Source organism: Crassostrea angulata, chromosome 5, assembly GCF_025612915.1.
Source record: "Crassostrea angulata isolate pt1a10 chromosome 5, ASM2561291v2, whole genome shotgun sequence".
Taxonomy (NCBI): domain Eukaryota; kingdom Metazoa; phylum Mollusca; class Bivalvia; order Ostreida; family Ostreidae; genus Magallana; species Magallana angulata.
The window spans coordinates 16627004-16763682 of NC_069115.1; the positions used below are offsets into that span (position 1 = coordinate 16627004).

Below are 136679 nucleotides of genomic sequence, written 5' to 3' on the forward strand. Positions count from 1 at the left end.
TTTGAATATCTGTTTCATTTAAAAGTAATATTAATTAAACAATAAAAAAGCTTTGAAATTCAATCTTTGGTGATTCATGCAGGATACCAGTAGGAAAGTAGCGACATTGCAGAAAAATACATAAATCGCGTTATTGTGTGTGTGTGGTGGGGGGTGGGGTGGTGGTGGTGTCCTGTCCACAAGCACTGACGATTTCCAGACAAATTATATTCCGTAAGACCATTACTTTTTTTCTCTTAATGCGATTTCATGCAATTTCTTTATACGTTTCATATAAGGTTTTGAATGACACATCGAAAGACCAACAGTGTTTATACATGTATATGTAGAGATCCACTGCAAAAGTATGTCACGGGATTTAGACATTCACAGTACATGGCGGAACATATCTTTTATCTTATCAGTGATATCGGGGTATTTTACGATTTTTTAAAAATTTCAACTGTAAATACTTTTATAAAAGTTATCACTCTCTGATACTATGAATCCTTTGGTAGTATCCCGTTCCAGAAATTGTGATTTTTTTGTTTTTTATGAAAGGTTATATAATTAGTTTTACGTTCTTTAGTTTACAAATATAGTACTTATATGATTGTGTCTTTGAAAAATTATTTCACAAGGAAAAAAGTAAAAGAACCTTATTACCCGGGGAGAAGGGGGGGGGGGGTCCTGTCCCGAAGGACAGAACAACTTTTCGGTTTGTATCGGGTTTTTCCAAGGCTAAAAATAGAGCACAAAAATCCCCAGTATTAGACTCTTGGCAGGACAAAACAAAAGTTAGTAAAATATTGTTAAACAGAACACTTAAATTAAGATTGTATTATGACATCATTATATATATATAAAATTGTACAAGTAACTTGTCTTTTTTAATTTCAGTAAGATGGCTGTTCAGAGGATATCCGAGTCAGTGTATGTAGGGATTTGTCTAAAGATAGGGACCCCACAACAGGTGACTTACAGGAGAGATATACAGGACATTGCAGATATGTTGAATAACAACGAGATGCTAAAAACACCGATCACCCTGATGATAAGTGGGAGTAATAGAGAGGGGTTCAGAATGAGTGGATCAGACATGGACATAATGCTTTGGCTAAATAACCACCGAGTGATCTGGGACTTCTCTCAGTGTCAGTTTTACAACACACAAGAACACGCACTGATTCTCTGTGACAGTTCTGAGAGTCCACCAGGATTCACTTTACTATGGTTACCATTAGAAGAAACTAGTCATAGAGTGATGTCAGCGTGTGTAAGGATGAATGGAATGCTCTATATATCAAGTTCAAAGTACAGAGAGGTCACATGTTCTGTTTTTGGTTTTCCTGGTTCTTCGCCTCACGGACCATGTGGTAGTGGATCATATGATTATTTGGAATACGATCAAGCCCATTGCTTTATCAGTGATTTCTGGCCTCCGTCTGCCTCCTCGTGGATAGGCAGGTGTCACTCATGGCCCCCACCTCATGTTGTAAATGACATTATTAGAAATGGGTGTCACTTTGTAGCGATAGGACACAAACTAGGAAATCATACAGACAACGAATGGAGAGTTTCTTTTTCACAGGCGGAATACAAACTTGTGTGTTCAATGAATCACACACAATTTTTAACTTATGGATTGCTGAAATTGTTCTTAAAGGAAATAATTAATGAAGGATTGCGAGATGAAGATAAACTACTGTGTTCCTATCACATGAAAACGGCTGTTTTCTGGGCGATTCAACAAACTGCTCTACCTCGCTGGTGTACACAAAATCTCATGGACGGTTTCTGGGTCTGCTTTAAACTTCTCCTTAAATGGGTGTATGAGGGAGTGTGTCCAAATTTTTTTATTCCAGAGAATAACATGTTTTTGAGCAATATCTATGGTGAAGCACAAAAGACATTATTCACGCGACTATATAGATTGTATGAGAATGGCCTAGCACTGCTGCTGCACAGTCCCTCCATCAGGTCCTACATCATTAATGTTCTGTGTAATCCCAGACTCACAATTTGTACTGATGAACATACTCTGATCTCTGAGGTTGAAGTTGATGAAAATATTTTCAGTGAGGTATCTGCAAATGATTTAATACGCACATTGGACATACATAGGTATGAAAAATATCTACATACGGTAGAACAGTTGTTAGGTTTACCGTTGACACAGTATCACATTTTCATGTTACAGAAACTTACAGCCACCATCCTTCAGTGTACTGCATTTATATTACACAGCATGTACACTTACACAGGTTCTAACAAACAGTTGTATATTGTAGACAAAGTAGCCTGTCGTTTGGTGAAATTATCCGCCAAGTTTGGGTTTGTGTCTGACATGTTATACATTGCAATGTATTATTACAAGACATTCCGGTACAGGGATGCTTTATCAGTTATAGATATCATAAAGGTCAAGTTAGCACAGCCATATCTGATGTATCAGAGTCATGTAGACAGAGAGAGTTATACTGAGGCTGTAGGGGGACAGTCCTTGTCTACAAAGATGAGACAGGCTGTAGCACAGAATATCAAACTTGACAATAAAATGTTTTTTATCAATGAATTAATACCAGAACAACAGTCTAGTATACAAAACATTTGGTATTCCTTGTATATTCCACCCCTGGTACTGTTGTATATGCTAGAGTTTCTGTGCTCTAGACATGTCGACACAATGAGAGCACAGAGAGCTTTAGACGATCTACAGGTCCTAGTCCACCATGATCAGGACCAGTTAGTACCTGTACGCCTCAGAGACATCTCCTGGGAGATCCTGGGGATCTGTCAACAGATATCAGGGAACCTCCAGGCTGCCCTGTACTCATACCAACAGTCACTCAGACAATATCCACAAAATAAAATACAAACTGCTACCAGACAGAGAATTCAGGATCTACATTTATGAACTCACTGACAATTAAGTAGTATGGAATTCCTGTGTGTCAAACACTGACATTGTTAATTGTGTTTGTTCTGACCGGTTTTTCTATAAAAGTTGTCTTTTGTATGTGTAAAGGAAGGGATACCCTTAAGATTTATTTAACCCAGTAAATAAATTTATATTTATCTTAATTTTGTGCAAATTTATTTGTTAATTTAATCAATTAATATTATACATGTAAACCTAAAGTTCCAATTTTTGAAAACAAAAAGATAATTTGGATATTTCATAATTATTTTTAAAGCTGTTAATAATAAAAACAATTCACCAATTGAATGTTTCAATTTTGAATACAATTTGCTGTCTAATTTATTACAATTTTGATAATTTTACAACATTGTTCAGGTGCGCCTCCCAATCTTACATCCTGGACTTTTCCAATTTGTTCCTGATCCTCTCATTTATCCAGCATTCAAGATCATAAGATGAGTGTCTCTTGGATGATGCAAAATCAATTAATAGATGCTGTAGATTTTTTTTAATTTAGTGTATCATAAAATGATCAACTATCATGTACAATATCTTGTAGAGGTGATCAATAATGTTAATAATAAAATATATTTCTTAAACTAAATAATTTTAATTTAAAACACAAACTATACTTCATGTTTTCCATAATATTTATATTCATGTACATGTATATACAAAATAAATCAAATAATGGAATAAATACAGTATACATGTACATAAAATAATCATTCTCACAATACATTATCACTGTGATAAAACATAAATTAGCTTTGTGTACAAGTTCAATAAGTTTATTAATTTCTTGTTAAATTTACAACACATTTTAACAACAGTTAAAAAATAACTGAATTATAAACTTGTCCACTTATTTTATAAATACGAGTGTATTTATATACACATTTATATACCCTGTATGACATATTGTAGAAATTAAAACATTTATTAATAAAAATCCTGATAAATGCCCTTAAAGAAAAAGTCCTAAGTCTTTTACAGAACTACAAATGCAATGTTATGCACCAATGGATTTAATTTCTAAAATGATTTGAAAAAAAAAAACAACATCAACAATTTGAACTCATGAGATGGTCAACAATGATGGATTTCATTTCCATGGAAACTGTCTCAGACAAGAATATACAATGTTAATAATGGATTCAAGAAATAATGATTCAAAATTTGTTCATGGATAAGTCCAGAGTTATGTGATGACTATGGTCTGATAAGTCCAGAGTTATGTGATGACTATGGTCTGACTCGGCATCACGTGTCCATGTTGGCTAAGATTCTTGTTACCTCTGACCTTTGACTCGGGGTCATGTGTTGTGTTATGTGGACGATGGAGTCCATAGCAACCTCAGGATTGTCTTGTATCAAGCTGTCAACAGAAAGATTACCAATTAGACCAGATTAATTACAGATCTTTTTTATGATGTCTGCACATTAAAAAAATGTGTATTGTACAATTTTTAGATACGACTTGAAATTTCATATTTTGCAATTAAAATTACATAAATGATAGGAGAACATATTTTGGGGTAAAAGTGCCGGACCTTCTGACTTGTTGTAGGACGTGCTCTCTCTGTAGACACCGGATGTTGTCTGACACGGCATTGTCCATACTGTCCACTCGGATCTGTTCCATCAACCATTGAACCATGGCTTTATCATCCTCCCACATGTAGGCCTAAAATACAAAATGACAAGTGATGGTTTGGCAAAAACATAAACAAATAAACTCAAAGAAAGCATTACTTTCAAAAAATGTAAAGTGAAATCTTACAAGTTAAAAATGTGTATCTTGATTATTAATATCAATATTTAAAAAAGCTTATTTTTCGATTTTAAAGCAAATGTTCATAAAAACATTTAAAAATATACAAATTTAAAATGAAAACCAACATCTGTCTTTAAAACTTCAATTTGAAAAACAATTATAAAATATCACCTATTTAAGGAGGTTTCTTTTATGTTGACTTTATAGATTTACATTTCATGTAATTGTTGAACACAATAGGCAAAAAGTATATCACAAATAGAACAAGAGGCCCAGGGGCCACATCGCTCACCTGAGCAACAATTGCATTAATTCTGATCAAATTAGCATTACAGTATCAAAATATCCTGACAATTCAGTACAGTAGATCTTGCTAAAAAAATTAAAAATCTGCCAATTTTATCCACCTCTTATTTTTTGGTAAATACCAAGCCCCTTTTGTTGTTGTAACTGTAAGAAGATTTTTCTCTATTCCTATATACCCCCCCCCCCTCCCATTTCGTGGCCCCACTTTTCTCTAGGGAATCATGGTTTCATCAAACATAAATCTGCATAACCTGTGCTTTCACACTAAGTACTGAGTTTTGGACCAAAAACTTTCCCAGAATATTTTTAAAGATTTTCTCTATATCTTCCTATGTAAAAATTGATCCCCCAATTGTGGCCCCACCCTATCCCCGGGGACCATGATTTGAACAAACTTGAATCTACACTATCTGAGGATGCTTCCACTCAAATTTGAGCTTTCTTGGCCTAAGAGTTTTTGAGAAGAAGATTTTTAAAGATTTTCTCTATATATTCCTATGTAAAACTTGATCCCCTAATTGTGGCCCCACCCTACCCCCGGGGATCATGATTTGAACAAACTTGAATCTACACTTCCTGAGGATGCTTCCATTTTAATTTGAGCTTTTCTGGCCTAATATTTTTTGAGAAGAAGATTTTTAAAGATTTTCTCTATATATTCCTATGTAAAACTTGATCCCCCTCTTGTGGCCCCACCCTACCCCCGGGGACCATGATTTGAATAAACTTGAATCTACTCTATCTGAGGATGCCTCCAATCAAGTTTGAGCTTTTCTGGCCTAATAGTTTTTGAGAAGAAGATTTTTTTAAAAATTTCTCTATATACTCCTATGTTAAACTTGATCCCCCTCTTGTGGCCCCTCCCTACCCCCGGGGACCATGATTTGAACAAACTTGAATCTACACTTCCTGAGGATGCTTCCATTTTAATTTGAGCTTTTCTGGCCTAATAGTTTTTGAGAAGAAGATTTTTAAAGATTTTCTCTATATATTCCTATGTAAAACTTGATCCCCTTCTTGTGGCCCCACCCTACCCCCGGGGACCATGATTTTAATAAACTTGAATCTACTCTATCTGAGGATACTTCCATTTTAATTTGAGCTTCTCTGGCCAAATAGTTTTTGAGAAGAAGATTTTTAAAGATTTTCTCTATATATTCCTATGTAAAACTTGATCCCCCAATTGTGGCCCCACCCTACCCCCGGGGACCATGATTTGAACAAACTTAAATCAATACTACCTGAGGATGCTCCCATTTTAATTTGAGCTTTTCTGGCCTGATAGTTTTTGAGAAAAAGATTTTTTCTATATATTCCTATGTAAAACTTGATCCCCCTCTTGTGGCCCCTCCCTACCCTCGGGGACCATGATTTGAACAAACTTGAATCTACACTACCTGATGATGCCTTCACACAAGTATAAGCTTTTCCGGCCGAATAGTTTTTGAGAAGAAGATTTTTGAAAAATACCAACAAATTTTCAATAATTCTCAATTATCTCCCCTTTAAAGAGGGCGTGGCACTTCATTTGAATAAACTTGAATCCCCTTCACCTAGTGGTGCTTTGTGCCAAATTTGGTTAAAATCTGCCCAGTGGTTCTTGAGAAGAAGATGAAAATGTGAAAAGTTTACGACGACGACGACAACGACGACGACGACGACAACGACGACAGACAACAGACAAATTGTGATCAGAAAAGCTCACTTGAGCCTTTGGCTCAGGTGAGCTAAAAACACATGTGTAGTGATGTGAAGAATGATCTTACATTAACGGTGCCCCTATCCTCCACAAACCAGCGGTGTAACATGGAGTTAAGCTCTCCCTCCCCCACATTGTGGGTGACCGGCTTCATCTTCCTCTTCAGCTGCCTCTCCAGAAGTCTTCGCTTCAGATGCCAGTAGAAAAACTCTCGGCTACTATGCCATTTCAGGATGTCCTTCATGTCATTAAAGAAGAGAGAAATATGAGCTCATATTAAAATTCATGACATTACCTGGTAAAATTTTCTTTATGTGCGACTGGAAATTTCTGTGTTGGCATTTTTAAAACAAATGTGCTTCAAAAGAAAAGTTCTCACATTAATATTTTCATTATCATAAACCAATGTATTCCCTACTCCACATGACTTTACACTTACGGTAATAACACCCATCTCCTCCATTCGGCCTGGGGTGTCATGGAGATCTGCAAACTGGATAGCCACCTGGTGGTACATGGGAAGTAACTTCTCTTGGCGGGCTGCCAATCTTTTCTGGAGTTCAGCTTTCTCGTCTGGATTCAGCTGTGGACTGGTCAGTTTCTCCACTATCTGGATACAAGTTGTATCCAGACGCTGCATGGTCTTCTCCAGATCTTTCCGTCGGAACTTTATTTCCACTGTTCCCTCTGGTTCCAAGACTCCTCCCCTAAGTAAAACATTTCAATGAAAAATAAAAATCTCTATTTTTAAAAAGAAATAGCAAATCAATATATTTTCTTTGAATGCTGTTCCCAAATATTAAAAATTATTTAATAATGGTCAATTTATTCAGAAAAATGTTTACGGTTCTCTTCGAAGTTTGAACACTATTAAAATTCGGGCATACATATTCCAAATAATGATTTCCTAAATAACTGTATATACATTTCTTTTTTTACGTCACAAAATTTGTGAAAAAGGACAAAATGTGTAGCCTCAGTCAATTTCTGCAATTTAAAAGTTTCTTATAGAAAATATTAAAGGAAATTGTTTCTGTGTACCGGTATTCAATAATTTGCGATGTCAATAAATCGCACAAAAAGCGAAAAATTAGATCGTTGCAAAAATTACAGGATTTACGATACTCCTCTTAGCATAGTATATTTGAATTATATTAACTCTCATACCTGCTGAGTTCATCGGCGTACATTTCCATATGGGTGGGGTTAATGGTGGGGTCTACAACTACCCAGGCCCCACCCCTCAGCTCAGCATAGGGAGGAATGTAAATCATGATTGGTTGATTATACTCTGTGAGGGCATCCACTATGTAGGAACCAAACTTCAACACCTGGTCATGCATGTCTGAAAAGCAGGTACAAATGATTCAAAATACAGTAATATTAATATTATGTACATGACATTGTATTGTATTTTACCAGTAATATGCATATAGATCATGTCATTCATAGATGGCAAACATGCATTCTTAGTCTAAATTCAGTGTACTTTAAAAAACAAGAGGCCAATAGGCTTTTAATTAACAGTCACCTGTGTAGCATATAACCCATACACAAACTTGTCGAGGAGTCTCATATTTGCATTTAATTAGGTTTCATTCTGGAGTAGAAAAACTATAAATTTGTAATGACAACCACCTCCAAATCTTTTTCCAAAATTTTTTGAAATCTTCAAAAAAGAACTATGAAACCTATAATTTTGGCAAACAAGAGGCCCATGGGCCACATCGCTCACCTGAGGAACAATAGGTATGATAAAATCAGCTTAATGGAGTCATAATACAAACTATCTGGACAATGTACAATAATACATGTAGATCCTGTATAAATAAAATCCATTTTCCCCTGGATATTCGTATGTTTATAATCATTAGTCCCTTTTCTAACAAGATGATTTTATAGTCTTATCATATCTTGAGTATTGCAGTTCTCAAAATGATCCTTAACAATAGTTTATATATTAGATATAAACGTACATCAAACTATGAACCTTCTCGGGAGGCCAAAGAATTGTCCTGGGGCCAAAGTCTTAACAATTATAAAGAAACATCTGGCTGATTAGTTTCTGAGAAGATTTTTAAAGATTTACCCTATATATTCCTTTGTTAAATTTTGACCCCCCCATTGTGGCCCCACCCTACCCCTGGGGATCATGATTTTCACAACCATGAATCTACACTACCTGAGGATGCTTTCACACACGTTTCAGCTTTCCTGGCTGATTAGTTTCTGAGAAGAAGATTTTTAAAGATTTACTCTGTTTATTCCTATCTAAAACATCGACCTCCCATTGTGGCCCAAACCTACCCCCAGGGTTATGATTTTCACAAATTTGAATCTACACTACCTGAGGATGCTTCCACACAAGTTTCAGCTTTCCTGGCTAATTAGTTTCTGAGAAGAAGATTTTTAAAGATTTACTCTATTTAATCATATGTTAAACTTCGACCCCCCATTGTGGCCCCATTCTACCCCCAGGGGTTATTATTTTCATAACTTTGAATCAACACTACCTGAGGATGCTTCCAAAGAAGTTTCAGCATTGCCGGCTGATTAGTTTCTGAGAAGAAGATTTTTAAAGATTTACTCTATATATTCCTATGTTTAACTTCGATCCCCCATTGTGGCTCCACCCTTCCCCCGGGGGTCATGATTTTCACAACTATGAATTTACACTACCTGAGGATGCATCCACAAAAGTGTCAGCTTTCCTGGCTGATTAGTTTCGAAGAAGAAGATTTTTAAAGATTAACTCTATATATTCCTATTTTAAACTTCGATCCCCCATTGTGGCCCCACCCTACCCCCGGGGGCCATGATTTTCACAACTATGAATCTACACTACCTGAGGATGCTTTCACACAAGTTTCAGCTTTCCTGGCTGATTAGTTTCTGAGAAGAAGATTTTTAAAGATTTACTCTATATATTCCTATGTTTAACTTCGATCCCCCATTGTGGCTCCACCCTTCCCCCGGGGGTCATGATTTTCACAACTATGAATTTACACTACCTGAGGATGCATCCACAAAAGTGTCAGCTTTCCTGGCTGATTAGTTTCGAAGAAGAAGATTTTTAAAGATTAACTCTATATATTCCTATTTTAAACTTCGATCCCCCATTGTGGCCCCACCCTACCCCCGGGGGCCATGATTTTCACAACTATGAATCTACACTACCTGAGGATGCTTTCACACAAGTTTCAGCTTTCCTGGCTGATTAGTTTCTGAGAAGAAGATTTTTAAAGATTTACTCTATATATTCCTATGTTAAACTTCGATCCCCCATTGTGGCCTCACCGTACCCCGGGGGTCATGATTTTCACAACTTTGAATCTACACTACCTGAGGATCCTTCCACACAAGTGTCAGCTTTCCTGGCCGATTAGTTTCTGAGAAGAAGATTTTTAAAGATTTATTCTATATATTCCTATGTAAAACTTCGATCCTTCATTGTGGCACAACCCTACCTCCGGGGATCATGATTTTCACAAATTTGTATCTACATTACCTGATGATGCTTTCACACAAGTTTCAGCTTTCCTGGCTGATTAGTTTCTGAGGAGAAGATTTTTAAAGATTTACTCTATATATTCATTTGTTAAACTTCGACCCCCCATTGTGGCCCCACCCTCAGGTGAGCTAAAAAGGTTAAGTTTACAATACAATAAGTTGTTAAAGTTGGTTTCTGGAAGAACAGACTTTGAAAATTTTCTTAATAAATATTGACAAATATTTTACTTTTTTAAGCTTTAGTTTTTAAGATCTGTGTACAAACATAGAATTGTGAGCAAATCGCTGTATCTTGCTTATAATTCGAAGCTTAACACTCAAATATGGTTAGTAAATAGAAATTGTAAACAATTAAACACAAGAAACATGCACTACATGTATAACAAATAAAGAACACAATTTATTTTTTCGAAATGAATCATATATATATACATGTATATACCTACATATTTCCGTCAGCGATATCAAACTCTATTTAAACTGAATAAACTCGAAAAAATGCCGAGCATCTCAACAAAACCTATTGCATTAATCTACATGTACCATTACGCAAAAGATAATGCCGAATTACCGATAGAATGAATTGTATTTCAGTACCCGTCCCCTACATCCGATTTTGCTTAATTTGCGCAGGTAAACAGTTAACTGTTTGATTTACCGAAGTCTCTGTTTGATTTGATACGTAAAAATCACGAAATACAGACGATAGTTTCCAGGTTACAAAGCATAATGAGAACGAAACGAAAATCAGAACAAGCTAACACCAACGTCATGTGTGAAAACTGTCAACGCATTGAAATATTTAGCCTCAATTTACTTCACAAAATCGGCACCAATATATTTTGTATGTTTCAAAATTTCCCTTCATACGCGAACTGTTGCACAACAAGCAAATTCATCATAGTCAGATCGACCCTTTTTCGTATAATGTCATGGCTGCTTTAAACAAAGAACCTCGTTTTAGAAGTATGGAATCATTTTACCGGATGCCGAACCCGAAGCTATTAAACTGATTGAAACACGCATTTCCTTTATTATTATTTTCGTAATAACTCAGATTTGAAACAAAATTTCTACTTAATTTTTGCAATTTATATTTTCCTTCCCATAAGGATAATTTATGCTAAACTATGTTGAATTTGCCTCGGTAGTTCTTGAGAAGAAGATTTTTAAAAATGCACCCCCCTTTTTCTACAGTTTCAAGGTTTTCTCCGCTTTGAATACAGATCAAACTTTTATTTCTGCAATTTATATTCGCCCTCCCATAAGGATGATTTGTGCCAAATTTGGTTGAAATTGGATAAGCGGTTTTAGAGAAGAAGTTCAAAATGTAAAAAGTTTACAGACGGACAGACGGACGGACAGACGGACGACGGACAAAATGTGATCAGAATAGCTCACTTGAGCTTTCAGCTCAGGTGAGCTAAAAACTTAAAGATCTGGTCTACAAAATCAAAAACAGATTTCTGTACCCTTCATGCCTCCAGAGAAACCTCTCCAGTTAGCAAAGATCATCAGTGGGAGCTCTTCTCTGTTGAAGTCTTTAATAGCCTGTGCCGTCTTGTAGGCGGAGTCTGGGAACCACACCTGGCCCGCCTGTTGTATCACCTGCACAAAACAGTCAAAGATTTTTCTTTTTTTTTTGTTGACTAAACACAGACGACACAACTATAGTTATTGTAGCTTTTGCTGATATTTTTTCACCCAAAATTGAAATACATTGGAACTTAATGTAAATGGATTCCTGAAAAATGCTGGTAACACGGCAATTAAAGTTTTCTTTTGTATTCTAAAATATTTAGCATATGATTGTATTTGGTTCCAGTCTACTGAACCTGGTATCTTAATGAGTACACTGAAGTATTAGCACAGTTTAGTACACTGACCTTGGTCTCTGAGTCCAGGTTAGCGGGGTCAGCTGGTATGGTCATTTCCACCGTCCTGGTCTCTACACAGATCACACCCACAGGAATCCCTCCCAACCTGACCAAACAAACAACATGTTCCGATACTCGAGTCCAATCTCACATAAATTATCCATATTTCATTTTTTGAGCTTTAAGAATTCATTCAGGATTTATGCTTGTCATCATTCTATTTGGTACATAAAATGTTACCGCAAATTAATGTAACAGGTGGTTTACTGTTGGAATAAAATTACATAATTATTAGAATTCCCATCAAGGGAGACAAACCTTGCTCTGCCTGTGACCACAGTTTGTGCCCAAGGTTGTAGAATTTCGTGGAAAGATTTGTGGTCAAAGAAACCTTTCTGCCAGCAATTCTTGTCATCTACAGTTACAAGTTCATAATATTCCAACACCATTAATCTAGATATTTCTAAACCATAATTCATCAAGTGAGAATTACCCTTTTTATTGCTTTTAACTTGATTTCCGAAAACCAAAAGTTTGCTATACCTGGATTCTGCCTGCCGTTCAACATCCACCTGGGGTCATAAGGGGCCTTTGTGGGGACAAATTCCACCTCTCTGTCTATAGGATCTCCTGTTTCCAATATTGGTAATGGGGAACCTTTACACTGAACAAGAAAATGTAGTATATTTATTTCTTCCTCTTCATTACTACAGTATAAATTATATTTCTCTTTTGCATTAATAACTACAGTAGTTGTCTGATTTTAGCTATACTTGTCTAATTAGCTTACTGTCTGATGGTACATATTATCCTACCTTAGGCATGTAAGACAGCCACTGTATGATCTTGTAGACTCCGTCAAAGTCATCAGCTGTGACATCATGTGTGACTCCATTAGTGTACATAATTTGAATGCCTCCCAGTTGGTTGTTACTGGTGTATACCTCCTTCCCTAGCACCTGAAATTACAAGTAATACAGTTCAAGTACCCAAATTTTTTTTTCAAAATAGCATTTTGTGTCAAGATACCATTGTGGCTAGTGTTCAAACAAGAGGTGTTGATAAAACACTTATGCCCCCTCCTTTTGAAACACATGTGAAGAAAATGAATGAAAACTGCAAATAATTGAAACATCTGCAAAGAAAATGAATGGAAACTGCAAACAGTTGGAATTTTTCTACTTCAAAGGGGCATTACTCTGTCGAAAATTGCTTGATCGTACCCAATATGAAATTTGATCTAGATATTATCATGATAAACCTGTATACCAAATTTCATTACAATATGTTCATCCTCTGCAAAGAAAATGAGCGGAAACTGTTGGTGGACTGACTGACGGATCGACCAACAGACAGACAGATGGCAGCAAATCAATGTGCCTTCCCTATTGTATGATTTTAAATGTTCATCATGATCATCATCATCACTGCTAACGCTACTATTATGATTATCAATTGTCATATTAATGATTATCATCATTAGGTCATAGGTTAATAGAAAAACAGTAATCATCATCAACAAAAATGTCCTCTACATATTTGTTATTGCCACTATCAAGATCATGATCATCATCATCATCACTATTATAAGTTTACCTTATTAAGGGCACCAGCCCCTGTGAGGATGATGTGAGAGTTTTCTACTTGTATAGTCCTCTGCCCAAGTCTGACCAGGTAAGCCCCTATACCTATAGCTCTACAGGTAACCTACAAAACAAAAATTAACTGTACACAATATGTAAACAAATACAACATGCCACTTCATACTTATGTCTACATAAACATCACATAAACTAAATTTCCCTCAGTTAAAAAAGCCAAGCATACAGTTCATTTACTTTCAAGTTCATTCAGTCAATTTTATGGGATATAGGGTCATCCTACTTCTTGATAAAGCATGCAAGAACTTTGACCCAGGAAGTAACTATCTTACTGACCAGGTTGATGGTGACAATCTCGTTGTAAGCTATAGACGATTCACCAGCGATCATTCCGGACCCTCTCAGATTTTCCACCCCAAGACCTTCCTCCCGACCTAACAACAAGGAATATCACTGTGTCATACATGAATGGTTACCCAAAGCGCTTTTAAACATTACACCATTAATAAAATAATAATTGATTGAGAAGTTCAAGATCTTGTATGTTATAGACCTATATGTATTTAAACAGCAAAATGTACATTTAACAACGAATTCATTTTTGTTTATTATAATCACTCATGAATACAAAATATACATAATTTTATTTATAAACCATAAAATATCTTGGTGTCCATATTTCATGTAGAATGCTGCTGAATGCATCTATAAGAACTTACCAATTATGTCAATGATCTTGTATCGTGGCTCTCCTTCATCTTCAATTAATTCAGCGTGGACGGAATTCATGGCACTAACTTTCTTAAAGTCTACTGGGGTCAGGTAAAGATATTTGAAACCCTGCAATATCATAATAAATAAGCACAACTCGTCCATAATGCAAAATAAAATTAATGAAGTGTTTCAAATGTTTAAAGAACATTGTGTTTAAACAATGCATTTTTATAACTAAACATAATATTAAATAAAAAACTGCAAATACATGTACAATGTTATCCATTATATCAAAGAAAGTAAAGGTTCCTAAATTTTGAAAATAATCAAATGCATACTAAATTTAAGGTAACATTAAACCAAGCTCATCTTAAACCTCTGATGCCTTCACCTTCTCTATGTCGCTGGGGTCATTCCAGGCGACTTTAAACAAGTGTTTGATTTCCTCAGCCAGCCCGATCCGAGCCCCGCTATTAGCAGACACGAAGATTCGAGGTAGTCCCTCCCTTCTGGCTTTCTCTGAGGCTTTCTGAAGCCAAAAAAATTAATGACAATTTTTCAAAACTTATTGTTTTCTACACAATGGCAGCCACAATTAATATAGACCAAGTATAAAATCTAATCGTTACTTGAATTTTCCCATGAATTTTTTTAATGACTTTCAATTCAATTGTCATTTACCTTTCAATTTCAAAATCCAGCTGTGAGTTTCTAAATACATTTACATTATTTATAAAAATAATTGACAGTCTCAGAACAACATACTGTAGAAGTACTTTTATCCGCGTAGTATTAATTTACGCTATGAAAGCGGGCATAAATTTTGCGCGGAATTTTTTCCCAGTGTACTTAAAGTGCATTTTGGAATGAAATATTGAAATTGCATTACATGAATAAGGATAATCGGAAGTTACTACATTATATAACACTTGCATATACGTGTACCCAATGTATATTGTTTTTATTTTTGCAAAGTGTCAAACAAATTTGTTTTGAGAATTCACATGATAAATAATTTAATCTCCTAAAGATTTGAAATTTCTGTAAATTTACTTGCATGAAATTTGAACTTCTCCCAGCTTGAGATAACGGCACGTGTCAGACGACAAATAGCCCCAAGCGGGTCTGTCTTTCAATGACCCATTCAATTAACTACACGCTAAGACCCGTGCTTTTACTGCAATTTTTAGATCCCTTTGTGCTCTGACTTTTAATTCATTTGATAACACTGATCAACTCATAATTTAAACGACATGTGAACCCATAAATTGACAGTTAATAAGTAAAATAAATTAATAAATAACTAATGACTACCGACCAGTGCACAACCGATAATTACTGTTCACTGTGAACAGTTCTTACAATTTATGTCCAAAGTTGGACAAATTCTAGGAAATGAAAATCGCTCAGAACTAAATTTAATAATAATTTTTTTCATTCAAAGAATCCGCGTAAATTTTTACCAGCGGATTAAATTGATATTGTGATTCCGCAGAATTATGACCCCGTGGAAAAAAATACGTCTACAGTAATTTAACCCTAAATCGTCACACTCTATGACCCGATCATAGCCTTGAGAAAATTTCTTATTTTTACTAAACTGAATCATATATAATGAACTTCTGACCTTGAAGAGAAGATCCTCTGCTGGTCCAAATGACCCAATCTTGTAGGTGATGTCATTGGATATCACAATGATGTCACGACCTTCAGGACATTCTGGTGTTTTCAAGGTCATCTGCCAGGCTACCATTCCAATCTAAAATGGAGGCACACATAAAGCTTATAAAAATTCGTCAAAGTTTCATCACTAACAAAATTTGTCTCCTAACTTTATTTGCTAAAATATTGAAAGTACACTGTCTAGAATTAATACTTAGTATGCCCTAATTTTTCCATTACAGCATGTTAAAGTATAATATACAGTTTGCAGTATTATCTCATTCTCCAAATGCACTATGTAATATAATACACAAAAATGAGTTTACAGCATGTCCTCAGTCTCCATTCAAAGCCTGTTATGTTTTATTTTGATTTCTATTACAGCCTTTATTATTAATAAGTTTACGGTCTGACCTCATTCTCCCCTTACAGCCTGTAATAACACAGTTACTGTAGTAAGTTTACAGTCTGACCTCATTCTCCCCTTACAGCCTGTAATAACACAGTTACTGTAATAAGTTTACAATCTGACCTCATTTTCCCCTGGCAGTCTGTTCTGTTTACACAGGTTGTTGTCTTTGTCAAGCACCAGTTCTATACAGCTGAAGGCATCTGGAGGAATCTTATTCTCCTCTCTGTGGTCCTTCCAGAACTTCTGTAATGCCTATAAAAACCAAAGCAAATACGGCTTCTGTAAATTAATTTAAGGAATAAGGAATCATAATTAGTAAACCCTGCTTGCACCCCAATTGTACGTCATTTGAATTTATTAGACTCTATAGTACAAAATCGTTACATAATGTGATCACAGGCAGAGATATTGAAACAAGAGGCCCATGGGCCACATCGCTCACCTGAGGAACAATAGGTATGATAAAATCAGCTTAATGGAGTCATAATACAAACTATCTGGACAATGTACAATAATACATGTAGATCCTGTATAAATAAAATCCATTTTCCCCTGGATATTCTTATGTTTATAATCATTAGTCCCTTTTCTAACAGGATGATTTTATAGTCATATCATATCTTGAGTATTGCAGTTCTCAAAAAGATCCTTAACAATAGTTTATATATGGGATATAAACGTATATCAAACTCTGAACCTTCTTGTGAGGCCAAAGAATTGTCCTGGGGCCAAAGTCTTAACAATTATAAAGAATCATCTGGCTGATTAGTTTCTGAGAAGAAGATTTTTAAAGATTTACCCTATATATTCCTTTGTAAAACTTTGACCCCCCCCCCCCACTGTGGCCCCATCCTACCCCTGGGGATCACGATTTTCACAACTTTGAATCTACACTACCTGAGGATGCTTTCACACAAGTTTCAGCTTTCCTGGCTGATTAGTTTCTGAGAAGAAGATTTTTAAAGATTTACTCTATATATTCCTATGTTAAACTTTGACCCCCCCATTGTGGCCCAAACCTACCCCCAGGGGTCATGATTTTCACAACTTTGAATCTACACTACCTGAGGATGCTTCCACACAAGATTCAGCTTTGCTGGCTGATTAGTTTCTGAGAAGAAGATTTTTAAAGAATTACTCTGTATATTCCTATGTAAAATTTCGACCCCCTCCCCCATTGTAGCCCAACCCTTCCCCGGGGGTCATGATTTTCACAATTTTGTATTTACACTACCTGAGGATGCCTTCACACAAGTTTCAGCTTTCCTGGCCAAATGGTTCATGAGGAGAAAATTTTTGAAAATTTCTCGAAAATTTTCATAAATTCCTAGTTATCTCCCTTTGCAAAAGGGCGTGGTCCCTAATTTTCACAACTTTAAATCCTCTTAGGCTAAGGATGCTTTGTGCCAAGTTTGGTTGAAATTGGCCCAGTGGTTCTTGAGAAGATGTTGAAAATGTGAAAAGTTTACAGACAGACGGACAGACAGATGGACGACAGACAAAATGTGATCAGAATAGCTCACTTGAGCTAAAAAATGGAAGTATTTTAAAATAATTATAGAATTTTTTACTTTAAACCTTGAAAATTTCTGCTTAAAATGTAAATTTTTATTTTTTTTTGCTTGCATTCTGTACCTGAGTGAACATTCCTGGGAAATCGTAGACATATGTGGTTCCACTTGATTGAGCCTGGAAGCGCTTCAGTTGGAGGTGGTCCTTGGTGGGATAAGGCGTGCTTATCAGCAGACCATGAAGGGCTCCCTGCTTTGTACCATAAGCTTGGAACATCACCTGTTTTATATAAGATGTAATGGAGAATTTGTCAGTGTAGAATAAACACACAATATTTGCCAATAGAGAATTTCAGTCTATTATTTACATTGGATTCCGTAGAAATACGACTTGTATCCATTTTAATTGACCCATGGACGTGAGACTTTTACCAAAAAAGAAAAGAGATTAAATTCATATCATTTTATTGAAACTTAACTAAAAGAAGTAACATGCTTGATAGAAGTTATGTACCAATAGTGCCAGTGCACGAAAGATAAGAAATATTTTCCCCAAAAATGAAAAACAAAGAAAATGTTAGTTTGCCAAACACACAACATTTTCCCAAAACTTACTGAAGTAAAAGCATTTATGATAAGGTGCAACACAGAAGCACCATCTGTAAAAAGTTACCAACCTGTCCAGTGTTTTGATCTGTGACCTCTTTGTACATGCTCATATCTAAGTAATATCCACTCTCATTGGTCAGAAACAGACGAATTGGAATGCTTGTATCACTGGAGGCAAACCTGAAAAGAAAATTTCATACAAGCTTTATGTAGAATGCAATTCATTAAGAAAACATTAGTAAATTTGTAAGATAGGAATGATTTATTGAATTTAATGATAAGTTTAAAGCTGAACACCGCTTGTAAATGGGCACTGTCCACCATATTTCTCTTTCAGCACCGCTTTCCCTACAACCCCTATATAAACCATAGGCCTCTTAATAGTTTAAAGTATTTCACTGTAGAGGTATAATCTGTGTGGGCTTACATCTTGCTTTGCCGTGTTACTCGGACGCAATGAAATTATCAAGTTTTACACACTAATCTCAAGCTAGGATAGTACTAACAACAAATAAACAGGTCAACGCATTATTTACAAACAGAATATGCACATAAAATAAGAATCAAATGCAGAAAAACCAAAAAAAACAAAAGGAACACTCCACACAAGTCACCGAGTTTCAGGTGTGCAATCGGGTGTAACGAAATCGAAGGGTTTATATACCAGGTATCTGTGTGACAGTGCCTATATACTTATGCGTGGTGTTTAGCTTTAATTAGTTTAATGAAACTTGTAGACTTACTTGATGGTAAACTTCAGCTCTGCGTTGAGCACTCTCATTTTCATCAGACGACTGCCATACCTCATCACCATGGCTCTGACTGTTTCTTCCAGCTGCCAACAGTTACATAATACAGTCTCTGAGAGAGAGAGAGAGAGAGAGAGAGAGAGAGAGAGAGAGAGAGAGAGGAAGGGGGAAGAGGTAAAGACATAAAGACAAAGTGAAAGAAGAGAGAAGCAAAATTTAATGTTTCTTCATCATTTGGGTAGACATGCAAGTCGTATTTGTATAAAGTTAACTTGTCCAGTTTTGTATAATGTATTCAATCAGTTTGAAAAGATTGGCAAAAAATCTATATTCAAATAATTGGGAGCGAGATCTATATGAAATCATTGTACAGACTGGGCACACCTGTTTTTTGTTACCTTGCCAGGTTCTGGAATGGTCAATGTTGGTGCAAAGTTCAGGAAAATGTGGTTACAGTCTGTCTTCTTAGACTAAAAAATAGGAAAGTCTCTGAATTATTGGAACTTCTTCAACATCAATGGCATGTAGTACATACATGTACCTTACATTTAAATGTAAATGCATGTCCGAACAACACCTAATATAAAAACTGTGGAGTCCAATATGCCAAACTTTCAACCAAAATCTCTACTCCATTGTGGTTAACTAATGCTGTACTATAAATGAGCCCCACTTACCAGTGGATGTGAGAAGGCCACTTCCAGGGAATCCAGGGCCTCCAGGAGAGTTCTCTCAGCCTCATTTTGTAAGTACTCAAATGACGCTTCCTTTACAGCACAAAACAGGAAAATAGTGTAGATTTTATATAACAAGAAAAAACCACATCTCACTCATCATTGGTCAAATGTTAAGAATGTTACCTTGGTGACCAGATCCGAGTGTCGGATGATGACCCGGACAAAGAATCTGTAATCTGTCACTTCCTGTCCGGCAGCTACCTGTTATTAAATGTAGAGGTTAAAGTTCAGATTTCTACATCAGGACCACTTCTTTTGTTAGTTTTGTACTGGTACACATCATGCACAGCGTACTATTACACAAAATAAGCATGCAACTTCTGTGCCAGAAACCCTTTCTGTATCATGCAAACTGTTGTAAATTTTGTGTGAAGCATTTTCACCCGTATTACAGTTAACAGAGGTGGACAAGATGTCTAAGTACATGTTTGTTGTTTAGCTTGTCAAGGCATTGTACATTGCATTGATTCAAAGGGAATAAATATGAGAAGAATAGATTTATTTATGAGGAACATCAGATATCTGGTAATTACATAGTGCAAAGAATAATCTCTTTTTTAAAATGTATTGAGGGAGGACTGGATCCTTTCACTTTGCCCAGATAATCTGTTAATTATTGATACAGCAGGGACTTTCTCCTTTACACAGCTGATAGAGTAAGGACTGCATACCTTAGCCTTGCCCAGGTACAGATGCATCTTGTAATTGTTGGTCTGGATGGCCTCCAGGTCAAAGTTCCTCAGCCGGTTGATCTCCAGCTGGAAGGCGAGAGCCGGCTCCAGATGGCGATAAATCCGGTCCTCTCCAAACTGGAACAAAGCATCCAGTGTTATACATCCACGGAGCATTTCTTACACTATTTTCATTTAAAACAGACATAATATTAATATGGTCAATATGATTTAAATCCTTTTATAACTCTGTCCTCGACAAAACAAAACTTTAACAATGTTTGAGAGGAATGTAATTATGATAAAAAGTGTGCTTAAGGTTTTTGCTACTGATAAATGTAGTTCAAATATTTAAAGTAATACAGGGTTATTTAATCTTTTTAAACTCTTAAAAAACCCTTTTAAATCAGAATTTGTCTTGTACTCACATTAAACTTGGCACGATAAGTGAAATACTTTGGTGAACTTCTCTGGAAAACAGAAATACAATCCATAATTATGATTATCAAATTTTACATATTCGGATGTTGATAGTCATCCATGTAAAACAGAAGATCATCCACCAGAGCAAATGTTCCAGTTAAGAAACAATTTGGGTTTTACAGTATTTTAATACTGTAAACCAAATTTTATTTGCGACAACTTTATTTTGCAATTTAACGAAGATAAATGTTTTGTGACAAATACTTTACATGACCAAGCCTTCTCCATACCCGTGTTCACATTAAACAATACATCAAAGAATGGTTTGCAGCAAGAAATATTCGTGAAGATAAGGCTATTGTAAACATTGCAAATATTTCTCACACGCGAATGAAAGTTGGTTTACAGTTATAATAGTTATCAAATTAACACATTTTATTTCAGCAAATACCTACCCTGCAGTACACCAAAAATGTGATTCTTCTAATGGCTTTTTCATTCAAATACTCTTCCTACAATGGTTCATTAACATTCCATTAATATCCAAACAGTCTACATCAATTATAGTGATAAGCACAAACAAGATGCAGATTACAGCCCTTACCCGTACTTTACAGAAATCCTGGAATCTGACGGCCAAGTCGTTGTCGCTGTATTTCTCTTTCTTACTGAACTTGATCCCTACGTTAATGATGTGAATTGGTTCGTCCGACTCTGAGGTACTCTGTAAATTCAGAAAACAACAACATGCAAAATAATCAAAATATTAATAATGGGACTGATTTTATACTGTAATATTTTTTAGGTATCATATTTTACAGTGTGGGCATGAATACTACTTCAGTACTTTTACCCTAGAAAAGAATTGTTTTCCAGCTTAACACAGGGACTGGATGTACAGAATATAAGATAATATATCAAAGATTGCATAAATAATTCAATACTCAAACACAGTTAGCAGTGTTATGTAGACTGACATGGAGAGATATGGAGTCCTCATTGCCCGCTGGGCTCTTGGCAAGGATTGTGGGACTGCTGGGTGGGCTGTCTGTGTCCACAGTGAAACAATTCATGATTTGCTCAAAATTGCTGTAAATAAAGTTTGATAACACTTTTTAAAATTAGATTTGCTAGCAGTTTATACCAGAGATAATTTCTGTATTAGGCTAAATGATTTCTTGCCAAAATTAAGTGGAGAAGATCAGTACATAAATTGCCATATTGAAATAAAAAATGACTATAATTATGATAATTAATTTAGCAACTGCCATAAACATAATTAATATATGTTTACAAGATCAAATAGAACCTCCGTAATTTTCACTATGACTTGTATGAAATAAATATAAAGATTACTAGATGAACCAGACTCACATTTCAAACTCCTCCATTGAGTTGAAGGAAGCCATGATGCCCATTCTCTGACAGGTGGGCGGTTCGTCCAGCTGGTCAATGTGGGCATCATAGTCCACCACCCCCGACATCTTGTCCAGACTGTCGTATCGCATCACCATCATCCTGTCAAAATCAAATATGTTGGGGGATGAAAAACACTTCCGTTGTTAAAGGTAGAATAATATCTCCTGGTGCCACCGTCATCAAGTTTTCCAATCCCTCAACTCAGTCCTCAACTCAAATTCTCAAAAGAAATGTACAGTTACATACTTGAGGTCAAAACTCAGACTTGATGCCGAGTATGCACTTGAGGAAACTTGGTGAAGGCGGGGCCAGGGCCTTTATTTTGGAGATAAACACTACCTTGATGAAGATTTGATCTTTATTTACTGATCTTAGCTAGAGAAGTCAAGGTAAAACACAACATTAAAACTATCAGAGAACATTTGATACATCCTTTTCACTTGTGCCCTTTTTTCTCTTTCGGAGGGGGATAAACACTGTGTCATCTGTTGACGATGTAACCTTGACCTTATAATTTCAGGTCAGAGTCAAGAGCAAGCTTTGTTTCAAGACTAATATGATCTTTAAATCTGATGTTTGGTTTTTAAAAGCTACCAAATGGACTAGAGTGAGGAATGAAAATTCTATTCAATATGAGCTATTCAATCCAAAACCAACATGTATCTCCAAAGTCTTTCAATATCTCTCATTAAGTTATTACAATGAAATCCAAAGATTTGTATCCCTTAAGAAATGACTGAATTTATTTTTAAATTAATGCCAAAATTTGATTTTTAAAAAGTGTATCATTGACCATAAAGACATGAAGATGATGACTGTACAAATTACAGTAGTTTCTTTTTCAAAAATATGTTGAACATGACTCACTGCTTCATTCAAGAGACATTTTAACACGAAGAGAACTGACAATTTCTCACTTCTCTTGCAATCAATTGCAATCCATATTTACCTGTTAGGATGTGATCTTGGCAACAGGAACTTGAATTCCACCATGGACATATCTCCATTCAGTTCTCTGTGCTGCAGACAGTTCACTTCATAGGCAATATACGCCCGTCTTACATAAACCTGTGGTATTACAATGATAACTTGATACATCAAGGTCAAACTTTCAAATGAATATATTCGGGGATGGGGGGTCTGTGTCACAATTTTTAATTTTTTTTTTATCACTTTAAGGAAAACTGGCATTTTTAAAAACAAATTTTTGAAAAAAAAGCTATATGATAAAATTTAATGTAAATTGGCAATTCATTACAATTTGAGTCAGTAATTTTTTTTTTTTCTTTTTTTTTTTGCAATTTAAGTGGATATGTATAGTAAACTGGAATGTATAATATTCTTAAATTCAAAATAAAACAATGCAAAATTGAGAGAAAGGTACTGCTTCAAATTAAAATTTCCTGCCTGCAATTTGGTGAAATTACATAGATAGAAAGATTACGGACTTAAGTAATTGACAATGCTTAAAATAATCTACAATAAGTCTGCTTACCTCCAGGGCCGCGGACCTGACCAGGTTATTGGAATGCCAGAAGAATTCCTGCAGGATGTCATATATAGCAGTCTCAGAATGGATTATTTTCTGGAGAGAGGAAAAAAACCCATAATAGATACATGTATTATTTCTCCAGATTTTGTATTTCAACACACAGTTGCTTACTCAAATGACCTTTTATTTCATTTTACATTATTTGATAAGTTTCAATCTCTCAATTATATCGCATTGATCAAATGATTGCCATGACCTTAAGACACATCAGCCAATAACTCCCAAAATATTTCATGAAGTATAAAAAAGATCTAATATATATAAATAAACTTAAAATAATTAAGAACAAGAACAGGAAAAAGAATACAAAAAAAACTGCAAAACTAAATGTCAAATAACAAAATAATTTCAAAATTTATGTTTTGTATTCAAAACTGTATAATTAGGAAACTTTAAGACAATCAAATAAATTGAATAATTTTGAGAAAAATAAATTACTTCATACAAGAAATCCAGATATGTCTTCTCCATCTACATAACATGTGTAAATACAATACAGAAAACACAATATAATCTTAATTTAAGAAATTGCCAATACTTCCAGCTATTTCCCTTTGACAGAAGTAAACTTTATTCTTGACATATTGTAATTGAATTCATTAGTTTCTTATTCAGTTTTGATTTTGTAGTTTTTATCCTTTTTTAATTTATTCTTGATATTGTATTTTAAATTCATAATTTTTTTTAATTTATTCTTAATTTACCGTAAAAAAATACGTAGTAATTATAATCCATACAAATTTGTGAATCTATATTTACACTTTACAGAGATCTTTTAAATTTGATTCACCTGAAGATTTTCTGGGTTGAATTCTGGTCCATACATGTCGATGGCAGACAGGAAAATGGACTCCATCTGATTGTGTCTCAGTTCATAGGGTGGTGTGTGGGCGGCAATCAACACCTGGAAAATCAAAGCACTGAAAGTACTGAAAGGAACTTTTGTTCAATAATCAAAGTACTGATAGTATTGAAGAAATTCAAAAGAAATAATATAAGGTTTTATCAACTTTTTGTCTTGTTTCAGAACATGCAATTAATAGGTATCAAGTTTAAGACCAGTCAATACCTTTCAAATGAAAAAAATTATAACTTCTGATGTAAAGAAAAACTAAAACTTAAATTCAAATGAATCTCAAATATTTACAGATAGTTTTCAAAGTGTTAAAGATTCCTGAGGTAAGGTTTGCTAATAAAACAGTGTTGTTGAAAACCTTAAATATTTAAAGAATGGAAGTGAGACAACATTACTGGGAAAGTGAAATAGTTTTACATTAAAGGTACTCTTACACTCTTCAGATCGTTCATAAATATTGACAATTTCTTTCTCTTAAATCTATATTCCAAGTATTGTGTTAAAATTCATAAAAAAATAATTCTGTAAGAGTATCAGGTCGTATTATTTTTTAGAAATAAAAGAACTTGTATCACTACGAACTTGTCTGGCCCTGAGGGCTACTTTGGCATTCTCTGCATTGTTCAATGTGGTAAGCTCGGTCAGAATGGAGGCTAACTCGTCTGTCAAACCCGCTTCCTTCCTACACATGTGGTCCTACAGAATTCAAATAAGCAAGCATTATCATTCCTTGCAGAGAAATAACTATTGGCAAGTTATAACACACACAATGTGTAAATACATGCAACAATTAGTCTTATTTTGAAACAGGTTTTACACTGAATTATATCATGTTTACAAATTTGATATATAATTGTCATATAACATCATAGCAAGACTAACGGCAAAAATGTATCAATATGCCTGGCGTTACGTTTAAATTTTGTACAATTTTACGTCATTTTAAGCATGTTAAGGGTCAAATAACCGTTTTAATCTACAAGGAAGAGTAAAAAAATTGAATTATAAGTAATGAATTCAATATTTATTTGTTTTATACGATATAAAATGGTTTGAAACAGTTTAGGCTTTTTTATATGGCGCTTCACGGTTTATAAACTCTTTTAAAATACAGATTTTATTTAATGTGTACTATATCAGCAGTTTCATGGAGTGGTGATGCGGAATCAGAAACCCACAGTATGTTGATCCGGAAAATTGGATCACACTCTGTAATATTGATAGTATCAAGAAGGGAAAAATGAAGGGTATATAATAAAGAGTGTTGCCTTACAATAAGCATGGTGACCAGCAGGTTCTTGTTCTGGACGGCCAGGTGGGAGAAGATGCTGCCCGCCACAGCGGACATGTCCTTGGTCTTAGAGATCAGCTGTGCTATACACTTGTCGTAATGACCTAAGTAAACAAAACAAAAAATAGTAATCAACATCTTACCATATACAGGTGCACATTAAACCAACTCAGGCGACTAATCAAGTTTTCAAATAATTTAAATTATGAGATTACAATTATATAACTTTACAGTTAAAGAGCTTTGATATTGACCCCTGTAACTACTGGCCAGTCAAATCTTACCATGTACCAGTACATGTACCATTAATTGTGACTATTCAAATATAAACCTTAGCATTAACAACTTGAGTTAACAGTTATACAGAGTTGTAGATTTGTGTGATCCCTGGCTTGACAGGGACATCTTACCATGTTGGAACTGGACCTCCACCCTGACATACTGCTTCAGAAGTTCCTGGACCACGCTCTTCATGTGACCACGGATCCCATTGCGGTACCTAGAGATCAGAGGAAATTCTGGTTAATGACAATACTTAGTCTAGTTAACAAAAGCACTTGCCATAGATGAATAAAATATTAATTTTCACATATATTTAAGTTGAGAACATTGAATAATGTGCAATGTCATTATTTTATTCGTTTAATTAATGAGAGTGGAATTTGCAGTGTCAAACCATGTGAGTTTTGAAAACAAGTTTATGATTGTATACAAGTCCCTCCACCTAGACATATGCTGTATATGGGGATAATTTCAACCTCTGTTATTTTTTGCCCTTCTAAACTGCAAATAGTTTCGCCCCATCTTGAATTGCCCAGGCAGAGTTGCATAAATAGAGACTGAGAATATGATATGAGAAATTTGAATTCGCACAGCTGACAACCAGGGCAAAAATAAAACAGGGGTGAATATTTCCCTATATACAGTAGAAACTTATATACGGAAAAGCAAGCTGAACTGTGCAATTTTCTACAAACTTTAAGTCTTGTTTAACTTGAGAGGTTTGTTTTCATTTACTAGAGAGACAAGTAGGATGGCATGGTGTTGTTCATGAGTATCAAGGAGTTTAAAAGTGAAAAAGATTCAGAAAAATATTTCAGTAGAAATTTAGAAAAGGGACACACACAAAGGCAAAACACAGAATATCAAAATGGCAGACACATATACAAAACACATGTTCAAAAAGAGAATGTAGATCAAAAGCCAATTGACACTCATCAATTTATGAAGTGAAACATACAGTCATACTAACTCAGTTATTGTAGAATATGAAATGAAAATAGCTCGCACAAACTGATCACATTGTGACATGAAAAGCATACTTAACGACACACAACACATACACATCACAGAGTGTGATTCGACATATACATGGAGAGGAAAATATGTGAGAAAGGGGTTAATGCCAGAAGGTTTTACCAATAGTGCAAAAAGGTTTTCACATTCAAGTCTGCAAGATTTGACAACCCCATCCACCCCCTAACCCTACAGACCTATGTCCTGAACATCCTAAATGTTAAAAATAAATTGTTACATGTGCAAATATGTAATGGATTAACTTTTTAAAAAATGGAAAATATCATGAAGAACTTTTTCTAAGCAAACATTTAATGTTTCTGGTCAAGTTAAAATCAACTGCAAAATATCAGGTGGTTTAAAAAAAAATAAAATTCAAAACTGAGCAGGTTAATAAAGTTGAAATTTTGGTGTCGATTTTAAAGATTTGTGAGTGAGACAAATCTTCATGTGAAAGAAAACATGTAATCATTATGTCAAGAAAATCTTGCAGTCTTGTGAATCTACAATCTTCTACTCACAACCCACTAGCATTACCCCTTAGTTCCACTGTGAAGAGAATATGAAACATGCATTTATTTACAGAATATGAAACATGCATTTATTTACAGACAAAAAGAAAATGCATCCAAAACATTTCAAAGACTCCCTCCACAAAAAAAATGGGTATTAAAAAAATAAAATACTGAGAAAAACTTTCTACAAGATTTCGTGCAGAAAAGATGATTTTCACAATATTGAACAATCATGTAATTATAAGCACGTCAAACATTTAACCTTTTGTTATACATTAACAATGTTAATCAAAAAGCAAAATTAACTATGGTTTATTATCATGCAAATAAATGCACAGAAAGCTTAAATTAAAAAGTTTGTCTATTAGGTTTTGAACAGAAATGTGGATATAATAAATGTGAATTGTCACTTTGACCCCTGACCTTTGAACTAGTTGCACTATGCCCTGGGTCGTCATGAAGAAGTTTTCTCTCTCTGTTCTCCGAGTCAGTGTGGCGGCGTGGCTGTCTATCACGTTGGCAATCTACAATAAATCCAATTTATTGTTTGTAATAAACATTTTAATCTCTCATTTTAACAGAATTGAAATTGTCAATGAATAGTTATTAATAAAGTTATGTTCATTTGATTTTGTGGAATGACTCCACATTGAAATCCAAGAATATTTGTCACCATTAAATATTAAAGTTGATGAAACCACAGCAATGGAAGGTAAAATATAATGGGAATAGATTCCTATTATAAATCCATCTTAAATACATTTAAAACATTGGATTAAAATCATCATACTTTATTTAGTATTTGAATTAATGGCTTAGTATATATGTGCACAAACCTGCTGACTGGGGAACTGGCTAAGGACAGATGTGATGTTGCTGGCGTATGAATGCATCTGCTTCTTGATGGCCTTCTCCACTTGTGAAGGAATTCTACCCGAGATCATTGCCACAAGATCCTGGAAACATCAACAGTTTTTAGTAACATCAATTTGATTACTTCTTTTTTTCATTGCTATAATTATAGCTTTACATAGCCCTTCATCTAACATATGTTTGTATTAATTATATCAAAATTCATGGTGACAAACTTAATGACTTTTTTCCATTCCATCTTATTAACAATCAAATTGATCATTTTTTTCAATCACTGATACTGTAAATCAATTTTATTTGCGGGGGTCAAAGACTGTGGGTATCATAAATTTTCCTGGTTCTTGAGGAGGTAATTTCGTTGGTAGTGTAAACAAAAAAAATGCTAATAAATATTGTCAATAAACAAATTCTTGTAAATGTTTGTTGGTAGGAATGTAAATTCAAGGGCAGGGGGTTATCAACGAAAGCTACAAACACTGGTCTCCCACAAACAATAATGATTCTAAAGTATGCACAGAACATGGAAAAAGTTAAATTTACTAGATAGAATTTAGCTTAAAAAAACATAAAAATTTCATCAGCAGGAGGTAATGAAAGAGAAATAGAGAGAGAATATCCCATTGATGCACGTATATGTACAAGAAGAAAGCATAAATCAAATGGAATTTAATAAAAATTTATATTTGACTGAGATAGTGCAGAGATAAGAAAAGATTTAATAGCTGCGCAGATAAAATTATATACCTGTAGTTCTAGCAGTGGGAGGGCAGGGTCCCTCAAACACTTCATCAGCCTCTCTATGGACTCCTGTAGCTTGGGTCTGAAGTAAGGCTCTGGCAGTGAATACCCCGCCAAGATATTCTCTAGCTCGGCCCGGGTACTCTGGAACAGCTGGTGGAGCTTCTCCCCGTGTGTGGGTGGGGCCTGGGGCTGTGGTAGGGTCCCGGTAAAGCTCTGGGCTTGCTGTACCCGGCTTGGGTCGTCAAGGTCAAGGTGAGCGACCACACTGCCACCGTCCAGAACCGCGCCTGGCCGCTTCACATAATGGACACTGTAACACACAGAATACATACAGATAAGATACCGATACACAGAAAAAAAAACACCATTACCAAAAGGCATTACTGTTACAGTGCCTATTATCACTGCTTTTTCAAAACTAGTCTAGAGTTTTTGCCATTCAAAATTTGGTTGTTGACAAAAATAACTTAAATTTCTTTAATAATATGAATTACCGTATTTTTCGGAAATTAGGTCGATACTTTTTTCCCCAGACATGTGGACCTCGCCCTATTCATCGCTTCGCCCAATTTATGTTTTTTTTTTTTGGTTGGAAAATTTGATATGAAATTTTGCAAAAATTTATGCAACCCTCCAATAAAATCATGAGTGTTTACTATAATACTGCTTGAATTTCTGTGTAAAAATCGTATGGATTTTAATCAATATACTGTAGCAATTTATCATTTAAACAAAATTAAATGTAAATAGATTTATTTCTTCTTACATTTCTTACTTAGATCACTGACTGAATCATCTGTCGATCATTATTATATGCTGTCATACATTTTGATCGTGTGCTTTCGATAAACAGGAAATCGATTTCGTGCGGTAAAAGTAAAATGAGGACCGCACAAAGGGTAATTACAGGGGGAAAATATCGTCGGGTAGAAATAAAAAAAAAAATTTGTTTACATAATAGAATACATGAACAAGTTTTTTTCTGTATATTCAACATAAAACTTTCGATGAAATTTTAGCCAGGTGTCTCTGAAATCAGCCTGGGTAGTGCTTACTTTGTTCATACACAGTTGAACTCTCGGCACGTGCTACTCATGCCCGCAGGCTTCAATAAGATCAGAGGTTGACACGTGTGTATATACACAGTAAAAAGTCACACAAAGACACAGGGTGGCATGTGCTACCGTAGTCATGCCTCCAGGCTAGGTTACTATCTCCCGGTTAACACCAGTTTGTACACATGGCAGGGAAGTAATAAAAAACGATCCTAAATTAAAACCGGCCGTACTGAATTAATTGGTTTGAAAATTTTGATGCAATTTCAGACATTTTCTTACGATGTTTTCAAGAAATACATTTTATTTCCCTTTTGTTTAAAACTGTGAAATAAGATTAAAGGCTACTATATGATAACGTTATTGGTTTAAACAATTTATTCATTAGAACTAGCAGTAATTTTTCGACCAATTCTTCGAAGTCGACCTATTTATACTTTTTTTTATTTCTTGGCTAAAAACGGCCTCCTTCGCCCAATAAACCGTATCGACCTAATTTTCGAAAAATACGGTACGTGTAGAAGAATATCAGAAAAAGAAAATATTTTTAAATCATATTTTTTTATTCCTATGACTTCTTTCACATAGAATCATTTACAGTATATTTTAAATGTTTCTTTAAAAAACCCACCAAAACATATCATTTATTTCCACACATTGAAGAAATACACTGTTACTGTAAATTTTACCATCCGTTCTCTGTGACCCTGAGTTCCATCACCATCTTCATCACCTCTATCTCGGCGTACATGTCTCCAGCAAAAACATGGCCGCCATCATCAATCATGTAGTTCAAGAGCTTGCCAGCAGAGGGCGACCTAAAACGGCAAAATGTCAAACCACATGTAAATTTGCTTACAGATCCAAAATACAAAAGCATGTTATTTATGGTAGCTGATTAGGTATGTCCTCAAAAATTCTTTCTCTGTCAAACTGAAATGACTGATCAATTTGAAAGTAGATAAAGAACAGGTCTGCAAAAGCACAATCATGTTAACATTTCATTGAAGATGGGTGTATGAATTTCTCCCACCTTTATATCGAAGATTTTATGTGAGTTTGGTGAGAATAACTTTACCTGAAGAACTATACATGGGTTTGGTAGCGAGTTTGGAAGTATCTAGTATAATGCATGTTTTTTTTGGTAGCCTAGGGTAGAATTTCACCTGAGGTTATTTGGGGTAATTTACCTGAGTTTGGTGGGGTCGTTCTCTTTGTGTAGTACACAGGTCTTGTTGCCGATGGTGATCCTGTAACTACTGACCTGGTCCTTCATGTAGGTCGTGTAGCTGGCGCCGTCAAACGAGATCAGGAGACCCCCGTCACTCAGTCTGAGATACACAAACACACAATAGCTTAGTACAGAATCCTTGCAGCTTCAACATACAACATCTATGTTGATACATCATATTGAATATTGTTAAAAACGGTTACAATAGAAGTGCTAACACCCTCTTTCTCACACATTTTTCCTTTCTCTCTTTCTTTCCTTTCTCTTTGTTTTTCTTTCCTTACCTGTGGGCCTCTACCTCCAATATAGAGCCATTCATACAAATGAAATAGTTGTTTGGTCCCGTTTTCACCACCTGCAAACAAATGAATGTTACAGAATGAGTTCCTTTTTTTCTGACTGTTCACAACTTTTTTTCCTTGTTTACAAAATAACAGTTAAATCATCAGCAACATAAAACTGTAAATGAATTGTGTCCTTAAATAATGATTATTCTTCACAAATTAATTTTTAGTGCTTGCAAGAAAATTTTCACCTCATTTCATTTGAACATTAAAATGATCTTATTACTTAGTTAACATTTTCAGTTTCACAATGTTAATTCTGACATGTTATTCAATACCAACATCCGACATTGCATTTCCCATAGACCTTAACACTGTACTGAATATTAACCTTGACACTGCATTACATTTTTATACATCGCAGGGTACCTTGACACTGATGAGAATTCTGACATTGACACTTTATTACATTCTCTAGATACTGACCTTAACATTGTCTTTGGTTTTGCATGACCTTGACATATTATTTCTCTAAATATTAACATTTTATTTCCCAAGATACTGACCTTGACGTTGTACTTGATCCCTTCACTTATAAACTCCACATCCACATGGTTCTTCAGTGAGTTGGCCGGCAGGATCTGTCCTCTCTCCAGGGACGCCTGAAACGTTTGGAAGCAGTCCTGGATCTGGTAATCTCCGATATGGAGCGCTCCGGATATCACACCCAGCATGACGTCTGGTTTCTCGGCCTGGACGTTTTCAGATATCAGCTTGTCCAGCCAGCCGGTTGTTATCTTGTTGTTCTGGTATTCCTCGGTCTCAAACAGCTTGATCAGGTACTCCACTGTGGTCCGGAAGTCTCCTCGGATAGACAACTCCTTCAGGGCAACCACCAAGTTTCTGTTGAATATCAAATATCCTTACAGTGAATTTTGATTTTTTTTTTTTGAGGGGGGGGGGGGGGGGGCATCTGCATCTTCCCTATTTGCTTAGAATTGAAGTGAATCAAATAGGGAAAAGTAATTTTTTTTTTATTCTCTCTGAGTTGTCATACATCCATAGGGACTGTAAACTAAATTTCATTTGTGTGAGGTTTCAATAAAATACCTTTGACATCAATAATTTTTGCAGCAACCCAATCCTTAATTGCTTTTCATTATCTTTGTTTTTTGCATTATCTACAGTATTTGATTTTGAAAATGAGTTGTTGCACGCTGTTTCCATTCTAGCAAAAAGCAAAATAATGTCCATCTGAACATACCAGGGTTAGCTGGTTTAAAGTATGATAATTACCGGTAAGCTTCTGCATCTATCACAAAAAATTAAGTACCGTCTGTACTGCATTAAATCAAACATCCTCAACAACCCTTCCCTACCCCACTGCCACCTCCATTGTGACTTCAGCTCTTAGACTAGTACCTACTCTAGCCTCTAGTACTCACTCTCTAGCATCTTCTCTGTCCTCGCCCCAGGAGAAGCAGTGACCAAACTGAGAGTCGGCGTACTCGTGTAGACCCCCGGTAGCAGCCACACTGAAGTAGCCCCACACATTCTTACTGCTACGGAAGTTCAACTCCTGGACTGTGCCTGAACTGGGCTTAAATCCCTGAAAGGCAATTCATTTACTATAAACATGGTTTTAATAAAATACTTTTCACATTAAATGTGTCTTCTTTTTAGTGGTTTTGGCAGAGAGCAACTTTACCTATTAAATTAATTCCCCTTCAAAACATCATGCATATTAATATCTATCATGATCTATACTACATCTACTACACCAACACAGAATTGATAACGAAAATATTAATTTAAAGTAGTAAATTTTAAGTTAAATACAGAATGATAATATTGAGATATTTCTCTTTGCGAGATCTGAAATAAAAAGAAAACTCCTGACTGCCTTATGCAATACATGTGTATATAGACTGGTAAATCTTCATTTGTTTTGTCTTTCAGGAAGAAACTAAACATTTTTTTTGTTGATTTTGAAAATATAGCTTCCATAGAGAGATTCTGACCTCATCAGGGTTTTCGCTGGTAATTCTGGCTGCTATAACGTGACCCCGGGGGCGTGGGTGCATGGACGGGTTGGAGAAGTCTATAGGCGTGTCGCCCCAGGTGTCCACATCATACAGTTGTCTGATGTCCTTCAGGCGATACAGGGGCAGACCCATTGCAATCTGCAATGATAAATACAGATTTTCACATCAAACAATTCTTATATACATGTATTAATCATTAAAAAGAACTTGAATTTATTCTAAAAACATGTATGAACCATTTGAATATCAAAATAATGAATAGTTGAAATTGAATCTGTCCAGTGCTATACACATCAAGTTTTTTAACTGTTAACATTACCTGGAGCTGAGCCGCAGGAAGATTGATATCGGCCACCATCTCCGTACACGGATGCTCCACCTGGAGACGTGGATTGAGCTCCAGGAAGTGGAAGGTCTCCGTCTCCTCGTTGTAGAGATACTCCACCGTCCCGGCGCTGACATAACACACCATCTTAGCCAAGGTCACCGCAGCCTGGTGGAGGAGTTCATTATTCAACGTTAGCAGTTATTTTTTTATATCTTAATGATTCCTGACCATTTACTAGACAAATGTAATATATTTATTATGCAAGTAGATCTGCAAATACAAAAATACTTTTGGTAACAGTTATTTTGGGGAAAGAGGAATTTTTTGAGAAATGAAGAACTGTTATTATGAATTTTTGTTACTATGAAATTCGTCACATTAGGATGAAGGTAATAAATATTTTTTATTACTAGACTTTGACCCGTGCGTGCACGGGTTGACATTGCATATCGAACATTTAGAAATAGGTACATCGATACACCTTATTATTGACATTTACATAACAAAGCTATAAGCCTACAATAATGCTATTAATTTCACTACACTTTCCTTAGTTTGAATAACCTAACTGTGTCTCGGGAAAAGCCCCTCCCTTACTTATACCCGTAAAGTAGCAGAAAATTGCAGAATCGCTCTGGAACGATTTTGGAGAAAGTTAATGAATGATGTTGCCTTGAAAATAACAGTCAAATACATCACAACAAACCTTTTTGAGACTGCAAATACCTTTCAACTAAAAATTTTAATCCATAGAATGGAAGAACTCAACACCTTTTCACCAACGTACACGTAATCGTATATTCTTTGTAAAACTGGGTCTGTAGGACATTATTCATTTTTACGATAAAACATATTCTATCATCTCTCTCCTAACAAATATAATGTAACATTTTTGCATGTAATCAAATATTTTTTGTCATCACGAAGATGAAAGTAAGTGCTTAGTTGAAATGTATATTTGTTATTTTATACTTTCTCTCATAAGAAATCATTAATTTATATGAGTCTTATTGAACAAAATATATAGCAAAAGTCCAATGAAAATTTACCCGTATTTGTATTATCATTTCTGAGTTTATTCAGGCAGATGTGATATTGTGGAAACAAATATAAACTAAAGATCCCGTTAGTGTGAATGTATTGCGCAAGTGCAAGATTGTAAAATCCAAAAAATCCAGGTGATTTCCGGGATTTTTTGAGGAATTTTCGTTGATTATTAATTAGCGAAGCTTAACTGAGAAAAAATAAAAACAAATTGGTAATCTTCAAGTACCAAAGATGTTTAAAATATATAAAACAAAAGACAGTATTCTTCCGATTTCTCGGTATTAAAGACTAAAAATTCGAGTCTATTATTTTAATATAGTAGTATAGATTAGATTACTTCTTCACAATGGTTAATATATCCTAGCACATGTAAGTGTAATACGTAATCACATACCTGTTTATATTCAAGTTTCAGCAAAAGGATATTCACTATTCAAACATATGTAATAAATATATAGTGAATACCAAAACCATCTTATCAAACTCCATTGAGGTGGCTTAACCGCATTTACCTGTGAGAAGGCTTAACCGCATTTACCTCTGAAGTGCTTATACCACATTTACTTTTGAAGTGGCTAAACCACATTTACCACCGAGGTGGCTAAACCAAATTTAACTCGGAGTCTGAAGTGGTTATACCACAATTACAACTAAGTGGCTAAACCACATTCACCGCTGCGGTGGCTAAACCACATTCACCACTGAGGTGGCTAAACCACATTTAACTTTGTGGTGGTTATACCACATTCACCAGTGAGGTGGCTATGCCAGATTTACCTGTTCCATCTTGTCAAACACCACTGATGTGGCTACAGAGGCGGGCGCCTCCTCGATGATCTTCTGGTGACGCCTCTGTATGGAGCAGTCCCTCCCAAACAGAGAGATGGCGTTCCCGTAGTTATCCGCCAATATCTGGACCTCCAAGTGCCTGGCGTGTGTGGCCAGCTTCATTATGAAGATGGGAGACCCTGGCACCTCAGCTTGTACCTAGCAAGTAAAAGAATCCAAATATTCAGGAAAAACTTTTCATGTTGTTTAATAAATCTTGCAAAGGTCGAGATTGGTCTTAGTAAATAATTTCATACTCAGAGAAAATTAATAATTGTCACTTGGCATCATCAGCCTAATAAATGTTGATCAGAAATATTTTTTTTCCTTCACTGTCTTTTTACACAATATTGCAGACTCAGATCAAGGTCAAATCCAGTTCAAGTCGTAGAAATCTCTAACAAAATAAATCCAGACATGCTGGTTCATCTAATAACCTACGTATTGTACATAATTATGTAGCTGACAGGAGAGGCTAGGAAATTCATCCAAAATTGATCAATTATATTAATATTTTTTAATTTGTGAGGACTACAATAATTTTTCTACATTTATTTGTAAACATGCAATATTTCAAGCTCCAAGTCAAATCTAATAAAAATCTGCTTTAAAACTATATACCGTATTTTCCCGACGACTCGTCGATGCGGACGACTCGTCGAATTGCTCATTTTTAGCCAAAATTTTAACAAAATCCTACGATTCGTCGATTCAGACCATACGTCGATCTTATCACTTCAAAATGGCATATAAAACTGCAGTAACATTATCAGTGTATGATGCCACGATGTCCCCGATATTGCTACCAATTATTATTAATGATTAACATTTAAACAATAACGCTTTATACTTATGCATCATATTTTCAAATACCGGCAACATCTACAAAGTCGCTTGCATTTTAAACAATTCCCGCAAACTGCAAAACTAAACTTACTTTGTCAGAAATATTTTATTCCCAAGCATTAAAATAATTATCCACTCTGACTATCGCCAGTATATTCGCCATTACGTAACCAGCCACCTGTTGACTCGGCGCATGGTCAATGTTTGTTTAACAATTTCCGGTGTCATAGGCATGCACCTGTCTCGTGTCGGACTTCAAAGGGGGATCTCAAGTGCAGAAAGCTTAGCAATTACTATGATTTGATGAAACTTGTTTACTTTGTATCCAGTAATGCAGTTACACGCTATTGTTTTACATAGACACTGTTAGAAAAAGATCGATCATTTGTACGACTTGATAATGACGATATACGACATACATACGTTTCCTAAAAAAATTATCTAACAATAATCAAAGAATTGGACAATAATTAATCAATGAACTATAATCACTTTTTTAACGGTACTCCTTATATACACAGGGAGTGAAATTGCCGTAAAGATCTCAGCCTTAGGGCAAGATTATTAACACAACCGGTGTCAGCCTATTGTATAAACAGTAGTATTGATAATTGCCGATTACGTATTTTAAGATTGAATTTGACCATAAAATATTTCTGATTTATACTTTCCACTAACAACTCTTTACTAATAAAATAATTAAATTTAAAAAACATCTCCCGGACCTACTGCAATATTTTCTTCCATTCAAATTTGGTTTCAATTTTACTGCGCAATGTTATCTTCCTACTAGTGATACATAGAACCATGTGACGATGTGTTTATAAAAACGGAACGGTAAAACTTTTAATTGATTAAAGACAATGTAACATTTTTTAATAACTGTTGTTATTATTATGTATTTAAGTGTTAACAGATGAGTGAAAATGATAATTATTAAAGACGAACAGTGAATTCAACAACGTAATTTTCAATCACACAGCCAACTCAAGATGATTAAAACCAAGATTTTTAATGCTATTTTTAACAATTTTCTGGCCTTGAGCCTACAACAAGTCGAACAAGACGATAAGTCGAGTGCTCTGCTTCACAGAAAAAAATACCGACTAATCGTCGGAAAAATACGGTATATAAAGACTCCCTGCTTTGTGCCTTTAGGTACCTGTCTAAAGAGGTTGGGGAAGTCGTCGGCATTCTCCGCCTTCCTGATGCCCTTCCCTCCGCCTCCCTCCGAGGCTTTGATCATGACGGGGAAGCCGATCTTGTTGGCTGACTTCAGTCCCTCGTCTACGTCCTCCACGCAGCCCTTCCTGTAGAGGTCGGAGGGCACGCTCAGTGGCTTATTGTCCTCCTTGTTATACTTCAAGGTCAGGCCTAAAAATAACACATATTTGAACTCGATTAAATGAGTTTAACAAGTTCACCTCCCAAATACACACAGAGAAAAATGTAATGCTTGGTACTTATCAGTTAATATATATTAACTACATCTTTTGAATGAGTATTTTTGAGTTTTACATGTGCAAAAAAAAAAAAAATTGCATCCTTCAAATCTTTAGGGTGAAATCATCACATTGTCTGACTTTAATCTCATGACATGGATAAGAATATGTGTTATCAAAATTATTCACCATTACATGCATTAAGTAGAAGGCATTTGCAGCTTTTCATATTTAAAAGATATTTATTTTTGGTATCAATATGATATGATGATTCAGAATAATTGTATGTGGTTTCTACTTTTATTCCTTAATGTGTCTTTCAAACAAGGTAATATTCTAGTTAAAATACCTGATCCACTCCATGGCATTGTGGGAACTCCTGCAGTCTGAGCCACAATGGAGGATGCAATCTTGTCTCCAAGGGCCCACATAGCTCCCTCTGGTGGACCTGTAATAATAAAAAGGGAGATAATTCATCCTCAGCTGATACACACTGCCAAAGAACAACTTGGAAGGAAACATTTCCCCTCACCTCAAGGTAGGGAAAAAAATTGGTTTAAAATTCTAAATTTCTGTGTCATAAGTATGGACCTACCAATAAAGATGATTCCATTCTTGTGTAGGAGTTCTGGTAATTTGGGATTTTCTGAGGCATGGCCCCAGCCTGCCCATACAGCCTGTAAAAATGTAAATCAACAATTGAGTCATTGAATATCGAACCTCAAGTTTTTGATTTTTATAAAATTTACCTTGATATATCAACATCTTATCAAATGAATACACATCCTTATATTTATAACTTCATAATATTTTTTCTCAGAGTCTGCTGATTTCTTTTTTCAGATTTCAAATGTGCAATTTCAATAAGACTCAAATTAACAGAGGTTTTTGAGCAAGAATCAGATTTATATATCCCTTATATTATGACAATGAGTAAACTACATGAAGATCATTTTGGCCATATTTATTAAAATTTGTGTCTTGATTGCCTATTGTGCATATCATCCCGTACCTGTACTTGCGTTCTTTTAGCGATATCTAGAATCAGTTCTACATTGGCGTAGTTGTTATTGTTAGTACCGCCCTGAACTGGAACATACTGGTCAGCCAGTCGAATGTATTCTAAAACACAAAAATGACACGTAATACTATAATGATTGGTTTAAAGTACATGTATTAACTAAGCTAGATCTTAATACATCCACTGCAGTAGCTGCATAATATACAGCACTACATAATATACCTGCATTAGCCTTGAGATCCTCTGGTGTCACCATGACGACGAATCGAATGGCGCGCTCATTCCTGAACATCTCATATGCCCATCGTCTGACCGAGCGCATGCATTTGACGGCTGCGATTCCATTGTTGGCAATCAGCACCTGTATAAATAGTTGTATATTAAATAATAATTTAACAATTATCAAATTAAATTAACAAATTCATACATAGAGTTTTGATTTTTTTCTAAGAGTCAATAAAAAGACATCATATGTCACATACGTATGCCATTTTTCACCTTGTATGTTAATTAACATTACTAAATTTAAAACATTTCATCTGTATAAAGCATAGATTCACATTGTTCTATTTCTGGAAATCTGTTCGCTGCTTTCATATATGTTATACCTTAAAAGTAAGGAAGATGTCAAAAGCTATTGAAATGTAGAAGGTAAATCAAAATCATTGTGCCGCATTATTTAGTTCATTTGGGGCTTAGTTCATTTGGTGTTTAGAATGGTATCTGGATTAAATTGTAAATTAAAATGCATCACTTTTTGAAAAACTACCGTAAATGTATTGGTGTCTGAACAAATCTTCTACCTATCAAAAGTAATTTTATCATTTATTTATTTAATTTATTAAGTTTAAAAAAAAGCTCACACCAGTTAATAATGTAGTGTGTTTGTAACTCAAGAGGGTGGAGTTGCGGATCTTATTTATTTTTTGACAAAATGTCACTTTATCATCATGGTCAATGAACGCTTATCAATACCTGTATATAGTTTTAAATTTTATCTTACAAGAAGTGGGTTGCTATCTATTGATGCATTCTGTATATATTCAACCCCACTGCATGATTTGTATCAAACCTCTCTAAGTTTTGTTTATTCTTTATCCAATAAATCAGTAACAGGTGCTTCGATCTACCTCAGATCTCCAACATTTCCCCTCCTTATATAGATAGATAACCTTCTTTCAACTCAATAATTGAAAACTTGTTTCTGTTCGTTGTCTCATATGGCCCTTATACAGGCCTTAAAAAGGATACTATAAATTTATGGCTCATTTAGCAATTACACAATAAATATTATTTTGAGTGATATGTGGGGCCGCATAGCTCAGTCTTACTTTGTTGATGACACTCTTGCCCCCGAACCGCTTAACAAACTCTTCTGGGGTGGCCACAGAGAAATCCTTGGGGTGGTAGCTCATCCTCCGTCCCCTGCTGTCCAAGTTACTAGCCCCCGACATGGAATGTCTAAAATCACAAAGTACGCCAAATTTAAAATGAATTTCTCGATTTCAGTTTTTGTAAAATTATATATAACCAAACATTGATCTGCTGTAACGGTTATTTAATAGTTTGCTCATCACATCCTTTTTACAGACTACTTAAAGTATAAATTATTAATAGGTTATATCTATAAATGATAAGAAAATTTTAGAAAATCAAAACAAGAATGGGTTATATCCAAAATTCCAAAATATATAATTCAAGTTTTAAAAAATTTCAAATTTAAAGTAAAACAATAGACCACATATGAAGTGAGAATACTACAGACTCAATTGCCATGCAAATTAAACTCAGCCATGCAAACCATGCCAAGCAAAATGAACAAATGCTATATAAATAATCTTTCACAGCATTTCCAAACACATAGTCCTGTTAGTACAAACACATCCCATGCTCAAAATCTAAACAGTTCTCCCTTTTTTGGTTTATGTGAATTTGAAAATCACAGTATACAATGCATTTTTCTATTGTGAGAGTCAAGCATTACATCTATATACCTAGAAAATGAGTCAATGTAAACTACTGTACAATCTTTATATTATGCAAGTACATAATAACACGATTCAACCGTTTTTCAACAAATCTCGAGAAAATAAAATCGTGAAAGCCAAATTTTTATCCTAGTTCCATAACTTTACATGTATCTGAAAAATGAAAATTAGGTTTGAAAATCCGCTAGCTAAACTTCTCGCAATTTTACGCAGATAATTATTCATCGCATTGAATCAAAAATCTCCATGACATAATTAAAATTATAATTAAAATAAATATCAAGTTTTGTTGTGAATTCAGTGATTCGTCATGACTTAACACAAATTTATTCAAAATTAAAATCCCATGGCAATGATCCATATAAACCATGGAAATTTTGGCTTATTATATATGAATGAGTAACTTGCACTCAATTTGCAATAAGAATAAATTAAACTGTTTGTCCTAATTATTCACTGCATATTCACTGAAATAATTTGGGTTTCCTTGGTTTAAATCACAGAAAAATTGCAATAATTGTCTCTGGGTCTACCAAAGTTTCAATTGAATGAGAAAATTCTTGCAAAAGATGGAAAAAGAAATATCTTTTATCAAACTTCACTAAAAAAAAAATCTTTTTTTATATGGCAGTGTATATATATATACGTAAGGAAAAGAATTCTATATTTAACCAACCAAAATAAAATGCGTTTTTCTAACTTCTTAAGCTTTTAAAATAACATTAAGCATATGCATATATTGATATTATAGCATATTATCTAAAGAATTAAAAAAAACTCTAAAAGCAAGAAAACTGTTCGGGAGTTTTAAATACTTAGCATGCAGCAGCATTGGGTAAGAATTGAACCCCCTGAAAATTTGAAACAACAAAATTTGATGTTGATCAGTTAGCTATATAAAGAGCTCAAATTATTAAAGGCTGACGATTCAACAAATATTTTTACCAATCAGATTTTAAGTATCCGGTATGATATTTTTAACCATAAACTTATTATGGTAAAAGAAAATATCTAAGTTGTTTGGGTTTAAATTTTGACTTTTTCCCTATATTTTCATACAGAGCTCTTCTTATTAAGGAGGTTTATATATTATGGCCTAAAAATGGCCTCTTTTATAAATATTAATACATTAATTTGATTGCTTTTCCTGATGAAAAAGAAGCTAACCTATTAGATGATTCAATCATTTACATGCTGAGTATCAATTACCTTTAAATAAAACACTATGTAGCTCGCAGGGCATTTTTTTCTTTATTAATTTAAATAAATACTACTGTCTAGTTAATTTTTTTTTCTATTATTTCAAAGGTTCGAATCTATAGTTTTTATTAGGAGTCTTCAAAAAATAGTAAACTATATACTATAAACCTATATATACCTATCACTTTAAGTTTTAAACATTTGAGTCAGGACAGGAAAATTTACGACAAAAATTTTAAAAGGTGCATATCCTAAGACATCCAAAAAAAAAAAATCCTTTCATGCAACCATGCCAAAAAAATTTATGTTTTTCAGGAATTGATTTCAAAGCTTATAAAAAATTCAATTATTTCTAGTATAAGTGGGAATCTTTAAAAATCCAAAAAAGAGGGGGTGGGGGTGGGGGGGGGGGGGGTGTTTAGACTCAACTTTTTACTTAATTACATTCGATGTATAAAGAATGTGATAGAGTATGATACACCTCCATGAATGAATTTTGTGACACACAAAAAGCAAAATAAATATATATTAATTTGCTAATATATATCATTCCTACCTTTGGAGTACGTACATATTTGACCTGTGTATGGATCAATATTACATTTATTTAAATACTAATTTTTCATTTTTTTTTTTTATGCTTAATTTATTCAGTAATATATCTTCCTACTTATGACTAGCATCTTTAAAAAACAGCTCAGACATTGGAAATTATCAAATGAAATCTATTAATTTAGATTATTTTTTGATATACTTATAATAAGAAAAAGTATATAGCTTTAAAGTACCGTAATCACAGCAAAACAGAAAAAGGGGAATATCAATAATTCTCTTAATCAAGAGTATATAATATCCATTTATTCTATAACCATGCGTGCATAATGTTTGAGGAATAAATTGTTTAAATCCATCAAATTTTAAAAAAATATATCTTAGTGTGCATCTAAAATTAAGCTTTCAAGTTTTTGAATTTTTACAGATTTTTTGACATATTAAAAAAGCAAATTAATTCCCTCACAGCACATAGTATTTTTAATTTTTGCAGATTTTTTGACATTTTAAAATAGCATACTACATCCCTCACACCAATTAGTATAAATTATCAATTAAAAGTTATTCGTTATCTATATTTATATGTAGTGCTAGCTAGCATGTAAAAATTTTATATTCAAAAACTTAATTTTATTTTATTTCATTTACTTTTTAAATATGAATCTTATTTAATCATGCATAGTTAGTACATGTACATATTATGCTTTTTTAATGTCATTAGAATACATTTTAAAAAAAATATTTTTCAATTGGTATAAATTTATTTTTATAATTTAATATTCTTATTAACAATGTATAGAGTATTTCTTTAATTATACTATCAGTATGACATTATACATTAATCCATTCAAATGAAATAATTTATTAAAAATTCATTTGAATCTATTAATTTGTTTAAATGTTGGTTTAAATGAAAACAATTCAGAAACAATCACCTTGAAATGCCCAGCTTTTTCATACAAACATGTAAAGCCACAATCCCAGACCCTCAGGGTTTTTTTTCAGGGGTAAATTAATAATTTATTAAGTTTTTTTTGGGTAATTTCCAACAAGCATTATAATTCTAAAACATATAATCTAAAATGCTCTTTATTAAATACAAACACACGTACATTTCAGTGTTAGTAGAGGAAATACTAGATTAATTTTATACATTTTCTATATATGGCTTGCTCTGCATGGAATGATCAAAATACTTACAAATTGCACATAAAACGCTGACTTTGTGTCATATAATTTGGTAATCGAAATAGAGTTTTATTTTTTATTGTTTACCTGTGCCCAATTTGCTTTCCATGGGAAAAGTTGCTGGGCTGACTCCTGATGAAAATTATTTACACATGACTTTATTATTTATTCAAAAATCATTAATTACAGAATTACAGACACCTTAATTACAATCATGAATATTTCTATTTATACATATTCCTAAGTTCCTGAATGTGAGATCGAAGTAGATAAGCAATAACTTGTACATGTAATTCGATCTATTTCATCAGGTTTACTGAGAAAGATAAATACAAAAATATTTTCTTGATGAAATTCTTATATCTATATTGTTGAGACTATAATGTTGTCAACAAAAATCTGTCATGCAGAGAGACTAAAAAGAAATTAAAATGAATATATATGTAACGTCAGATATATATCCCAGATTATGTTCCCTCAGTCCCCAAATTTTCTAAATTCCCTCATTCCTGCAAAACATAAAATGTCCATGCTTTGAAAAGAAACTTGGCAGACAGAGAAAATGATAAAAATGCATTCATTCTAGCTATTAATGTTATTTTGATAGATTATAAAGACTAGAGAGAGTCTCTAGATATTATTCCTAGCCAGGCAATATTAAAAAAAAATATTGACCTAGCTGTCATTTTTGTTGGACTAGCTAATATTACTATTTTTGACTATTATTCTATTAAGTTATACAGTAAGAATATACAACTGAATATAACAAATTGATCTATTATATTATTCACATTACATCACATTATCATGATTATCAGAATTAACAACAAAAAAAATTGTTATGAGCATACCTTGTACAGGTAATTCTTACATAAATCAAAATGGTCTATTATTGAATGAATTGAATATCCTTATTTCTAATTAAAAACAGTCATCATATAACTGAAGTTAGGAGTCACCATTAGAATTCTAACAAATTAATATGTAACTCAAATTATAGCTGTAAAATAAATAAATGGATCTTTAATTATCCATTAATTAAATACCTTCAATTTATCATAAATACCATCAATACAGTAAAGTTTTTAAATCATGTTAATAGTTTAATGATAATATTATTATGTACACATGTAAGATACATGTATTTAAACTCAATACATATGTTGTGTTGAAGGCAATAGATGAACGGCTAGAAGTGAGAAAATTCTAGTTTATTTCATACTTATCAATATTATTAATAGAAAACTGCCCTTGGCCCAGGGTCGAAATTATATTGTATAGATAGGATTGCATGGGTCCAAAATCCATCTGTTGCCATCATGCGTATATCTAAATAATACTTGTTTTACATGTGAGTTGAAATGTCAACAAAGAATATTACACAAAAACAAACAAAATAGAAACAAGTGTGCTTCTAACCATCAAGAGTTTTTAACCAGGAATATAACTAAATGTCAGATGTTTACCCGAGTATCATTCAAATACCCTACTTTTCAAAAATGTTCTGTCTTAGAAAGACAGTGTGAAAAGATACCATATTAAATGTCTTAAGGCAAGGTTTGCGGCTTGCATTTTTTAGAGGTTGTACCAAAGTTACATACCATTTTGTTCACTATACTAAAGTCTTTTTTCTCATGAAATTCAAATGAATTTTGCCCGTCCCGTTTTATAACTACAAAAGGTCAAAGTTCATGATTTCCAATTTTTATTTTGATGAAATGTAAACAATTTCGTGAAAATATGTACATTTTATATGTGACTATTATGGGGGTTATTTATGCTTAAAATGTTCGAAATTAAAATCACTATTAATATCATGATTCACTTTTATTAATTGCTGATGAACTATCTAAAAATAGAATAAAATGCAACAAAAGTCTTAATTTTGGACAACTATTATGTAAACGAAAACATCTTATTTGAAACCTTTCCAAGTCCACCGATTTCAGGAAAAACGTATCTTAGAATCTGTGTAATCTGATGTTTCTAAAACACTATTCAAAACCATATGATGCGGATTTCGTTTTCATGGAAATTGATAAAATGCTTGTGTACTCTTATTTTTTTCATTGAAACTAAAAAAAACCAGCGAAATAAAAAAACTGAAATCAATTATGATGTCATATAAATTTTGACGTCATAACTGAAATAAAGGGTAGATGGTGTTACGTCACAATGAAAATGTGTGAGTTATCTCCCTGTAACCGCAAACCTTACCTTAAATTGTAATGCATTTTTTATGATTATTTATGATGATTTTATGATTTAGATTTGGACTGATTCAAATCTTCATTTTATCAGACAAATGAATTTAAATAGCCAGCTATAACAGTGTATAAGTTATTTTGATGTTGTTCCAAATGATGTATTTTGGCTACATGAACCTTATAATGAAAACGATTTAAATTATAATTCAAAATTGCAAAATCATCTCACTATGAATGAATTTACCAAGAGCTATAAATTTAAGCTTCACAATCCACAAGGAAAATATTTTTTATCAGCTTCATCTCAAGATGTCTATAATAACTGCGTTACACACATAACTTGGCCTATATTTGCTTATGACGTGGGAATGAAACACACATATTCCTTAAATTTCTTCAACTTTGTTATGTAAACATGTAACAACTCTCAACATAAAAAAATCCTCCTCCAATTTAACCAGTTAATAACAGAATTTAACTCAAGAAGTAGGAAAACATGGTTTCGGACTCTTACTTTAAGGGATCGATTCCAAAGGAGGAAACTCCGCGTAAAATTTCACTGAAACTCAGACGTGTGGTCCTATATCATAATAGATTGGTTAGAATGGATAAAGATTATAAGCAATAGTAAAACATCACATAAGGGACAGTGCAGTCCAACTTTCAGTACACAAAAAATCTATTTAAAAAACAGACTATTGTGAGGGTTCGCTCAACATTCTACAGAATACAATTTCATCAGGATAAATTCTATCCCCCTTCCCCTCAATATTTGCAGGTACAAACATCTAGCTACCTGCACATACCAAAACTTTATTTAAGATTAAAATTATAACCACCCACCCATCCAACAACTTCTTACCCCTGCCATTAACACCTGTGGTTTTAATTATTATCAATAAATAAAAAGTTTCAAGTATTGCATGCATGCATGCATGTAAAGTACTGGTATTTAAAAGTTGAAGGACAAAGATTTCAAAATCAAATCAATAGTTGTAAATATGAAATGAGCTTTAATTCCCTTATCTCTGAATAAAGTTTTAAAAAGTTTGATATTACATGCATCGTACATGCCAGAGATTATACAGGGTATTTTTGTTTGAGTTACTGGGTGAAGGTTATACTCAATAATCTGAGTGCGTATCATTATGGACTATACGATAGGAATCTTTATTGAATCAGTGATAAGGTAAAAAAAAAATTTGGGGGTCATTGTCACTTTGTGTATCCCTACAGTTCAAAATAAAGAACACATATTTTTTTCTTTCTTAAGGTTCCTCGACACACCAAAATTTTATTTTATGGATCGATAGAGAATCTTTTTTGAAACATGATTCCACAAAACAGAGATCAATATTGGCTTTCAGTTATTTTATACGATTTTTTTTGTATTTTTTCAGTGAAATAGGAAAAACTGTTTTGCAGACAAATAGAATATATTAGAGCTTAAAACTTGTTGTCAATTAATGTGTAATATAATTATAAATGAATTCATGCCAAAGATCGTTTGGTCAAGTGTTTAATTTTTTAATTAAAAAAATATTTCTGAAAATCAAAATTGTAATTCTTTAATATCTTTTTAATTTATGGATAAAATTTTTAAAATAACATATAGTCACATAAACTATTTACTAAACAATGATATTTTACAAAGAAATTGAAATGAAAATGTGAAATTTTGGAAAAATTGCTATTTATCAAATTTGAACCGATCCCGATTGAAAAAAAACTGATCCCGATCAGAATTATTTTAAAATTGAAATTTTACAAATAAACTGCAGTTTTTTTCTAAGTAATTGATATAAATTATGAAGTTACTAAATGACGAAACCATTTTACAGCTAAACAACCTGAAATTTTTGCAAAATTCTGATTCATTCTATCTTTATGTGATTTCGTTCGGGATCAGTTTAATTACAATCGGGATCGGTTCGATTTTAAAATTTTCCATTTATACTTTAATTTCACTATTTGGTTTCAATTTCTTGTTGAAATATGATTGTACAGCAATTGTTGAATGCGAGTAACAGTTTATCTGCAGTTTTTATCCATAGATTTAAAAAATATCTACAATCCTTTTTTTTCATTTTCATAAATATTTTTTTTACAAAAATATTTCAAAGTTTATCTGGCCGTTTTTGATATATATTTATAGATAATTGTATTGTGCATTAATTGATAACAAATTTTTAGCTCTTATAATATATCTTGTTCGCAGCTAAAACGATGTTTCCGGTTTCTATAAAAAAATACAAAAAAATTCATATAAAATAATCAGAGGCCGATACAGGTGTCATTTTGAATAATCATTTCTCAAAGAGAATTCTTCATCCATCCATCAAATAATGCATTGGTGTGTCGAGCCACCTTAAAATGAAGGCATTCGAAGCAGATTGAGAGGGAAAAAAATCAGAAATTTAAGACAAAATTTCTTCATTAAAAATTTTAGTTTGCAGTAAGCATCATTATGATCATTTCATGTTCACAAATCAATAAAACTGGCATACATGTTAATGAATAAGATTTTCAATAATTTTGAAAATTTTCAAAATCTGACAAATGAAATCCTATGAATTAAAATTAACAAAAACCAGAACAAAAATTCAATATATTTGCAGATTTTTAGGGTGTAGGGGGTGAGTTTGATTAAATCATTCAGATATTAATAATTTGATTCACCTTAATGTCATAAATATCTGTAGAATATATTGTATCAAGTACATTGCCATCTTTAAACCTTGTCCTATTTAAAATATGATATTGTATTCTGTAGAATATCAGTCAAACTATCACAAAATTCAAATGCAAAACAAAATTAGCAATACCTGATGCTGTAAAATAGTTAACTACAAGCGTTAATTAATGGTGAGATCACAACTAGAACTTAATTCAAAAAAAATGTTTAAAAAAGCAAGAACTTTTTGACATGTTTGGGAAATAAAAATATCAGAGGAACCCCCCCCCCCCCATCAAGTCTCACAAAAGCTTCGTGGTCAGGGGCCAACTCAATAACGCATTCCCCATTTTGATTGGTTTCTTCACATTTTCATGAAGGATTAATCTCACCAATCAAAGCCATGCTTTTGCATGCATCTGTAAACAACTGCCTAATGTATCTCACACATTTACTTCCCAAGAGCCGTGGCTGGCACACTCACTGAATTTTTCTTGTTCTCTTAAAATAATTCACACTTAAATATGATTCACTCCTTCACACTTTTGTGAGGGAAATCTCCCCAGTTGCACTTATGCTTTATATTCGTGTTTTCATGCTATGATCTTGATATCCATTCTTGTAACAACTTTAGATTTGTGGATTGACAATGATAAATATTTGCGGAAATGAGAAAAATTTATTAAGTTGGCCCACAGTTAATAAGCCTAAATAAGACTGGCTGTAGGTTTACTATATTATAAAATAGCGGTAAACTAAGTTGACTACCAATGTCAGAGTTAAATAAACTTTCAAACACACTGTCAGACAGCTCAAGCTTGAAATCAAATGTTTGCTACAAACACAATGATTATATTAATTTCTTAATAAAAGCAGATGCAATAAGACTTAAAAGAAGCAAACATATGTTTTGATTTGTTGTCTATTTTTTTCCCCAAAAGATTGAACACACAGCTACAGTTACTTTCATTTAATTCAGGAAAAAAGCAGAAACTGCAGTTTTTGCTGTGCATGTACAAAAAGTGTGCATGGAGTTTAAACACATTCCTTAATGCCAAATGACAAATATCTACAATATTAGTTTGCTAAAAAAAAACTAGATAATATAACACATGAACAAACTTAAGCAATCAATTGCTGCAGGGAATTATTATTTTTTCTTTATCCACTTATAAAATGAATTAATGAATATGTGTGTATATACAACACAGTATCTAGTTAATTACAGTACAGTCAAACCTTGTTATCTCAAACTAGATGGGACTCGTTAAAAACTTCGATATATCCAAGTATTTGAGATATCAACTGTAAAATACTTAAAGTTGAAGTGTTTGGGACTAAATAAAATCACTTCGACATATCCATTGTATTCGAGATATCGGTGTTCGAGATACAGAAGTTCAACTGTATTTCATTACTTGCTACTACTACTGCAGTTAAAGACTTACTTTCATATATATACAAAGTACCTATAACACAACTTGGTTACTAAATTTAGTACATATATAGAATCTACCTCAGTAAGACACTCTGTACATATACAACAGTAACTACAACGACTCCAGTAAAGGACTTACAGTATATATATAACAGTACTTGATAAGTATATAACAGCAGTAAGGCCTAACAAAAAAAACTGTGTGTTTCGGGTAACCCGACCTAACCTACAAAAATGGCCTGATCCTACCATTTTTAGACTGTTTCCCCAGGCCGATTTTGCATGGCGGTACCGCCATTGAAGATCCCCCGCCATGCATCACACAGTGCCGCAATGCTTCCCGCTATGCATGTTTATTTCAAAGCAAAATTCTTTTTCCGATTATTACACATCTTAACTGTAATTAGTAGATATAAAGTTATCGTTTATCCGCTCAAACTTCAGAAAAACACTTGCACCCGCAGTGAGCGCAGTTAATTTCGACATCGATCTCATCAATGGGGCACACGTGGTTTACGGTTTAAGAACTTAGCTTATGATTAAGATATATTTAAACTGAGTTTATTAATTGGTGATTAATGCATAAATAGGGACGTGATTACTTCTTGTTTTAATATAATGTGCTTTTTTCAACATCTCCGCCATTATCGAATGTTGTGGTTTTCCAAGATCTAAAAATAGCACAATGTTCACTCGATGGTGTTAGCTTGGATTCATTATGCTTGAACTCTTTATTTGCCGCAAGGATATTGGAAACTTGAAAAAATGTACACAATAAAGAAAAAAAAAACTACAGCCTACTCCGGATATATTGAAATTCAGGGGACCATGCAAATTATTTCAATATATCCGTATTTCAATATAAGCGAAATTGACTGACGTGAAGCCGCCATTTTTTATAGCTCAATTCTGATGTAAGCATAGAAAACCAAACCCGAACAAATTATTAGATCATCATTTATCTATTACAATAAACGGATTACATAGAACATTAGTCCTTGAAAGTTTGATTAAAATTATATCCGAAATTTTTGTAAGTTTCGTGTTGTTGCTATCTTAAACCTCATCATAATCTCGGATCGCATTCTTTTACGTTTTAGAAAAACGTTAAAGAAAAATCACCACATTCAAACGCTTCAAATATTGCTGAACGCTGCTTGTATATCATCATAAGTGTACACGCAATAATCTCAAAATCCTTAGCATTTCCAATTAAGGCTTTGTTCTTTCACCAATAGCCATAACTAGTTTGTATTTAGCGTCGGGAGATAAGGTATTTCTTTTCCGTGGGGTTTCCATATTACGTCTAGCCTCAATACATCCGTATTCGTAAAAACAAAAAATTAAACAGTGAATAAATTTTACTTTTTAATAAAAGTATAAAAACACACATGAAGAGAACTTATCAATTCACACCTTTGTATATCAACCGGTCAGTCTGGCATAATTACTGTCACCAACCGTGACGACAGCCGCCAGGGAGAACTTCAATATAACCGTTATAAAAACAACTAATTATCACCTTTGGGGACTGATCAGTGGCTTCAATATAAGCAATATTTCAAAATAACCGATTTCATTATATCCGTGAAATCAATGCAAAGAATATGAGAGGCAAAAACTGGGGATTTATTTCTATTTCAAAATAAGCGGAATTTCAAAATAAGCGAGTTCAATATAAGTGGAGTAAGCTGTACAGTTATTTGCAGAAATGCACGGAAGCGATGTCACATGACTAGAAACATCGTATATTGTATGCCTATTAAAATGATTGACTGTGTACATACATGTAAACGGGGAAGGGACTGGTGTCAAGATATCACAGAAACTTTCATATGAACCCCCAATTTAAACAAGAAATATTAACTGCCCAGAATAAGTTGAATCAAGTTTGATGTAATTGTATGGACTTGTTCTGCCTATTTCTTGTTCAACAACCCCCTAAAAAAATCTCTTCTATAAGGAGTGGGAGTGGAGTGGGACAGAAGCTAATGTTGAACTGCCATGTGAATCTATATTTCTTGTGTTTTGTGAAAACTTGTGAGAACCAACCTCTTAAAAAACTGATTTTGAAAAAAAAATGTTATTAGTTTTTCAAGAAAAAAACCCAGAAAAATTGTATATATCCAATATACACAGATATGAAAATATAATTATGAATTGAAATGATACTTGTTGATGCAGATTTCATGAAAATGCATCGATTATAGTACATATCATGTAGTACGTTTCATCAAATGGTTATATTATTACGCACAGTGATTTTGCCGGCTTAGGCGCTTTAATGCCGCACCGCGCACTTACTCTGACAAACTTCCCCCCCATGCTTCAAATATTTTTTGGGAAAAACACTGTTAGATGTCTGATTTTATCCAATTGTGAATTTTATCTTATTTCCAATAAAAATTACGTTTTTAAATATAAAACAAAGAAACATTCTTATGATTCATACAAAAAAAATATGATAAAATAAAAAAAAATCCCTACCTACCTAACCTAATTTTTTCATCAGTGTTACCCTAAACACACAATTTATTTTTTTAGGCCTAAGGGACTTACTTGTTTATATAACAGTACTTGGTCAGTAATTATGACTGCAGTAAAGGAATAAATTCTATCTTTACATCAGTAACTACATTGTACAAAGGTTATTTTACTCAATTTTCTTGCATCTATATATTAATCAGTACTAACTACAACAACTGAGGTAAGGGACTTTCTGGCATTTATACACAGTATCTCTAAGTACAATGAAATGACTACAATGGTTACTTACAATAAAGTGACTACAACGGTTACTTACTTGAGCTTTGGTTCCTGGCTACTGTCCTCCCTGGAGGAGCTGGCACTGATCATTGAGGGCACGCTGTCATGCCTCTCCTCATGGTGGTCCTCGAGTGGACCACTCTGTGGGTCATCCTCTGGACTGGTGCCCTCTTCTACTTCATCCCCGTTTGTGTCCCCCAGCAAAAAACTCACTTCTCCACTCTTTTTTTCTTTACTCATGACAATTTCTGCACATGAATATTTTATAATAAGAGATTCAGAATTTTGAGTGGCAGATGTGCGATATAAAGATACTGATTTCATAAATTAGCCTATCACTATAAGATGGTGATTTTTTGAAAGAATGGCATGTCAGCATCAATGTAATCAAAATTAGATCAGCTTCAATAAAAATTAGATCTTCTATTCGTTTCTATTGGAGAGGATTTAAGATCTAATTTTTATTATATAGACCCAAGTACACCGAGCCTAATGGACTGAGGGTCATGCCGTACATTTATCTTTGAAATGATAAACAGCTGATTAATGATCACTCAAACTGAGTCAAAGTTATTTTGTAAGGTCCGAAAACTTAGTATGCATTATTGCGCTTCCCCATCGCATTAACAAATTTTTATATAAAAAAAATACATTTAAAATTGATTGCGAATGGAATATAAACTTTAATGAAGTACATGCGAGTGGAATTTACATGTACGCATTACGTCAATTCCAGTCCAACGATAGCTGGATAGTACACAGACTTGAACCAACTAACAGACTTGTGCAAATGATTAAAAAATGAATTAAGTCGACGTAATTTTACACATAATCGTCTTATATCATACAAATGCAGATAATGTACCCGGTATCGTTAATTCACTCAGTTAACTCACTCGTCCTCTGTTGATGGCACTAACCTAACTCTGTCAACTCAAGACAACCGCCTTAATTGTTCTTTTCTACTATCATTTAACAATCATAACACCTAATACGTCGAATGCTTACCTTAAGCGTGTACACAGTTCTAAAAAAACATGTTTCTCGCCTGATTTCTCAATGTAGTGGCGTGAGCTCACCTAACCAACGTAAACTTTAGGTTCGAAGGTCAACACAACCTTAAAGTAAGTCGTTCGATGTTTCGCTAGCTGTTTTTTGTTTTGATTTGGGTTTGTTGCGTATATACCAGCAAAAGTTGAATAGTAAAAGCTCCTATTCTACACAAGTCATCCATTTGAGGCAGTTTAAACCAGATAAGTTTAGATGTGCTTTGACAAATATTTTGTACGAAAGCTTCAACTCGAAGACGTACGACTGTTGCAGTTTGTTTTGCTGCACCTTAGGGGTTGTTTCAAAGTTAATAAAAATATTAACTAAGAAACTATACCATATAAAGTTGTCGTTCGTTTCTCTGTCGGATATTGATATTTTTGCATAAATCTAGTTTATACATGTGGGAATTTTTGAATTTGATAGATTCTTATTGTTTAGAACAAGACTACTAGCATTTTAAAGCTTCAGTATACATGTAAATGGTATACTCACAATACAGGCACGTAGCATCGTTTTTGAAAGTGTGTGTGTGTGTGTGTGGGGGGGGGGGGGGGGGGGGGGGCTCATCCAAAAAATCTAGACAAAAGCCAACAAAAAAAGATGAAGGGAAAGGTTACTTTCACTTTCCAAAATCCTGAAAATCCTAATCCGTGGGTGGGAACGGGGGAGAAAGGAATACTTCTTTTCACTCCAATTTCACTGTTTATATTTCATTCTTTCCAATTTAATTTTCACATGGTCACAGAAAAGTGGGGGGGGGGGGGGGCAACTCCATGTTAATTCATTTTTTTGTATCCAAATTTAAGAAAAATCTTTGCTGCGCAAAAAAGTGGGAGGGGGGGGGGCTGCGTGCCTGCAATATATTCAATTATTTACAACATTTGACCAACATTGGACAAATTTTGTTCATGTATGCAACATATATGTACGTTGGGCCAATGTCAGAAAATGGAAAATGTAACAATTTGCAAATGTTGGCCCAACATGTGGGACCAACGTTGGACCGATGAGCAAAATTGCATTCGGCTAAAGTTATTTGCCGACGTTGGTCCAATTAAATCGCGATCACGTTTGTCTAACATTGGCTTTACGTAAGCCTGCTACCTGGATATGCTCGTGTGCTCGACGAATTTCTACAAGATGAAACTCAATCTGATGTGTAGGCCTACTCATTACCAGCAAAACAACAACACTATGCTGTAAACAAACTTTAATTCGCGTGCGATAAATTTTCGCGAGATTAGCTAGAGCCATGTCTTCGCGACTATCTATCGCCGCGAACCAACCCTTTATCTATAGTTTTTATAACATTACAGGTCTGGATAAGGCTTGGTCGCGAACATTAGTCGCCGCGAACCAGTTTATTGGCAGTTAATTGCGAAATAAAGTCGCCGCGAATAAAAATTGGTGTACAGTATTTTTTTTAAATACATTGACGTCATATGTATGAATAATAGAGTACTATAGATCTATAACATACTGAATTAATTAATCAGTTATACGAGTGTACCAGTGCAGTACACCTAACCCGCAATGAAAATAGTGTGTGTATGCGAGTGGAGAATCGTGTGTTAAAACATAATTCAATATGGCTGAGTGGCACCTGATAAACATTCGCAATATATTTCTTGATAATTTCCGTGTTTGTTTTACTAACATTTGATCAGTGTTTGTCTAGATTTTATATATTTCCCGGTTTCTTTACAATTATTAAATAAAATTCGTCCTTAATTTCAATTAAATATTAAGTATCAAAATAACTTAGATTGTGAATATGGAAAAGTGATCCCTCCGGTTAAATGATCCGGGTCAAGGCACCACATTGCATTGGTTTTTAAAAAAAAATATCATTTACGGACCGGTCCTTATGGCTGCTAAACTTTATCACATCAACTCAATCGAAAATGATAAAATTGCACAAACTGTCTGAGATAATTTTAACCTCATGAGTCATTAGGATATAAATATAGTAAGAAAATATTTTGATAACTGGCAAAGACAATTACGGGACTTTGATAACATATACAAATTAAATTTTGTATGAACAAAATGACATAAAGGCTTAGTTTTTGTTTGCATTGGCATTTCTGTTTTTATGCAGTGTTTAATATAAGACTAACATAACACATTATAATAATTTTTAAGGATTTAATATACATGTATCAAATATGATATTTTTTGAAGTCATAAGGTCACGTGCACGTCTTCGCATTTTGATTTTACCATACATCCATACGTAATTGCTTTTGAAATCTAAATACTGCTAACCACTGTTGCTGCAAAATTCCAGAGATCATCTATATTGAAATCAAACGTAGCATTATTTCTGAGACTGGATTCGTTTGACGTCATTCGAGTAGCATTCCGCCACGAACAATACATCGGATTTGTCAATACAAAGTCCCCATGGATATTGCAAATGACAACCCTCAATATAATGCAAAAACTGACCGTTTTTATCTATAAGGTGCACCACAAAATTATCACAGTCCGAGATCAAAATGTGACTCTGACTATCGGTGGCAAGACCAAACGGATTAAACTTTTTATTTTTGCTGGTCTGTAAGTTGCCGGTATAAGAAAACCGGAATTTGCCCAATCTCGTTACCACGACAACCACCTGATTAGTCCAATCACTAACGATGATATCACAGTTTTTGTTTTCCTCAACAAAAGCTGGGTTGGCGTACAGAGGGGTTCTGCTATCGTTGTATTGGATTTCTTGTGTCACTTTGCAGTCATGGTAACGGACAATCTTACTCTGAGTGTGATCCGCCATTTTTATTGCGACAAGTAATTCGTTGGTGTAGGTGCAGCAGATGGCCTGGGGTTTCCATTCTGTCAGTTTAACCAGGCCCTCCACCTTACCACCTTTCACGATATTTATACTACCATCCTCCCAATCAGTGTACACCAGCACTCCATCTTTCGTGACTGTTATATCAAATGGTTCGTTTCCCGTTAAGGTTTGAACTTCTTCGATAAGCTCGAATTTCTCCTTACTAAAATGTTTGATAACTTTACTATCGCCGCACACATACAGTTGGTCTCCATCCTGAGAACACGAAACTCGTGCAGTGCGGGTGAATCCAGTCCGTATCTTTCCTAGTAGATGGTAAGAATGTGAACTGCTTGCAGTTTTGTGACTCTTGTCGGTAATTTTCCTTAGAATTGGTAATCGATATCGGTCAATTGATTTCGTCTTGGTGATACCCAGACTTCCAATTATTTCACACAGTTCGCCTTCTTCTGGGATTGATGGATTGAAATCCGCGACAACCATTTCAAACCTTTCCGGAACATCTCGGAAATGCTGGTTTTTGGACGTGTAATTGAGAAGTTGGCCGATGAATTTAGTAAAGTCATTATTAGTAAGTATCTGGTGGTTTTCATCTACGGTCATGCGCACTTGGTTTCGCAGCCTTAGAAACCTCATCTCCAAAGATTGTATTTGCTTTAAGTCATCCGCCTCCATTTCGTTCTCATCTTTCAAGTATCTCTGCGTGATATTGTCGACGATTTTATGCAGATTTTTTCCTACCTCTACGATCATTTTCTTCCTCTCCTGGTGTTTGGCTACCACGATTTTGTGCGTCGTTTTAATATCAGACATAACTGTGTCGTAAAACGGCGAGATGAACATATCTAGTTCCTGTGTGTCCTTCTGCACAATCTCTCTCATTAGATCGAACACGTTGGAGATATTTTGCACATCGTGGCCTCTATGTAAACCGGAAGTGACACAACCGGGGCATGCCGGTACCTCACACTGCTGACAGTACTGGTCATACCTGTAACTAGGGTGCTCCGGACAAGATGGAAGAGTATGGAGTTGAGATTTTCGGATTCCGTGAAGGTGTTCTTTTTTGATGGAAGGTTCAGAGGACCTGCGCCGATGGGATCGACCATGAAAAGAGGACCAGTTGTGAGAAAAGACCATTGCTTCCGGCATCACTCTCTTTGCTCTCCCTCCCGCCATCTGCTCTTTGGTTCTGGGTTTCGGAACTGGTTTTTCTTCCATGAGCTGAAAAATCATCCATGCATAGATGTAAAGTGTTTTGAATTCAAATTATATCCTTGTGAGTATTAATAAATCATTAAGGTATTTAGTTACTCGCTACAACCGTGGTTATTCGGCCATTTTGTACGAATAAAATCTCTCCAGGAAGTGATGATTGCCAACCTAATTTGTTTCTAAAATTACGTTTATTGCATTGACTCCCTTAAGTCATTGATAAAACCTTTAAAAAGAAAAAGTGGCGGAAAATTAGCATTAGTTTGTATAGCGTGGTTTACCGGTGTTTTTTTCAGTTCAGACAATGTTTTTTATTAAAATGTTTATCTTGTCAATACAAATATGCAAAGGGCCGAGCAAGTGATTCGCCCCAATAAATGGAAAGAAATAGTTTAATAAATAGTTCTCTGAAACGTCGATCACTGATACATTAGAAAGGTTTAATGTTTTAAAAAAATTGTTCTCATACGTAATAAGTGATTATCAAAATGATGTAAAGAAGACTTTCAATGCAATATTAAAGGTTTTTTTTTTAAAATAACGAAAAAGGATCAATTTTTCAAAAACTTCTTACCTTTAAAATGTATTTTACCACTACCTGGATTTGACTCTCGAGATGCGTGTATACTGTGATTTCAGGACACGTATATTTCTTCCTTCTTCCGCTTCTATTGTCATCTTACTATAGATAAGTAGTGAAAAGTCAAATTTGTAAAGGCGCACCTATGGTGCACGTACCTGCCATCTATCTGAAGAACTTCCTTGAGGAAAATTTAAAATATAATACCTTGCAAATACATGAACATATAATGGTGTTAATCGATGATTAAGACGTGATAAAAAAAACAACTATATAAGATTCAAGGAAATTTTAATCTACATTGCATTACAATTTGCAAACTAATTTTATTCTACATTAAGAGCAGGACACCTCACTCTCCCTTTTTCTGTCGTTAGTAGTGGGGTGGGATGGGGGTTAAAACGGTATATATTTTCTCGCCCTAAACATATCGTCCTTGGTATGTCATACATATATCGTCAATATGTAACATGCTGGTGATACACAAAAAGTATCATTCTAATGTTTTCAAGATGTAACATGCCAGTGATACGTATCTTGAACATATCACTCTTATGTTTTCATCTCGTCGGTACATGTATCAGCTCGATCGGTTGATATATTAGTAAACCATAGCCCGAAAAGCGACAACGCCCAACTTCCAGATGCTGTCTCACCTAGTCCGAACAAAACACATGTATCAGTACTGATTTACTACAAGATATATCATGTAATAAGCTTATATAACAGGATTAGTTTCTCACTTTTTTTTTTACCATAGCGACTTAAATTATATTACACGACTCGCATGTCGAGGGCCACAATGGTAGTATTGCCGAATTCCGTAGCTATACTTCGTTGACGAATTCTACTTTGATTTTTATCGTTTTTAATTGAATCATGAAACATTATCTTTTATTTATCACATACAACTGTGGAAAATGATGTATAAGTACGCGTGGCTTTGAACGCCTTACCTTGGTGTCCAACCTTCAAGATCTTGTACTCGTTAAAGCATATGTACTTTTAAACCACTGTTGTGTTATTTCTTGGGTATTGCAGTCTTAAAGTTTACCTTGAGTAGTTTGAACATTAATAAGTTTTAAATCAGTCTGATATTACAATTGAAATCAGATTGTTTCATTCATGATATTCTTTATTGGACTGTTTCACACACATATCAACACATTTAAGAATCGAACTTCAAAAGTAATTAAGTTAATACTTTATTTCTTACAAATTGTCGGTCCTTTTGACATACAAAGGTATATTCAGAACAAAATTGACATACATGTACAAAAAACAGAGGAAAAACTTTCAAATGACAGTTAAAATGATTATAAGTGATCATGTTTTAGGCAATATTTTAAGAACCATTGAAAAAAGAAATTGGACACTTCCTTCCAACATTGCACCAAGCATGTTTATCAAGGTCAAAGTCTTCAAAGACCCACATAACACAAGGTCATTGTCTGATTTTTCTCACTTCGTGTACCTTATAGTTGACGGAGAATAGTCGTTGCTATAATGGTAGATAATTTTATTCACATAATTACAAAATAAGCTACAACGTGCTACTTGTGTACTATTTAACTGTTAAAGTAAAGTATATCAGTCTAAATAGTCTTCAGTTAAATGTATATGTACTGTATAAGTAAATAAAAAGAAATACTCGCCATCATATAATGACATTTATGGTACATTGTTTGAACTCTTCTGTAAATCTACATAATTGGAAATTCCAAGGGACACTTTGTTGAAAGCAATATGAAAAGAAGACAGGGTGGATGGAACAGGAAGACAACAATTTAGAAAGTATGGGTAAAATAAAGTTAAATACTGGTTTTTTCAAATGCCAACATGACGCCCTCAAGTTTCATGAAGTACTTAGGTTGGCAAGTGTAAATTCCGAATTCTCCCTCTGGTAGCAGTTTCTATTCTATTTTGTGGGTATTGGGTAAGTGACTGTTGGAAGGAGTATAGGGCAGCCTGGAGATTCCCTGAGATCTGTTGACAGATCCCAAGGATCTCCCAGGAGATGTCTTGTAGCTCTTCAGCTATTACCCTCCTCTGATCATGGTGCACTAGGACCTGTAAATCTTCTAATGCTCTCTGTGCTCTCATCGTTTCGACATGTCTAGAGCAAAGAAAATCTAGCATATGTAACAACATGAAAGGTGGGATATATAATGTACCCCACTTTGCTTGTTTACTAGATTTTTGTTCTGGCATTAATTCTTTAAAATAAAAGAATCCATTGATGAGTCTGATGTCACCTGCTACAGCCAGTCTCATCTTTGACGACAATGACTGTCCCCCTACAGCCTCCATTATAAAACAGGTATGGCTGCGCAAGCTTGACTTTTGTCATATCTACAACAGACAATGCTTCGATGAATCTGAGGGTCTTGTAAAGGTACATTGCAAAGTAAAGCGTATTTGAAGCAAATCCAAACTTAGCTGCTAATTTCAAAATGTGACAACATATTTTGGCTGCAATATATAACTGTTTGTTGGAATCTATGTGAGTATCCATGTTGTGCAATGAAAACGCAGTACTCCGAGGGATATTGGATGTGAGTTTCTGTACACAACCTTGTGGTACTGTGTCAGGGGTGAACGTACAAGTTGTTCTACATTGCGTATGTACTTTATACATTCATTATGGCCACGTGGGTCTAGAGCAATATGATGCCGTATCTCAATATACATTTCCTTATCAAATTCAAGTTCAGAGACCAGAGCATGTTCATTAGTACAAACTCTGACCCTGGGATTACAAAGAACTTTGATGACATGGGACCTGATGGAGGGCCTATGTAGCAACAATGTAAGGCCATTCTCATACATTCTATATAGTCGTCTGAATAATGTCGTTTGTGCTCCACCAAAAATATTATTCAGAAACGTATTGTTCTCTGGGATGAAAAAAATTAGGACACACACCCTCATACACCCATTTGATTAAAAGTTTAAAACAGACCCAGAAACCGACCAAAAGATTCTGTGGACGCCAGTGAGGCAGTGCATTTTGTTGAATCGCCCAGAAAACAGCTGTTTTCATGTGATAGGAACATTAGAGTTTATCTTCATCTCTTAATCTATTGTTAATTATTTCTTTACAGTTTCAGCAATCCATACGTTAAGAATTGTGTGTGATTCATTGAGTACGCAAGTTTGAAATCTGCCATAGAGAAAGAAATTCTCCATTCGTTGTCTGCATGGTTTTCTAGTTTGTGTCCTATTGCTACAAAGTGACATCCGTTTCTGACAATGTCGTTGACAACATGAGGCGGGGGCCATGAGTGACATCTGTCTATCCACGAGGAGGCAGACGGAGGCCAGAAATCACTGACAAAGCAATGAGCAATATCATATTCCGTTTCACCTAATATTCCACTGCTACATGGTCCATGAATTGTAGAACCGATATTTGATAAAGAACATCTTATCTCCCTGTACTTCGAACTTGATATATAGAGACCTCCATGCATCCTTATACAGGCGGTTGACACTGTTGGTCTCGTTCTTTCTAATGGTAACCAAAGTAAAGTGAATCCAGGTGGACTCTCAGAATTGTCACAGAGAATCACTGCCAGCTCTGGTGTGCTGTAAATCTGACACAGAGAGAAGTCCCAGATCACTCGGTGGTTGTTTGGCCAGCGCATGATGTCTATATCTGAATTTAGTCTGAAACCTTCTCTTTCACTTCCACTTATCATCAGCTTGGAACTATGTTTTAACATTTTGTTGTTATTCAGCATTTCCTTTATGTCTACCATATCTCTCCTGGAGGCCACTTGAAGCGGTGTCCCTATCTTGAGACAAATTCCCACATACAATGACTCTGATATCTTCTGAACAGCCATCCTAATGAAAATAAAAGATGCAAAATGTGTTTTTTTCTGTTAGAATTGTGCAATTGCATAAACTATTTTTAAAACATGTTATATTTTCAATTATGAATTGTATATGACATATGCAGTAAAGAGATAATCCTAGTAAGACATAGTGCAATTTCTATAAATTACTATAAAATTCCAAACTATCTACTTTTTTGGTAGCACTAAATTGTATTTATTCCGCATGTAAAGAGGCACTTTTGCCATTTTGTTTTTTGTAATTTGTTTTATATACCAAGTATTAGCCTTAAATCTTTTGGTTTTTTCCCTTAGATAAGCTGTTTACCTTGTTTCTCCTACATATTGTGAACTACGATTAGCTGGTCATTTGGCCTTCATTTTCAGAATTGATCAATTTGACGATTATATAACCTTACAAAACGTTTCCTGTCCAACTATTACAAATATTCAACAATTAATACCAACAATTACAAAGTTTACAATATTGTTTGTTAAGATGATAATTTTTTTCGTATAAATTTGTAAAAATGCGATCTATTGAATCATAAAATATTTAAAGCAATTTTTCTTTCAAGCTTGAATAGATGTATAATAATTAGATTCAATTGTCTATGAAATTTTCCGTTTTTCCCCGATTACGACAAAGAGCACACGGCGGGTGTGACCGGCCAGCAGAGGATGTTCACTCCTCCATGGCACTTGATCCCACCTATATCTATTTGGAGGTCCTTGTTGCTCTGCCTTGAATTTGTATTTCGTTTTATGGATTTTTAAGAATGTTGACGGTTTGTTATTGTCATTTTTTTCATTCAAGGTTCTTTATACAAGGCATGAAAAAAAATTAATTTAAGTTTTACCTGCAAAAATTGTCGTTTAAGTTACTGAAATCAAATATCTTTCATATTCATGGAAATAACATAATACCAAGGATAGGCATTAGTCTTGAAATCGTTTGTCATACCCCGATCTAAGTCTGTGAAAACGAAACGCATGCCAGAACTACCGGTATAACCTAAAATTTCATTGGCTGATTTTAAATTGAACCCCCAACAGGAGATATCGTGAGATGTTGTATAACAGGAACTATTTAACTTTTCTCAATTTTACTCGTATGTATTCGATGATAGATTCTAGTATATCCAATATACCAATAACCTAAAATGATCCTGACTGATTTTAAAAACACTCCTTCATTGTTTATACATACTATGTACACATTATTCCAGTTTATTCCATTTCATATTAGTCAATACTGCTTAAATACAATAGTAAAATGCTTTTTGCTTTTTAAATTTGTCACCATTGAAATAAGTTTAAACCAAAAGGGAAAAGATGCAAACAGCTTAAAAATGTCAAGTATTTTGTTGAAATCTTACGGCATTGTAAAGGCCGAGGCAATTAATTTCTTGTTAAGATCAAATGTTTATTTGACGTCATTCTGTGAACAATTTTTGTTTATGATTATTTCAAGCATGCGATGAAACATTAAGGCTTATGATTGTTCAGCACTTGCAATCAATTCTGTCTGTCTCTCTGCAGTAATCTCTCTGTCTCTCTCCCCCCCTCTCTCTCTCACAGCGATTTTTTAGCTTAGGCTTGGGTATTACATATACTTTGTTGTTTGAAAATATTACGTTACATAATTTGATGGAATCCAATTTAATGCCATTCGTTTCAGTTGTACCGTTGTTCGGAGAATACATTAAGCAAAATAACCTGGATTTAGATCTTAAACAATTCCATGAACTTCCATGCACAGATATTTGAAAACTCACATCTCTTGATTATTTAGACATATCTTTAAATATAACAATTGAAATGTCACTTTACAGCTATTCAATAAACATATAAACAGGAAGCAGAGTTGACCTAGTATGAATATTAACCATTTTTTGGCATACATTTATTTCCAACTCCTAGTGAATTTTTAAATATCACATCATTTGGATTGTTTGTCCCTTGGACTTGTGTTTTAAATAATCAATATCAATTAACTTGGTTTCAATTGCTCTGTCGATGAAAAAAGATTAGAAATTGAGACTTGCTTTTTATAAATAATTTAAAAAAAAACAAGAAAGAAACTAAACTTATTTTACATCATGTTTCCCATAAGTGATATTTTCATAGAGATGCACAGAGACGCACTACTGAGTTTGTGGTTCAACTCTTCCCTGTAATGTCAGTAGCATGGTCCGTGAAAAACTCTCTACTATTTGTGGAATTTAATCATGGTTTTTTTTTCGTGTTTCTATAATAGAATGCTCTGCTCACCAAAGGGAAATAAAAATGTGTTGTTCTTATTTTGCTGTAATATTCAACAAGCTTCGTTCAGAAAAGTAACAGTGATACAGGTCAATATAATATTTATTTCTTGTACGTTAATATGATGTTTCAAACTTCCTCTTTACATGTTATCTGGCCCCAGGATCATGACGCAGTCTTAGACTTAAATCGAAATTTAAATCATTCATAAAATAATAATCAAACTTAATATTTCGCTTAGAATATTTTACTATCAACGTAAAAAAGAGATGCATTTAAAGAGCATTTCATTGTTCGGTGTAATTGATCATTAGAAAATAAGCCAGTGCACAAGTTTTTATTTCAGTTGAAGACGGTTTCATAATCCGGGATCCTGGCCCATATACACTGTTTATCTAAATCCCATAAGTAATCCAACCTCAACTGTAAATATTTGATGCTTTTAATGAATTACAAAAAACGATCATTAACAAAATAGGTAAAGTTAGCTACTAGTACATGTAACTGGCTGCTAGTAACTGGTTTAGAGAAGTAAGAAAAGCTGGCTACTAGTAACTGGCTACGAGATGAAAGAAAATGTGTCTACTAGTAACTAGTTACTGGTTTTTTTTAGGGTTTTTTTTTTTTTTTTTTTTTACAGTTTTGTTCATTTCTTCAAGTGTTGTTAATTGCAACTTTCTATCAGGTCATCTACATGATATTACAACACAATTTTCAAGATATCTCTCTTAATCTCGTCATCTGCAAATGCAATTTTATGACACAATTACTCAGATATCTCTTTTAATCTCGTCAGCTTCAAGTGCATTTTGTTATAAAGTCTATTTTCTAGGGTGTTGTAAATATATCTCAAATAGCTGTATATCTAGATTGAAAATGAACAGCAGTCTTGCTAATTGTAACATTCTATAAAGTCATCCACTTGATATTCTGACATAATTACATAATAAGATATCTCTTTAAATCTCGACAGCTACTAGTGCATTTTGCTTAAAATATCTTTTTGGCGGTTTTGTTAATATATCTCATGTAGCTGTATATATAGATTGAAGATATGTATAAGTCTTACTAATTGAAACTTTCAATTGGGTCATCCACATGGTTTTACGACACTATTACTCAGATATCTCTCTTTATGTCGTCAGGTACATGTACTAGTACATTTTGTTACAACTGCTTTTTTAGGGTTTTGGCAATATATCTCAAGTAGCTGTATAATTAGATTGTAGATTAATACCAGTCTTGCTATTTTCAACATTCTTTTAAGTCAATCACTTAATTAATGACACATTTACTTAGATATCTCGCTTTATGTCGTCAGCTACTAGTGTATTTATACTAAAATATCTTTATTTTTGGCAGTTTTGTCAATATATCTGAAGTAGCTGTATATATAGATTGTAGATATGTACCAGTGTTGCCAATTTTACATTCTATAAGGTCATCCACATGATATTAGGACACAATTTCTAAGATATCTCTTTTAATCTCGTCAGCTACTAAGGCAATTTCTTGCAAATATCTTTATTTATTTAAGGGTTTTGTCAATATATCTGAAGTAGCGGTAAATATAGATTAAATATATCGACAATATATCGTTGTTACGTTTAACATTTTATAAGGTCATCCACATGATATTATGACATGATTACTCAGATATCTCTTTATATCCCGTCAATTGCTAGTGTAATACGTTACAATATCTCCATTTTTTATTATTAGTAACTTCATTCCTCTCTCGGACTCCAGGAGACAGAATCCCAGGTTGACATACGTGGACATATGACTATCAATCAAATAAATGGATTATGTCCTACACTGTTAGGGCTTACTATGAAAACCCGAAAAAAATAAAGGTATTTATAACGAAATGTACTTCTAGCTGGCGAGATTAAAAGAGATATCTGAGTAATTGTGTCGTAAAACCATGTGGATGACCTAATAGAATGTTGAAATTAGCAACACTGGCTCATACCTTCATTCCAAATATACAGCTACCTGAGATATATTGACAATACCGCAAAAATAAAGATATTTTTAGCAAAATGCACTAGTAGCTGACGAGATTTAAAGACTCAGATGTCTTAGTAATTATGTCATAATATCATGTGGATGATCTAATACAATGTTAAAATTAACAACAATTGTAGATATTTCAATCTATATAAACAGCTACTATGTGTTACATGTGTATAACACATGTGTTGGATACGTACGTTAAACATATGTGATACTTTAATCTCATTAAATATTTACATTTACTTTCTTTATCCCTATTACATTGCATTGATTGATTTGAGTGGCATTTACGCATAACACAGAAGACCCAATCACCGAATCTGGTGCGAATAAATACATTTAGTCTCCCTTCAGTATTTCTCGATGAACATGACTGACTTCAAACCGGATCACGATCTGATATTATACTTACGCTGATTATTTTCCTTGATGTCAATATTTTTCAACAGTTAATTATATGAATTCAATTGATTATTTTCTTAATATACCAAAAGTAAATGCATCTAATTACAGAATAAAAAATGAAATTGTGTTACTAGAATCTAAAACGCTGTGCACTATTTTTGTCAGCATAATTCGGCTGTTCCAATGGCTCTTCCGTTAATTGCGCATTACTCGTTGAATAAGGCAGACATTTTTAAAAAACAAAATCATATTTGCGAAAAGGAAATAAATGCTATAAAACGTAAATATAAGCATTGCATAAGCATTCATGAAGTCTCATATGTATCACACATGTTTAACATGCGTAATTTCAAGAAATTGATACTGCATATTGAATGTTTTCTTTCTTATAAAATATCTACTACGCGCGTTGAATATCGTTTTAGCTGATGATCCGCGCCCAGCAACAAAATATGATCCGACCCTTCGTATCAAGTGACGAGAATTATACAGTAAAGCATAATATTTAGCTACAACAAGTCAGAATTGAGAAAAATTTTACTCGCCGCGATATAACGTTATAGCTTATACATAAAACATCGTCGCCGTTGTGTGAAACAAAAACAATTACTTTCTTTCTTCATTTGTTAATAGCGTTATATATTTGTGTGTAATACGTTTTATCAGGGGCGACGGATGATTTTAACGATAGATAGACAAACATCAGCATGGCGGTTCTGCTTGGATACACCCTATTCACAATTAATAAATTGCGTTCGAGATACAAAAATAAAGTCTATGCTATATCTACTCTATTCTTCAGTTTAGATATGAATATATAGTGGGTTATACGCCCAAAGTCGTGTACATTGATTATATCTGTGTATTACCTAACAATGCATAAACTCAGCAATTCATGATATATGAATCAAAACACAAAACTTACGTGTAATGCCATGAAATAAAATGTTATGGATCTCGCTTTATTTACATTTACATCTTGGAACATTATAAAAGTAAACGTACCTTAAATTATGCAACCAAGTGTCTTAATGACCTTTTCGAAATTCCAGGGGAAAAGCCGCTGTTTCAAACTTTAAGAGTTGATCTAAGTTTTACCTTGATGATAATGTCGTCGACTTTTATAGGACAGAACTTGAGATCTTCAAACCTAAAAAAGAGTCACCCACTTTGTTTAAAGGAATTCTATATTACTTCTCTTTTCCACCTTAGAATGAAATAACAATATAATGACTTAGTAATACTTTTAAATACATGTAGCTATGATGAAAAGTTTGGAATCTTGCCATTTTTAACGTGTTGAAATATACTTTCAGAAAATAGCCGTAAGTACGAAAGACGAATAGGGTCACATAAAAAATATCTTTATCTCGTAATAATGAGAAAAGATCTCGTTATTACGAGTTATTTATCTCGTTATTACGAGAAAAGATCAAGTAATTACGAGAAAGGATCTATATAAAATAGTGTGTTTCTAAAAAGTCTTTCAGTCTATCTTTTGCATTCCAGAAACGTTGATTCAATTTTGATTAATATTTAAATCACAATGATCATTATACATTAATTTCCACATATCAAAATAATCGGATTTGAGATTTTAAAAGGAATGAAATTTATGTAATTTTACTTTTCAACTTATATATAATTTAATCCCGCTCCAAAGTAAATACCAGGTAGTCCTATAGTCGTAAAAACACAATTCTATGAGTTACATATAACTTTAATGACTATATAGTTTTAGTCATGGATATACAGGATTTACCCGAATTGTGTTTTATATGTTCCTACACAACCTACATGTATATTGAAAATACTTGATTTTGTATATTAACATTTTGGAGTCTGAAAACAAATTACGCGTATCCTTCTAAAATATCAATGAATACTTCAATGAATTTATTAATCAATCTGCTTTTCTACTTCCTCTGAAATTGCTTTAAAACTGCTTGGTCCGATTTTATATCAAATTATGTGTACGCTTTTAAACAATGATTATGCAAAGTATGTTTATATTAATAGACTTTGCAGTACATGCAGTTCATACACTTTACATAAAAAGAATTGAATAATGAAACATGCCATTCTAAATAGATCTTTTCTCATAATAACGAGATAATTAACTCGTAATAACGAGTTCTTTTCTCGTAATAACGAGATCTTTTCTCGTAATTACGAGAAAATTATCTCGTAATAACGAGATCTTTTCTCGTAAAAACAAGATAATCAACTCGTAATAACGTGATCTTTTCTCGTAATAACGAAATAAATTTTTTTTAAGGGGCCCTATTCGTCTATCGTACATAAGCATATGCTATTTAGTAAAAAAAAAAGTGACAAAACGCAACGACGAGTAACCTAATGGATATAGTCTGACAATGGGTTACTGAGGACACCATTGTCAGTCAGTGGTTTACAATATTATCATATTAATGTACACTATACACACAGGTAGAAGCTGATCGCTATTGAAATGGTCTCTTTCGAAGAGGGTATACCAGCTCTTACAATAAAATGCCTTATTTGGTGATTCATGCGGGATATGAAGGTGGCGATATTGCAGGAAAAAATACATAACCTGCGTTAGCGGGCTATGCACATTTTTTATGCAATGATCGCCACCTTTATAACCCGCATGATTCATCAGAAAAACATTTTATTGTTAATAATTATTTTCATCTTTCCTTTAACTTATTAATAAATTGATTGTAAAAAGTAAGTAAAATTCACTAAATTACTGTTAATGTACATAAGTACGTTAGCTAAAAGAAACAGTCAAATCATCTCCTTTGAAACTTTGAGTGTGACATCATCAAGACTATTTCGTGCAGTCTTTGATTTTTCTTAGGTCGATGTAGGTTTCAACCAATCGATAAAAAGGGCGTGTAAATTTCAGTCCTGTTAGTTTCTCTTGTCAGTTTCAGCCACTGTAGATTTCGACCAATCGATAAACGGGGCGTGTAAATTTCAGTCTGTTTCTATTTAATAATAATAGCACACTGAAAGTAGATGTGAAAAACGGATATTGTTTTGTCATATCTTTCGGTCGTCACCGAGAATGGATTTAAAAAGTCGATACATTCTTCTTTTTTCATTTTTTCTGACTTAATCACGTTAAACTTATTTCGAAAAGAAATCGTTATTAAAAGAAAGTTATATCTTATTAACATTAACTTAAAAAGATGACGTCGCCGGACGTCACGAAACAGCAAAATAGGAAAGTTGATAACGATTTCTTTTCGAATAACAATACATCCCTTCATAATTTGGTACATAAAATATCATCATATCATCCCAATACTATATTCAATGTTTAAATATTATTTGGTTTCAAGCCGAATTTTAAAAAACATGAATTTAGACGCTATGTTGTTTATTATTTTAAAGTCCGATTCACTAAATCTGAATCATTCTCTACGACTTTCACTCACCATCATTTTGTTCTATTTACTTACTATTATATTGTGTTGAACACCTTTGCAATGTTCATTATATCTCTGACACCTGTTTTGGTGTCTCTTTCTTAAGACATCCCCAAATACACAGACTCAGATGTCCTCGAAACAATCATTCAAATGAAAAGGAAAAAAATGATTTTGTACGATCCTTTTTTTTAATTGCGGGAATAAAAAGAAAGCATGACATACTATTCCTGAATCGATCAAACTTATATTTTCGCTGTTTTGTTGAATTCTAAGTGTTCATATGATGCCACCATCTTAGTGCATTGCGGCTAGGTTACTTCCGGGTATTTCTAATCAGTAGATGAACTAAAGTAAATTTTAACTAATTAGTTTATCTAACTTCCATACAATCTAAGAAAAGTAAATAAATTATAACTTAGCCCGTGTCTCTGGCTACTTTGAATTTAATAATGCCATCATACATAGCCATTAGGTGAAATTTGGGGTGTTCCGAGTCACTTTTTACAACTTGGTCGCAAAAAATGTAAACTCATGTTTATAATTTTTCATGTGGTATAACCAAAAGTGAGGTTATATCTGGAAACAATTCTGTTTCTGTTTCACACAAAAAATTTGAAATATTGACTTTAACAGGGGTATGTTCTTGTGACAAAATCACTTTAGTGTATTCCGGGTTTCTTCCAGGTGTTTCAAATCAGTATATAAAGTGGCAAAAAATAGTCCAACAAAAGTAACATTAATAACAAACAGGTTTTTACATTGTTAAGAAGTAAAATTATGATTTTTTTTTTTGGCCTGTTCTTTCTACTATTACCCTTATGTATCGCATGTATATGCTTTCTGGGGGGAAACACTGAGGAAATTGGCATAAACCAGAATTATTTCCTCTAATTTATTATACCCGCACTTTCTAAAGAAAGTTCGGGTATATTGTTGTTACCCTGTTCCGTCCGTCCGTCCGTCTGTCCTTCCGTCCGTCCGTCCGTCCGTCCGTCTGTCCTTCCGTCCGTCTGTCACGTTTTACTTTCTCAAACTGCTCTTACATCTTATAAACCAGCAAACTGAACTTTTGGAGTTTGATTTGGGGTATCATGTTGTTTTGTAAAAAGGTTTCAAAAATTCTCTGGTAGTCCTGGTGGTCAAATAATTGGTAAAAAATGACGTTTTTTCACAAAAAACCTTCTTCCTCGAACTCTTCCTACAATTTCAACAGTAGACAAATCATCATTTGGAATATGTTTTAGGGTATCCTATAGATGCGCAATAAGGTTTCGGAATTTTCAATTTTGTCCTGGGGGTCATTTAATGGCTGAAAAATGACGTTTTTTTTTTGTTTTTTTTTTTTACAAAAAAACTGGTTTCAAAAACGTCTTTTTTTTTTAATAGCAGTAGCCAAATGATCTTCTAGAATATGATTGGGGGTGTCATATTGAGGCGTGATCTGGTTCCAGAATTTTTTTTTTATTAAGGGGATCAGTGGGCAACAAAAAATGACGTTTTTTTGCAAAAAAAAATATGGTTCCCAGAACTCCTCTTACAACTTTTGGAGTAGCTACGTCATCTCTTGGGATATAATTGGGGCTGTCCTATAGATGTGCAATAAGGTTTTAAAAAATTAAATTTCATCCAGGGAGTCAAATAGTAGCAGAAAATTGACGTTTATCACTAAAAAAAAACCCAAAGATCCAAGAGGTCCTCTTATGATTTATTGATAGACAATCATATCTTGGGATATGATAGGGACTGTTCTATAGATGTGCAGTAAGGTTTTAAAAATTTAATTTCATCCAGGGAGTCAACAAGTAGCAGAAAATTGATGTTTATCACTTCAAAAAAACATAGATCCTAGAACTCCTTTTATGATTTAATGGATAGACACATCATATCTTGGGATATGATAGGAACTGTTCAATAGATGTGCATTACGGATTTGAAAAATTAAATTTAACCCTGAGGCCCATTACCTACCGGTACATACATTTTGATGCCCTTAAAGGATCAAGAATATATATGGTTTAGGGGTGGGGATCTCAACCGTTTTCGAGATATTCGTGCACTTCCTGTTCAAAGGGGGTCATGACCACCCCGGGGCCCAGAACCTACATACCGTTTGATGCCCCTTGACACAAGGAACAAGAATATATATAGTTTAAGGGTGGGGATCTCAACTGTTTCGAAGATATTAAGGGACTTGCTGTTTGAGGGGGTCAGGACCATCCACAGGGCCCATGACCTACATAACATTTGATGCCCCTTGACATCAAAAACATGAATATATATGGTTTAGGGGTCATGAATATAACAGTTTCTGAGATATATGGTAATTTCAAATTCCTGGGGGGTGGGGATGACCCCAGGGGTCAGATCTAATAAACCCTATATATTGCCAGTAACAGCCAATATATGATTCTGAAAACCCTATATTATTATCTTTGTCCGTTTTCAAGTTACCATTTACAATAGAGTCTACGATTCTTCCTACAAAGTTCCATGTTAGACCCCACACCCTTTTGACACCCCCCCTCCCCCGAAAAGTGGTTGTCTAACCCAAAATGAGAAAAATCAAACCAGGGTGCAGAACTCGATATGCAGGCCTATCATATCCTAGAGTTTTGTACAATTCTGTTCAGCCATCTCTGAGAAACAAGTTCAGGGCGGGAAAGAAGAAAAAGAAGATGAAGAATAATAATGTATTAAGAACCGTACAAAAACAATAAGTCTCCAAATTTCATTCGGGAGACTTAATAATAAAGATTAAATAGAGATAGGATCATCAGACATCAATAATTTAAGATAATTGACAATTTCTGATTCTAAGGGGGTCAGGATGACCCCTTTCGGTCATGACTTACATGCCATAATGATCTGATGCGCCCGCATGACCTAAGGAGGAATAATATCTTTGGATTAAGGTGGGGATCTCAATGGTTTTTATGATATTTGATAATTTCAGGAAGAGCACTTGTGATCATGACCTACAAACCATCTTAAATGCCTTGAACAAAGAAATAATGATATAATATGTACATGATATATGATTCAATTTAAGGAACCCAGATATAGATCAATCATCTGTTTTGTAATACTTCCTATGTACCGGTATATATACATGTACATGTATAATTACATTACATTACATTAAAAAATTACATTACACCTTGCATAATTGACAAATGATCTACTGTGGAATCATTAAATTTCGTGGGAACCAATTTTCGTGGATATCTTAAATTTTACAGGTTCGGGGGGACGTAATTAAGGTCTTCCGTTTCCAACGGAAGACCTTATAGTTTTCGTACGATTTCTTATTAAGGTCTTCCGTTTCCAACGGAAAACCTTATTGTTTTCGTACTGTTTCTTATTAAGGTCTTCCGTTTCCAACGGAAGACCTTATTGTTTTCGTACTGTTTCTTATTATTAAGGTCTTCCGTTTCCAACGGAAGACCTTATTGTTTTCGTACTGTTTCTTATTATTATTATTATTATTTTTTTCCACAAATTTTGTGCACGCGATATCTCGAAAACTATTCGGCCGATTTCGACCATTTTTTCACAGATGATTGCCAGTGGTCATAATTCTAGAAGTTTTTTGAAATTTTGAAATCGTCACTTCCGGTTCCCATTTACGGCCGATTTTGTCAGTTTTTACGACCTATTTTGTGCAGACATAAGCTCAGAGACTATAAGAGATATAAATATGAAATTTTCAGGATAATTAGACCATAGTTTGAAGATGTGCAGAACGTAGTTTTTTTGCGCCAGTGGCGCCATTTCTTTGAGCTCGCCTAGGCTCGAAAATTGGATACGAATTTTGCATCAAAAATTTCATACGTTTTGATCGGTATCTTTTAATCAGTTAATATTTTGTTAAGACATATATAACAAAAGTGGTAGATAATCAAATGTTCTTTCCAATAAAATCAAGGAAAAGGGGCTGGCTCCTTTATTTAGGGGCCAAGACACTTATAAACTCTGATACAAATAACTTAAAAACGATAAAGATTTTGTAATGCATTATAGAAGCAAAGTTGTTGACCGTAGCAATATCTATCAGGAAAAATCATGACCACGCCCATTTATTACGTAACTAGGGATTTTTAGGGGCCAAAGTACTGAAACTTTGACGCAATATATCTAGAGAAGTAGACATATTTTGTGAAGCATTGTAGAAGAGAAAATGTTTGCATTGATGATTCTTATCGATTCCATTAATCAAAATAACAATGTATGTCCCCATTAAGGATCTAAAGGGCTGGCCCCTAAAATATTCAATCATTTGTATCTCAAAATGATCAACAATTTTAGATGGGTGTAAGAACAAAAAATGTTAGTATTCTTAAAACATTTACAAAGAAATCAAGAAATAGGGGCTGGCCCCTTTAATTTGGGGCCAAGGCACTCGTAAACTCTATTACAGATAACTTAAAAACGATAAAGATGTTGTAATGCATTATAGAAGCAAAGTTGTTGATCGTTACAATATCTATCAGGTAAAATTATTGGCACGCCCATTTATTACGTAGTTAGGGATTTTTAGGGGCCAAAGTACTTAAAATTTGACGCAATATATTTAGAAAAGGAGACATATTTTGTTAAGCATTGTAGAAGAGAAAATGTTTGCATTGATGATTCTAATCGATTCCATTAATCAAAACACAAATGTCTGTCCCCAATAGGGATCTAGAAGGCTGGCCCCTAAAATATCCAATCATTTGTATCTTAAACATGAATAACAATTCTAGATAAGTGTTAGAACAAAAAATGTTAGTATTCGTGAGACCTTTCGAATGAACTCAAGAAAAAAGGGCTGGCCCCTTAAATTAGGGGCCAAGACATTTGTAAACTCTATTACACATACCTTAAAAACGATCAAAATTTTGTAATGCATTATAGAAACAAAGTTGTTGATCGTAACATTATCAGTTTGTAAAACTCATTTCAAAACCCATTGATGACGTAATTAGGGATTTTAGGGGAATAAAATCTTAAATCCTTAATGTGCTGTATGTGAAAAAGCAAAACTCTTTGTTAAGCATTTTAAAGGATATTGACGATGGTATATAATATCTGAAATGGAGTGGTTCTCTCAAATTTCATTGATATTTTAATCGTATCGTTTAAAAATTGAACGGAAGACCTACTCGTTACTCGTAACGAGATCGTATCTAGTTATTATTATTATTTTTTTCCACAAATTTTGTGCACGCGATATCTCGAAAACTATTCGGCCGATTTCGACCATTTTTTCACAGATGATTGCCAGTGGTCATAATTCTAGAAGTTTTTTGAAATTTTGAAATCGGCACTTCCGGTTCCGATTTACGGCCGATTTTGTAAGTGTTTACGACCCATTTTGTGCAGACATAAGCTCAGAGACTATAAGAGATATAGATATGAAATTTTCAGGATAGGTAGACCATAGTTTGAAGATGTGCAGAACGTAGTTTTTTTGCGCCAGTGGCGCCATTTGTTTGAGCTCGCCTAGGCTCGAAAATTGGATACGAATTTTGCATCAAAAATTTCATACATTTTGATCTGTATCTTTTAATCAGTTAATATTTTGTTAAGACATATATAACAAAAGTGGTAGATAATCAAAAGTTCTTCCCAATAAAATCAAGAAAAAGGGGCTGGCCCCTTTATTTAGGGGCCAAGACACTTATAAACTCTAATACAAATAACTTAGAAACGATAAAGATTTTGTAATGCATTATAGAAGCAAAGTTGTTGACCGTAACAATATCTATCAGGAAAAATCATGACCACGCCCATTTATTACGTAATTAGGGATTTTTAGGGGCCAAAGTACTGAAACTTTGACGCAATATATCTAGAGAAGGAGACATATTTTGTAAAGCTTTGTAGAAGAGAAAATGCTTGCGTTGATGATTCTAATCGATTCCATCAATCAAAACACCAATGTATGTCCCCATTAAGGATCTAGAGGGCTGGCCCCTAAAATATTCAATAATTTATATCTAAAAAATTATCAACAATTTTAGATAGACGTAAGAGCAAAAAGTGTTAGAATTTGTGAGACCTGTCGATTGAATTTAAGAAAAAGGGACTGGCCCCTTAAATTAGGGGCCAAGACACTCGTAAACTCTAATACAAATAACTTTAAAATGATTATGATTTTTAAATGCGTTTTTGAAGCAAAGTTGTTGATCGTAACAATATCTATCAGAAAAAATCAATGCCACGCCCCTTTATTACGTAATTAGGGATTTTTAGGGGCCAAAGTACTTAAACTTTGACGCAATCTATCTAGAGAAGTAGAAATATTTTGTTAGACATCATAAAAGAGAAAATGTTTGCATTTACCATTTAAATCCATTCCATTAAACAAAATACCAATATCTGTCCCCATTAGGGATCTACAGGGCTGGCCCCTAAAATATTCAAACATTTGTATCTCAAAAATCAACAACAATTTAAGATAGGTGTAAAAACAAAAAATGTTTGTATTCTTAAGACCTTTTCAAAAAAATTAAGAAAAAGGGGCTGGCCCCTTTAATTAGGGGCCAAGTCACTCGTAAACTCTAATACAAATAACTTAAAACAATAAAGATTTTATAATGCATTATAGAAGCAAAGTTGATGATCGTAACAATATCTATCAGAAAAAATTATGGCCAGGCCCATATTTTGTTAAGCATTGAAGAAGAGAAAATGTTTACATTGATGATTCTAATCGATTCCATTAATCAATGCACCAATGTATGTCCCCATTAAAGATTTAGTTAAGGTCTTCCGTTTCCAACGGAAGACCTTATTGTTTTCGTACTGTTTCTTATTATTATTATTATTATTTTTTTCCACAAATTTTGTGCACGCGATATCTCGAAAACTATTCGGCCGATTTCGACCATTTTTTCACAGATGATTGCCAGTGGTCATAATTCTAGAAGTTTTTTGAAATTTTGAAATCGTCACTTCCGGTTCCCATTTACGGCCGATTTTGTCAGTTTTTACGACCTATTTTGTGCAGACATAAGCTCAGAGACTATAAGAGATATAAATATGAAATTTTCAGGATAATTAGACCATAGTTTGAAGATGTGCAGAACGTAGTTTTTTTGCGCCAGTGGCGCCATTTCTTTGAGCTCGCCTAGGCTCGAAAATTGGATACGAATTTTGCATCAAAAATTTCATACGTTTTGATCGGTATCTTTTAATCAGTTAATATTTTGTTAAGACATATATAACAAAAGTGGTAGATAATCAAATGTTCTTTCCAATAAAATCAAGGAAAAGGGGCTGGCTCCTTTATTTAGGGGCCAAGACACTTATAAACTCTGATACAAATAACTTAAAAACGATAAAGATTTTGTAATGCATTATAGAAGCAAAGTTGTTGACCGTAGCAATATCTATCAGGAAAAATCATGACCACGCCCATTTATTACGTAACTAGGGATTTTTAGGGGCCAAAGTACTGAAACTTTGACGCAATATATCTAGAGAAGTAGACATATTTTGTGAAGCATTGTAGAAGAGAAAATGTTTGCATTGATGATTCTTATCGATTCCATTAATCAAAATAACAATGTATGTCCCCATTAAGGATCTAAAGGGCTGGCCCCTAAAATATTCAATCATTTGTATCTCAAAATGATCAACAATTTTAGATGGGTGTAAGAACAAAAAATGTTAGTATTCTTAAAACATTTACAAAGAAATCAAGAAATAGGGGCTGGCCCCTTTAATTTGGGGCCAAGGCACTCGTAAACTCTATTACAGATAACTTAAAAACGATAAAGATGTTGTAATGCATTATAGAAGCAAAGTTGTTGATCGTTACAATATCTATCAGGTAAAATTATTGGCACGCCCATTTATTACGTAGTTAGGGATTTTTAGGGGCCAAAGTACTTAAAATTTGACGCAATATATTTAGAAAAGGAGACATATTTTGTTAAGCATTGTAGAAGAGAAAATGTTTGCATTGATGATTCTAATCGATTCCATTAATCAAAACACAAATGTCTGTCCCCAATAGGGATCTAGAAGGCTGGCCCCTAAAATATCCAATCATTTGTATCTTAAACATGAATAACAATTCTAGATAAGTGTTAGAACAAAAAATGTTAGTATTCGTGAGACCTTTCGAATGAACTCAAGAAAAAAGGGCTGGCCCCTTAAATTAGGGGCCAAGACATTTGTAAACTCTATTACACATACCTTAAAAACGATCAAAATTTTGTAATGCATTATAGAAACAAAGTTGTTGATCGTAACATTATCAGTTTGTAAAACTCATTTCAAAACCCATTGATGACGTAATTAGGGATTTTAGGGGAATAAAATCTTAAATCCTTAATGTGCTGTATGTGAAAAAGCAAAACTCTTTGTTAAGCATTTTAAAGGATATTGACGATGGTATATAATATCTGAAATGGAGTGGTTCTCTCAAATTTCATTGATATTTTAATCGTATCGTTTAAAAATTGAACGGAAGACCTACTCGTTACTCGTAACGAGATCGTATCTAGTTATTAAGGTCTTCCGTTTCCAACGGAAGACCTTATTGTTTTCGTACTGTTTATTATTATTTTTTTTTTCCAAATTTTGTGCACGCGATTTCTCGAAAACTACTCAACCGATCTGAACAATTTTTTCACAGATGATGGGAAATTATCTGAATTTTATATGTTTTTGAACTTTTTGTCGTCGTCACTTCCGGTCCGGATTTACGGTCGATTTTGTAATTTTTTACGGCCAATTTTGTGCAGAGTTGATCTCAGAAACTATAAGAGATATGACTTTGAAATTTTCAGGATAGGTAGAGCATGGTTTGAAGTTGTGCACTATTTAGTTGTTTTGCACCAGTGGCGCTATTCCTTGGAGCTCGCATAGGCACAAAAATGGGGTACATATTTCGAATCAAAATTTCCATATGTTTTGATCAGTATTTTTTTATCAGTTGATATTTTGACAAGACATATAGAACAAAAGTAGTAGAGAATCAAAAGTTCTATCCAATAAAATCAAGAAAAAGGGGCTGGCCTCTTAAATTAGGGACCAAGAGACTCGTAAGTTCTATTACGAATAACTTGAAAACGATAAATATTTTGTTATGCATTATAAAAATCAAAGTTGTTGATCTCTACATTATCGGTTTGAAAGAGTCATCGTCAGGCCCATGTCTGACGTAATTAGGGTTTTTATTCTTTATCTTCAATTTTTTTTTTTTTGGGGGGGGGGGGGTAATTTTGGAATTGTATCGATATCTCATGGTATCATTTTATCTAAAAAAAAAAAAAATCGGACGGAAGACCTACTCGTTACTCGTAACGAGGTCGTATCTAGTGATACCAAATCCTGCACAATCTTCTACAAAAATCGTTATGTGCATGGCGTTTAAGAGTGGTAGACAATGAGTTGAATAATGTTGTCTGAGGTGGGATTGGAACGCACCTTTGGGTTCGCGCGTACGAATTTCATTGACCATGCAGAGAGTGCAATCAAAACCACTTAATTCATGGACGTGAGAGTGTGTTAATGCCACGGTAAGGACATAAATAGAAAGGTCAGGTCTAAATAATGTTAGTAATTGATTGAACAGTGGGGAACATGTCAGTTTCAAAAGCTGCGATCGGAAAGCAAACCGAAAGTAGAAATCGCGGGTTCAGTTTACACCAACGCAAGGATGTCGATAAACAATTAGTTATGCATTCTGCACATGTATTTCTGCTTTAAAAGTTTTTTTCACGTCGTTTACAAGGATAATCTACTGTTTGAATTAAATGGGATTGATATAATTATGCTTGATAAATGAAGAAATGACGAAACACGTAACATGTAAATTTATTCAGTATAAAATCGATGACTGTAATTTTCACAGTTTCAACATTCAGAAATAATGCATATCTTTTCTGATTTAACAAAATACCAAAAATATACATGCATCTGAATAGTTATACGTTTGCTTACATCCCGTGCACTGTGTACATTTTGATTCCCCGTACAATCAATACGTGCTGTTTGATTTCAGGATTTTAATTATAAATTGTTCATTCTGCTTAAGATTTGGCCGACAATAAGAATGAGGTCCGATGTACATTTACATGAGTTTTTATTTAAAATTGAGTGAAAGGATCGGGAGTTTCAAATTTTTTCCCTACAGATCAAGCCATACACGGCAGCTGAAGATTCAATAGTCATTTTTAGTCGCCTTAAACTCCTAAAAGGTGTCAAAAAGTAACCCCCGGACCACATTTTTTAAATTGTATTCTCTCCTCTGTACAATAAACCGAAAAGATTTTAAAAATCAGATGAATAGTATATAAGTTACAACTTTTTTTAAAAAAAAAAATTTAATTTTTTTTTTTTTTTTTTTTTTTTTGGGGGGGGGGGTTAGCCCCCTCTAAAACCCTTAATTTTTGGCAGTTTTATTCCAAAGACCCTTTCTAGGTCTGCGCATAACGTTAATCATTATATAGATGAAATATGGAAAGCTTCACTTTTAAACTGTGCGAGAAAACGAAGAACGCGTGATTTCAATATTTTACCTTATTAAGGTCTTCCGTTTCCAACGGAAGACCTTATTGTTTTCGTACTGTTTATTATTATTTTTTTTTTCCAAATTTTGTGCACGCGATTTCTCGAAAACTACTCAACCGATCTGAACAATTTTTTCACAGATGATGGGAAATTATCTGAATTTTATATGTTTTTGAACTTTTTGTCGTCGTCACTTCCGGTCCGGATTTACGGTCGATTTTGTAATTTTTTACGGCCAATTTTGTGCAGAGTTGATCTCAGAAACTATAAGAGATATGACTTTGAAATTTTCAGGATAGGTAGAGCATGGTTTGAAGTTGTGCACTATTTAGTTGTTTTGCACCAGTGGCGCTATTCCTTGGAGCTCGCATAGGCACAAAAATGGGGTACAGATTTCGAATCAAAATTTCCATATGTTTTGATCAGTATTTTTTTATCAGTTGATATTTTGACAAGACATATAGAACAAAAGTAGTAGAGAATCAAAAGTTCTATCCAATAAAATCAAGAAAAAGGGGCTGGCCTCTTAAATTAGGGACCAAGAGACTCGTAAGTTCTATTACGAATAACTTGAAAACGATAAATATTTTGTTATGCATTATAAAAATCAAAGTTGTTGATCTCTACATTATCGGTTTGAAAGAGTCATCGTCAGGCCCATGTCTGACGTAATTAGGGTTTTTATTCTTTATCTTCAAATTTTTTTTTTTTTTTTTTTGGGGGGGGGGGGGGGTAATTTTGGAATTGTATCGATATCTCATGGTATCATTTTATCTAAAAAAAAAAAAAAATCGGACGGAAGACCTACTCGTTACTCGTAACGAGGTCGTATCTAGTTATTAAGGTCTTCCGTTTCCAACGGAAGACCTTATAGTTTTCGTACGATTTCTTATTATTATTATTATTATTTTTTTCCACAAATTTTGTGCACGAAATTTCTCGAAAACTATTCGACCGATTTCGACCATTTTTTCAGAGAAGATGAGTCTTGATGTAAACTTCATACGTTTTTGAGATTTTTCCTGTCGGCACTTCCGGTACCGATTTATCGGCCATTTTGTACATTTTTACGACCTATTTTGTGCAGAGCTGATCTCAGAAACTATCAGAGAAATGACTATGAAATTTTCAGGATAGGTAGTCTATAGCCTGAGGTTGTGCACTATTATTTTGTTTTACGCCAGTGGCGCCATTTTTTGGAGCTCGCCTGGGCACGAAAATTGGGTACGAATTTTCATTCAAATTCTTCATACGTTTTCATCTGTATCTTTTTATCAGTTGATATTTTGTTAAGACATATAGAACAAAAGTAGTAGATAATTAAACGTTCTTTCCAACAAAATCAAGAAAAAGGGGCTGGCCCCTTAAATTAGGGGCCAAGACACTCGTAAACTCGATTGCAAATAACTTAAAAACGATCAAAATGTTGTAATGCAATATAGAAGCAAAGTTGTTGATTGTAGCAATATTTATCAGGTAAAATCATTTTCACACCCATTTATGACGTAATTAGGCATTTTAAGGGGCCAAAGTACTTAAACTTTGATGCAATATATCTAGAGAAGGAGACATATTTTGTTAGGCAATGTAGAAAAGAAAATGTTTGCATTGATGATTCTAATCAATTCCACTAATCAAAACTCCAAAGTCTGTCCCCATTAAGGATCTATAGGGCTGGCCCCTAAAATATTCAATCATTTGTATCTCAAAAATGAACAACAATTTTAGATGGGTGTAAGAACAAAAAATGTTAGTATTCGTGAGAACTTTCGATTGAACTCAAGAAAAAGGGGCTGGCCCCTTAAATGAGGAGCCAAGACACTCGTAAACTATATTACAGATAACTTGAAAACAAGCAAGATTTCAAATATCTTTGGTACTTAGCCTTTTTTACAAAATTGATACCAGCGAGATTTTAGTCACTGTAAGTGATTGAGACACAAACTTTTATAAATGATAGACAATCGATTGAAGATATATTTAACGGGTTTTCTTTTGTCAACCGTCACTTCCGGTACTCACCAGAAGAGTTCAAACAATTCATTTTTTTCACAAGTTTTACTGATTATCTTTGGTGTTTCATCTGCTATGATTAACAGTAGTGTACACTAAACATATGTATAAAAAACCCTAGCTTTTATTTTCATAAACCTCTTTTGTTCGTCCGTTTTCGGTCTCGAGACAAAAAACCTAGATTCACCAAGATCGCAGATTTGGCAGAGAATATCGATATTTCATCGTATCATATGAAAACAAAATCGGACGGAAGACCTACTCGTTACTCGTAACGAGATCTAGTTATTATTATTATTTTTTTCCACGAATTTTGTGCACGCGATTTCTCGAAAACTATTCGGCTGATTTCGACCATTTTTTCTCAGATGATTGCCAGTGGTCATAATTCTAGAAGTTTTTTGAAATTTTGAAATCGGCACTTCCGGTTCCGATTTACGGCCGATTTTGTAAGTTTTTACGACTAATTTTGTGCAGACATAAACTCAGAGACTATCAGAGATAGGAATATGAAATTTTCAGGATAGGTAGACTATAAGTTGAAGTTGTGCACAATGTAGTTTTTTGGCGCCAGTGGCGCCATTTCTATGAGCTCGCCTAGGCTCGAAAATTGGGTACGAATTTCGAATCAAATTTTTCATACGTTTTGATCTGTATCTTTTTATGAGTTGATATTTTGTTAAAACATATTTTACAAAAGTGGTAGATAATCAAAAGTTCTTTTCAACAAAATCAAGAAATAGGGGCTGGCCCCTTAAATTAGGGGCCAAGACAGTCATAAACTCTATTACAAATAACTTAAAAATGATTAAGATTTTGTAATGCATTATAGAAGCAAAGTTGTTGATTGTACCAATATCTATTAGAAAAACTCATTGCCACGCCCATTTATTACGTAATTAGGGATTTTTAGGGGCCAAAGTACTTAAACTTTGACGAAAAATAACTAGAGAAGTATACATATTTTGTTAGACATCATAGAAGAGAAAATGTTTGAATAAATGATTTAAATTGATTCCACTTATCAAAACACGATTTTCTGTCCCCATTAAGGATCTAGAGGGCTGGCCCCTAAAATATTCAATCATTTGTATCTCAAAAATGATCAACAATTTTACATGGGTGTAAGAACAAAAAATATTTGTATTTTTAAGACCTTTTCAAAGAAATCAAGAAAAGGGGCTGGCCCCTTTTTTTAGGGGCCAAGGCCTTCGTAAACTCTATTACAAGTAACTTAAAAACGATAAAGATTTTGTAATGCATTATAGAAACAAAGTTGTTGATCGTACCAATATCTATTTGAAAAAATCATTGCCACGCCCATTTATTACGTAATTAGGGATTTTTAGGGGCCAAAGTACTTAAACTTTGACGAAAAATAACTAGAGAAGTATACATATTTTGTTAGACGTCATAGAAGAAAAAATATTTGAAAACATGATTTAAATTGATTCCACTTATCAAAACACGAATTTCTATCCCCATTTAGGATCTAGAGGGCTGGCCCCTAAAATATTCAATCATTTGTATCTTAAAAGTGATCAACAATTTTAGATGGATGTAAGAACAAAAAATGTTAGTATTTATGAGACCTTTCGTATAAAACCAAGAAAAAGGGGCTGGCCCCTTAAATTAGGGGCAAATAGACTCCTAAACTCTATTACTCATACCTTAAAAATGATCAAGATTTTGTAATGCATTATAGAAGCAAAGTTGTTGATAGCAGCAGTATCTGTTTGTAAAACTCATTTCCAAACCCATTGATGACGTAATTAGAGATTTTAGGGGACTAAAATCTTAAATCTTTAATGTGCTGTATGTTAAAAAGCAAAACTCTTTGTTAAGCATTTTAAAGGATATTGACAATCGTATACATTATCTAAAAGGAGGTGGTTGAGGGAGAATTCTGAAATTTCATTGATATTTTAATCGAATTGTTTAAAAAATTGAACGGAAGACCTACTCGTTACTCGTAACGAGATCATATCTAGTTATTATTATTATTATTATTATTATTATTTTCCACAAATTTTGTGCACGAGATTTCTCGAAAACTATTCGACCGATTTCGACCATTTTTTCAGAGAAGATGAGTCTTGATGTAAACTTCATACGTTTTTGAGTTTTTTCCTGTCGGCACTTCCGGTACCGATTTATCGGCCATTTTGTACATTTTTACGACCTATTTTGTGCAGAGCTGATCTCAGAAACTATCAGAGATATGACTATGAAATTTTCAGGATAGGTAGTCTATAGTCTGAAGTTGTGCACTATTATTTTGTTTTACGCCAGTGGCGCCATTTCTTGGAGCTCGCCTAGGCACGAAAATTGGGTACGAATTTTCATTCAAATTCTTCATACGTTTTCATCTGTATCTTTTTATCAGTTGATATTTTGTTAAGACATATAGAACAAAAGTAGTAGATAATTAAACGTTCTTTCCAACAAAATCAAGAAAAAGGGGCTGGCCCCTTAAATTAGGGGCCAAGACACTCGTAAACTCGATTGCAAATAACTTAAAAACGATCAAAATGTTGTAATGCAATATAGAAGCAAAGTTGTTGATTGTAGCAATATTTATCAGGTAAAATCATTTTCACACCCATTTATGACGTAATTAGGCATTTTAAGGGGCCAAAGTACTTAAACTTTGATGCAATATATCTAGAGAAGGAGACATATTTTGTTAGGCAATGTAGAAAAGAAAATGTTTGCATTGATGATTCTAATCAATTCCACTAATCAAAACTCCAAAGTCTGTCCCCATTAAGGATCTATAGGGCTGGCCCCTAAAATATTCAATCATTTGTATCTCAAAAATGAACAACAATTTTAGATGGGTGTAAGAACAAAAAATGTTAGTATTCGTGAGAACTTTCGATTGAACTCAAGAAAAAGGGGCTGGCCCCTTAAATGAGGAGCCAAGACACTCGTAAACTATATTACAGATAACTTGAAAACAAGCAAGATTTCAAATATCTTTGGTACTTAGCCTTTTTTACAAAATTGATACCAGCGAGATTTTAGTCACTGTAAGTGATTGAGACACAAACTTTTATAAATGATAGACAATCGATTGAAGATATATTTAACGGGTTTTCTTTTGTCAACCGTCACTTCCGGTACTCACCAGAAGAGTTCAAACAATTCATTTTTTTCACAAGTTTTACTGATTATCTTTGGTGTTTCATCTGCTATGATTAACAGTAGTGTACACTAAACATATGTATAAAAAACCCTAGCTTTTATTTTCATAAACCTCTTTTGTTCGTCCGTTTTCGGTCTCGAGACAAAAAACCTAGATTCACCAAGATCGCAGATTTGGCAGAGAATATCGATATTTCATCGTATCATATGAAAACAAAATCGGACGGAAGACCTACTCGTTACTCGTAACGAGATCTAGTTATTATTATTATTTTTTTCCACGAATTTTGTGCACGCGATTTCTCGAAAACTATTCGGCTGATTTCGACCATTTTTTCTCAGATGATTGCCAGTGGTCATAATTCTAGAAGTTTTTTGAAATTTTGAAATCGGCACTTCCGGTTCCGATTTACGGCCGATTTTGTAAGTTTTTACGACTAATTTTGTGCAGACATAAACTCAGAGACTATCAGAGATAGGAATATGAAATTTTCAGGATAGGTAGACTATAAGTTGAAGTTGTGCACAATGTAGTTTTTTGGCGCCAGTGGCGCCATTTCTATGAGCTCGCCTAGGCTCGAAAATTGGGTACGAATTTCGAATCAAATTTTTCATACGTTTTGATCTGTATCTTTTTATGAGTTGATATTTTGTTAAAACATATTTTACAAAAGTGGTAGATAATCAAAAGTTCTTTTCAACAAAATCAAGAAATAGGGGCTGGCCCCTTAAATTAGGGGCCAAGACAGTCATAAACTCTATTACAAATAACTTAAAAATGATTAAGATTTTGTAATGCATTATAGAAGCAAAGTTGTTGATTGTACCAATATCTATTAGAAAAACTCATTGCCACGCCCATTTATTACGTAATTAGGGATTTTTAGGGGCCAAAGTACTTAAACTTTGACGAAAAATAACTAGAGAAGTATACATATTTTGTTAGACATCATAGAAGAGAAAATGTTTGAATAAATGATTTAAATTGATTCCACTTATCAAAACACGATTTTCTGTCCCCATTAAGGATCTAGAGGGCTGGCCCCTAAAATATTCAATCATTTGTATCTCAAAAATGATCAACAATTTTACATGGGTGTAAGAACAAAAAATATTTGTATTTTTAAGACCTTTTCAAAGAAATCAAGAAAAGGGGCTGGCCCCTTTTTTTAGGGGCCAAGGCCTTCGTAAACTCTATTACAAGTAACTTAAAAACGATAAAGATTTTGTAATGCATTATAGAAACAAAGTTGTTGATCGTACCAATATCTATTTGAAAAAATCATTGCCACGCCCATTTATTACGTAATTAGGGATTTTTAGGGGCCAAAGTACTTAAACTTTGACGAAAAATAACTAGAGAAGTATACATATTTTGTTAGACGTCATAGAAGAAAAAATATTTGAAAACATGATTTAAATTGATTCCACTTATCAAAACACGAATTTCTATCCCCATTTAGGATCTAGAGGGCTGGCCCCTAAAATATTCAATCATTTGTATCTTAAAAGTGATCAACAATTTTAGATGGATGTAAGAACAAAAAATGTTAGTATTTATGAGACCTTTCGTATAAAACCAAGAAAAAGGGGCTGGCCCCTTAAATTAGGGGCAAATAGACTCCTAAACTCTATTACTCATACCTTAAAAATGATCAAGATTTTGTAATGCATTATAGAAGCAAAGTTGTTGATAGCAGCAGTATCTGTTTGTAAAACTCATTTCCAAACCCATTGATGACGTAATTAGAGATTTTAGGGGACTAAAATCTTAAATCTTTAATGTGCTGTATGTTAAAAAGCAAAACTCTTTGTTAAGCATTTTAAAGGATATTGACAATCGTATACATTATCTAAAAGGAGGTGGTTGAGGGAGAATTCTGAAATTTCATTGATATTTTAATCGAATTGTTTAAAAAATTGAACGGAAGACCTACTCGTTACTCGTAACGAGATCATATCTAGTTATTATTATTATTATTATTATTATTATTTTCCACAAATTTTGTGCACGAGATTTCTCGAAAACTATTCGACCGATTTCGACCATTTTTTCAGAGAAGATGAGTCTTGATGTAAACTTCATACGTTTTTGAGTTTTTTCCTGTCGGCACTTCCGGTACCGATTTATCGGCCATTTTGTACATTTTTACGACCTATTTTGTGCAGAGCTGATCTCAGAAACTATCAGAGATATGACTATGAAATTTTCAGGATAGGTAGTCTATAGTCTGAAGTTGTGCACTATTATTTTGTTTTACGCCAGTGGCGCCATTTCTTGGAGCTCGCCTAGGCACGAAAATTGGGTACGAATTTTCATTCAAATTCTTCATACGTTTTCATCTGTATCTTTTTATCAGTTGATATTTTGTTAAGACATATATTACAAAAATAGTAGATAATTAAACGTTCTTTCCAACAAAATCAAGAAAAAGGGGCTGGCCCTTAAATTAGGGGCCAAGACACTCGTAAACTCTATTGCAAATAACTTAAAAACGATCAAAATTTTGTAATGCAATATAGAAGCAAAGTTGTTGATTGTAGCAATATTTATCAGGTAAAATCATTTTCACACCCATTTATGACGTAATTAGGGATTTTAAGGGGCCAAAGTACTTAAACTTTGATGCAATATATCTAGAGAAGGAAACATATTTTGTTAGGCAATGTAGAAAAGAAAATGTTTGCATTGATGATTCTAATCAATTCCACTAATCAAAACTCCAAAGTCTGTCCCCATTAAGGATCTATAGGGCTGGCCCCTAAAATATTCAATCATTTGTATCTCAAAAATGAACAACAATTTTAGATGGGTGTAAGAACAAAAAATGTTAGTATTCGTGAGAACTTTCGATTGAACTCAAGAAAAAGGGGCTGGCCCCTTAAATGAGGAGCCAAGACACTCGTAAACTATGTTACAGATAACTTGAAAACAAGCAAGATTTCAAATATCTTTGGTACTTAGCCTTTTTTACAAAATTGATACCAGCGAGATTTTAGTCACTGTAAGTGATTGAGACACAAACTTTTATAAATGATAGACAATCGATTGAAGATATATTTAACGGGTTTTCTTTTGTCAACCGTCACTTCCGGTACTCACCAGAAGAGTTCAAACAATTCATTTTTTTCACAAGTTTACCTGATTATCTTTGGTGTTTCATCTGCTATGATTAACAGTAGTGTACACTAAACATATGTATAAAAAACCCTAGCTTTTATTTTCATTAACCTCTTTTGTTCGTCCGTTTTCGGTCTCGAGACAAAAAACCTAGATTCACCAAAATCGCAGATTTGGCAGAGAATATCGATATTTCATCGTATCATATGAAAACAAAATCGGACGGAAGACCTACTCGTTACTCGTAACGAGATCTAGTTTCGTGTATTTTTATATATCTACAAAAGGAAATATGACTTTATTACCCTAATTTATCAATTCGTGGAGGATGTTATTTCGTGGATGAGAGGTACCCACGAATTCCACGAAAATTGAGCCACCACGAAATCTAATGATTCCACAGTATTGGTCATATTTCTACCTTGGGATCAATATAGTAGTATTCATTGACAAGTTAAAATTAATAACAATAAATGATTCAAATTATAAATGTTTATACTCCACATTCACCCCCCCCCCCATAACCTGGTTATAAAGATTCAGTCTTACATGTGTACTGTAGCAGATTTTAAATCATTTCTTGATTGCTTTTTCTCTCGTGATTTACATTAACATTTTGGAAATTGCTTAATTCATTTTTTTATATATCTTTAAACAAAATGTTATATGCATCACTGCCATGTGTATTTGCCTATTTGGGGCGATTGTAAAGTCTCCTAAACAAAGCAGTGACATCATTAGGCTAGGAATTACCTACATGGATCAAACACTACTGTATAACATATAAATAAGATAAAATACATTATTATTCTAAAATGGGGGGGGGGGGGGTTAAAGACAACACCTGGGGGTCATTAATGTACTTTACACCATTTGATGCATCATAATGACATAAGAAGATATTTTGTATTTTCCTGTTTCGTGGGGTCAGAACAGTCCCATAAGGTCATGACCTACATTGTATTTGATGCATTATAATACATTAAGAAAGAAATACTCCTTCCTTCCTATTATAACTCATATAAAAATGATAAGTATCTACACTTATTTACATGTAATACACAAATTTAATAAGAAATTGTTTATACAGGGTCAATACGGGGTCAACTCAAAAGGGCATGCAGTCTAGCTGACAAATGAAAAAAAAACTTTTGCAACTAAAATGACAGAAACTTTACAAATGCGATAGCATAGGTAACGATGATAAGCTTATTTAAATATTAAAAAATGATCATACAGTATGCTGTCAAAGGGAGATCACATTTAGAAAGTGAAAGTAGAACTTATATATGTATGCTGGCATCTCATTATATTGTGCTACTGCTACTACATGTATTATGCTTACCTAAATTGGTCAGCATCATAATGATAATCCAATTAAAACACAATAATGAATTCCTTTAGCTGATCTTAACTAATCCTTTTCTGCATAAGGAAAACACAGACATGTATGAATGGGTGTTGCTAAAACGCGGAACGGAAAACGGAACAGAGAGCGGAACGGAATGGAAAATATCACGTTTATCGCTTAATTAAAAAGGGTATAAACTAGCCAGAAACGATTTACTTTGTATCTTTTATTTATATCTAATAAATGATTATCAACATGTTGCTTTCTAATTAATATTCATATGAATGTCTATCAATTATAGCATTGTATTCATTCGGCTAATTTAGTTGAGTACGAAACGGAAAAATCAAATGTATACGAATTGTGAAACATTAACATGATTAAACGAGCAAATTAGCTATAACTTTTTACTTATTTTTCTTATATGGTATTGCTGGCATATCAGCGTAACGCACGCAGTTAGGGAACGCTTTTTATGCGTGTTTTGAGTATTTTTATATTTCAAATATGATGTATATGTATATACTTACATCAAAATTGAATTTTCGGTGTTCTAGACGATGTTTTATCATACAGACGATACAGTATCATTGAGATGGAAGAAAAAAACCATAGGACTGATGACATTAAAAATAAAAATACAGTAAACATTAAAATACCCGGTAATTTGTGAAACTAGTAATTTGTGAAACTAGTATTTTTAGCAATGCAATTTTGTTTACGTTTGCATTACTAAGCAGTTGTTTATTCCAGCAGCTATATACATATGATCCGAATAGAGAGCTCTAGACGTTGCCTGGTTTGATTTTCCGATTATATATTGGGACTATAGTCTGTCGATCCCAAAATATTCATGCAGCACATTTGGACGATTTATAATGGAAATTGTTGACAACTTTTCTCCATTTGGAAGTCACTCAGAAGACCTTGCACAATTTTTCAACACTATCATCCGGGTCTGTTGAAATGCAAAACCCCGTAGACTTCTTTATTTTTAGCCGTGTATTTATACCAGCTGATAAGCTAGAGAGGACGTTTTAAAGAAAGAATAATGAGAATGTTTAATGCTTCTAAAAGAGAATCGCTTGAACCCTGAGGTATATATAAATATACAGCAAAAAGTGAATCGAGGATATTTTGGGACAGAATATAATGTTCAATGCATGTACTGTTAATTTTGAGGAAATAAATATTCTTGAATAAATAATCTAATATTGCTAATCTTTCAAAAAAAATTAAAAAGGTACATAAAGTATATCGTTTTAGCATGATTAACAAATCTATGAGGTAAATAACATTAGATAAGATTTTCCGTTTTCCCTTCCATTCCGCTTTCCGTTCCGTTTTCCGTTCCGCGTTTTAGCAACATCCATGTATGTATACACGTGAACCCATCTAATCGAAGAGCTGGGTAAAACTAGTACCCGCTAATGAGACATGCAGACCTGTGTTGTGTACGTAACTTCAGACAAAGATCATTCATTTGTAACATGCATGTATTTTTATGACCTATTCTTTAAATCCACTTGCACTATTTTATTAGGTAAATAACAGCTTTAAGATGGTGCAGGGCACCTGAATATTGTGATGTACATGTATACTTCCTATTGAAATAAACAATAAAGTATATTAAATATTGATTAGATATTCACCCCCTAAATAATGTTACCTAACATTGAAGCGCAATGGGTTAGAGCGTTTACATGTCTGTAAGAGCATTGGGGTCAAAGGCGTATTTTTGGTAATTAATGAATTTTCATGGGGAGGGGAGGGGGGTCTTGACCCCTCAGTCCCACCCTTTTTCTAAATATGTGCACACGGTGATATTCATGTAGGCACACAGAAGCAAATCTAAAACCGACAACCGCCACGGGGAGGGGACATAATTTAATTTTTAATTTTGTTCGTAATAATTATATAGACCATTATACTTTCTATGATATAAAATGTTAAGATTATTGATTAACTGAAAATTCACTGCAAACAGTTCTACCCCAAATTGCACATAAAGTGCTGCTCATGTCACGATGTGTATTATCAATTGGGAAGGGATCTCATCCTATAAGTATGAAAATTATAAATTTTAATTGTATTACCGGAGCTTGCATGTAGCCTTCATTTTTAATTAAACTGTACAAAACAGTGTTATTTAGGGGCAAACACATGGTGCGGGTATTACTGTCTAATGACAGCATCTAGTTATGTTTTAATTTATACTTAAATGAAAATTTAAGTATAATTGATAAGTAATCATTCTTCAAAAATTATGAAGTGATCAAATGCGGTCGGGCGAGATAAAAAAAAATCATAAAGTCGTTTGAGTTTCATTGGATGTATTCACCCTAACCATATTTGTTCGTAATACTCAAAAAATGATTCCTTATTTTTAAATTAACATTATAGTAATCAATTCATTAATAAAAGAGTTCAGGAATTAATGTGGCAAGAAAATATATCTCTGCTGTTGCAACAACATCCTTTGTAGAGACCCCTCCCCCTCATATCGCGTCTAACTCAGTATACTTAATTTTTATTTATTACCGGTGGTTTTTTTTTAGCAATTACTTGATAAAAAAAAATTAAACAAATTTCAAAATTATTAGTAATTGCTTTATTTCTTTGTTTTTACAGTCCTAAAATTTACTTTAGGTAGTAAAGCATTATTCAAATCTAAAGTAGAGAAAAACAATTGAAATTAGATTTTTTCATGGTTTGGACTGTCTCAGATAAATCAACAATTCAACTGATGAAACTTTAAAAGCAGGCCAGCAAGCTATTTATTCCTTCCAAATCTGGGCCTTATGAGGATACAGTGGTATATTCAGAGCAATAAAAATATATTTAGATTAGAAGTACAATTTTTAAATGATAATTAAACGTATTACAATTGATCATGTTCTAGGCAATGTTTTAAATACCATTCGAAAAATGTTGTTATCTTACATCTAAACATACACTTAATATCAGACATATCTCCATCAAATACGGATTGTGTCTGGTAAATTAAAAGATAATCTGATGACATTTGAAGCACTGTTTCGGATACAATATCTTACGTAAAACACTCGATTCTGTATAAAAAATACAAATGTTTTCTTCCGAAACGGGCCTAAAACTAATTTATAATTTTCCTTACTGTACAACGTGCATTGACTGAGTAATCTACAATATGATCTAAACTCTTTGTACTTTAAATTATGATTCGAACACAATTTTATAAACAGATGTCTAATAGACATGATGTTTATACCGCGGATGTGATTGCAGTAAATACATATATTTGATATTGTATCATTATTAAAAAGCGAGTTTGATATGCATGTAGCGAATGGTAGTTTATTTAGAATTAAAGAAGAATGACACAATGAGCACAATAACAACGCATTTGAAAACATTGCAAACATCTTGTAATTTAAACTGAGGATTTGATAACCATCATGTTAACACTAGACATAAATAACATAGCTAGTAGTGAATTAAGTAAATTAAATATATCTTTGTTTACTAGAAAATATTAGTTTATTTTTTGGGTTTTTTTATTTTACGCTAAAGTTTAATTGGACTCTTCCTTACCGAGCAATGTGCATGTTTGAAAGGTCAATGTCTTGAAAGACTCACAAAACACAAGTTTATTGTCTATTTTCCTCACGTAGTGCTCCTTAAGGATAATGGGTAACAATCGGTACTACAATGATAGATAGTTTAATTCATAAAGTAAGCTACAATGTGCTACTTGTGTACAATGAAAGTAAATTTTATCAGTCAAAATAGTTGTTCAGTTGAATGTAGACACACAACAAAACTTCTAAGTGTTCACACAGTATAATGTATATCAGAAATGAAATAAGCACATTTCTTTGTCTTGTCGCAGGGTGATTAATTTCCATTTAACGTTCAAATTGTTAAGACTGATGCATTGACCTTGACCTCAGGTTGCGACCCAGGATGTTTCCCTTTGCTAAAACAATGTCGAGGTCAATATCAACAGCAAATTTAAAGTGAGCACAGTCTGTTGTGGTAACAATGCAGACACCAATATTCCAACGGCTCTGGCTGTGTTTGCAGTGATTGTTTTGTCCATGTTAAGTGGTTTTCTAATTAAACTATCACCAAAGACTAAAATCAATAACAAAATAATGACAATAATATTAAGCATGCACAGAAAAATATCAAATTCCTTTTTTGATGCTTCGCCACGGGTAAATGATTTCAATCGATATTGTTTTATTTTATCTGTGCTATTGATGAAAAGGCATATCTGTTACAAAATGATGAACATTTCACATAATTTTTTTTGTAATTTCAAAATTATTTTCTTGATTAGGGTTAACACTAAGAAATTTTGTGGAGTGTATGTATTGTATCTATATTATATGTAAACAAAATAAATAAACATCATTTAATATAATAGCTTTTATTGTATATTGTTTGAACTCCATTGTAAATCAAAAGTGCCAGACGACAATGGCGGATGGGTTGAATAAGGAGACAGAAATAAAGAAAGCACGAGTAAAATTAACTTGCATTTAGATCTTTTAAAATACCAACTTGACACCCCTTAGTTTCATTAGGTACTTAGATTGGCAAATGTATATCCCGAATTCTCTCGCTGGAAGCAGTTTGTATTCTATTTTGTGAAAATTGTGCGATTGACTGTATGAGTACAGAGCAACCGAAGGTTCCCCGAGATCTGTTGACAAATCCCAAGGATCTTCAAGGAGATGTCTTGTAGCTCTTCATGCATTATTCTCGATTGATCACTGTCCACAAGGACTAATGATATTTGTGCTCTCATCGTGTCGACAAGTGTAGAGGTAAGCTAGCATGTGTTACAATATGACGGGAAGGATATATAATGTATCCAAACTGTTTCGTTTACTAGCCTTTTGTTCTGGCATTAATTCTTTGGTGTAAAATATTCCGCTGATGAGTCTGATGTCACCTGCTACAGCCTGTCTAATTTATGATGACAAGGACTGTCTTCTTACAACCTCAATGTACATGTACGTCTCTTTGTCTTTTACAAAATTCTCATCATAAACCAAATATGTCTGCGTTAACTTAATATTTGTTATCTCTACAATTAACACAGTGTCACATAAAAGTCTCACATTTGTTGATTTTTATAAAAATTGTGTTTTTGCCTGTGGTGAACTCCCTCTAACGAAATATTACATGTTAAATTCTTCCGCAACGAGCCTCAACTCACTGGGCTTAAGCCTTTTAAACTTTCAGCCAGTTTGTGCAACATTTTTGACACGGCAGTCCACGGGGAAGGACACAACAAAGACTTCTCCCGTTTTTCATGTTCTTGTTCTGGCACATTTATACATTGCTTTAAGCAATTTTTATTTAATACGCCTATGGTCCAGTTTCTCAGAGGTAAACCCTATTTTATTAAGATTGTTGTGTTTTGAATGTTAATGTTTTATAAATGCAGTAAATGTCTTAAAAACACCCAGTTCCGAAATTTCTCATTCATTTCAACTTAAAACTATTCATGGTTATCATTAGATATTTACACATTCTCACACTTTACCCTTACTTAGACATAAGAGCAATGGAACATTCACACAAAGAAATAAACGGACCAACATATATAAGACTGCTAAATATAGATAAACAGTTACGAAATTTTTCATTAATTTCAACTTAAAACTATTCATGGTTATCATTAGATATCTTTACCAGCGGTTTATCTATATTTAGCAGTCTTATATATGTTAGTTCGTTTATTTCTTTGTGTGAATGACATGTTCCATTACTCTTATGTCTAAGTAAGTGTAAAATGTGAGTATGTGACAGTGTACATGTATCCACGTGTAAAGTAATGCAAGCATATCGTGAATGTAATGCGTAACAGAAGTTACGAGTAAATAGTATGTCCATCATTGAGACATGAAGTATTTGTGTATATACCACGTGTTAGTGTGGTGTCCATCTTGTGACATAAGTATGTATTTGAACAAATTACAAATCTAAGTTTCTCTGGTAGTTTCATGGTGTTTTCAAGTATATATATATCGTACCTTTACAGAGACGTCTTCGTCACTGAATAGAGCACCAGCCTCCAACAAGATCAGCACCAGTAGAACCATATCTGAAGGACAGTCTCAACAAAACCTCCATGGATCATCAACATACTAAGCAGTTATCGCCTCCAATATGGGATACATGGACAAAACATTGTTTCCATCATTTATCAATTTCAGACAGTAAACACATATGAATCATTTATGTCAAATCAATCATACTTATCATTTAAGGGTCGAGATCTCCTATTATCCCTAGGTCACTTATACATCTGTGACACAGCTTCTCTGATTCTGAGAGTCTGATAAAAGTACATTTCAAAGTATTACATATCTTAAGCAAATCTAAACTTAGCTGCCCATTTCAAAACGTGACAACATATTTTGTCTCCAATATATATTTGTTTAATGGGACCTATGTGAGTATGTATATTGCGCAATAAAAATGCAGAACTCCGAAGGAGTGGTATGGTATGTTAGTTTCTGTAACACAACCTTGTGGTACTGTGTCGGGAGGAGGTGCCTACACGTTGTTCTACCTACTTTTTCATTCATTAAGGTCACGTGGTTTTACAGCAATATGATGCCTTATTCCAATTCAAATTTCTTGATCAAATTCAACACCAGAGACCAGAACATGTTCATTAGTACACGATTTGACTCTAGGATTGATTACAAAGAACTATGGTGACATAGGACCTGATAGAGGGACTGTGTAGCAGCACTGTTATGTCATTCTCATACAATCTACAATATAGTGGCGTGAATAATATAATGTCGTTTGTGCCTTACCAAAGATATTACTCGGAAACATGTTGTTACACACCCTCGTACACCTTAATAATCAAAAGTATAAAGCATAAACCGTCCAAAAGATTCTGTGGACGCCAGTGAGGCAGTGCATTTTGTTTAATCGCCCAGAAAACATGTGTTTTTCATTTGATAGGAACATTAGACTTTATCTTCTCTCTTTCTATTGTAGGAACCAACCTTAAATAATTTAAATGTGTGTTATCATGACGTTACGTGAAATAAAAGTAAACGCGAGCGCAATATCAAAATGTACTAGGTGAGTGATATCAACCGCATATTGAGTTATACATGTAATAACAAGTACAATAAACATGGCAAATTTTTATCACACCCCATATCAAGCCGAGACTCAAATACAAGCCAGAGGGCCGAAGGCCAGTGGACTGGTATTCGTCTTTGCATTATTGTTGTTAAGAACCAGTGCGCGCAGAAAAAAATAAATGAATGGCAACGGGATAAACCTACAGACTCATCAAGGAAATGTTTTTGGCAGTATTCCAGCATTCCGTTAAGCTCCCATACATTACTAACTTTAATTGAAACGTTATTATTGGCTTTACGAAAGTATACCAATCGAACATAACATATTTATCAATCATGAACATAAAAGACAACTTGATAAACATTACGTGTTAAAGCATTTTAGTCAATATAAGTTGAATATGCCCGATACATCTTCTAGGTACACCATTGTTATGTTTTATTGACCACAGATTGAGAAGAGCATACAAAAGAAATTCCATTGAAATCCTTATCAAATATAGGCCTCTGCTGGTACCATGAGCCACGCATCTGAGAATAGATAGCGGTTGTCCTTTATGGACTAAGAGACAATCACATTGAAAGTTCATATGCATATGCGTAGTAACACTTTGGTTAATTTCGGATTACATTGTGGCTCACTGAATGTTAATAGCTTTATGAAGGCTTATCTTAAGCAGGCATCAGACGGCATTAAAAACATAACGTTATTTATTATTGGTTTCCAGAAAACCAGGAAGATATTTACATAATTCTGAATCTTCCCTTTTTCGTAGCTGCATGTATTATTTCCGATTTATGGTCATACCAATTTTCAAAAAAAAAAGTTACAACTTTTATATGACATACACGTATATGCTATTATTCATAGAGCCCAAAAATAACACTAAAGATATGCTAAAGATATGATAAGGCGAACGTGAAATAATGACAGTTTAACAAAAAAACCACACACGAATTAATCAGTATGATATGCATCTTACAGAATAAACAGATATCTGAAAGAGTTCAAAATCAAATGGCATTAGTATCAAAACGGAGTATGACGTATTCAGTCAGACGCGCAAATCACTACGATAGCAACTTTAGATCAGTTCCGGGATTCTATTTAATAATATTTACATCTACTAAATATATTTTCCTTTATTTCTTACGGAAAGTTATAGTTAATTCATAGCACTTTAGAAACAGGCAGACTAAAAGCTACACGCCCCATTTATCGATTGGTCAAAATCTACAGCGGCTGAAAGTAACAGGAAAAAAATAACATAACCCGCCACGTATTTTTCCTGCAATGTTGCTTCCTTTATATCCCAAATACATCATCAAAAAAGCATTTTATTGTTTAAATAACGTCACTTGGATCGTCGGTATAGCTGTATAGACAAACCAAATTTTTTAGAAATAAGTTAGAATTAAACTCAAGAGGCCCATTTACAAAGCCTACTTAGGACTAAGTAATATTTTAGGTGGGAACTTTTTCCTTAGTTCATTACTTATCCGTTTCACCATTTCACTTGTACATTATGAAATTCATAAGTTATATGAACTTTAACACATGTAAATCGATGTCTTAAGAACAAACTTAACATGGTGATCGACTGTTTATGTTGCATTTGAATGAATTATATGAAAACTTAAGAACTTAAGTTTTCAATTCAGAATTGAAAAAATAAAAACAAAACTTGTTATGAAATTTGGAATATTTTCCAACGTTTATGCACATATAAATCATTCAAATGCAACATAAACAGTCGATCACCATGTTGACATCGATTTAATTTACATGTGTTAAAGTACAGATATAACTTAAGATAAAGATACTTTTTTTAAATTCTTTGGTGTAGACTCAACTTTATGCCTTACGATACCTGCATTTATTTATTAGTAACATTTGCATACTAATAATTTAACATTTTTTTGTGATTATCTGGTCGCATGCGCATAAAAGGAGCGGGGTAAATTTATATCAAGTACATGTATACTGATAATACTAAAAAATATGCTCCTGTAAATAACTGATCCATTAAGAAGTTTGGTTAAAAGAGGAATAAATACTAAATAGATATTAAATTCTCAATTACAGAGTTACCAAAATATATGTCCCATCCCTCCACAATTTTAGCTGTCCTTATTCGTGAGAAATTTAGGTGGTTTAAATGTGGAAGTAGATGGGGTTTGATTGTTAATTTGATACCTTTTATGTTTTCGGAAATGGTGGTTATAAGTGGCTGGGATGTTATTTAGGGACTAGGAAATGGTCTCTTAGAGAAAAAAAAATCCCCATCTCTTCGTTCGATTTCAGTTTAAAATATGTTGTTATAACATTCTTGCTTCTTCTATCAGCTGAGGTGCATTTGTTTGCGATGTTTTCTTTTTGCAAAAAATAACATCTTCTAGCTTAGCTATTAGATTATAACAAAACACGCACTAACATTAAGTTTGTTTAAAAGTTCCATTTCTCTCCCTTTAAATCGTACCTGTCGATTCATGCGGCTATTGTTTTCCAGTTGAAATATATGACATATAAGTATCAATTCTACGTAAGAACCAAAGATTTATAAAGGGGTCTGGCCACGCATAGTCATCAATTGTCTTATTTTTTTTAAATTTCACACATTGACACACATAGGTGTAAAACGCAAAAAGATACTAAAAGTAGGTTGCTAGAGGGAACTGTTGCCATTGTAGCCGACGTTAAACATGGGAAAATAGCAAAACTTACCTAATTTGAAGCAATTTTTAGCCGGGCTCTGCTGAAAGCAGAGTCCTGGCTATAGGCAGGCCAATCGCCAATGTTACTATAAATAGCACAAATAAACAAAAAACCAAACAGCGTCAAGGTAAAGCTTCCGCTATACCAAATAGTTACACAAAGAGCCACGTTTTGTCAAAAGTGTTGGCATTTTGTTTCTTTTTTTAAATTTCGAATGAATTGTCTATCTTTTTTAGTTTTCTTACTAATAACGTGTTTTTAAAACATTACTATGCATTTTGGACACATACAATGCGCATGAATTTCCATGAACTACTTTGCTGCACGATGAAGAAACGGGGATTGAATATATAATGCTTGTTGCAAAATTCAAGGCTGCAACTGTTGAACTTTTTAACTTCTACTAGACAGACTTATTTTTTGTTTATAGCCGCTTACAAAATTTGTTCGCTCTCTGATGCTTTGCCGACATTAAAAGCATGAGAGAGAGAGAGAGAGAGAGAGAGAGAGAGAGAGAGAGAGAGATTTTCAGTCTTTACTACACAATATGCATAAAGGCACACAAAAAGAGCCCGGCTTTCAGTACTTCAGTACTTTGATTGTCCACTAGGTTTTGTCCACTAGTGTAAACTATCAAAGACATAAAACAGCCTTTGTCCTATTTTTAATTTTCATATTATATAAGAAAATTGATTGAGAAACCAGCACTTTTGAAATGTTACCATGGAAACCGTTACAAATTTATGAAATCAGGTTTTTGCGTGTATTTTATAAGCCGAAATGGGAAACTATTAAATTTTTACATCCTTAACAATGCCCAAGAAATATATATATTTTAATATAAAAATTAACTTTTGTTTCATGGTAACAAAGCTAAGAAACAGGAAAAACTAAGAAAATGAAGATAATTTTGATATGCTTTAATGTCTGATCTACGATTTTTTTTAGCAATTATTTTAGCTGGAACTTGTAAAAATATTTCTAAATTTTTATTATATACCACAAAAAAGCTTTGGTATGCAACAGAAAAGAGTTGTTTCTATGAAAAATTAAGTTGCAAAGAAAATTACACATATTCTCGCTTTTTGAAAAGTCCATAGCATCGGCAGTTATTTTTCGAAAATGTCACATTTTTTTCAAATGTCATTTAAGTTTAGGACATTCTTAATTATTTCTAACTAATTGATTTTACATATTTATTCATAATATGTAAATAATATCCTTTCAGAAATGCCTGAAAATATTATAATTTACCTTATTTTTTAGCTTGTTACCATAGCAACGGTTCTCAATTTTCATAATTAAATTCTTAATTACTCAATCATTTTAGCGTTTACCAGAATCATCAGGATTTGCACTTCTTATTCAAATGAAATGAAGAAAACATATTTTTAAATTTCTGAACAGGTTGTGCACGTTACTCACAATATGTTCTCAAATAAGCATTAAAATGCGATTTTCACATCTTTACCATCTGTTATCATGGCAACGGGACCACATAGCAACAAATTAATGGTGTCCATCTTTTTTACTCATCAAAGTATATCAAATGTCAAGTATGAAGAAAATCCGTGACTATGCGTGGCCACCATTACATTTGTGTCATATTGAAAAAAACCTTGTCTTGAGTATAAATTTAGAATTGACAAAATAATGGCTTAAAATGTTTTCAAGATACTCTACGAGATTTCCCGACAATTTCTTCAAAGATTAATTGATTAATCAGTGACACAAATTTTACAATCTTTCGAAATGTTATCAAGTACCCTTTTTGATAAAAACTAATAAAATAAATTGTTCCTGAAAGAAAAAAGCATAAGTGTAAAACATTTCCTCTTAACTTTATGAACTCTCATTTATCTTCCTGATATACCATATTTTTATACTTAAAAATGAACTTGAATAATCATCTGATGTAAAACATCTATTTAATTTAACTTTTTGAAACACTTCATACATGTACAGTATGTAACACTATTGCGCAGCCAATGTCGAAAAAAACATGACCAAATGCTTCCTAAAAGCCTACAATAGAAGGAGTACCGAGGAGCCTGGACATTCCTACTGATCTGTTGACAGATCCACAAAATCATCGAGATATTCTTTAGTTGTTCAAGTACCAACTCTACCTAATCACGACGGACTAGGGACTGTTCTCTCATGGTGTGCACATGTTTATGAGCACAAAACTCTAGCATTTGTTCAGTCTGGAGAGTGTATTAATCAAACGTGGCCGACCGACTGTTTTCTAAATACTGTGGAATCATTAGAATTCAAGGTGGCTCAATTTTCGTGGTATTCGTGGTTAGCCCTCCCCCACGAATTTAAAACCTCAATGAAAACAATTTTTGAAACAGTTATCTTTGTTACTGAAACAGTGACCGACGCATCCACGAAATTACATCCCCGCGAATGAACAAAAAAGTCACAATCCACGAAAATTGGCCCCCACGAATTTTAATGATTCCACAGTAGACAACCAATACAGAATATGTTATTATATAATTTGATATCAAGTGCAACAGCCGCTTTCATCTTTGAAGACAAGATTATAATTCCTATACATCAGATACAGATGTGCAACCTTGATCTTTACCAATACTCCATGTATATAATATATAAAGCTTTCCTCAAACCAAGTGTTTTGTAAAACAACATTGTTATGTGTAACAATTAAAAAAAAACCAAATTCTTGATTTTGGTGACACAGATATATCTGATTTATTAATACATTGTACTTAATAATAATAGTTTCTAGTGTAATAATTCAAAGTTACTGTATATACAAGTACCTCATAGATATTTGTTATGAAAAATACTGAATAAATATGTCTATGAAAAACAACTCTCATTATATTCATCTATGGTTCAATTCTAATATTTAGAGCAACAACAAAAGAGAATTTCTCATAAAAATTGGATTAAAATGGTGTTGGAAACTTATTATAGATCGTTTATCAAGTGACCGTAAATTATTTTAGCAAATATCCACAGGTGTTATAAACTGCAGTACAACTGCCTTATACAAAATGGGAATTTTTAGAAATATATAACGCATGTCAGTAGGCAGAAATGTTATAATAAAAAGTGCAATGTAATACTCATATATGTGCCAAAATACTTTTTAAAAATGCTGAATGAAAAATGTACAAAGATAATTATTGATTGTTTGAACATAATCAATCTAATTCCTACTTCAATTCACAAATGGGAAAAAATATATGATGGCAACGTCGATAAACTACATACCTGGTTCCATTTATTTATTTTTTCAACAAAATGCCAATGGGCCAACATCGCTCACCCGAGTAACAATAGCCACAATAAAATCAGCCAAATCAAGTCATATGCAAACTATCTGAAAATGTAGTGAAATGGATATATAACACTTAGGTTTTATAGCATTATTAAAAAATATTTCCTTGTTAAAAATTCGAACCCCCATTGTGGCCCCACCCTACCTCAGGGGATCATGATTTGAACAAACTTGAGTGTACACCACCTGAGAATCCTTCCACACAAGGTACAATTTTTCCGGTAAATTGGTTTTCGATAAGGTTTTTTAAGATATATTTCTATGTGAAAATTTAAATCCCCATTGCGGGGCCCCATTCTATCCTCGGGGATGATGATTTGAACAAACTTGAATCTACCGACATGTTGATTTTCTGGCCAGTTTGGTTTTGAGAAGACTTTCAAAGATTTTTTTCAATAAATATTATTATGAAAAAAATTCGAACCCCCATAGCTGCCCCACCCTAGCATTCCCACGAAGATCATGATTTAAAATTCAATCTACACAACCTGAGATGCTTATTCATGCGTTTTAGCTTTTGTTACGAATGGTTGAGGAGAAGATTTTTGAATGATACAACCTTATTTCCAATAATTCTTAATTATCTCCCTTTGAAATAAGGCGTGACATTTTATTTTAACAAACTTGAATCCTCTTTAGTTTAGAGTTCTTTGTTCCAAGTTTGTGTGGAATCGGATGAGTGGTTCTAGAGAAGTCGAAATGTTTAATGTTTACAGACACACAAACAAACAAACATACAGACAGACGGACGGACAAAACGTTATCAGAATAGCTCATAAGTTAAAAACCCTATATGATTAGTTGGGTACTCTATGTCATGTTCTCTTTGAGTGAAAACAATTCTTCATTGATCGTCTGCGTGGTTTTCTTATTTGTGTACTATTGCCACGAATTCGAAGTGTCATCGTACGCGAACTTGCAGAACTGCCATAGAAAATCAATTCATAATACTTAGTTGTTTTTGACCACTTCATAGTGCCAGTATCTGATCCACTCAATCTGAGTTCCTTTTTTTGGGAAGATAACGGTTACATGTATAAATCTTGCAATATCTCATGATGGATTATGGATTTTAGGTTAATATTAACTTTCAATATATCTCAAGATATAATGGTAAAGAGATGCTAGAGTCTTAATATTATTCAACGTATGTTATCAGCACTAATTACGATGTTATTTTTCATCAACACATGTCCTTTGTATGTCCGATTTCTAAAATTACGTAAAAATCGAAGTTCTGTTTATTTTATTTTGTAACATATTACAGTTTTCAAACTTTATCCGAAAACTGATTATAACAAGAGAAACTAAAAATTGTTAAAAAAAAACAAACAATATTTTTGACTTTGATTAGACGCTTAATTTTTGAAGACTCGCTATGGCTCGCATGATATATTGGGGAAGTGTACATGGCAATGTAGAAGTTTTCTTCCCGGTTGGTATATATGTCCGGTTTTTGTAATCACTTTCATCATTATGAACTGTTTAATATCTAAACTTTATTTTCATTATTGTCCTTTGTTTTATCTTTATCTCTCCTGGAACCTGTTACGGGTTCTCTACCCTGTGATATACTTCAACATTTCGTGACTTACATTTTTTAAAGATGTATTTATTGTTAATAATTACAATCCACCTTGAAATCTTATAAATCTTTTAAAAATTATGCCTGACTTCTTTCAACAACAACTTTAATAATTTATTTATGTAACAAATAAACTAACATTGGTTTTCGCTGTTGTAAGTCCAAGACTGTAGGTTTTTGTAGTATTAAGGTAGTACGAAACACCCCTGAAATCAATTATTTGAAATAACTTCTCAAATACACAAAATAATGACTTAATATTAGGTAAAAATTAATTTCAGTCCATTATCTTAAGAAAAAAATATAAATCCTACCCATGACTTACTCAAGGCCAAAAAAACTTAGGATACAGCGTATTTCGAATATTTTGAAACATACATTTGGATGGTGTTCACATGATTTTTGTGGAATTTAGCCTTATATCATTTTAAAATGCGTAACTTGTGTTCTGGTCATAGTAAAGACCTGAAATTTGGATACAACCACCACCAGTGTTTAGGCTTTATGTCAAACAAATTTCAAGGTCATATCAACAGGTCAAAGGTTAAATATGATGACGTCATCTAGGATTTATATCAATTTATACCTCTGTCAAACATTCCTAAACCTTAATTAATCTAAAACCAATGGTTAAATTTTCTTTTTTTTGATATATTTTAATTACAGGGTCATGACAATCATACTGTTAAATTTTATTCAAATTTGAATCATACATTATCTTTTTAAATACCGTTAGTGCTGCAAATTTTCGTATTAAAAGAGTATTCACAAGCACTAGTTTTACATTATATCGCATGAAAAATTATATTAAGTAACCAGTTAGAATTTATTTCAGTATCTTTAAGTAACAAGAAGGTCTCCTGTTTAAATAACAGCGCAAATATTTGTATTATCTTGAAAAATAACTTCATGGCATAGAAAATTATAACAATGACTATTTCATTTTACACTCCACTGAAAGGAAATTCAAATGGTAGGTTTGGGGCAATGTGGGCAAAAATTGTGAGGTCGGATTTTCTTCAAATTATACGTATTAAAAGATTTCACTCCAGAGAAAAAAATATAAAAAATTCAGAAAAATTGAATTATAGGAAAAATTTAGCTTATCTGTTTTGTACTACCTTAATCTCTTAGTGAAATTCAAACTATTTTATTTAAGGAGGAGAAACAGCCAATATGTTTTAATACATTCTCCTATTTGATTAATTACACGTATCAGCAAAGTCATAAATGACATATTGATTAAATTTCAGTCTCCTATCTGTAATATTCTTCTGCATTAGCAATGTCCGAACATAATGAGATCGCTCCTCCACAAATATAGAGTTATTTCACACAAAGATATGCTATGAATGAATGTGCAAGTCTCGACAGAATGCAAAACTAATATCAAATTGTTTAAACTATCTTTGGCATAAAAATAAATAAATAACAACAGTCTTGCACAAATTGACAGTGCTAAGGATGGTATGCTGTCCAATTAAATAATCCAAAACTTATTCCGCCGGTCCCGTCGATCGTACGTGAAACTTCAATATAATAAATTACTCTGTTTTTAGGGCTAGGTCACACAATGCAATTTTGCATCCAATTTTGCAACAGCTGTATACTATAATAAACAGTGCTTGTTTGGTATGGTCATAGTTAAAACTGACTCCTCTCGAAAACTATTGTCTACGTCTGATTCGCGTCGGTTGACAATGGTTTTCTCCGGGTGTCAATTTTAACTGTTACCCTCCAAAACAGACACTATTTATATAAAATTTCTTTTTTGTATATATAAGTTCGATCCTCTTCATTAATATTTAATTAAAATTCATCTTAATTAAACACCGTGTAGTGTGCTACATCATATCTGGCTTTGGCTTTTCTTGATGATCGAGTGGTTGTTGGTTGCTCGAGACTAAGACACCTAGGCGAAGATGAGGTTCTAAAATGTCAAATTCTTCTTTTTAGATATAAAGACGATTTAAAAACTATATATAGATGCAACTTGTATCTTACATTTTGTAATTGGTAGGATATGCAATTGATTCAGGGTTAAAATTTCTAATATGATTTAAACGTGGTAAATTATTGAATATGAGATTAATTGACCACGTATTATACTACAATAAACCACGTGTCTAATCATAAAAAAATAAACTTGTTTTCTACGCACTAGAATTTTAACTGCAAAGTAAAACTATGTATTTAGAAATTGCAAAACTCTTTACAGATACATGTATTTGATAAACGATAAAACGATAAAACAAACACATAAATATAACGGATCAAATTTTAAGTTCATTAGATATAAAAAAAAAAAAGAGACTTACGAGCATGTTTTTGATAATTTATTGTTCCATAGTTAAAATACAACTTCTTTGAAAGAATGTATTTTCATATACATGTTCTTGTAAAGGCATTGCATTGACTATTTGATACAGTTAAGTTTTTATAGAAAGATCTTCATAATACACTTCATTTAGCTGATATAGTGATTTTTAAACAAAATAAAATGTATATTACAAATTCTTTGTTCGGATTTACAAGTACAGGTATGACATAACGCATGTAATGAACTTAATGAACTAGTTTCTAGGGGTTTGCTAAGAACAAATTGTATTGTATTTGCTCTATTGTGTATTTGAATTAAAGACGACAAAACGACATGGAAAAAAATCAATACTCACGTTATTTGGAAATATAACTGACACAGCTATGTTTTCTTTGGGAAGAACAAGCGAAAAAATTTACGCATATTTCTATTGGTGTGTTCGGTTTGGTGTTTTTGATTGGTCTAAGTAATTTTTATAAAATGTAGTTAAGGTAGCTCCATACTCGTAAAATTCTCTGAGGAAAGTTGAAAAACCGAACTGATTTCGACTTAATAGACTTAAATGTCATCAATTGTTAGAAAAAATATACATGTCATCACACTTTTTGAGATGCCAGATAAACATAAACTAAAGCATATTTAGCATTAGAAAAATGTATTTTTTTTCTGTTAGAAGTAAAATCTTGTAGGCAGAAATTTGTTTTTCTTGTTTAATTTTAATGTCAACTTTATCAGAAAACTAGAATTACAAAAATATTTTAAAATTAATCGTTGGAATAGGAAAAACTATAGCATTTAGACATACAACTGAGAGAAAAGTCAGAAAAAGAGTTATTTCCCCTTTGCATAGATAAAATATATAAAAATTTGGAAATTTAGTATAAAATTAAGTGCGTAAATATCTTTAACCTACCAATAATTCTAATTACATCCATGTGATTATATTCACATAAAATAAATAAAACTATCTTGCACAATTTTTAAAGAATTCAAAGTTTTACAAAAAAGGGTGACGTCACAGAACACTGGATCTACTTTAAAAGACTTAACAGCAAAGGTATTCAACTTAAATTTTCAGTTTGAGTATAGATGTATTGTCCATTCAAAGAAAATAAAACCATCATTTGACGAAAGTTCTTGTTGAGCTATATAAAACCTGGTTTACGGAGAATAATTTGCCCGATCGAGATGAAGAGTATTAACAGTTACATTTGAGTACTGGTTCTCGATGAGAAATATTCGCAACAACGAGTTTCTTGGAAACCACACGGAAATTTTTGCTTGCAAACTAAAGTTGTTTTACAACATTCAAATGTCTTAAACAAATTTTAAGCATGCTTAAGAACTCTTTGTCTATAACAAGAAAAATAGACAAAACAAAATTAATAATTAAATAAATCATTGAAGTCACGAAAACATGTCTCGTTATTTCCGTGTTTTAATGCTCAATATGTGTATTTATTTGTAGAATACAGTTTACGATAGTAAAAGCTCAAATCTATTTCTTCCTTTAAAAAATGGAAATTTTAATCTGTCCTTGATAAAGGTTTTAAATATGAGATAAAACAACAAGAGGCTTATGGGCCCACATCGCTAACCTGAACAACAATAGCTTTTAAAGGACATTGTGCCATATGGCCCCTCGGTAGAATAACAAGAAAGTATCCGAATTTTACACTTATCTTTGCATACACTTAAAATTTGACATCGATATGTACCTTTATGGGATACTATTTTTACAGAAAATAAGAAAATCCTATGCAAGATATAAAACTAAATTATATAAACAATTATTAATTTTTTGAAAAAAGTACATCAATTAACCAAGTTTGTTTAAAATTTGAAAGGACCCAACACTCTGACCACTTAATGAGTTTTTATTAAATGAGCTTTTATGGAAGTGTAGAGTGTTTCGGCAGTTTTTAAAGAGAAAAGGTGAGTTTTTCAAATCCTGGATTTGAATAGGGCATGTTAAATGATAATGAAAAAGGCACTTTTCCTCGCGGTAAATATTATGAACTTTGAAAGGAGCACCTTTTTATGTTTTATGCGGTAATATTATATGAAATCATTATTCCTTTAAACAAGTCGAGATTTGTAATGAAAAAAGATTATTGCACAATAAATTATTTGCTGTTGCATTCATATAATTAAGGTCTTCCGTTTCCAACGGAAGACCTTATTGTTTTCGTTCGGTTTCTTTTTCCCTATTATTATTATTTTTCTTTTTTTTTTCTTACAAATTTTGTGCACGCGATTTCTCAGAAACGACTTGACCGATTTTCATGAAACTTACAGATATAATAGATAGTGATCGGAACCTTATAGGTTTTTTATTATATTGATGACGTCAGTTCCGTTTTTGAGATATTGACGTTTTAGCGATTTTTAGAGGGGTGGCTTGTTCCTCTAAGTTCTCCTAAACTATAAAAGATATCGAGTTCAAATTTTCAGGGATAGTAGACAAAAGACTGTAGATTTGCAATTTTATTTTCATTTTGATCTGGCTTAAAAGGCGTTGAAGCTCGCCTGGACCCGAAAATTGAGTTTAAAAAAATGTCGTATTTTTTCTGGTTTTCTTTGTTTATTTCTTTACTGAAAAATATTTTGTTAAGACATGTAATGTAAAAAAGATTTATATTTACCGGACCTTTCATTTTATATCAAGAAAAAGGGGCTGGCCCTTCAAATTAGGGGACCAAAGGGCTCTAAAGTCTTTAATCTGTAGCCCTTTATTGAGAGATATTTTGTGAACGGTTATAGAAGCAAATGTGTTTATCTTACAGTTATGTATCTAGGCAATGTAATGATTTTATCATGTGTCACGTGATTAAGGGTTTTTAGGGGCCAAAATTCCAAAATTTTGATCACCCATATCTCAGAAAGGAAAAATGCAGTACAGAAGAAAAGTTGTTCAAAATGATGTTCTCAACAAAATGCAACCTTCAAAATTTCGTTAAACGGCCCCTATAAGGAGATTAGGGATCGGCCCCTAAAACCTTCATTCTCATATGTCTCCAGAACGGTAACGAATTTCTAAACACTTGTTAAACAAAATGTGTTTAGAATTAAATGACCGTTCATCTGATGTCAAGAAAAAGGGGCTGGCCCCTCAAATTAGGGGACCAAAGGGCTCTAAAGTCTTTAATCTGTAGCCTTTTACTGAGAGATATTTTGTGAAATGTTGTAAAGGCAAATATGTTTATCTCACAGTTATTTATCCAAGTAATGTAATGATTTTGTTATGTATTACGTAATTATAGGTTTTTAGGGGCCAAAAGTCCAAAATTTCGATCACCCATATCTCAGAAAGGAAAAATATTTTGTAATGCAATACAGAAGAAAAGTTGTTCAAATTAATGGTCATAACAATATGCAACCTTCAAAATTTTGTAAAACGGCCCCTATAGGGAGATAAGGGATCGGCCCCTAAAACATTTTTTCTCATATATCTCCAGAATGGTAACGAATTTTTAAACACTTGTTGAACAAAATTTGTTTAGAATTAAATGACCTTTCATATAATATCAAGAGAAAGGGGCTGGCCCTTCAAATTAGGGGACCAAAGGGCTCCAAAGTCTTTAATCTGTAGCCCTTTACTGAGAGATATTTTGTGAAAGGTTATAGAAGCAAATATGTTTATCTCACAGTTATGTATCCAGGCAATGTAATGATTTTGTCATGTATTATGTAATTAAGAGGTTTTCGATCACCCATATCTCAGAAAGGAAAAATATTTTGAAATGCAATACAGAAGAAAATTTGTTCAAAATGATGTTCTTAACTAGATGCAATCTTCAAAATTTCGCCAAACGGCCCCTATAAGGAGATAAGGGATCGGCCCCTTAAACCTTCTTTCTCATATATCTCCAAAACGGTAACGAATTTTTAAACACTTATTGACAAAATGTTTTCAGAAATAAATGTCATTTCATTTGATTTCAAGAAAAAGGGGCTGGCCCCTTATATTAAGGGATCAAAGAGCTCTAAAATCGTTTATCTATAGCCCTTTAATGAGAGCAATTCTGTGAAAGGTTATTAAGGCTAGATTAGGTATAATACGTTCATATATTCTAACAATATAATGATTTTCTCTTGTGTTACCCAATTTGGGTTTTTAGGGACCAGATGTAAACAAAATTAATCTTTTCAATCTTAATTGGAGAAAATGCAAGCATTTAAAAAAGGGATGTAATAGAACTTATAAAAAGCGATGCAATAAAGCATTAGTACTTCACTCCTTTTTCCATATCATGTTTTGTTGTCGAAAATCAAAGTCGATGATGTCATATTTTCTTCTAAAAATCGGACGGAAGACCTCCTCGTTGCTCGCAACGAGATCGTGTCTAGTTATTATTATTTTTCTTTTTTTTTCTTACAAATTTTGTGCACGCGATTTCTCAGACACGACTTGGCCGATTTTCATGAATCTTTTAGATCGGATAGATAAAGATCTAAACCTTATAGGTTTTCTATTATATTGATGACGTCACTTCCGTTTTTGAGATATTGATGTTTTAACAATTTTTAGAGGGGTGGCTTGTTACTCTAACTTCTCCTAAACTATAAAAGATATTGAGTTCAAACTTTCAGGAGTAGTAGACAAAAGATTGTAGATTTGCAATTTTATTTTCATTTTGATCTGGCTTAAAAGGCGCCGAAGCTCGCCTGGACCCGAAAATTGAGATGGAAAAATAGTCGTAATTTTTTCTGGTTTTCTTTGATTATCTCTTTTCTGAAAAATATTTTGTTTAAACATGTAATGTAAAAAAGATTTATATTTACAGGACCTTTCATTTGATATCAAGAAAAAGGGGCTGGCCCCTCAAATTAGAGGACCAAAGGGCTCTAAAGTCTTTTATCTGTAGCATTTTACTGAGAGATATTTTGTGAAATATTATAGAAACAAATGTGTTCATCTTACAGTTATGTATCTAAGTAATGTAATGATTTTATCATGTGTCACGTGATTAAGGGTTTTTAAGGGCCAACAATCCAAAAGTTCGATCACCCATATCTCAGAAAAGAAAAATATTTTGAAATGCAGTACAGAAGAAAAGTTGTTCAAATTAATGTTCTTAACATTAATGTTCGTTAAACGGCCCCTATAAGGAGATAATGGATCGGCCCCTTAAACCTTCTTTCTCATATATCTCCAAACCGGTAATGATTTTCTAAACACTTGTTGAACAAAATTTGTTTAAAATTTAATGACCTTTCATTTAATATCATGAAAAAGGCGCTGGCCCCTCAAATAAGGGGACCAAAGGGCTCTAAAGTCCTAAAGGTGCCTCACTACACCTGGAAATAGTTTCTCAAATCAGCAGAAAATTACTTGATTATGATAGAAAGTATGATGGATAAAAAGTATATATATCAAATAGGCGGAAAAAAGTGCAATTTTAGATAAAAAATGATATTTTCAAAAATGTCATTCAGTAAACATAAACAAAAGCCCCAGGTGGATTCGAACTCATGACCTGCGGTTCACAAGCCTGATACATTAACCACTGAGCTATGACGATATACATCTGAATCGATTGATACAAACAGTTTAACAAAACATTTAAATCGCCATCTTGTGACGTAGTGTCTTAAAAAGTATAAGTCTCGGTGTAGTGAAGTCCCTTAATCTGTAGCCGTTTACTGAGGGATATTTTGTGAAAGGTTATAGATGCAACCTTCAAAATTTCGTTAAACGGCCCCTATAAGGAGATAAGGGATCGGCCCCTAAAACCTTCTTTCTCATATATCTCCAGAATGGTAACGATTTTTTAAACACTTGTTGACAAAATGTGTTCAGAATTAAATATCCTTTCATTTGATATCAAGAAAAAGGGACTGGCCCCTTAAATTAGGGGATCAAAGAGCTCTAAAATCGTTTATCTATAGCCCTTTAATGAGAGCAATTCTGTGAAAGGTTATTAAGGCTAGATTAGGTATGATACGTTTATATATCCTAACAATATAATGATTTTCTCTTGCGTTACCCAATTTGGATTTTTAGGGACCAGAGGTAAACAAGTTTGATCAAGTTTGATCTTTTCTATCGTAATTGTAAGAAATGCAAGTATTTAAAAAGCAAGAGAACTTATAAAAAGCGATACAATAAAGGATTAGTACTTCACTCCTTTTTCTAAACTATGTTTTGTTGTCGAAAATCAAAGTCGATGATGTCATATTTCATTCTAAAAATCGAACGGAAGACCTCCTCGTTGCTCGCAACGAGATCGTGTCTAGTTCTTATTCTGTTTCAATATTTTATTTTCAATCTTATTTTTTCTTTCTTTAATTGATTTACATTTTGTTTTATCCCTTAGCACAGTCATGGCATTGGTCTGACTAGTTTTAAAGTATAATGCATTTAAAATTCTTTATTTCATTTAGGCTTTATGTAATATGTGAACTTTAATATATCTGTATACAGTAATGAAACATAGGACATGTATCATGTAACCAATATCCTCTTATGAATAGTGGACAGCCATAGCATGGTTGTAGACTATGACTGACCACTTCTCAGTCAAAAGAGAGTATGAAGAGAACTGATGGCAAAATTATTAAACCCTTTTTACAACAGAAATTTGGATATTTGAATTGTTGTTTTCAGCTTTTTAAAAATCAATTTGCATTAAAATCTGCATTACAATCTTTTATTATGAATTGAGTTTCTGCATTCTTAAAGAGTTACGGGGTTTTTTTGAAACAGAGAAAATTCTGGTTAATCTGATGATCGTTTAAAATCTTAAAAAAAGAATAAGAAAACTTCACTTCTAGATTTTTTTAAAAAAGTCTCATTGGTCAAAACATGGTTTTAGGTGCCTCAGTGTTAAAATTTCAAATTATCTCCATAAAATATATAGTGTTAATTCTATTTATAGATAACCTTACGATGTCTAATTGATAAGCTAGCTTGTACAATTAGCCAACTAATTTCAAGGAGATAATTCAGTTGTTATTTATCAAATTATTGTATCAGTAATTAGGTGTCAAATCACGAATATATATAGGACAGCTGTGTATACCCCCTCAGCTTGGGCCTCTCCAGTTTACCTGTATCGTATATTGTCTTAGGTCACTCGAGCGTGAAGTCCAGCGAGTTTGGGTTAACTTTGCAATCAAAACAGAGGCTAGGGCAATGGTATTTTTTAATTAAATTTACTTTTAATAAAAAGGGCATCACTTTTATGGCGTTTACAAAAATGGCATGGCGCTGACAAAATGGGGCATGGCGCCGCGCCACGCTGGTTTGCTTTTGATTTAACACTATAATCTTTAATTAATTCTTTAATTGTCAGACAATATCACTGACAATACTGGATATTGTCAGTGACAATAGTTGTTTACCTGGCGTGAACTGGTGAGACATTTTATAACCTTACTCACTTGATCGATGAATACACTCAAATGAAAAATATTGTTACGTGAAATATTAAATAGCTATTATAATCCTTGTATTGGCTTGCATATCACTCTATTTTACGAAGGTCTACCCATTAGTTCCATCTTTATTAGAAAACAACAAATGGTTACAAATCAAGATGATTTTCGGTTGTAATATTTTCTTCAGAATAGCGATAATGCATTCAATCACAATTTCAGCGTCAATTGTAGAATTATAAGCACGATTCAGAGCCAACAATTCTGCTAGGGTTGAGTCAGTTTTTGTTCACAAGAGTTTATTACATTCATCTTAATATTTTTAAACTTGGTATTCCGTATTCAGCATTTAAAATGTCAATGATCAAAAACCTGGCCTCAGCTTTGTGTGCAAAATATCAATATAGAATGGAGAGCAAAGCTCAATATCTTGCTTATAATTCGAAACATGACACTAAATTATGGTTACTAAATAAAAAATTGGACACAATTAAAATAGAAAAAACATGAACTAAAACCAAAAAAAAACCCAGGATTTATTTTTCGTTTATATATATTTCTTTCATTTATTTATTCATTTTTCATCATTATATACCTCCACATTTCCGTCAGCGATATTAAGCTCTGTTTATACTGAATAGGCTCGTGAAAATGCTAAGCATCTTAACAAAACACATTGCATAAATCAACCATTACGCAAAGATTATACCGAATTACCAATTGGATGAATTGTATTTTAGTACTTTGTTTACGCATCAGATGATTTTGCTTATTTTCGCAGATAAACTGTCAACTGTCTGATTTACCGAAGTCGATGTTTGTTTGATTAGTAAAAATTACAAAATAGTTAGTTCCAGAGGTTACATAGCATAATTAATGAAAATGAAATGAAAATCAAAACAAGCTAACACCACCGTCAAAAATGAAAACTGTCAACGCGTTGACATATTTAACCTCAATTCACTTAACGAAATCGGCACTTATGTATCTTGCAAGTTTCAAAGTTTCCCTCGCACGCAAACTGTTGCACAACACACAAATTCATCTTTGTCAGATCGACCCGTGTGGAATGACAGTACCAATGCACCGGGTGTTGACATCCGACAGGTGTTAATACAAGATTGATAAGGAGCAGAAAAAAGGGTATTGCTGAATAATGATTATTTTAAGGAGGTGAGTGTCATTTTTGAGAATTTAATTCATTTGCCGTGGAATGCTGTAAGTTGTAAACAAGATCAATTTTGACCTATAAACGCAATAGGAACCTATATATTTTTAGTGTTTTTTGTTAGTTCATTCATTTATTTCATCATTTAACATTTTTGTTTCAAGTGCTTAAATTGAAATGATATTAGTTATATATAAATCATATGTTCTATACGATATCTTGTTTACTTACACATTTCATTTTGTTTATATAGTACTAATAATGTACAAAATACTTATTGTCATTGACTCTGCAATTTAATACTATTCGAAAAAATTCAACACCAATTTGTGATAACAGTTACGTACCAGTCATTGTAGTTAAGTTAGAAGTAAATCTTTTCGAGGTGGCACCTTGCAATGGCTTGCTGCTTAGAACCAACCCTTGTTTTGAAGTCGTTTTCTGATACAAAATCCCTGTTCAATTGATATTAAAAACATCATTTAGTTTATATTTCAATGCTTATTTACAGACATTTTTTTTTATGTTTTTACTCATATTCGGGACAAATAAAATCTCTTTGGAGTTTTCTCTAAATGTGCATGAGTAACTGTGATTTTTTATACAACTTTGAACACAACCTAAATTGCGTATTTCTAAACTGGTTCAATCATTATGAGCAACTGAGTTTCCCTAAAAGCATCTACAGACATTTATTTAATAAGACCACAGAACATTAACCAACAAGTTTCATATACACAGCTTTCATCACTTCAATCTATAACGAAAGGTGGGTACGATTCAGCATGGAGTCCTGAGAACACAGAGGATTAATATTCTTGTGTTCCACCCTACACCCTTTCACGCAAACCTGTATTTTCCTTTTGAGAACATCCTGTTACATGATGACACTCCATTATATCACAAGTACACTGAAGATGACAAAACTTTCCATATAAAGGATATGGACATAATTCATTGCAGTAAAGACCAAAATATCCGACAGGACACTCTGCAATTAAAAGTCATGATTATTAACTCCATTGTTTCATAAGATCAATTTCAGCTACTAGTAAATATAATGAAAATGTAATAATTCACATACACTGTACATGTTTATCTAATCAGTGTCTTATATTTGTTCAACGTAGAACAATTTTAACAATCATTTAATGTAACATACGGGCACAAATGTTTTTCTCCAACATGTAACCCGCACAGCAATTGTATCTAAAAGTAAAAATGTTATTTTTAAAAATGTTTAAACATTTTAAAAAACTTATTGATGTTGTTGCCGTAGTCAGTATTTAAAACATACCTTCTTTCTTCACATGGCAAAGACAGAGTAATCTCAATCAAAGAACATTCATAAACTAGCATCGGAAAAAAATAAAACTCCTTCATTATGAGGATTATCAGTTTATGGATGATATATGTGAGTATGAAACAATATGAATGCGTATTTGGGAACTTGACAAGGAAATTAAATCATAATAACACCAGATATGTTTTATATCTATATTTCCGCATTTTATGAACTCGTGCGAACTGGTGAAGTTTATATTTTAATTTTTACCAGGAGGGTTCGAAAACCAATAGTATTTCACCTTTTAATCGTTTAAAGAGGATGTGCAGCCATGTTGTACATGTAAACATTTCTTGTACTGGCTTGTTTCTGCCTGAAACTGTTGTCAAACGACCAAAAAGCCATAAACTTGGGGTTTTACATAATTTTGGGGTTTTACATAATTTTTTGTATGCAAATTATGCATGCATTAAAAATCTGAAAAAAGGAGTTCATCAGTGTATTTTCGACAAGTATTTCTTGAGAAAAAGGTTTAATATTGCACATTAATGATACTTTGCTTCAAAATAGGATTATAATTCGGCATGGAATCTTTTTTTTTTTGAATAAGTAAATATTCTGTCTATATTTTGAACTCCTTAGAAACAATAAATGTCAATTCAAAACAACCAGTGTTGGATGTAACAGACATCTTCAGAAGCGTATTAGTGCCACATATGCAGTAAATTTGGTAGTAATATGCTTGTAAAAATGAGTAAAGGAAACTTCGATCAATTTAAAAACAAGTATTCCTTTTAAAGGAATGATCGGCAATTATGATATATTGATAGCAGGAAGCATTCAACATGATCAGTTTGATGTAAAATAATTTAAAAAGTACGGTATTTTTAAAACATATAGAATATTTTGAATCTGTACACCATAATTTCATCATTATAAACTGTCAACAATTTTAATTTTGAAAAAAAATTTGGGGAAAGCCGTTCGTAAACTCCTTGTCTAGTTTTATATTTTTAACGTAATTATTAAATTTTAATGTATCTTCTTCTTCCTCAGAATACTGAGCAGGGCTCTAAAAGAGCATTAACACGTATACAAAGAAAGAGTTGTATTAAATAAGGAATAAGGAATCATTCTTTGAGTATTATGAGGTGATAATTTTGGTCGGGCGTGTTCAAATCCAATAAAGCCCAAAGGGCTTTATGATAGATTTGATCACACCCCGACCGAAATTATCACCTCATAATATTCAAAGAATGATTCCTTATTCTTTATATTTATATAATTCTAAGCCATCGTACGATTACATATTTAAATATTGATAAGCAAACCCCGCTGGTGCCTCGATTTGGCGTCTTTTGTATTATGGGTTATATAGTACAAAATCGATTCGTAGTGTTATCACAGGCAAAGACACTGGAAAATGTAAATATAATAATTTAATGTGACTGAAAAACATTGAATGCGATCATAACTTGCTATTGAGGTCGCATTATGACGTAACCTTGTTTATAGATCAAGCCGTCTTCCTAGCTACTATTATGCAACATCAATAGATCAAGGTCAGTTCATGTAGCATCTTATAAAAGAAAGTTCGGGTATATTGTTGTTACCCTGTTCCGTCCGTCCGTCCGTCCGTCCATCTGTCCGTCCGTCCGTCCGTCTGTCACGTTTTACTTTCTCAAACTGCTCTTACATCTTATAAACCAGCAAACTGAACTCTTGGAGTTTGATTAGGGGTATCATGTTGTTTTGTAAAAAGGTTTCAAAAATTCTCTGTTAGTCCTGGGGGTCAAATAATTGGTAAAAAATGACGTTTTTTCACAAAAAACCTTCTTCCTCGAACTCTTCCTGCATTTTCAACAGTAGACAAATCATCTTTTGGAATGTGTTTTAGGGTATCCTATAGATGCGCAATAAGGTTTCGGAATTTTCAATTTTGTCCTGGGGGTCATTTAATGGCTAAAAAATATATTTATTTTTTTTACAAAAAAACTGGTTTCAAAAACGTCATTTTTTGGCAGCAGCCAAATGATCTTCTAGAATATGATTGGGGGTGTCATATTGAAGCATGATCAGGTTCCAGAATTTTTTTTTTATTAAGGGGATCAGTGGGCAAAAAAAACATGGTTCCCAGAACTCCTCTTACAACTTTTGGAGTAGCTACGTCATCTCTTGGAATATAATTGGGGCTGTCCTATAGATGTGCAATAAGGTTTTAAAAATTTAAATTTCATCCAGGGAGTCAAATAGTTGCAGAAAATTGATGTTTATCACTAAAAAAACAAACATTGATCCAAGAGCTCATCTTATGATTTAATGGATAAACAATCATATCTTGGGATATGATAGGGACTGTACTATAGATGTGCAGTAAGGTTTTCAAAATTTAAATTTCATCCAGGGAGTCAAAAAGTAGCAGAAAATTGACGTTTATCACTTAAAAAAAACATAGATCCTAGAACTCCTTTTATGATTTAATGGATAGACACATCATATCTTGGGATATGATAGGAACTGTTCCATAGATGTGCATTACGGTTTTGAAAAATTAAATTTTAACCCTGAGGCCCATTACCTACCGGTACATACCTTTTGATGCCCTTTAAGGATCAAGAATATATATGGTTAAGGGGTGGGGATCTCAACCGTTTTCGAGATATTCGTGCACTTCCTGTTCAAGGGGGGTCATGACCACCCCCGGGGCCCATGACCTACATACCGTTTGATGCCCCTTGACACAAGGAACAAGAATATATATGGTTTAAGGGTGGGGATCTCAACTGTTTTGAAGATACTAAGGGACTTGCTGTTTGAGATGGTTATGACCACCCACAGGGCCCATGATCTACACAACATTTGATGCCCCTTGACATCAGAAACATGAATATATATGGTTAAGGGGTCATGATTATAACAGTTTCTGAGATATATGGTAATTTCAAATTCCTGGGGGTTGGGGATGACCCCAGGGGTCAGATCTAATAAACCCTATATATTGCCAGTAACAGCCAATATATGATTATGAAAACCCTATATTATTATCTTTGTCCGTTTTCAAGTTACCATTTACAATAGAGTCTACGATTCTTCCTACAAGGTTCAATGTTAGACCCCACACCCTTTTGACACCCCCTCCCCCCCTCCCCCGAAAAGTGGTTGTCTAACCCAAAATGAGAAAAATAAAACCAGGGTGCACAAGTAGATATGAAGGCCCATCATATCCTAGAGTTTTGTATAATTCTGTTCAGCCATCTCTGAGAAACAAGTTCAGAGAAGAAAAGAAGAAAAAGAAGATGAAGAATAATAATACATGTATTAAGAACCGTACAAAAACAATAAGTCTCCAAATTTCATTCGGGACACTTAATAATAAAGATTAAATAGAGATAGGATCATCAAACATCAATAATTTAAAGATAATTGACAATTTCTGAATCTAAGGGGATCAGGATGACCCCTTAGGGTCATGACTTACATGCCATAATGATCTGATGCGCCTGCATGACCTAAGGAGGAATAATATCTTTGGATTAAGATGGGGGTCTCAATGGTTTTTATGATATTTAATAATTTCAGGAAGAGCACTTGGGATCATGACCTACATACCATCTTAAATGCCTTGAACAAAGAAACAATAATATAATATGTACATGATATATGATTCAATTTAAGAACCCAGATATAGATCAATCATTTGTTTTGCAATACTTCCTATGTATATATACATGTAATGTATTAGTTTGTGTTTTGTTCTATACTATTCATGTTCATGACTGTAGTATGGCTTAGTCTTATTTTAAATTACATTAAAAAATTGTCAAATATTGACTTGGAACCCCCACTCCCAAACAACTCACAGATAAACTGTCCCCCCCCCCCCCTCCCTTGTCGAATGATCTATTAAAATCAAAATATAATTTGGGTGTCTAAAAACGTTTATAAACTGGTAAAAAATGTTATTCTTAAAAAAAATTATATTACACCTTGCATAATTGACAAATGATCTATTGAGATATGATCAGAGGTCATATTTCTACCTTGGGATCAATAAGTAGTATTCATCGACAAGTTAAAATTAATAACAATAAATGATTCAAATTATAAATGTTTATACTCCACATTCACCCCACCCGCCCCCCCCCCCCCCACCCCCCGGTTATAAAGATTCAGTCTTCTTAATACATTCTTACATGTGTACAGTAGCAAATTTTAAGTTTTTTCTCTCGTGATTCACATTAACATTTTGGAAATTGCTTAATTCAATTTTTAAGATTTATAAACAAAATGTTATATGCATCACTTCCATGTGTATTCGTCTATTTGGGGCAATTGTAAAGTCTCCTAAACAAAGCAGTGACATCATTAGGCTAGGATTTACCCACATAGATCAAACACTACTGTATAACATATGAATAAGATAAAATACATTATTATTTCTAGTTCTAAAATGTCAGGGTGTCTCCAAGGGGGCATAATCTACTTACAAGTTTACACGCAATGACACAAAGATCAAAAAATAAATTATATGGTTTAGGGATGAGGATCTCAGATCTCAGAATTTAACAAAATATACAGTGTATCATATCATTTCCTATTTCATAAAGGCGGGGGGGGGGGGGGGGTTAAAGACAACAACTGGGGGTCATTAATGTACTTTACACCATTTGATGCATCATAATGACATTAGAAGATATTTTTGTATTTTCCTGTTTCGTGGGGTCAGAACAGTCCCATAAGGTCATGACCTACATTGTATTTGATGCATTATAATACATTAAGAAAGAAATACTCCTTCCTTCCTATTATAACTCATATAAAAATGATAAGTGTCTACACCTACTTACATGTAATACACAAATTTAATAAGAAATTGTTTATACAGGGTCAATTTGGGGTCAATTTAACTCAATAATGCATGCAGTCTGACAAATGAAAAAAATAACTTTTGCAACTGAAATGACAGAAACTTTACAAATGCAATAGGATAGGTAACAATGATAAGCTTATTTAAATATTAAAAGATGATGATACATATCACATTTAGAAAGTGAAAGTAGAACAGATATGTATGCTGGCATCTCATTATATTTTGCTACTGCTACTACATGTATTATGCTTACCTAAATTGGTCAACATCATAATGATAATCCAATTAAAACACAATAATGAATTCCTTTAGTTGATCTTATGTAATCTTTTTCTGCATACGAAAAACACAGACATGTATGTATGGGTGTTGCTAAAACGCGGAACGGAAAACGGAACGGAAAGCGGAACGGAATGGAAAATATCATCACGTTTATCGCTTAAAAAGGGTATAGACTGGCCAGAAACGATTTACTTTGTATCTTTTATTTATATCTGATGAATGATTATCAACATGTTGTTATCTTATTAATATTCATATGAATGTCTATCAATTATAGCATCGTATTCATTCGGCTTTAGTTGAGTACGGAAACGGAAAAATCAAATGTATACGAATTGTGAAACATTAACATGATTAAACGAGCAAATTAGCTATAACTTTTTACTTATTTTTCTTATATGATATTGCTGGCATATCAGCGTAACGTACGCAGTTAGTGAAAGCGTTTTATGCGTGTTTTGAGTATTTTTATATTTCAAATATGATGTACATGTATATACTTACATCAAAATTGAATTTTCGGTGTTCTAGACGATCTTTTATCATACAGACGATACAGTATCATTGAGATGGAAGAAAAAAACGTAGGACTGACGACATTAAAAATCAAAATACAATAAACATTAAAATACCTGGTAATTTGTGAAACTAGTAATTTGTGAAACTAGTATTTTTAGCAATGCAATTTTGTTTATGTTTGCATTACTAAGCAGTTGTTTATTCCAGCAGCTATATACATATGATCCGAATAGAGACCTCCAGACGTTGCCTGGTTTGATTTTCCGATTATATATTGGGACTATAGTCTGTCGATCCCAAAATATTCATGCAGCACATTTGGACGATTTATAATGGAAAATGTTGACATCTTTTCTCCATTTGGAAGTCACTCAGAAGACCTTGCACAATTTTTCAACACTATCATCCGGGTCTGTTGAAATGCAAAACCCCGTAGACTTCTTTTATTTTTAGTCGTGTATTTATACCAGCTGATAAGCTAGAGAGGACGTTTTAAAGAAAGAATAATGAGAATGTTTAATGCTTCTAAAAGAGAATTGCTTGAACCCTGAGGTATATATGAATATACAGCAAAAAGTGAATTGAGGATATTTTGGGACAAAATATAGTGGTCAATGCATGTACTGTTAATTTTGAGGAAATAAATATTCTTGAATAAATAATCTAATATTGCTAATCTTTCAAAAAAAAAATTAAAAAGGTACATAAAGTATATCGTTTTAGCATGCTAAACAAATCTATGAGGTAAATAACATTAGATAAGATTTTCCGTTTTCCCTTCCGTTCCGCTTTCCGTTCCGTTTTCCGTTCCGCGTTTTAGCAACACCCATGTATATATACACGTGAACCCATCTAATCGAAGAGCAGGGTAAAACTAGTACCCGCTAATGAGACATGCAGACCTGTGTTGTATACGTAACTTCAGACAAAGATCATTCATTTGTAACATGCATGTATTTTTATGAACTATTCTTCAAATCCACTTGCATTAGGTAAATAACAGCTTTAAGGTGGTGCAGGACACCTGCATATTGTGATGTACATGCATACTTTCTATTGAGATAAACAATAAAGTATATTAAATATTGATTAAATATTTACCCCCAAATAATGTTACCTAACATAGAAGTGCAATGGGTTTGAGCGTTTACATGTCTGTAAGAGCATTGGGGTCCAAGGTGTATTTTTGGTAAATTTACAATTGATATAAATGAATTTTCATGGGGAGGGGGGGGGGGGGGGTCTGGACCCCTCACTCCCACCCCTTCTCTAAATCTGTGCACACGATGATGTTCATGTAGGCACACTGAAGCAAACCTAAAACCGGCAACCGCCACGGCGAGGGGGCATAATTTAATTTTTAATTTTGTTTGTAATAATTATGTAGACCATTATACTTTCTATGACATAAAATGTTAAGATTATTGATTAACTGAAAATTCACTGCAAACAGTTCTGCCCCAAATTGCACATAAAGTGCTGCTCATGTCACGATGTGTATTATCATATGGGAAGGGATCTCATCTTTCAGTTATGAAAATTATAAATTTTAATTGTTTTACCGGAGCTTGCATATAGCCTTCATTTTTAATTAAACTTGTACAAAAAGTATTATTTAGGGGCAAACGCATGGTGTGGGTATTACTGTCTAATGACAGCATCTAGTTTCATTTATTTCACTTGCAGCATATGATATCAGAAGTGACGCTATTTCTATAACTCAATCAAAATCAGTCAAAAATTGACGTTTTTCTCATCTTTTTACGAATGGGAAATTAAGAGCATATGCTTGAAGTAGGAAAAATTTGTGGTCACTTATCAGTCTTGGCTAGAAAAATCTCTGATTAAAATACTTTGTTTGTTCAAGCATGCACTCTATGTTTTCTGAAAGAAAAACTGCTTGAAAACAAGCAGTTTTATGCTAAAAATGCAAAAATGGCGGGAAAAGGTTGTCTTTACAATGCCATATCTCTAAATTGTAAGCACTTCAATCAAATGAACATTTAGTAAAAACATCACATATATATCTGTACAAACAAAACAAAGAATTACAGTAAAATGATAATATTCATTTTAGGGGGCCATTTTAGGCCCATATCATATATAGTCCTTTACAGATTTTACATAAAAATTGTAAAATTTACAGATTAAAATGTAAATTGTACTCTTTAAAGTGCAAATTTTGCACATTAAAGTGTAGAAAAAAAAAAGTGAAATGGATGTGTGGCACTAATACGCTTCCGTAGACATCTCTATACCATTCTAACGTTGTATTATTAGTTATATAGGCCTAAATTAAATTAATTTTTTTTAGAAGAGGGATAAAATATGTACCTATATTTTTCAATAAAAATATAACAGTGTACATTTATAGAGACGGACAAATCTATCTCGTGCCGACTAATAGGTTCTGAAACCTACATGTATTCTAAAGCTGATATGAATTCATAAAAAAATTTGGTAGTAATATGTTTCTAAAATGAATAAAAGAAACAACATTTAAAAAAACATTTTTAAAGTGTAAAATTCACACTTAAATTTGTAAAATTCACATTTTAATCTGTAAAATTTACATTTTAATCTCTAAACGTACACTTTAATCTACAAAAAATCTACGCATTAATTTATAAAAATCACATACTAATCTGTAAAATTCACACATTTTTTTCAGTAAATTTTTCACTGTTAAGTGAAAAAGTTACTGGTTTTACATTAACAATTATAAAATTTACCGATTAAGGTGTAAATTGTACTCTTTAAAGTGCAAAGATTGCACATTAAAGTGTAGAACATAAAAAAAAATTGTGATGTGCATTTGTGGCACTAATACGCTTACGTAAACAGCTCTATACCATTCCACGTTGTATTATTAGTTATAAAGGCCTAAATTAAATGAATTCTTTTAACAAGAGGGATAAAATATATACATATATTTTTCAATAAAAATATATAATTTAGTGTACATCTATAGAGACGAACAAATATATCTCGTGCAGACTAATAGTTTTTGAAACCCATTCTAAAGCTGATATGGATTCATAAAAGCATTTGGTAGTAATATGGTTGCAAAAAATGAATAAAGGAAACCACAATCAATAAAAAATATTTTATTTCTATATAGAAATTCCAATTTATTCGCAATATCTTGCACAGACAGTATTGTGTTTTCTTACTTCGCAAGCACATCGAATACGTGTGTGGTTCATACAGAGTGCATAATGTATGCATCTTACATGTATTTACATATAACAGTGTAGATAAGTGAAAGTCAATCCAAGAATGTAGTACATCGGTTACATCTATCTATCTATCTATCTATCTATCTATCTATCTATCTATCTATCTATCTATCTATCTATCTATCTATCTATCTATTTATCTAGCTAGCTAGCTAGCTAGCTAGCTAACAAGCTATCTGTCTATGACATGTGGTGATAACGGACATGATTATATCTCTATATATTTATCTATATATATAATAATAAACTACTTGTATTCATTCAAGATTGATTGATTCTTAAGTAAGAAAAAAGGTAAAATATTTTGTAAGAAAAATGATTTAGCACGACAAAACTGCATACTGATTTGTTACCGGTAAAACGTCTGAACATACCGGTACGGTTTTCCACAGGCAGAATAGGGTTAATTAACATGCATAAACGTTTCTTTTTTGATGATCAGCTAAAGTGATTCATATTGTGCTCTAATTAGATTATCATAATGGTGTTGACAAATATAGGTAAACATAATACATGAAGTAGCACAATATTGTGAGACAGCTGTGTACATAAGCATTACTTTCACTTTCTAAATTAGTGATCTCCCTTTGCCAGCATACTTTATCATCATCTTTTAATATTTGAATAAGCTTATCATCGTTACATAACCTATCATATTTGTACAATTTTTGTCATTTTAATTGCAAAAGTTATTTTTTCATTTGTCTGACTTTCACATTTTGTATTAAACAGCTGTTTAATATATTTATTACATGAATAGTATTTAAGTGTACAAACTTATCATATTTATATGAGTTATAATAGAAAGGAAGGGTTTTTTTCTTAATGTATTATTATGCATCAATTATAATGTAGGCCATGACTCTATAGGATTGTTCTGACCCAATAAAACAGGAAAATATCAATTATCGTTAAAACTGTTGAGATCCCCACCACTAAACCATATATATTCTTGTTTCTGTATCATTATGATGCATCAAATGGTGTATTAGTACACCAGGAGTCCCCCCCCCCCCCCCCCCCGAAATAGGAAATGATGATATATTTTGATAACCTTTGGTATCCCCATGCCTAAATCATATTTATTCTTGCTTTCTGTTTTATTGCGCATCAAATGGTACATAGGTTATATCCCCTTGGAGACACCCTGAATTTCCAGAACTGGAAATAAAAAAAAAAATGTCATCCTATTCATATGTAGTGTTTAAACCATGTGGGTAACTCCTAGCTTAATGATGACCCCGCTTTGTTTAGGATACTGTTCAATAGCCCCGAAAACATACATTTTGTTTACCTTAAAATTAAAAGCAATTTCCAAAATAATGTGCAGCTAGAGAAAATACCAATCAAGAAATGAATTAAAATTTGCTACCGTACACATGTAAGAATGTAAGAAGCCTAAATCTTTAGAACCAGGTTTGATTTGGGTGGGGGTGGATGGGGATGATAAACATTTAATTTGAATCATTGTTATTGTTATAAATTATATTAACTTGAATATTAGTTAATATTAAAATAAGACCTCTGATCGTATCTCAATTTTTTAAAAGAAGAAACATTTCTTACCAGTTTATAAAAAGTTTTAGACCTATATTTAAATTTTTATTTTACTAGATCATTCGAAAATTGATAAGAGTGTTAATGTACTTTTTTAAAGAAATAATTAATACAAGGGGTTTTTTTATCTTAAAAAAAAGTCATTAAATTTACAGTTTTTACAGATCCAAATTTTGTTAGGGGGAGGGGCATTTATTTGAATTTGCTGGGGGGTTGGGGGTTCCAAGGCATATTTTTGGCAATTTTATATTCATTTAATGTATTTCTAAGATCAAGTGAAGGTTGAGAGTCAGTTGTAAAGCTATAACTCTTTGTCATGTCAATAAGGCTCATGACCTGTTTTTGTTTACATAGGTTCAATATACCAGTAACAATTCTTTTACGTTTAACGTTTAACACATTGATTTCTAAAACTGGAATTTAAAGTTTAACATTCAAAATGTAAACAAAAGTTTTGTTTATTAAGGAAAGAATTGTAAGCTCTGTAACTCGTTTAAAGCTCAACGAATGATACTCAAATTTTGGTTGCCTATTAAAAATGCATTGATGAAACATTGCAAACATTAAAACGGGAAAATTTTCTTTTGACCAAAATCGTGACCAAGCCCCTCTAATTTTCTGCTACTATTTTACTACCAGAATTTAATTTGATTTTTCAAAACCACAACTATAGGACAGTCCCTATCATATCCCATATCCTGTCTATTCATTAAATCATGAGAAATTTTGGGATCTAAGTTTTTTTAGCGATACAAACGTCAATTGTTTGCTATTATTTGACTCCCTGGATGAAATTTAAATTTTTAAAACCTTATTGCACATCTATAGGACAGTCCCTATCATATCTTAATGTATGATGTGTCTATTTTTAAATCATGAGAGGAGTTCTGGAATCTAAGTTTTTTCAGAAGTGATAAACGTCAATTTTCTGCTACTATTTGACTCCCTGGATGAAATTTAAATTTTTTAAACCTCAGTGCACATCTATAGCACAGCCCCTATCATATCCCAAGAGATGACGTAGCTACTCCAAAATTTTAAGAAGAGTTTTGGCAAAAAAAAAAAAAAAATGCCCACCGATTACTATAATAGAAAAAAATTCTGAAACCTGGGCCCAGGGCAATAGAAATTAAATGAGCTCACTTTTATTTTCAGTTTCATTTTTCCATTATATATTCCTTTTCTAAAAGTGAGACTGAGATCAAAAGTGAGTTCATCTAAGTTGTATGGCCCCGGGTCCTGATCACACTTTAAAATGACACCCCAATCACATTTTAGAAGATCACTTGGCTACTGAAAAAAATGTTGACGTTTATTTTTAAAACCAGATTTTTTGTATAAGAAAAAAAAAACCAAAAAAAAACCAAAAAAAAAACAAAACAAAACAAAACCAACTCATTTTACAGCTACCAAATGACCACAGGGATAAATTAAAAGGACTATAATTGGTATGGTCAAATATCTACCCCCAATCTAACCAAATTCTAAATAGTGTCGTGTGAAAATCAAGTCCTCATTAATCATTGTGCACAGAATGCTTATCACTTTATTCTTGATTTTAGTCATCATTGCTCATTCGCAGTTTATCTATTACCTAAACGACTAAATTTCCGCAATTTTGCAAACAAATGAAAATATTGTCATTTTTTTATATTCGGATGTATAGAGCGCAGATCTGCTCAAGTACGATGTTCAGATATGTTTTTCTTCATGTAATTATACACATCATACTAAAATATGATACTTGAGCAAGCATGCGCTTGATGTTTCCCAGTCGAAAAACCCTCGGAAAACACCCATGTTTTGCTATAAACAACAATTTATCAAAATAAGACACTCTTTATGACGTCATTTCTACATTATGACGTCACTGTGGAGATAACCCTTAACACATTTAAATCTCATATGATTTCAACTATCTTCTGCTTTATTTTTAAAGCTTTTTAAAATCCTTTAATTTTGGGGTCGAAAATTTACAATACCGCACATGGTCTTTTCCAAACCTTATTGCGCATCTCTAGGACACCCCAAAACATATTCAAGAAATGATTTGTCTATTGTTGAAAATGTAGAAGGAATTTGTTTTATGAAAAAGGCATATTTTTCACCAATTATTTGACCCCAGGACTACCAGAGAATTTTTGAAACTTTTACAAACAAAATGTCGCTCCAAATCAAACTCCAAGAGCTCAGTTTGCTGCTTTATAAGATGTAAGAACAGTTTGAGAAAGTAAAACGTGACAGACGGACAGAGAGACGGAACAGGGTAACAACAATATGCCCAAACTCTCTTTAGAAAGCACGCGTATAAACATACATAAAAAGTGATTTAAAATGTTAAAATAAACTTTATTATTCAATAAAACATAACATAAAAATGCATAAAGATCTTCTATTATTCAAAGAAGGGTTCCAGTAAAAATAAAAAAATAATCTTGAGAAACATTCATATAATGTTTTTAATAAATAAAGCATGCTCTGTAGCAACCTCTAATGATACAACGTCCACTAATGATATAATGTTTCATTAGTGGTCAGGATGTTGACCACTAATGATATAATTTTATCATTAACGAACAACCTAACTGTCCGCTAATGATATAATTTCAGATTTGTATCATTAGCGGTCAAAAACCGTAACCTCTAATGATATGGAAAAAAAATGAGAAATAAGTACTACCTTGACCACTAATGATATACATTTGCACACATTTCAATTGCATTAGTGGATGGATTTGAAACCTTTAATTGATATAACATGATAAAAGATTATATATATATATATATATATATATATATATATATATATATAAATATATATATATATATATATATATATATATATATATATATATATATATATATATATATATATATATATATATATATATATATATATATATATATATATATATGAGTTTGTTAATTATAGATTAGAACAACAAGGAATATCAATTAAAGTTGGTTGAATTAAAACTACTTAAACAATAGGGATCATGTCGTTGTAACAAAGAATATTAGCCCAAGTTAAAAATTGGCCCGCGTTTCATTTTTCAACATTGATTATTGATTCGGGGAGGGGGTGGGGGTGGGGGGCTTTTTTAACGTTGAAAACTGAGACCAAAAGTCGTGAAATGTATACCCGGATTTCATTTTTCAACATTGATTATTGATTTGGGATATTGGGGGCGGGGAGGGGAGGAGGGGCGGGGGCTTTTCTAACGTTAAAACTGCGACCAAACGTCATTTTTCAACAGCTCAAAAAAGTTTTTTTTCTAATCTCTGATGACCTCACACGTTGAAAATTGACCAACTACAGGTTTTTGAACTGTCTCTGAAATGGAACTTGCTCTACCTACATGTAATTATTTTGTATCTGATAAAAAATTTCAGCTCCATGTTTTAATTCCTATAATATTGTCCGATATTCATGCCGATATGGATTTTTGTTTTTGTTTGTTTTTGTTTGGGGTTTTTTTCCCGATAGCAACAGTTTGTTATTAAGACTAAGAACTCTGTCTCTTGTTGTTAAACTGTGTAGATAGAGCTAAAAGGAATATATGTCAAACAACATCGTCTCAAGCCATGGTCCGGTGTCCGTTTATATATATATCTCTCTCCACCATGATCGTTCATGTTGACCGTGGTTTGCTAAGATTGTCAAACCAATACCGGCCGTTTATGTTATATTTCCGGTAAATCGCTTCAACTTTAATTTATTTTGAGAAGTCATGATAATTAACTGACAGCACAATAATGAGCAGTTTTCATATTTTTATCAGACAAGTCGCGATCAGTGATTATTTAATTAATCCAACTTAACAATAACTTTTCTTAAACTTGCAAGATTAACAAAATTATGATTAATAAGCTACTTATCTTGATTTGACAGAAAAAAATATTGTGTTCAATACAGATACAAACACTACACAGAAACTTTCTCGTGGGTGTGTTTAGGGAGTATTGGACATTTATGACGCATTCGCCGGCGTAACGAGGAATCTTGACCCGGGTTGAAATTTGACCCGGATATCATTTTTCAACGTTGAAAAATTGATACCAAAAGTCGTGAAATTATACCTGGGGTCAGTTTTCAACAGCTTGAAAAATATTTTTCAAACTTCTAAGGACATCGACACGTTGAAAACTGACCCTGTTGAAAATTGACTCCGACTTCAGAGTTTTGAACTGTCTTTGAACAGAAGTGTAACTTGCTCTTCACAGTTTAATTGTACATGTGTGTACTTAAAAGTTTCGGTTTCAAAACTTTAACTCTTTCATACTATCCGCTATATTTGCCGTCTTGGGTAATTTGACATTTCAAAGGTTGATTTTTCTGACTTCAATCATTTAATATTTCATTTGACTGAAAACGTGGTATGTAGCAACCTCTTTTATTATACTTTCATGTTAAATACTGAAATCTGATTGGTTTAGACGCAGTTGATAATTTGTTCTATTACCCTCAGCGTTAGCAACACACTTGGCAACGGGTAACACAACGAATTGTTACATGCGCGTAAATTATGTGCGTACAGTTCGCCGTAGAATTCACGTCATTTCTATACAAAAGCAGAAACATTTCTTTAAAATTAAGACATTCAGTATAATAAAATAAATAGTGCCTATTTGGGAGGATAACAGTTGAAATTGACACCCCTCGAAAACCATTGTCAACCTCCGCTTCGCGTCGGTTGACAATGGTTCTCTCGGGGTGTCAATTTCAACTGTTACCCTCCCAAACAGGCACTATTTATATAATGATACACTGTCCACTAACGATATTATGTTGCATTAGTGGAGAGAATGTTGACCACTAATGATATAATTTTATCAAACCCGGGTCAATTTTCAACCCGGGTTAACATTTTTTGTTACACCGACATAATCACCATTGTTGAAGTAGTTTTAATTCAACCAACATTATTTCATATTCTTTGTTGTTCTAAGGTATAATTAACAAACCCACATATTCAACTTAACAATAAATTAGTGATTCAATTGTGCTACAGACCATAATAGCAAATAGTCTTGTGTTGTCTATGGTTTAATTTTAAAATTCTTCAGAAATATTTTTTTTACAAGCTAACCACTTTGAGTTTAATATACCCGGTAATCATTTTTGGTACAAGTTAACTATATCTGGTCAATCACTCACTTCCTGTCAGCCTTACTGACCAGTCCGGTCTCACTTTGTCAATCGTCTTCAATCTTGTTAGATGCGTGCCTCGAACCACTAAGTAAGTCTTTTTTATTGAAGTAATTGCTCAAATTTGTTAGTATTAAATTGTATTTTTGAAGTATAGTTACAGATGGAAATTTATTTTACAGATAAAACATTCTTAAAAGTATGGCACACCATTATGGTCTTTAAAGTAATTTACAGTTAAAGGTATAAAGTTAAATTCTATATTTTCCTATTTAGTAATTTGTTATTTCTATTTGTCGTAGTTTTTTACCAATATTATTCATGAAGGCAACGTTTCCACACAAAATAAAATATGAAACCCGTGTGACTTTTGTTTGCGTTGTGCAAGGTTAGCTATCTGCCTGCACCAGGCAGAATAAGTCTTATGAATTGGACCTTTTTCATGTTAATAAAATCCCGCTAAAAGTTTATCAATAATGTTTTAATATCGTAAAATTGCTTTTCTTTAAACTTTCTTCAACTAAAAATATTTAGCACAACTCCTTTTTGATTAATGATAATCAATTTGGATCTTCAAGTAAACAGACGAAGTCATAAATGGTATGTATTTTGTCTGTATGCGACTATTTCAGTTCAAGTAAAAAGGCAAAATATCAGGGTAATGTCAGAATGGTGTATTTTAAAGGACAAAATACATGTATATGATCAAATAACGCCCCCCCCCCCCACCAAAAAAAAAAAAAAAAATTAACCAATTCTTATGCAGTATCGTATGAAAATCAAATCAAATATATATATATACTTTTATATTAAATTATATCATATTATATCATTAAAGGTTGCAAATCCATCCACTAATGCAATTAAAAATGTGTGCAAATGTATATCATTAGTGGTCAAGGTAGTCCTTATTTCTCATTTTTTTCCCCATATCATTAGAGGTTACGGTTTTTGACCGCTAATGATATAAATCTAAAATTATATCATTAGCGGACGGTTAGGTTGTTTGTTAATGATAAAATTATATCATTAGTGGTCAACATCCTGACCACTAATGCAACATTATATCATTAGTGGACGTTGTATCATTAGAGGTTGCTACAATGCTCTATATTATTCTAAGAAGGATTCAAGCAAGTTTAATGCACAAAATTTGGTGTATGTACTTATACTGAAAATCGGTTAAAAATTAGTACATGCTGTAATGAATATAACAACAAACCCAGACTTTTCAAATAAAGAAATATACAGTAGATAAATCTTTTTCATTTCAATCCTTACTCAACATTAATTTTGTCTTTGAATATTGTGTTTATTAAATAATGTAACTAGAATGTAGCCTATGCCTATGTGTTTTGTAACTGTCATTGAGATAAAGCAATTTTTGTCAACCAAATTTTTCCATAAATATAATACATAAGCATTTCCAAGAAAAACACTTTTATTAATTTTGCCCAACTTTGAGCTTTGTTGCTACAAGTAATTTACCCAATACAAGTAACTAAATCCAAAATCTTCCAATGAGTCCAAGTTCATTTGCAATGAAACAGAACAACAGATTGTGTTAAAGGTCGTTTATTCAATGAACCCAATTTGGATTGTTTAAATTGAAAACAATAAATCAAAGAAGAAAAAATCATTGAATAAATGACAAATTAATTTGCAAAGGTGGGGTTAAAAACCGCCAACTCACAATAATTCAAATACTCAATGAAAGTTAGAATAAATAACAAATTACTTTGCAAAGGTGGGGTTAAAAACCGCCAACTCACAATAATTCGAAATCAATGAAGGTTAAAACAACATTTGACTATGATGTAATGTGCGTGCATATGTAAAGGGTGTAGGTGGGTCGGTAAAACAAAGTTCATGGTAAAATTTACATCCAGCAGCAAAATCATAGAAAATAAGAATGAGAGAATTTACATGTGCCACGTTCTGATAAGACAATAATTTATTTCAAAAGATGATTGGATGCTGGACATGTTAATTGATCCAAGATGTTAAACAATCTTGAAACCTACCCCCCAGTGACCCTGCTGTGCACAAATGCAAATTACCATCTGTAACATGACAACGTATTTTGACCATGGTTGTTAATGAGCACCCCCTTACATGCACACAAATATTATTTTACAAGCTTGACTTACAAAGATATATTAATAAAACACACACAAGTATATTATTACAAAGTTTGCTGCCAAAAATGATTTTATTTACAATAAAGTTAGTTTTTTGTCAACCAAATTTTTCCATAAATATAATACATAAGCATTTCCAAGAGAAACACTTTTATTAATTTTGCCCAACTTTGAGCTTTGTTGCTACAAGTAATTTACCCATTACAAGTAACTAAATCCAAAATCTTCCAATGAGTCCAAATTCATTTGCAATGAAATAGAACAACAAATTACGTTAAAGGTCGTTTATTCAATGAACCCAATTTGTATTGTTTAAATTGAAAACAATAAATTAAAGAAGAAAAAATCATTGAATAAATGACAAAATAATGAGCAAAGGTTGGGTTAAAAACCGCCACGACTGAAAGACCTTGGTCTTGAAGGACCCCACCCGAGGACTCATTGGAAGAAATATAAAATATTTCTAG

At 33.2% G+C, this 136679-nt stretch overlaps 4 protein-coding genes across 8 annotated transcripts; 1 reads left to right on the forward strand and 3 right to left on the reverse strand.

The window, feature by feature from the left end:
* The first annotated feature begins 883 nt into the window (after positions 1-883).
* Positions 884-3966, forward strand: LOC128183280 (uncharacterized). The gene has a single exon (XM_052852235.1). The coding sequence runs from the start codon at positions 884-886 to the stop codon at positions 2894-2896; it is 2013 nt and encodes a 670-aa protein (XP_052708195.1). The 3' UTR covers positions 2897-3966.
* Positions 3967-4132: 166 nt separating this feature from the next.
* On the reverse strand, positions 4133-54973 carry LOC128183277 (acetyl-CoA carboxylase-like). 5 transcript variants are annotated; one of them, XM_052852230.1, is made up of 58 exons: positions 54852-54973; positions 53881-54091; positions 44846-44890; positions 43575-43598; positions 42634-42669; positions 41162-41291; positions 40053-40191; positions 39822-39931; positions 39405-39486; positions 39159-39257; positions 38530-38741; positions 36471-36680; positions 34638-34811; positions 34295-34456; positions 33719-33882; positions 32840-33176; positions 32274-32344; positions 31949-32089; positions 31448-31576; positions 29707-30013; positions 28926-29045; positions 28513-28613; positions 28112-28123; positions 26689-26777; positions 26261-26382; positions 25570-25683; positions 24922-25035; positions 24075-24164; positions 23529-23647; positions 22535-22678; positions 22138-22249; positions 21765-21884; positions 21616-21672; positions 21166-21207; positions 20738-20875; positions 20190-20267; positions 20007-20096; positions 19728-19799; positions 19324-19415; positions 18649-18760; positions 18340-18396; positions 18096-18251; positions 16581-16712; positions 16014-16145; positions 14778-14915; positions 14392-14512; positions 14009-14106; positions 13668-13778; positions 12887-13030; positions 12615-12735; positions 12390-12486; positions 12081-12177; positions 11667-11802; positions 7852-8029; positions 7124-7391; positions 6752-6922; positions 4456-4589; positions 4133-4280 (listed from the first exon to the last, which is right to left on the reverse strand). In XM_052852230.1, the coding sequence occupies exons 2-58, from the start codon at positions 54081-54083 to the stop codon at positions 4166-4168; spliced, it is 7119 nt and encodes a 2372-aa protein (XP_052708190.1). In that variant the 5' UTR covers positions 54084-54091; positions 54852-54973; the 3' UTR covers positions 4133-4165. The 5 variants fall into 5 exon arrangements, with proteins under 5 accessions (XP_052708190.1, XP_052708187.1, XP_052708189.1 ...); XM_052852227.1 differs by lacking the exons at positions 38530-38741; positions 39159-39257; positions 39405-39486; ... (6 more) ...; positions 53881-54091; positions 54852-54973 and having other exon boundaries at positions 11667-11790; positions 36471-36676; XM_052852229.1 differs by lacking the exons at positions 38530-38741; positions 39159-39257; positions 39405-39486; ... (6 more) ...; positions 53881-54091; positions 54852-54973 and having other exon boundaries at positions 4464-4589; positions 36471-36676.
* Positions 54974-57030: 2057 nt separating this feature from the next.
* LOC128182754 (uncharacterized) lies at positions 57031-59686 on the reverse strand. Its single transcript, XM_052851494.1, has 2 exons — positions 59486-59686; positions 57031-58920 (listed from the first exon to the last, which is right to left on the reverse strand). Exon 2 carries the CDS (start codon positions 58915-58917, stop codon positions 57217-57219), a length of 1701 nt encoding a protein of 566 aa, XP_052707454.1. The 5' UTR covers positions 58918-58920; positions 59486-59686; the 3' UTR covers positions 57031-57216.
* Positions 59687-62199: 2513 nt separating this feature from the next.
* Positions 62200-63339, reverse strand: LOC128185160 (uncharacterized). The gene has a single exon (XM_052854829.1). It carries the CDS (start codon positions 63337-63339, stop codon positions 62590-62592), a length of 750 nt encoding a protein of 249 aa, XP_052710789.1. The 3' UTR covers positions 62200-62589.
* Positions 63340-136679: the final 73340 nt, after the last annotated feature.

Bases quoted from the DNA above. Each gene is read 5' to 3' on its own strand.
- LOC128183280 (XM_052852235.1), top strand. From the start codon at position 884: ATGGCTGTTCAGAGGATATCCGAGTCAGTGTATGTAGGGATTTGTCTA.
- LOC128183277 (XM_052852230.1), bottom strand. From the start codon at position 54,083: ATGAGTAAAGAAAAAAAGAGTGGAGAAGTGAGTTTTTTGCTGGGGGAC. The intron at 40,192-41,161 runs GTAAGACTGAGC...CTATTTATACAG, and splicing joins GCAAGAGTGTCATCAACAAA to GTGCTGATTGCCAACAATGG. The intron at 16,146-16,580 runs GTCAGATTGTAA...CCTCCATTTTAG, and splicing joins GACTGCCAGGGGAAAATGAG to ATTGGAATGGTAGCCTGGCA.
- LOC128182754 (XM_052851494.1), bottom strand. From the start codon at position 58,917: ATGGAAGAAAAACCAGTTCCGAAACCCAGAACCAAAGAGCAGATGGCG.
- LOC128185160 (XM_052854829.1), bottom strand. From the start codon at position 63,339: ATGGCTGTTCAGAAGATATCAGAGTCATTGTATGTGGGAATTTGTCTC.